This window comes from Bos grunniens, chromosome 1 (genome assembly GCF_055505025.1).
Source record: "Bos grunniens cultivar Pamir isolate PY7600 chromosome 1, Bosgru_T2T1.0, whole genome shotgun sequence".
Lineage (NCBI taxonomy): Eukaryota > Metazoa > Chordata > Mammalia > Artiodactyla > Bovidae > Bos > Bos grunniens.
This window is the reverse complement of record NC_141165.1, coordinates 70,884,155-71,028,333: the sequence shown is the minus strand read 5'-3', so window position 1 is coordinate 71,028,333 and position 144,179 is coordinate 70,884,155. Positions and strand designations below refer to the sequence as shown.

Genomic DNA, 144,179 nt, shown 5'->3' with positions numbered 1-144,179 from the left:
AATCAATGTTAATTGAAAATAGCATTATAAAATTTAAACTTAAAAGAAAAATGCATAGTCTGATATCTATGAACTCCAAAAATGCTCTGTTTAAAAAAAAATCCTTCAAATTTCACAAAGATGAAAATATTAGTTGGATTATTTAAAATCCAACTAATATTGAATAAAATCATTAGGCATAAATAAAACAACCAGAAATGCTGTAAAATAAGCCTTCAGTTTTTGTGTAAAAATGAAAGTGTGTTTTCATGCTTATACAAGCTTATAATCTTCTTCTGCCCCACTTCTCTGATCTCAGGAAGAAAGGATCAAGTTCTTTTGCTTTTTTTCTCTGTTTTGTCAAAATAGAAATCACAGATCTTAGGAGAAGGGGACAAGAGAGCGAAACAAAGGGCAAAGCTAAGGGAGAAGTGGACTGAAAAGAAGGCTGCATACATTTGCCCGAATCCGACTGTTCTCTGGAGTTGGCTTATCAATGTCTTGTGTACTAGCAGTAATAATAGCAGAAGTGGTGTAACTGTCACTCATATAGATACTCTTCCTGAAAACAGAGAAATAGTCTATTAATTTCAAGGAAGAGTCTAACTTTCACAAAGCCCTCAGATTAAGGCTTAGGGCATTGAAAAGAATGTCTGAACACTCAGAAATGTTTAAGATTGAACTTCAGCCATTACCTTTGACTGTCATCATCAGCAAATCCTGAAGTTGGAGCTCTTGAAACTTACTATGATCAACAGTACAGGGGTTAAATTTTCTTCCAATTTGCTCTAGGTTTTCTCAGGAGCTGGGAAGGCAGTTCTCCCAATTCCCAAGTAAGTTATTCAAGACAGCATAAGGCAGAGCTCAAATTCTTCTGTTGAGAACTTATCACTGTACTCAAACCAAAAGGAAATCTAAAGAAGGCTGCCAGAACACTTCTCTGCTGCCCTGCCCAACCAAGAGAGATATAAAAATGGATGAGTTACAAAGCAAACTACAGTGTATGGAATATATATATATATATATATATACACATTTTTTTTTAAACCTCACCACTTTGTCTTATTTGCATGAGCACAAATCGCTTTCAACTTAATGCCAGAGAAAAAGGCAACATTTCCTGTGATGACTTGCTGAAAAGCTCACTGTATTTGTTTGATAATGGATTTTCGTTCATTGTCATGTACTTCACTCTTCATCAGCAGGAGCACTTCAGGGTAAAGAAACAGCCTTTTACCACACTGGAACAAAAGCTATATAAGAAAAAAAAATCCTGAGCAGATGGAATATTATTTGCATTTGCACAAATAGTGGTTTTTAGCACAATTCATATTACTCCATTGTGAGCTAAAGTAAGCCAGATGTGTCTACAGCATGCTGCAGACGTGGAATCGGCTTTTTGTTTGTCAGACTCTGAGGTCCCAACCTTATGATATCTTTGTACTTGTATATCCATTAGTTTTATTTCAGTTACTTATCAGGAGGGAAAAGAAGAAAATGGTGCTATGTATTTAAGAGGACCATTGCTGAGAGGGCCAAATTAACTATTTTTTATTTTCATGAGTGAGGATCAAATAGGTTTCAGTTATGTGAATGTCCATCTAGAGGTCTAGATGATGATGCAAAATTAGAAAGCAGAATATAAGTGTAATAAAATTCAATTCTGTACGATTACATTAAATAATCCGTGACATATATTTTGTTCTTAAGTATTCCTATGCGAAGTAGATCAACAAATTGTTTGGCATGACTGTAATGGAATTTTATATCTGAAAATGATATTTGATACTATCTAGACCAATTTCCTTATTTCACAAATCAGGCAACTTAGGGACTGAAGTGAGTTGGAACTGAAGTGAGTTGTAGGAACTGGTGCAGACAGAACCGAAGACTGGTCTCCTGACCTTGAATCCAATCATCTATCCACATTTCACCAATTTCTAAAATGTTTTAGTTGGGCTACAAACTTAGGTTTGATAATTCAAGCATTAAAAAAGTGAAGCTAACAAAATTTTTTCAGCCTTTAGTATGTTATCTGTGCTGTATCTTTCTAAGAGCAGGAAATATAAAGCAGCCATTTCCCAAAGTTTCCTGGCCCAGACTCCCATTTTCCACAATATATACTAAAGGTCACTTGTGTACAATGTTCTTTTGGGAATTACAGCAATGCAGTATTACATCTCCTTTTTCCTATTTTAGAGTGAAAAGACATTGAGCAAATTTGAAGAAATTACAAGGGAAAAAATCATGAATGACATTGAAATTCTGATAAAGATTAAAGGTATTCAGTTTAATTAAAAACAATGAGTGATATATTTAAATATAGCTAGACATTTTTGATCAGTTAACATTTATTTATTTCATTTCTTAAACAAGACTCTGCTTTCCATATTATTCTCTATGTCTTATATTTAAAAAGTGTCTGTCCATGCTGATAGTGGAATAGTGGCTGCTCTCTATCTATATTAATTCAGGATCTAGTGGGTAGCCCAAGAGACATTTTTATCTGGCTTTGAGATTCTCTCATTCATTTGTCCGTTTAATCACGGAATTATATAATTGAGCTCCTACTTCTATCAGTGCTCCTATCAGGAACTGTGCTAGGCATTGAGACTATAGAAGTAAATAAGTAGAGCACTTCTCCTCCAAATAACAAACAAATAAATATACATAACCAAGTAAACAAACATACAAAGAAAAAACAATTACAATAAAACACATTACACTATATTCCATACCACATCTTATCATAGTATACTTTCGGATAGTATAATACACACAAGTGCTTATAACAGGATGTTCAGTTCAGTTCAGTTCAGTCGTTCAGTCATGTCTGACTCTTTGTGACCCGATGAACCGCAGCACTCCAGGCCTCCCTGTCCATCACCAACTCCCGAAGTCTACCCAAACCCACGTCCATCGAGTCGGTGATGCCATCCAACCATCTCATCCTCTGTCGTCCCCTTCTCCTCCTGCCGTCAATCTTTCCCAGCATCAAGTCTTTTCAAATGAGTCAGCTCTTCACATCAGGTGGACAAAGTACTGGAGTTTCAGCTTCAAATCAGTCCTTCCAATGAATACCCAGGACTGATCTCCTTTAGGATGGACTGATTGGATCTCCTTGCAGTCAAAGGGACTCTCAAGAGTCTTCTCCAACACCACAGTTCAAAAGCATCAATTCTTCAGCGCTCAGCTTTCTTTATAGTCCAACTCTAATATCTATACATGACCACTGGAAAAACCATAGCCTTGACTAGACGGACCTTTGTTGACAAAGTAATGTCTCTGCTTTTTAATATGCTGTCTAGGTTGGTCATAACTTTCCTTCCAAGCAGTAAGCACCTTTTAATTGCATGGCTGCAATCACCATCTGCAGTGATTTTGGAGCTCAGAAAAACAAAGTCAGCCACTGTCTCCACTGTTTCCCCATCTATTTGCCATGAAGTGATGGGACCAGATGCCATGATCTTAGTTTTCTGAATAGGATGACATGGATGTAAGTGAAAAGACACATCACACAAACAAAGAGGTCAAGGAAAGCCTCCTGCAGAAAAAGCTAAGACCTGGAGGATAACCAGGTATCAGCTATTGTTAGGCGCAATGAGAAGGGGAGAAAGAAGAAAACATTCAAGGCATAGAGACCAGACTGTACAAAGATCAAAGAGGACATGACTAAGGCCATGGTATATGGCCATGGTGCTAGTGTTTGCAAGTGCTGGGGCATAGAGTGTGACAAGGAGGCTAGAAGACATAAGGCTGGAGAATTAAGTAGACTCCATAAGACGAGGCTGTCATGAACTGTGTTAAAGAGTTGAGACTTTGTCTCTTGAACACTGGATATGGGAAGCCTCTGAAGGATTTTATTGATACTTTGTCAGATTTGAAATTCAGGATAATCACTATGCTTACTAGCTGGGCTGAAGGGGGGGAGGCACGGCTGAAAGTACACAGACAGTTTAAAAAGCTGTGAAAAACATCTAGGAAAAAGATGGTGGTGAACTGAACACAATAGTGGTGGTGATAAAAAGTAGACTGAAGACTACTAAGGGGGAAACATATACCATTCTTAAGGCTAGATGATGTGTGTAGACTGGAAAGAGAGACAACTCTAGGTGATTCACAAGTTTGGGGCATTGATAGGTTGCTTTACTTAGTTATATCTGATTTTGATTATTTTTTTTTTAATTTCATTTTATATTGAAGTATAGTTAACAACATAGTGATAGCTTCAGGTGCACAGCAACATGATTCAGTTATACATGTACCTTCTTCTTCAAGTTTTTTTCCAATTTAGGTTATTATAGAGTATTGGACAGAGTTCCCTGTGCTATACAGTAGGTTCTTTCTGGTTATCTATTTTAAACATAGCAGTGTGTATATGTTTTAACCACTTGACAGCAAATTAAAAAAAAAAGTACCTTAACTTAGATTTGAAGTGATATAGAATCACAGGCTTGCAGTGACCTCCTAAAAGCTGAGGTTAAAAGAAAAATGCTTTTAATCTATTGTGACAATAGAAATGTTTGTATCTTAACAACTTTTTAACTAAAAAGGAAGTATTTTAATTATCCAATGTGCCTAATCTGCAAAAGTAGGTGAATAAAATAATGTCATTTCTAACTCACAGATAGTTATTACTTTAACATACAAATGTTTCTGTCTGAAAGCTTATTATCTAATTTCAGGAAATAAATTTTGATATTTGCATTTCTTTTCACTCTTTTTATGTGTACATTTCACAAAATTGGCTTCAAATGCATGTGTAATTGTCTCAGTTTTTTTTATTTAGCATTTTTTTGCTTACATTCATCCTGTGTTGTCATATAATCTTTAAAAATGTGATTATACTGATAGGACAGTAGTCTACTGTACTAAAATTTTTTGATCCATTTCCCTACCGAAAAACAGTAATTTTTTTTTTCTCCATAATAAACACTGTGACAATGAACATTTTAAAATGCAATATTAGCCTTTGATTGTTTATTTAGGATACATTCCTTGAAGTGGAATTGCTAAATCAGAATTTACATCTTTAAGTCTCTTAATAGATAATGCCAAATTGACCTTATACTTGATAACAATGTTTTGAGTGTTCCCTGTGTTCCTGGAACATCGTGTTTGAGTGTTCCCAGAAAGCAGCAACATTTTAGGTAATGTCTTTAAATCAGGAGAACATAAAAGCAGTACAGATACCTCCCATAAAAAAAAAAGTGCTTAGTGTCTCTTCATACCAACTGAATGCACTGCATTTACCATGGCCTCACAAAAGAGGGGACAATGAAAGTGATCTAGTATGAAGTGAGCTCATCATTTTGTTACATAGTCAGTGGAGAGTAAATCAGACAATACATGATCAAGATTTTGACTTATATACTTCCATCAAGATATGTCAGAAAAAGACAAATATTGCGTGATAACACTTATATGTGGAACCTAAAAAATAAAACAAAGTCATGACTATAACAAAAAACAAGCCCACTCACAGATATAGAGAATGAACTAGTGGTTACCAGTGGGGAAAGGGCAGAAGGGAGAATATAGTGCTGGCAGAGCTGGAGGTAAAACCACTGGGTGTAAGAGAGGCTCAAAGATACAACATGGGGAATATAACAATATTCTGTAATAACTGTAATTGGAAAGTAACCTTTAAAACTTGTAATTTTTAAATTAAAAAATTAATTAAAAATAAAATACTACTTGAATACACAAAAAGGAGAAAAAGAAAGTTCTTTGTCTTTTCCCTTCTTCTTAAAGAGGAGATGCTTCATCCAAAACCAGTCTCTAACTGAATTTGTTTTCCAGGATCTTGTGCAGTCAACTCTATTCTCTGTCCTTCATCAGTGCCCTTCCACTGCTAAATCATAATTTTCAGTGTTAATATATGAATTTCATCCACTCATACAAATGACTCTCAAACAAACTAAAACAAACATTTGGCAAAAAGTTTATTTAGGTCATTAATCAATGAAAGAATGTTATTGAAATAATTATGCCTGGCTAAGGAGAATTTGAAAAACAGTGGTTGGGAATGCTGAAATAAACTTACTAATAGTTAGAAAACTGGTTATATCTTTTGGGATATTATCCAAATGGTATGTTTGGGTTTATTTTTTCTATAGGGCAAAAATCAATTTTATCTCTTTCAGACAAAATCCATCTGCAGCTATTGCCAAGAATAATTTGCAGTACTACCCAGGTTTTTTTTTTAACAAGTTAACTTCTACCTCCACATAGTTGTAAAACACTTGGAGGGGCCCAATAGGACATTCAACAATTGTTTTTGCCCATTTCTAAGTAGTAAAATAATGCTCAAAATTCTCCAAGCCATGCTTCAGCAATACGTGAACTGTGAACTTCCAGATGTTCAAGCTGGTTTTAGAAAAGGCAGAGGAACCAGAGATCAAATTGCCAACATCCGCTGGATCATGGAAAAAGCAAGAGAGTTCCAGAAAAACATCTATTTCTGCTTTATTGACTATGCCAAAGCCTTTGACTGTGTGGATCACAGTAAACTGTGGAAAATTCTGAAGGAGATGGGAATATCAGACCACTTGACCTGCCTCTTGAGAAACCTATATGCAGGTCAGGAAGCAACAGTTAGAACTGGACATGGAACAACAGACTGTTCCAAAGAGGAAAAGGAGTACGTCAAGGCTGTATATTGTCACCCTGCTTATTTAACTTATATGCAGAGTACATCATGAGAAATGCTGGACTGGAAGAAACACAAGCTGGAATCAAGATTGTCAGGAGAAATATCAATAACCTCAGATATGCAGATGAAACCACCCTTATGGCAGAAAGTGAAGAGGAACTAAAAAGCCTCTTGATGAAAGTGAAAGTGGAGAGTGAAAAAGTTGGCTTAAAGCTCAACATTCAGAAAATGAAGATCATGGCATCTGGTCCCATCACTTCATAGGAAATAGATGGGGAAACAGTGGAAACAGTGTCAGACTTTATTTTTGGGGGCTCTGCAGATGGTGACTGCAGCCATGAAATTAAAAGACGCTTACTCCTTGGAAGGAAAGTTATGACCAACCTAGATAGCATATTGAAATACAGAGACATTACTTTGCCAACAAAGGTCCATCTAATCAAGGCTATGGTTTTTCCTGTGGTCATGTATGGATGTGAGAGTTGGACTGCGAAGAAGGCTGAGCGCCGAAGAGTTGATGCTTTTGAACTGTGGTGTTGGAGAAGACCCTTGAGAGTCCCTTGGACTGCAAGGACATCCAACCAGTCCATCCTAAAGGAGATCAGCCCTGGGTGTTCTTTGGAAGGACTGATGCTAAAGCTGAAACTCCAGTACTTTGGCCACCTCATGTGAAGAGTTGACTCATTGGAAAAGACTCTGATGCTGGGAGGGATTGGGGGCAGGAGGAGAAGGGGATGACAGAGGATGAGATGGCTGGATGGCATCACCGACTCGATGGACTTGAGTTTGAGTGAACTCCCGGAGTTGGTGATGGACAGGGAGGCCTGGCGTGCTGCAATTCATGGGGTCGCAAAGAGTTGGACACGACTGAGCGACTGAAATGAACTGAACTGAAGTATCAGATGGGGCTTCTCTGGTGGCTCAGATGGTAAAGAATCTGCCTGCAATGCGGGAGTCCTGGGTTCAGTCCCTGGGTTGGGAAGATCCCCTAGAGGAGGGCATGGCAACTCACTCCTGTATTTTTTCCTGGAGAAACCCCATGGACAGAGGAGCCTGGTAGGCTACAGTCCATGTGGTTGCAAAGAGTCGGACATGACTGAGCTACTAAGAACACACACACATATCAGATACTTTTTCTGACCCAATCATGTCCTCCCTTTTGGTTAAATACATTTAACATTTTTTTTCCTACTGTACAAGAATTGTCCTTCTTGTTTCACTTTCAAACTACATCCAGGTTTCTTTCTTTCCCTTTATTAGTCAACTTATGGCAAAAGTTATCTAGACTTTCTGCCTTCTGATCTCCTTATCCCATTTATGCCTCAGGCACTGTAATCTCCTTTGAGATTCAACATTTCACTAGAATCACTAAGTGATCGAAGTCCTGTCTGTGGAATCTCATGCCATATTTGCAGACCTTGTTCTTTCAGATCCCTCTAGAGCATTTGGTACTGTTCATCGCTCCTATTTCTTGAAATGCTCTTCCTACTTCTTTCCATGTGACTGCTCTCTCCTGATTGTCCTCTTGTTTCTCTGACTCTGTATCTACTCCTGTGTGAATTAAGCACATATTTCCTGAGTGGTCATCAGGTACCATATGCTCTGTCAGAGAACAGAGAAATAAAGATGAATAAGACATGGGAGAAATCTGAAAAGTAGAAATAGATTCATACACAAAGCATGTCTACTCCTAGTCCTGTGTTTTCTGTGTGCTGGCTTCTGTACCAGAGTTTTACAGCTATCTTCTTTATTTTCAAAAAGAGATATTTTCATCCTCTTTTCATGTAGGAGAAAATCATGACTCAAAAAAAGATAGATAATTTGCTAAAGGCCACATAACTTGTGGATCATAGAGTGGAAATTCAAGGCAGGTTTGTCTAAATCTGATCTCTGTGCTCTTGTTCTTGATGCTATAGAATAAAAGTGTTATAAGAACTGTGATAAGAAGATTACTGTGCAAAGTTCCAGGGGCTAGCACAAAGGTTGAAGCATTCAGTTCTATTGGAGGATGAAGAATGGAAGAGGTATCATACCTGTGTAATGTCATTACAAATGTCTAGCCATACACAAGGCAGACAAGGAGAAGAGCACTTTAGAGGGGCAGGAACAAAGGCCTACTCTTTAAATGCTGATGTTTTCAAATCTAGAAGATTTATTTTCTGCCATCTTTTTTTTTCTCATTTTATGGGCTGTCTGTGGGGCTTCCCTGGTCCTTCAGTGGTAAATAATCTGCCTGCAATGCAAGAGACGCAGGAAACTCAGGTTCTATCCCAGGGTCAGGAAGATCCCCTGGAGGAGGGCATGGCAATCCACTCCAGTATTCTTGTCTGGAGAATCCCATGACACAGGAGCCTGGCGGGCTATAGTCCATAGGGTTGCAAAGAGCTGGACATGACTAAAGTGACTGAGCTCATTTGCACAGGTTGTCTGTGAACAGTCCCATCCACTCCAGAGGCAAACACTAGTATAGATATATTAGTCTCAAACCTATGGTTTTTCCTCCTATGAAATAGGGAATCACAATATTCATTTTTGAGGTTATTGTAAAGACTTAATATTATAATGTACATAAAGTAGCCAGTACCATGCCTAATACCTAATAGGTGTTCAATAAATGACAGGTAGTTTTTGAGGTAAATGCAATTAAGAGACAAATGAAAGATGAATGATATTGACACAAGCAACTGGGAATTTCACTCTCACTCAGGATTGACACAATGTCCGTAGAGCTTTTTTTCTCCTTTCACATATTTTTTTTCTTTTATGTTAGATTCTATTTTACACAGACTCTGTGTAATGACAGGATGTGTATGTGTATGCTTAGTCACTCAGCTGTGTCGGACTCTTTGTGACCCCATGGACTATAAGCCCACCAGGCTCCTCTGTACATGGGGTGGAAGCTCTTAGCCTGTACTTTTAGATTATTTTTCTGAAAGGATTTATGAATTAACTTCAGGAAAGAACTCTGATTGGCTTTGCTTGAGTCACATGTTTGTCATGAACCGATTGTGTGTTCCAGGAAATACAGCATTAAAATTGACCCAACCTTTTAGTTCTGTGTGAGACACTGATTGACAGACAGTCTCACTAAGACCACACATAGGGAGAGGAAGTTCTCATTAGGAAATGAAGGCTTTCAGGCAAAACAACATGCCCACCATACCTTTCTACCCAATCTCCTTGTCTCTAGTATTTCTATCTAGCATATCCTCCATGATATTGGAAAAGCATTTTTCTGAAATACAGAGTGTATTATGTAACTCTCAAACCTTAAAAACCTGTACCCTGCTTAGGAACACCAACTTCTTTATAGGGCTTCAAATATGCACGCTATTGCCCTCAACCAAGCTTCCATTCTTTCCCATTAAGGTAAGGTGAGGTAAGGTAAGTAAACTTACCTTCAGTCAGTTCAGTAGCTCAGTCGTGTCCAACTCTTTGCTACCCCGTGGACTGCAGCACTCCAGGCCTCCCTGTCCATCACCAACTCCCAGAGTTTACTCAAACTCATGTCCATGGAGTTGGTGATGCCATCCAACCATCTCATCCTCTGCCATTCCCTTCTCCTCCCACCTTCAATCTTTCCCAGCATCAAGGTCTTTTAAAATGAGTCAGTTCTTCCCATCAGGTGGCCAAAGTATTGGAGTTTCAGCGTCAACATCAGTCCTTCCAAAGAACACCCAGGACTGATCTCCTTTAGGATGGAGTGATTGGATCTCCTTGCAGTCCAGGGGACTCTCAAGAGTCTTCTCCAACACCACAGTTCAAAAGCATCAATTCTTCTGCCTTCAGCTTTCTTTATAGTCCAACTCTCACATCCATACATGACCACTGGAAAAACCATAGCCTTGACTAGATGGACCTTTGTTGGCAAAGTAATGTCTCTGCTTTTTAATATGCTGTCAAGGTTGGTCATAATTTTCCTTCCAAGGAGTAAGCATCTTTTAATTTCATGGCTGCAGTCACCACCTGCAGTGATTTTGGAGCCCAAAATATAAAGTCTGCCACTGTTCCCACTGTTTCCCCATCTATTTGCCTTGATGGGACCAGATGCCATGATCTTAGTTTCTGAATGTTGAGATTTAAGCCAACTTTTTCACTCTCCTCTTTCACTTTCATCAAGAGGCTATTTAGCCTTACCTTACTTCAGTCTAACCTTACCTTACTACCACCAATACCATCCAGTGTTATCCATCTTCTAGCCTTTGCTCAAACTATCTGCTCAGAATGACTCTTCTTTCCATCTTAGCATGGGAGTAGCCAGTTTATTTTTCTGGACTGCAGTGGATTTCTTTTGATCCACCCAGAATTCCTATTTCTGGGAAAATTTGCTTCTCTCACTTTGCAATGATGTGTTTCCGAAAGCCTTGCCTGCCAACCTAGGCCATATACATCATCATGCTTGTGGTCACAATGATTGACTGAAGTGTGACCAAGTAATCCAAACTGGGCCATTTGGAGTCCTTCCAAGATTGCTGGTACTCAAGAGATACCCTTGCCTTCTGAATCATTACTTTGGAGTGATGTTTAGCCCAAAGCTGCTGGTGACCACGTTTCCTAAGACAAGGAGAAAGCTCACGTGTAGTAGGAGGTTCTGAGGCCAACATGCAAAGAGAATCAGATAAGAGAGTTGGGGAGACTGAGAGAGTCGGGGTGTTCCAGACCTTGATCTAACAGTACCAAATCATAATCTTCTCCTTCTTCTTTTTTTAGAATTGAGTCTGTCACTTAAAATAAATAGTCCTCCAGGTCCATCCACATTAAATATTTCTTCCTCTATGAAGCCTTTCTAGACTGTAACCTTTTGGATCTGTTTTATTATACAATTGCCATCTGCTTTTTCTGAAGGTATAGCTAATTATTTTCCTATTCCATTAGGTTCAATCATTTAGTAATATTTGCCAAGTGTTACCATGTTTCGCACTGGACTAGACTGGAGCTTGACTCATACCCCACTCAGCACAGAGCTTAGTACACAATAGAATTTTTAAAAATATTTACTACATTGAATTCTTAAGGTTGTTCAAAGAAGGGTTTTCTTCGATTGTGCCTGATGACATGTATTTCTCTCTCTGTTCCAAGCTCTGTGCTGGTAATAGAATCACTAATGATCTACAATATTCCACTGAAAATGTAATTTTTGAAAAATATGTGAACAAGTGAAAAACATAAGCTACATTCAAAGCAGAAAAAGGGTAGTTTTCAAATAATGAACTCAAGCCACTTCTGTGTCTTACCTCTAAATAGCAGGTACAAATTGGTTTATTTGCATTTTCTTGGTTAATTACACATTTTGGAATGATCTTTCCATGTGGAAGTCATTGATAACAGGATCTAATTCCAGAGACTGAAGTGCCATTAGTTTCATTGAATTGAAGCATTTTCAGAGGTTGGAGTCAAAGCCTGGGAATTAGAAATTGTGGGTCTTAATTACATCTTGGTCACAGATTGGTTGTTTTCTTGGAAGCATACAACCTCAAAAAATTCAAGTGCCTGTAAAATGAAAATGAGAATCTTTGCTTCCTTCAACATCAGACTTTTATGTGGTTTAATGAAATATTACCTATACATGCCTTTGAATTCCTAGGATAGTGTGCATTACTTTCCTAAGTCCTTGAATAGAGTAGCTATTTAGCATCACAGACAAATGGGTAAATTAAGGTCTTTGGTTCAGTGGAAAACAAAGTCTAGCTGTTTGTAAGGGAGGTACAGAAATATAAAAGGAAAGGAACCCAACTTTCCCTTTGGAACTGGATGGTCCTATCTACCAACTGCATGTTGAGTAAGGGTATTTACTTATCTGCAATCCTTAGAAAATTGTATGAAATAGAAAATACATTTTACCCATAACGAGACCAAACTTCAGATACCTTAAATAATTTTCTTTAAGGTCACCAAACAACAATTGGATGATGGTCGTGTGCTGATCTTTGTAGAATTAATTATGTTGCAAAAAGGCTATACTTTTGGTTCTGGCATACTAAGCCATTTACTCATAACACTGAATAAAAACTAGGTATGTGTTTTGGATATTTTTTCAAAAGTAGTGCTGTACATTTTATTATTGATTATCAGCAATAAGAGGAACTTTGAGCTGCAGGGCATTTTGCTCTGTTAGAATGGCTCATAAATTTTAAAAGTTAGTCCTTGAATTTGACTCTAGTTGGGACTATAGGAATGCTATGGGCAGTCATTCTCACTCAAAGTTCAGATTAGGCATCAGATTCGCTTGTGAAGCTTGAAAAAACCAACTCTGGAGCCATTAGAAGCAGATTCTGACTCTGAAGGATGTGTATATATGTGTATATGTTTGCATGCTCTTCTCTGAGATAGGAAGACAGTGATCCCAGAGCAAAGGTTTCCCTGGGAGAAAACTAAAGCCAGTCCTGGGGAGGGGGTGAGAAACTAAGAAATCTAGGTTATCTCTGAGGTATCCTAGAGTCCCTAAACTCTCCCTCCAGTTGTAGACATTTCTAATTTGACTTCAGAATTGATTTGTTCTTCATAAAACCTGTGTAGCAGTGACATCAGCTGGTCCTGACAGGTCATGATCTCTCATCCTGGAGCAAGTTCAAGTCAAAACAGCTCACAGAGGGGAGGAGACGGGAAGTGGTTGAAAGGGAGACTCCTTTGGCAACAAGACCAAAACCTTACCAACAAGGAGGCTGCAACCTCTTTCAACCGCAAGATAAGACAGAATAATACCTTCCTGCTTCACTTGGCCAGTTTATAATGTGACACTTGGAGGGAAGCAAGTCTGTCAAGCTGGAGTGTGCGTTATCTGATTTCCCCCACGCTGCCCCTGCTGTCCCCCTTTGTGTCAGGAGTGCTTTACTTGTTGGAGCAGTGAGCCTCAACCAACCTGGAGAGTGGGGCTAGGAGGATTACAGGGAAGAGCAGTGAGGCTCAACTAATGTGGGGAGTGGAGAAGGGTAGGGAGACATATAACAACACAAGATCTGCTTTGACTCACAGACCAAATCCAGTTGAAAAGACAATTCAGATTTTGGTGTAATGACTCTATTCACAAAAGACGGCAAGGGTTTTCCTCAAGCTGTTTCTTCAGAATTCAGAAGAAACAATGCTAGAAGGATGCAAATACTACTCTCTTAGTTTATGTTATTGAAAGAGGTTTAGGGGTGTGTGTGTTTGTGTGTGTGCTCTCATTCATTCTTCCCTGCACTGGCAGAGAAACATGGAAGAGGTCTCTCTTAGACAAGGCAATAGATGCTACAGGATGACTCTATTTCATTGTTATTTTCTATAACACACAGAATTTAATCTGATGTTCCCTTCCCATAGAAACTGGCAATAGTCAAACAATATAGCATGGGTGTCTGATTAGGATTAGTGTGCATGAGGGTCCACAGCTTAATCTGAGACTATACACAAAAGCAAATAGTTTGTGGCATAGCCAAAACAAGTATAAATTGACTATAGATTCTGAAAGTGTGGAAGTGTCAGTTGCTCAGTCATGTCCAATTTTTTGTGCCCACGTGGACTGCAGCCTGCCAGACTCCTCAGTCCAAGGGATTCTCCAGGCAAGCATACTGGAGTGGTTTGCCATTCTGTTCTCGATCCTGACTAGTTCATAAAATAATTACTAATCATTATAGGTGTAGTAATCAAATTCATTATAAAAACTGATCTTAGAAAACCATAAGGATCATTTAAAATATTGAAGTTTAACAAGTGTTTAAGTAGATCAGATCATAGATGATGCTTTGGTTTTTCTCATCTCCTTACTAAAGAAAAACTTAAATCTCTCAGATGAATATACCTGAAGAAAGTGCATGGTAACTTTTACTAGAGAATCTCAAAAGTACTTTAAAAATGAACAGTAAGCAATAATAAGCAGTTATAATAAAACAGCTATCCTATACTGAGTTACTACTTTGTACCTGACATAGTGGTATTTTACACAGATTATGTCAGTTAATACTCTCAAAAGCCTTGGGGTTTAATGCTCAATGCTATTAGTATCCTCATTTTATTGATAAGGGAAATGAATCCCACAGAGTTCAAGTTTACACAGCTAAAATATGTGGTGGAATTAAGAATGGAACTAGAGCCCTCCGAACTGGCTCTTAACCATCACTCTATCCCAGAACCACAAATAACTTCAACATAACCCAGAGATGTAGAAAGAGGAGTTAAATGGTTTGTTGTATTGATGGATCTAGGATGAGGTTTTCCAAATTCATAAATTAGGGTTGTTCACTAGATCACATAACTTAATTAAAGCAAATAAAATAATCCTCCTTGCTTGCAAGGCTGATATTAATAAAGGATGGACTACCGAGATAGATTTCCAGTCAAAGTTTGTTCCAAGCATGGCTGTTCACATAAATTTGTGCAATATAAGCATCATACACTGCCAAAAAGACTCCAGAGAAACCTTATTACAATCTTTTTAGCTTACTTTTAAACTAAGAATTGCTGTGTATATGGGTTTCCCTGATGGCTCAAACAGTAAAGAATCTGCTTGCAATGCAAGAGATCCAGGTTCAGACCCTAGGTTGGGAAGATACCCTGGAGAAGGGAAGATATCCACTCTAATATTCTTGCCTGGAGAATTTCATGGACAGAGGAGCCTGACAGACTACAGTGCATGGGATTGAAAAGAATCAGACATGACTAAGTGACTAACACTTTCACTTTCATATATCTGTATGAAATATAGATGTATAAAGAAGAAAAACATAGATATATTCAAGAAAAAAGTCACCGATATATAGCCTCATCACTGTTTAATTTTGTTGTTCTTGTATTCTAGTTTTTTGTGTGTCCATATATGAATATAAATGTCTATTTTCTAAATAAAAATTAGATATACCATAATAGTGTTTCATTTACTGGAGCTAGCCACAACCCAGCTCCACATCTTATAAACTGTGAAACTTTAGGAAAATTGTTTAGTTTCCAAGTGCCTCAATTTGCTTTTTTGTAAAGTAGAGATATTATAAAGTTGGCATAAAAGTTTATTTTTAATATGTGAAAAAGTGCTTAGGGAAGTTAATGGCAGATAGTAAGTATTATATAGATTTTTGTTAAATAAAAAATAAATCCCAGAGAAAAGGATGCACATCTTTTAAAGGATTCTGATATTATCAAGTTACCTTTCAGAAAGATCCTACCAATTAAAGCAGCATGTGAGTGGAGTACCCATTTTCCTGCTCCCATGGCAGAATAGTTAAAAGTATAAGAAGTGAAGTGAAGTGAAAGTTGCTTAGTTGTGTCCAGCTCTTTGCGAGTCCATGGATTATATAGTCCATAGAATTCTCCAGGCCAGAATGCTGGAGTTGGCAGCCTTTCCCTTCTCCAGGGGATCTTCCCAACCCAGGGATCAAACCCAGGTCTCCTGCAGTGCAAGCAGATTCTTTATCAGCTGAGCCACAACGGAAGCCCAAGAATAGTGGAGTTGGTAGCCTTTCCCTTCTCCAGGGGATCTTCCTGACCCAGGAATCAAACCAGGGTCTTCTGCATTGCAGGCAGATTCTTTACCAACTGAGCTATGAGAGATCAGGCCAAATTCTGGCTCCATTGTCTGATAGCCACGTTATTTTGGAAAAGTGACTTGACCATTCTAAGCTTCACTTTGGTTTTGTATAAAATAGGAATGACAATAAAAATATCTACATTTTAGGATTGCTGTGAAACTGAAATGAGATATTCGCAGTACAGCCTCTCATAGAGAAAGGGATCAATAAATGCTAACTATTAGTCTGTATTGTATTAGTCTCCATTTTCAAGATAAGAAAAATTAGGGCCAGAAAATATGTCATCTATGGCTGAAGAACTAATCCCATAAGCAAAAATAATACAGGAAATACAGTGAGGAGGATATTTATGGTTTTAGGTGATAAATTTTTTGTGTGACTGAACAATGTGGGTATCTTTTAGAATGTACTTCCATGATGCTTTCCTGTGGCTAGTGCTCAGCATATATTAATTAGTAACCTGGACAGTGGAACAGAAAGTAAGCTTTTAAGCCTGCCAGTGTGAGGGAGGGAGAGCATGAGCTTCTTCTTGAAAGAAAGAAGCAAGAATATACGCTTCTACCAGGAAAAGTGATAGTAATCTATTTGAAGAAGGAAAATCAGTTGCCCAAGTATCTGGTGAGGAATGAATGATTATAATCAAACCACGAAGCAAAAGCTCTATCAACCAGTCTGTGCAAAACAATGTATGATAAATATAAATCTAAATATTACTGTAACCTAAAAGACTTGAATAGACTGAGAACTGGGTGGTGTCCTACTCTTTTGGGCACCATTGATCAGGCTTTCAGATAAGTAACAAGATAGGAGTGGGTTACACTCCTATCAGAATATAGGATGTCATCAGAGGAGACCTATAATACAAATGGCTGAAAAGATGAAAGAACTTAGCGTTATTCACTTTGAGGAATTTGTCAGACATTTTTTTTTTTTCCAGTACAGGCAAGATTCTCTTAGAGAGGAAAGTGTACAGTTGTTTATTTCCACTGATATTAGAATAATAGGAAGTGGCTTTCACACTGCAGCACGGAAGATTTAAATTAGGATGATTGAAAAAAAAACTTCTAAGTAATATGAACTGTAAAACATTGCAAATGATTACTAATTAATACTATTCAACATTTGTAGAATTATTTAAATTTAGGCTTTTTTTGTATTAGTTTCAAATTATTTTAGTAGGTCTTAACTAAAGGCAGGAGAATAGGCTGGGTATACTCTCAAGTTTCCTTTCTAAGATTTGATGATAAAAAAGACTTGATCCTATAAAGATTGCTCTGGCTTCTTTTCTATTGCAGCTACCCAAGGAACAGCTGTTGCCTTGACAACAAGGGACATTCTTAGGTTCCTCATATGCTAATAGGAAAACGGCCAATTTTCTTGTTCATAAAAGAAAACTGTTGGTTAATGTGTGCATCTTTTCCCCTCTCTCCCCCACCTGTCTCTTTCATTCTCTCTCTCCTTCCGTTACTAGCCACACTTACATGAACCTCAGTGAAAGAGTTACAAGAAGATGAGAAAAGAGGGTAGAATAGTTTGTATTTTCAGCATCCTCACTGAAACTTAAGAAACTCATTCACAAAAGACTTTAGAGTAAGGTAATACTAGAGGACTAACATGAAATCATCATTCAGTGTGTAGAGAAGAAAAACAATGATGGCACAAATTTCTTATAGTGTGGGTAGACACACTGAACAGATTTCAAGAGGAAGGACTCAATATACCTTCAGCGATGTCCCAACACGAGATGACAAAACTAACACGTCCAACTATCCAGGCACGAGTATACAGACATCCACTTTTGACTAAACTGAGTAGATGGCATATAGACCTAGCTTTACATAGGTTTACGTGAATAATACTACAAAACACAGCGGGAGAACAGCAATTACTTCACATACAATTCACTAAAGTAATTGGTAACACTTATTTCCCCTAGCGCAAAAACCATAGAACAATTCCTCCTTTCTCCTTTGCTACCTGAACTGTAGCCAAATGCAGGCTGGAAAACAGATTGATAGCTCATAAAAAGTGCTTTGAGTAAACTTACCCATATATTATGTGGAGAGCTATAGCTCACTGAATTAAAGCAGGCCACCACTCTGTGGTATTTCTTAAAGCCTCAACTATAAAAAAGCCAAATCTCTTAGCCTAGCGGAATGGTGCTTTGTCCATGTAGCAGCATGGAAGCCACAGCCCTGTTCCACCAGACTTGTTTTTATATTTTGTTCACGTGGATGGCGTGTACGTATCATAACACACATTTCCTTGTATATTTACCCTACCTTTTTCTATACAGTAGTTATATGGTGGGTGTGCATTTTTGTTTGCAGTTTCACCACTCCCTGTTACCTCTCAAGGATTATTTTGGGGTGGTATTGTTGTTAAACATATTTTTCTTTTGGTCATAAAAACAATTCAGGCTTGTTGTACAGAATATGAAAAAGTTCACAACAGAACGAAGAAGGATATAAAAAAATCTCTCTCGTTTTGAAGAGCAGAACTGGAAGCAAAGAAAGCTGATACCAATATATTTTTTTTACTAACTGCTAGGATAGCATAAATGCAGGACATTGTTTCCTGCTTGTTTTCTTTCTCTATTTTTCTGGACCAAGAGAATAACACTCTGATGATGTACACAAACATACAGGTACCAGTAGGTGATGCTATATATTCTGATGATGTAGAGTGGCATTGTCAAGCAAGTGGGAGAATATAGAGGGTTTGAAAGGCTAAGCAAAACCACATTTAGACGTCTATAAGATAATCTTAAGGATATTTTGAAAACACTTCTATTTGTGGCACAATATTGTTGACAGGTTTTGGAACTAGCTTTTCTTATCCCAAGCCCACTCGGCCCCAGTATTTCCCACAGAATGAGAGGACCATCCTCTTGGTTGGTCCCACTTTTAAACAGTCACAAAGTCTTATCTTCTGCCTTTTTTCTCTTTCCCTGTTTTGCATCCTCATTACCGATCTCTTTTCCATTCATCTCCCCCATTTAAAATTACTCAGTGTGTCCTTATTGTCTATATGAAAATTTTTTGTGATGTTGTACCTTTCAGTTCTCCCTGCCTCATCTCATATTTGGAGAAGGAAATGGCAACCCACTGCAGTATTCTTGTCTGGAGAGTTCCATGGACAGAGGAGCCTGGTGCGCTACAGTCCATGGGGTCACAAAGAGTTGGAGACGACTGAGTGACTAACTCTAACTCATCTCATATTACTCTCCCAGGCAAATGCTACCCTCAAAAGTCACTCCCTTCCCCATTCAGTACTGCTGAACTGCTTGTAATTTCTTGCTGCTCTCCACCTGCCAGGCTCAAAATTTTCCACATTATTACATTATTATTATTCTACCTGGAATACACTTTCATCTCAGCTTTTCACCAGGAACCTTTGTACCCATCTTTGAGGTTTCAGATAAGACCTTATTCTTTTTTTATAGAGTGTGTATATTTTGTTTTCTCATTGGTACATTATTTATTTTAATTTTTATTTTATATTGGAGTATAGTTGATTAGTAACAATTTGTTAGTTACAGGTGTACAGCAAAGTGGTTCAGTTATACCCATACAAGTTTCTTTTCTTTTTCAAATTCTTTTCCTATTTCGGTTAATACAGAATACTGAGCCAAGTTCCCTGTACTATATAGTAGGTCCTTGTTGCTTTTCTGCTTTAAGTATGATAGTGTGTACATGCCAATCCCAAACTCCCAGACTATTCCTCCCGCCTCACTTCCCCCAGTAATGATACATTCATGCTCTAAGTCTGTGAACATTTCTGTTTTGCAAATAAATTCATTTGCATCATTTTTTTTTAGATTTCTCATATAAGCAAAATCATATGATATTTATCTTTCTCTGGCTTAGTTCATCTGGTATGATAATCTTCAGGTCTATCCATGCTGCTGCAAGTGGACTTATTTAGTTCTTTTTAAAGGCTAAGTAATAATCCATTGTATATATGTATACCACATCTTCCTTATTCATTCATTAGGTTGCTTCCATATCTTGGCTATTGTAAACAGTACAGCAATGAACACTGGGCTGCATGCATCTTTTTGAACCATGGTTTTCTCAGGATATACACCCAGGAGTGGGATTGTTGGGTCATATGGTAGCTCTAGTGTTAGTTTTTTAAGGAACCTCTGTAATGTACTCCATTGTGACTGTACCAATCTACAGTCCCACCAATGGTAAAGGAGGGTTCTCTTTTTTCCATACACTCTCCAGCTTTTATTGCTTTATGGACTTTTTGATGATGGTCATTCTGACTAGTGTGAAGTGATACCTAATTGTATTTTTATCTGCATTTCTCTAATAATTAGTGATGTTGAGCATATTTTCATGTTCCTTTGGTTCATCTTTCTGTCTTCTTTGGAGAAATGTCTATTTAGATCTTCCACACATTTTCTGGTTGGGTTGTTTGTTTTTCTGATATTGAGTCACATTAGCTGTTTGTAAATTTTGGAGATTAATCCCTTGTTGCACTGTTTGCAAATATTTTCTCCCATTCTGTTGGTTGTTTTTTCATTTTATTTATGATTTCCTTTTCTGTGCAAAAGCTTTTGAGTTTAATTAGGTCCCATTTGATTGTTTTTGTTTTTATTTTCATTACTCTGGGAGACAGATTTAAAAAGATTTTTGTTGCAATTTATGTCAAAAACTGTTCTGCCTATGTTTTCCTCTAAGAGTTTTATAGTATCTGGCCTTAAATTTAGGAGATAAGACCTCATTTAAAAAATTATTTATTTTTAATTGAAGGATAATTGCTTTACAATATTACATTGGTTTCTGTCATATATCAACATGAATCATCCCAACCTCTCTTTTAAGACCTTATTTTAATAGTATGACAGCTGTGCCCCTGATCCTCTCCCACCTGCAGACAGACATGCTTCCCTGATGAGTTCTGGTAGCTTTGCCAAACTGTGTGTACTTGGTATGCTCTAGCTTAGTTAACAAAAGTTCTGGAAGGCAGCATCCTACTCTAGTTTTGCTCAATAATACATGTCCCTATCACTTACTACAGAGAGCATGTCACATAATAGGTGCTCAGTGACTATACAATGAATGAATGAATAAATGTCCACTTCTGGGGACTTCCCTGGTGGTCCAGTGGTTAGGGTTCCATGCTTGCACTGCAGGGGCCATGGGTTCAATCCCTAGTCAGGGAACTAAGATCACACATGCCACATGATACGACCAAAAAATTAAAAAGAAAAAAAGCCATTTCCATTGTGGCTCATCTGGTCTTTGGATGAATGTAACTCTCTCCAGGTAAGCTAGTTACACAAAGGAGATTTAGTGGGGAATTGATGGGGAAACTGGAAACAGTGACAGACTTTATATTTTTGGGCTCCAAAATCACTGCAGATGGTGACTGCAGCCATGAAATTAAAAGACGCCTACTTCTTGGAAGAAAAGTTATGAGCAACCTAGACAGCATATTCAAAAGCAGAGACATTACTTTGAACAAAGGTCTGTCTAGTCAAGGCTATGGTTTTTCCAGTAGTCATGTATGGATGTGAGAGTTGGACTATACAGAAAGCTGAGAGCCAAAAATTGACGCTTTTGAATTGTGGTGTTGGAGAAGACTCTTGAGAGTCCCTTGGAGAGTAAGGAGATACAATCAGTCAATCCTATGGAAAATCAGTCTTGAATATTCATTGGAAGGACTGATGTTGAAGCTGAAACTCCAATACTTTGGCCACCTGATGGGAAGAACTGACTCCTTGGAAAAGACCCTGATGCTGGGAAAGATTGAAGGCAGCAAGAGAAGGGGACAACAGAGGATAAGATGGTTGGACGGCATCACCAACTCAGTGGATATGAGTTTGAGTAAACTCCGGGAATTGGTGATGGACAAAGAGGCCTGGCGTGTTGCATCCACAGGGTTGCTAAGAGTCAGACACGACTAAGCAACTGAACTGAACTGAATTGAACTCTCTGCAGGTAATCTAGTTACACAAAGAAGATTTAGTGGCAACTCTGCCCTGATCTGGTGGCTCCTCTTATATCCCTAAGTTGATTTATCTCACCTTACCTTACCTGTATTACAGCTGACCAGTTAAATTGTTTTCTTTTTTTTTTTGCTTTTTCATCAAGATGTCATTGCTGAATTAAGATCATGGCTTTTCCATGTTGCACAACCTACCCAAGAATAATCTATGCAATTCTGTCTCTTTGTGTTTATTCAAAGACTGGTGAGTTAATGAAGATACAAATGAAGGAAAGTATAAATGATGAAATAGACATCTGAAAGGTTTCTACTGACTTCCCTGTATTTGTATTAGAATCTAGTCATTAAAGTGATATAATTTACTGAATAAAATCATTTTATTAAGCCTTTGGTCAGCAGATTATTAATACCTATATTATGTATAGAACTCATCTAAAATTAGTGCTTACAGCTCTCATTTTTCTTTTGATACAATGAAAAAGTGTAAAAGAATTTTCAAAGTATGTGAAAAGACTTTGTGAAATCACATCACAGTTAACTCAATCAAAATTCTATACAATAAACTAATGCAATAATAAAACTGTTCTAATTTTTATATTAGTTACATCTTCTTCTCCCTATTTTATGATATAATGACACTTTCAAATCATTATAGATCTGTGAACTAATAACATATTTCAAATCTACAAAGATAAAAAAGACAAAAAACTTGATGATTTCTGATTCAGATCATATAGTATTTCATTATTGTGTTTCCAGTAAATGAGTAATATAAATTAACTATTTGCAGGTTGCTGGGTGACATGGATTATTTTTGCTAATACCTAACTAGAGTCCCTACTTTTCTACAGCTTTCAGCCTTTCATGATTCACAATGAAACATTAATTTGCATGGTTCACATAATCAGATTCAACAACAAACTTTGTTTATAAAATTTCACATACCTAAACTTTTTAGTATACATTATCTTCTAAGTGATTCATTTATGTGTCCATTTATCCATGATGATCTTACATTTAAACTTTCATTGTTAATTATTGTCATTGTTATGGTTGCTTCACAATAATAGTAACTAACAGTGTTTAGAAGAATAAGATGGACTATGATTTTGCATCTGGATGTTTTTAAATGGAATGACACAGAGTTCTGTGTGACATCAAAGATTTTGTCATTAGAGTGAGAATGAGATGAGGGGGAAAATTGTTAAGAGATTGTTAGGTTGGTATTTGGGCCAAAATTATTTCTGGGGGTTTTCTCCTTAAGTACATCCTTAACGCTGTACCCAGAGATTTGGCTCAGATGTCAGGAATAATGAGCTTCATTATAATAGTAGACCTTGATGAGAGTTCTAGCTAAAAGAAAGAAAAGATTGAAAAAAAGAGACATTTGTGGTACTTTACATAGACAGACATGTAGCACCATCTACTGGATTAGAATAAATGAATAAAATCTGTAAAACAAGTGTTTCCACTAGCAAAAGTATGAAACTATGAATATTAAAGCTTCTTATAGTATTGGTTTAGCCAGTTCTTTTGATTTTGAGGATTGTTTTACTGTTAGATGAGACTACTTTGCTATAAAGGGCCTTCTTTTCCCCTTTGTCCTTGCATTTAGGAAATAGTCACCAAAAAATTGGTAGGTATTATTTTAGGTTACCCATTTACAGCAATTGATTTTTTACACATACACGCACACAGAGGCACATCAAAAAATAAAATTGCTTAATTTTTTTTACAAAGCAGTGGTTGCCATTGGCAAACTCAATTTGTAAATGTAATTTCCCAGAAAAGGGTATTAGAAAGTCTATAATCAGGGAGGTCTTTCCTCTACTGTTTCTCTGTAGTAGAAAATGTTTTCTTTAAAAATAGCTATGGCTCCGTTATGAGGAGAAATAAATCCTTGAAAACAATCCATTTGTTGATTCAGCAAGTATTAATCAAGGGATTACTATATTCAGTAACAATGATAAAAACATTGAAAAAATTGAACAATAATTTTAGTAATATTGTATAATATTTGGCTGAGGTAAGTGCTCCTTTGTAAAAACTTACATCCATTTGCTTCATTAACTGAGCAGCCAGTCATCCAATAGAGCCTTGTAAAATGTATAAGTTTACAAAATGTTACAGATACTGGTTAAGATATTCAATACTAGAAACACATATCATATAGGGAGGGAAATTGTGGAACAGGACAATTAAAAGTCCCCTCTGACCTTCTTCCAATGAGATCGTTATCTCATTATTCAAGTCATTTTCTATTTCATTAAAAAAAGGCATTTCTTCAGGAGGGAGTGAGTACCTAAACCATATAGTAGCAGTGTAAAAGCACTGCATGCTGCTGAGGTGCACGTTGTAGCCAGAGGCAGTCTTAGAATTTTCTTCTAATCCTGAGGTTACATAAATGTTCTGAATCTAGTCATGTGCAGCTATATTAAGAACAAATTGCAAAAATGAAAATCTGACAAAATGAAGATGTTTACCATGTTTCTGGATATAAAGACAATAAAAGTTTAATTTCTTCTTAAATTTTCATCTATATTCAAGGAATTTCAATGAAAATTCCCAGGGTTCTTCAACTTTTTTTGAGCTTGATAACTTAATTGCAAGGAAGTGTTTGAAAACAAGAGTAGTTGTGATGGTGGTGATAGATGATGTGTTTGGCCCTGCCATAGGAAGAAGTTTTCTACTCAAAACAGTTTGGTACTTTTGTACATATAGATAAATAAATCAATAAAATACCAGACATCCAGAAATATGTAAATTGTGTATATGAGAATTTAGTATACAAAAAAGGACACATTTCAAACCACAGAACATAGACTATTTAACAAACGGTGTTGGGAAAATTCCTACTTGTTTTGGAAAAGAACTATGAATCTACTTTGTCTCATACACAAACATAAATTTTATGTGCATTAAAATTTTAATATCGAATATACGATTTTAAAAGTAATTACATAAGTGTGGAGATTCCTTAAAAAATTGGAAATAGAACTGCCTTATAATCCAGCAATCCCACTGCTGGGCATACACACTGAGGAAACCAGAATTGAAAGAGACACGTGTACCCCAATGTTCATCACAGCACTGTTTATTATAGCCAGGACATGGAAGCAACCTAGATGTCCATCAGCAGATGAATGGATAAGAAAGCTGTGGTACATATACACAATGGAGTATTACTCAGCCATTAAAAAGAATACATTTGAATCAGTTCTAATGAGGTGGATGAAACTGGAGCCTATTATACAGAGTGAAGTAAGCCAGAAAGAAAAACACCAATATAGTATACTAACGCATATATATGGAATTTAGAAAGATGCTAACAATAACCCTGTATACGAGACAGCAAAAGAGACAATGATGTATAGAACAGTCTTTTGGACTCTGTGGGAGAGGGAGAGGGTGGGATGATTTGGGAGAATGGCATTGAAACATGTATAATATCATATATGAAACGAGTCGCCAGTCCAGGTTCGATGCACGATACTGGATGCTTGGGGCTGGTACACTGGGATGACCCAGAGGGATGGTATGGGGAGGGAGGAGGGGGGAGGGTTCAGGATGGGGAGCACATACATACCTGTGGTGGATTCATTTTGATATATGGCAAAACCAATACAATATTGTAAAGTTAAAAAATAAAATAAAATAAATTAAAAAAAAAGTAATTACATAATTATAAAACTATTTGGGAACTTGGGGTTAGCAGATACAAACTATTTTATATAGAATGGATAAACAACAAGGTCTCATTGTATAGCACACGGAACTATATTCAATATTATATGGTAAACCATAATGGAAAAGAATATATAGAATGTAAAAAGGAAATTTTCCAAGTGACCTGAACTCATCAGATTACATTTTAGTAAATAAATAATGCCACCAAAAAAAAAAAAAAGAATATATAGAAAAAAAGAATGTATATGTGTGTATAACCGAGTCACTTTGCTGTACAACAGAAATTAACACAACATTGTAAATTAACTATATTTCAATTAAAAAAAATTCTTAGGAAGCTGAAAAAAAGTACTAGAAAAATATATAAATAATTTATATATAAATAATTTAATGTATAATCAATAATACATTTTAATGACTAAATACTAAATTTTAATATTAATATAATTTAATATTAAGTATATTAAATTTTAACATGAGTTGGACTATAAAGAAGCTGAGTGCTGAAGAATTGATGCTTTTGAACTGTGGTGTTGGAGAAGACTCTTGAGAGTCCCTTGGACAGCAAGGAGATCCAACCAGTCAATCCTAAAGAAAATAAGTTCTGAATATTCATTGGAAGGACTGATGCTGAAGCTGAAACTCCAATACTTTGGCCACCTGATGGGAAGAACTGACTCCTTGGAAAAGACCCTGACGCTGGGAAAGATTAAAGGCAGGAGGAGAAGGGGATGACAGAGGATAAGATTGTTGGATGGCATCACTGACTCAATGGACAGGAGTTTGAGTAAACTCTGAGAGTTGATGATGGACAAGGAGGCCTGGCATGCTGCAGTCCTTGGGGTTGCAAAGAGCTGGACGCGAATGAGTGACTGAACTGAACTGACTGAAACATTTAATAAATAAAATTACATATTATGTATAATGTATATATATAATATATTAAAATAGATCATCTCTATAGTCCTCTGGGAAAGGATTTCCTTAGTGAGATGCAAAATAAATGTTATCAGGCAAAGGACTGACAGATTTAACTATGTAAAAACTTAAAACTCCTCTTTTCATTTATATATTTATTCTCTTAGAAGATTTTTATTAAGCATATTCAGGTATTCTTCCAGTTTCTGAATATAGGGTTAACAAAATGCATATGGTTCCTACTGTCTTATATATTATAGTCTAGTGGCAATGATAGAAAACAAATAAGTTAACAAGGAAATAAAAACATAAGTACTCATTGTGGTGAATGTCAGATTTTAATTACTAAATGTGAAGATTTTACTATAAGAGAAAGTAACTGATAAGAGCTATACTCAGTTGAATGGACAAGGAAGACCCCTCTAAGAAGGTTATTTATAACTAAAGACTGTAGAGCTCTGAAGAATACTCTAAAACTAGACATTATGGAAGGAAAATATTCCAGGTGGGAGGATCAGCATCTATGAAGACTCAAAGGCTATGAGACTCCTTGGCGTTTCTGAAGCTCTGAGGAAATAACTTAAAAAAATTAAAGGTGGCTAAAACATGGTGAATAAGGGCACAGAAGCCAAGAGAAGAAGTTGGAAAAAAAAATCAGCTGAGATAAGATTTTGTAGACCAGGTTAAGAAGTTTGGGTTTAATTGCAACTAAACCAGCAACCCACCGAAGAGTTTTAACTTGGGAGAAATCTGAGTTAATTTTTTAGAATGTCCTTAAAATGGTACAACTATTTTGGAAAAGGTATGGCATGTTTTATAAAACTAACCATGCACCTATCCTAAGGTCAGCAATTGTACTCCTTGGTTTTTATCCAAGGAAATAAAAACTTTTGTCCTTGAAAAGGCTTGTACTAAGATAAGTTCAAAGTGTTAGTCTCTCAGTCGTGTCTGACTCTTTGCAATCTCATGGACTGTAGCCTGCCAGGCTCTTCTGTCCGTGGAATTCTCCAGGCAAGAATACTGGAGTAGGTTGCTATTCCCTTCTCCAGGCGATCTTTCCAACCCAGGAATCAAACCTGGATCTCCTGCATTGCAGGTAGTTTCTTTACTCTCTGAGCCACCAGGGAACACATTAACAATTCTGAAAAAAATTTAAATGTACTTTGGAGTTGAACAAATAAGTAAATGTATGACGCATAGTGGGAGCAAGCTTTCTCGCTAATAGAAGGGAAGTTTCAAATAAATTAGAAGGAAGGCAAGAATGGACTTGTGGTACTGGATTGGAGTCAGAGACATCAGTATGTACCAGTGTTTAGCTTATACAGATACATAGACACAAAGACAATTACAGATATGCATGAATTCCTGGGTTAGCAAACATTAATATAATATCTAATTTGGTCTGCTGAGAGGGCCCAGAAGCAATGACAACCCAGCAACAGCAAACAGGCCCAGAGCCTAGATCTCGATTTCTACATACCATTCTCCAATAAAAAGAATCAGAGCTCTTTGGAGAAATGCTAGTTCTTGGGTTGTGGAAGGGAAAATACAAGATAAACCTAGAGCATTTTGCAGGCCAGAAAGGAGATACTCAAAAAACAAAAAGATGAAAGGATATCAAAGAAATAGGGGCCAATGTTCCCTGGAACAAATTGAGTAACAAAATAGCATAGTTTGAATTATAATCCAAAGTGTAAAATGAGTCCATGGTAATATAAATAATTGAATAAGTAAAGGAAGAGATGATCTCACTTACAGAAGGACTTCAAATAATATATGTAGATACTCTCTCTTTGGGATATAGAGTGTAATCTCTCTTCTTGAAGGCAGACTGAGCTCAGTGAATTATTCAGAGTATGGGAGGTGAAATAGTAGCTTTACAGTGAAGAAACCTGGAAAATGCTATTTAAACAAAAGGATAACAGTTAATCAGTAATGCCATGATAAATAACATCATGAGCCCTCTGATATGATGTAATGAAAAGTGTATTTCATCTCTGTGGTTTTCTGCCCCAAGCTCATAGCTCCAGGCTATTCAGGAGAGAGCCAAGAGATAAACCATTAGGAGACATTTCGAGACATTCTATAAAATATGTAACCAGTACTTCTCAATACTGTCTAGCTTATAGAAAGCAGACGAAAACTAAAAACTTGTTACAAACCAGGGGAAACTAAGGAGATATGACAATAAAATTCAGTGTGGCATGCTAGATTATATCTTTGAATCAGAAAAAGAACATTAATGGAAAGACTAGAAAATCTGGAGTTTACATCACTGCAGATGGTGACTGCAGCCATGAAATTAAAAGACGCTTACTCCTTGGAAGGAACGTTATGACCAACCTAGATAGCATATTCAAAAGCAGAGACATTACTTTGCCAACAAAGGCCTGTCTAGTAAAGGCTAAGGTTTTTCCAGTAGCCATGTATGGATGTGAGAGTTTGACTGTGAAGAAAGCTGAGCGCCAAAGAATTGATGCTTTTGAACTGTGGTGTTGGAGAAGACTCTTGAGAGTCCCTTGGACTGCAAGGAGATCCAACCAGTCCATTTTAAAGGAGATCAGTCCTGGGTGTTCTTTGGAAGGAATGATGCTAAAGCTGAAACTCCAGTACTTTGGCCACCTCATGCGAAGAGTTGACTCATTGGAAAAGAATCTGATGCTGGGAGGGATTGGGGGAAGGAGGAAAAGGGGATAACAGAGGATGAGATAGCTGGATGGCATCACTGACTCGATGGACGTGAGTTTGAGTGAACTCCAGGAGATGGTGAAGGACAGGGAGGCCTGGTGTGCTGCGATCATGGGGTTGCAGAGAGTCGGACAACTGAGTGACTGAACTGAACTGAACTGAACTGAATACACTTTTCACTTCTTTTTGGCTTCTTACTTTTGTCAGACATACCATGGTAATATGTGATGATAATGTTAGAGGAAACTGAAACTGTATGAAGGATATATGGGTATATTATCTTTGCAACTTTTCTGTTAATCAAAGTTACTGTGAAGTAAAAAGCTTATTAAATGGATAATCAACAAGGACCTACTGTATAACACAGGGAACTCTGTGCAATATTATGGAAAAACCTAAATGGGAAACGAATTTGAAAAATAATGGATATATGTATATGCATAACTGTATCACTTGTACACCTGAAACCATCACAACATTGCTAATCAACTATCAGTTCAGTTCAGTCGCTCAGTCATGTCCGAATCTTTGCGACCCCATGAACCGCAGCACGCCAGGCCTCCCTGTCCATCACCAACTCCCGGAGTTTACCCAAACTCATGTTCATCGAGTCAGTGATGCCATCCAGCTATCTCATCCTGTGTCTTCCCCTTCTCCTTCTGCCCTCAATCCCTCAGCATCAGGGTCTTTTACAATGAGTCAACTCTTTGCATGAGGTGGCCAAAATACTGGAGTTTCAGCTTCAGCATCAGTCCTTCCAATGAACACCCAGGACTGATCTCCTTTAGGATGGAGTGATTGGATCTCCTTGCAGTCGAAGGGACTCTCAAGAGTCTTCTCCAACACCACAGTTCAAAAGCATCAATTCTTCAGTGCTCAGCTTTCTTCACAGTCCAACTCTCACATCCATACATGACCACAGGAAAAACCATAGCCTTGACTAGACGGACCTTTGTTGGCAAAGTAATGTCTCTGTTTTTCAATATGCTATCTAGGTTGGTCATAACTTTCCTTCCAAGGAGTAAGCGTCTTTTAATTTCATGGCTGCAATCACCATCTGCAGTGATTTTGGAGCCCCAAAAAATAAAGTCTGACACTGTTTCCATTGTTTCCCCATCTATTTCCCATGAAGTGATGGGACCAGATGCCATGATCTTCGTTTTCTGAATGTTGAGCTTTAAGCCAACTTTTTCATTGTCTTCTTTCAAGAGGCTCTTTAGTTCTTCACTTTCTGCCATAAGGGTGATGTCATCTGCATATCTGCGGTTATTGATATTTCTCCCAGCAATCTTGATTCCAACTTGTGCTTATTCCAGACCAGTGTTTCTCATGATGTACTCTGCATATAAGTTAAATAAGCAGGGTGGCAATATACAGCCTTGACATACTCCTTTTCCTATTTGGAACCAGTCTGTTGGTCCATGTCCAATTCTAACTGCTGCTTCCTGACCTGCATACAGGTTTCTCAAGAGGCAGGTCAGGTGGTCTGGTATTCCCATGTCTTTCAGAATTTTCCACAGTTTATTGTGATCCACACAGTCAAAGGCTTTGGCATAGTCAATGAAGCAGAAATAGATGTTTTTCTGGAACTCTCTTGCTTTTTATGATCCAGCGGATGTTGGCAATTGTATCTCTGGTTCCTCTGCGTTTTCTAAAACCAGCTTGAACATCTGGAAGTTCACGGTTCACATATTGCTGAAGCCTGGTTTGGAGAATTTTGAGCATGACTTTTACTAGCGTGTGAGATGAGTGCAATTGTGTGGTAGTTTGCCCATTCTTTGGGATTGCCTTTCTTTGCGATTGGAATGAAAATTGACCTTTTCCAGTCCTGTGGCCACTGCTGAGTTTTCCAAATTTGCTGGCATATTGAGTTCAGCACTTTCACAGCATCATATTTCAACTGGAATTCCATCACCTCCACTAGCTTTGTTCGTAGTGATGCTTTCTAAGGCCCACTTGACTTCACATTCCAGGATGTCTGGCTCTAGGTCAGTGATCACACCATCGTGATTATCTTGGTTGTGAAGATCTTTTTTGTACAGTTCTTCTGTGTATTCTTGCCACCTCTTCTTAATATCTTCTGCTTCTGTTAGGTCTATACCATTTCTGTCCTTTATTGTGCCCATCTTTGCATGAAATGTTCCCTTGATATCTCTAATTTTCTTTCTAATCAACTATATCCAGTATAAAATAAAATAGTTAAAAAAAATAAAAATTGTATTAAAAAAGAAGAATGTTTATAATAGAGCTATTCATAGTTTCCCCAAACTTAAAACAGTCCAGGTGTTCATCATTACGAGAACAGATAAACAGAGTGTGTTATATTTATTATAAGGGAATATTATTCAGCAATAAAAAGAAATGAACCATTGATACTGCAATATGGATGAATATAAAAAACATGAAGCTGAGTGAATAAAAAGGCTAACATCAAAAAGTACAGATTTTTATCCATCTGGGTGCAATCAGGAGAGCGAAAAGTCACACAGTGATTTTATAGAGAAGGCTCAATAAGAGAATTATTAACTGTAACAGAGGATGGAGTAACAAGAGGCTGGCTGTTAAGAAGTAAGTAAAACTGTAAAGAATGTAGAAACAGCAGATATAAGAACAGTTACTCTCATTAAACCTGAGATAGTGAGCCCCGGGAGGAACCTTCTCACCCAGCCCTGCCAGCTAAATGAATGGCAAAGTCATTGTGCTGGTTGAACTTGTTGGAAATCTGTTCTCTTTGGGGCCAGGGAAATCTATTAAAGGGGTGATGTCTCACTGGGAGCACTCTGTTGCCAGTTTCTCAAGTTGGGGTGGGGGTGGATGCTAAGGAGAGCTGCTACTGTGCACAGCAGGAGCTGGGACTTGGAGAAGCTATAAGCACTGCAGGAACCTGATGCTGGAAAAACTGCTTGAGATGCAGGATCTGGCTGCTGAAGAAACTGTGTATGCTTGCAGGAACCTGCCAGGTGAGCACACTGAAACCAGGGAGAAAGAAAAGGCTTTTCCCCTCCTGCAGTGTCTCTCCTGTGCCCTTAATTGATAAAGCTTGATGGTGTGCCAACTGCCAAAAGAGAAAAATTTAAGGGCCAATATCTGTTTTCACAGAGCAGCAAAATGGGTGAATTTGAAGCTGAGAGGCAACAAATTGTCAATATGGTAAATATGGCATGATATAGTCTCAATGTTGTTCTATTTATTTGAAGTTTTAAAAGAGAGGAAACTAATTTATGATAGAGAAAATACTAGAACAGTAAGTTACCTCTGGGAGGTTAGAGGAGGGTAAGAGCAGAGACTGAGTGGATAAGCAAGAAGAAACTTTTTGGAGTAGTGGTGATGTTCCACTTCTTGAGCAGAGTCTAGGTTAACCTGGTATATGCATTTGTAAAACTCAAGATTTGTGTATTTGTATATACATTTACCTATAGAGGGAAGAATGTCAACAAAAGTCGACATATGCATAGTGAAGCATTTAGTAGAGAAGTGTATTGATTACTGCAATTTACTTTGAAATGCACCAATAAATAACATGGATTGATAAATGGGTAGTCAGATATGTGATAACACGAATAGTCAAACATTCATGGTAGGACCTAGGAAACATCTAGATCCGGGGGATAATGGTGCTCACTGTAAAATTATTTCAGATTTTCTGTATGGAAAGTACTTCAGAATTAGATGCTGGAAGTAAAAGATTACCTTAGCTGTTGAGGGAGAATGAATTTCAGGGGAACAAGAGTAGAAGTGGGCAGATTGTTGAGGATGCAATTACAGTGGTGCAGTAAGAGATGATGATAGTCTAAATTGGAATGGTGGCAGTGGAGATGGGGGAGAAGTCATAAAAGCCAAAAGAAGAAGATGTTTTAATAGGGAAGGAATAGCCAAGCTGAATGTAGCCCAGAAAGCAGAAGAAGTTAATGATGAATATAGCCATTGGAATATGAAGGATATTGATGGCAACACGAGCAGTGTCTGAGCAAAATACACTAAAAACAAATTTTTAAAAAACAAAAAAGATTAGGTGAAAAAAATATTCTTCTTAGACATAGACACAAAAATGCACAAAGAAACTACCAATATCATGAAAAACACTGCCATAATTCAATAAGAGAAGACAACCTAATGGGAAAAAATGGGCAAAAGATATGCTATAGAAATTCTTTGCAGAAGAAATGTGATGTTCAGTCACACTCATAATTATTGATTTGTCAATAAACAATGAGATAATACATTTTTCTCCTTAGGTTGTAAAATATTTGATACTTCATAACATCCAGAGTATGCAAGAATACTGTCATACTTACTCTATGGGTATCCAAGACATTTTGAAAGAAATCTAGTGTTATCTATAAAAATAAAATCACTTATACCTGTTTCCCATTAATTTTACTTGTAAGAAAATGTCATGCATACATACATAAGTGTGTAAAGTTATATCTTATTCACCAAATAAAACACTAACTGAAATTGCATTCCAATTTTGGAGATATTAAAATATGAAAATAATTATACTCTATAATTGATGGCCTATTTTAAAAACATTAATTATAGCATTGTTTATAGAGTTAAAATTGATTGATAGTACTGAATTTTAAGCTGCCATTAAAAGACCAAAGATGTAATGTACTGATGTGAAAGCATGGCCACTGTTGTTAAATGAAAAAACGAATTTGCAAAAGAATGTTTTTTGTTTTATTTCTACAAGAAAAAATTTATATATATAGCTTCATTTATATATATATCTATAGCTTCATTTTAAAAAATGCCAGTAGGATAAATGCCAAAATGTGGCAACCTTTTGAGAGTGAGATTGGCATCAGATCAGATCAGATCAGTTGCTCAGTCATGTCCGACTCTTTGCGACCCCATGAATTGCAGCACGCCAGGCCTCCCTGTCCATCACCAACTCCCGGAGTTCACTCAGACTCACGTCCATCGAGTCAGTGATGCCATCCAGCCATCTCATCCTCTGTCATCCCCTTCTCCTCCTGCCCCCAATCCCTCCCAGCATCAGAGTCTTTTCCAATGAGTCAACTCTTCGCATGAGGTGGCCAAAGTACTGGAGTTTCAGCTTTAGCATCATTCCTTCCAAAGAAATCCCAGGGCTGATCTCCTTCAGAATGGACTGGTTGGATCTCCTTGCAGTCCAAGGGACTCTCAAGAGTCTTCTCCAACACCACAGTTCAAAAGCATCAATTCTTCGGCGCTCAGCCTTCTTCACAGTCCAACTCTCACATTAATACATGACCACAGGAAAAACCATAGCCTTGACTAGATGAACCTTTGTTGGCAAAGTAATGTCTTTGCTTTTGAATATGCTATCTAGGTTGGTCATAACTTTCCTTCCAAGGAGTAAGCGTTTTTTAATTTCATGGCTGCAGTCACCATCTGTAGTGATTTTGGAGCCCAGAAAAATAAAGTCTGACACTGTTTCCACTGTTTCCCCATCTATTTCCCATGAAGTAATGGGACTGGATGCCATACTTCATACTTATATGTATTTTTATTTTTAAAACAAAGATCACATTATTTTTGCAAAAGCAAATATCTCTTAATATTTTAGCCTGAACAACCTAATTTGAATGAAGTTATCTACTTGGGAATGAAATAGTAAAAAGGTAACATCTACTTTAGCATTTGGGAATTAAATTGATTATTTCATGGTCAGTGACAAGGCTTGTAAAACTTTGGGTTTTGTTTCTAAATCTAGATCCAAATGAATACAGTTATAATCTGGAAACTGTAGAATTTATAAACGTGGGAATTGGATGATAGAAATACTGTGGCGATGAAGGGGAGAAGCAGGGATATTATTTAAAGGTGGAAAGGTAGAATTTGGAGGATGCATGGATATTTTGTCCAAAATTCAACATGGATACAATCATCATCCTGAAATTCAGAAAACAGAAGCCTTGAGTTATGGGAAATGGGACTATTTGCAGGGATTTGGCTGCCAAAGTTCTTATGTCAATGGGCCTAGAGGAGTACCCAGCAAAGACAGCTGGAATCATGCATTTGGCAGCTACAGCTGACACTGAGAAGGGTGGATCAACAGATTGGCACAGGCCAAGGCAGCTGCCTCAGTATTCACATTTTAAAATAATTGTTAAAAAAGACACTGCTATAACAATTTTCAAGTATAAATAATTATGCCATCTTAATATATGCTAGATACTAACATTTTCGTTAGCATGGATGATTAAGCTACTGTGAAATGAAAGATGATCTCTATAAGCTATAAGTTATTTAAGCTGTAAAAGTCCATTATTTCATATAGGTCAAAATTCCCTCTATAAGTTGTTTTCTCGCAACCACCTTGGAAACTTAGGCATTGTAGAAATAGAGATTAAAATACCTTACTAACTCTTGTCTTTGAAGTCACTATTTCTAAGCCCGAATGATTAAATACATGGAAAACCATGTGAGCACAAAGAGAGAAAGCTACAAAAGAGGATTTCAAAAATATAGTGACAAACCAAGGGAAAAAACATTTTCAAGACATTTGAGGAAATAGGAATGTGAAAAGCTATTGATCACGAAGATATTTTGATACTGTTAATTTTGTTAGATACAATAATGATACTGGGTTTATGTTATAAAACATTAATAAGCTAAATGTTGGTGATGTATACTTAAGCAGTTACGGGTGAACTGTTAGATTTGTGTCTTATTTTAAAATGCTTCAGCAAAAGATATAGATGAAGCTAATATGGCAAAAAAAAAAAAGTGTTAAGGTGACGAGTCAGTTCAGTTCAGTTCAGTCGCTCAGTCGTGTCCGACTCTGTGACTCCATGAACCGCAGCACACCAGGCCTTCCTGTCTATCACCAACTCCTGGAGTCCACCCAAACCCATGTCCATTGAGTCGGTGATGCCATCCAACCATCTCATCCTCTGTCGTCCCCTTCTCCTCCTGCCATCAATCTTTCCCAGAATCAGGGTCTTTTCAAAAGAGTCAGCTCTTTGCATCAGGTGGCCAAAGTATTGGAGTTTCAGCTTCAACATCAGACCTACCAATGAACACCCAGGACTGATCTTTAGGATGGATTGGTTGGATCTTCTTGCAGTCCAAGGTACTCTCAAGGGTCTTCTCCAACACAACAGTTCAAAAGCATCAATTCTTTGGCACTCAGCTTTGTTTATAGTCCAACTCTCACATCCATACATGACCACTGGAAAAACCATAGCCTTGACTAGATGGACCTTTGTTGACAAAGTAATGTCTCTGCTTTTTAATATGCTAAGTTGGTCATAACTTTCCTTCCAAGGAGTAAGAGTCTTTTAATTTCATGGCTGCAATCACCATCTGCAGTGATTTTGGAGCCCAGAAAAATAAAATCAGCCACTGTCTCCACTGTTATTTGCCATGAAGTGATGGGACTGGATGCCATCATCTTAGTTTTCTGAATGTTGAGCTTTAAGCCAACTTTTTCATTCTCCTCTTTCACTTTCATCAAGAGGCTCTTTAGTTCCCCTTCACTAGTTCCTTATGGCAGTTCCACTTTCTGCCATAAGGGTGGTATCATCTGCATATCTGAGGTTATTGATATCTCTCCTAGCAATCTTGACTCCGGCTTGTGCTTCTTCCAGCTCAGCGTTTCTCATGATGTACTCTGCATAGAAGTTAAATGAGCAGGGTGACAATATACAGCCTTGATGTATTCCTTTTCCTATTTGGAACCAGTCTGTTGTTCCATGTCCAGTTCTAACTGTTGCTTCCTGACCTGCATATAGGTTTCTCAAGAGGCAGGTCAGGTGGTCTGGTATTCCCATCTCTTTCAGAATTTTCCACAGTTTATTGTGATCCAAACAATCAAAGGCTTTGGCATAGTCAATAAAGCAGAAATAGATGTTTTTCTGGAACTCTCTTGCTTTTTCGATGATCCAGCGGATGTTGGCAATTTGATCTCTGGTTTCTGAGTATATGAGGATATACATTTAAACTTCATAAAAGTTTAACTATGAACAGCTAAAATAAAACTCAGAAAAGGGGAAAAAAGCAACAGATAGTGAACTATTGGATTAGCAAAATTAATTGATCCTCAGGATGCCATGGTAGGGGTTTCCCTGGTGGCTTTCGGTAAAGAATCTGCCTGCAATGCAGGAGACCTGGCTTCAGTCCCTGGGTTGGGAATATCCCCTGGAGAAGGGACCGGCTACCCATTCCAGTATTCTGGCCTAGAGAATGCCGTGGACAGAGGAGCCTGACAGGCTATAGTCCATTGGGTAGCAAAGAGTTGGACACAACTGAGCGACTTTCACTTTCACATGCAGTGGTAGAGAGTATTCCAGCCAAAGAACACCCCTCATTGCAGAAAGCATAGTTTGAGACCTGTATCTTAGTTTAGGTTCTGTCTGGTTCCGTCCAGTTACCCCTTCACTTCAGGGAGCTTCAGTTTATTATCTAGGAACTGAAGGGATTAAATTAGTTTACTGTTTTGTCCTTTCCAGTTCTGAGAAGCTCTACAACACAGGGCATAAACTCAAACACCTATCGGTGCCAAGTAGGTAATCCAAATGAGTTAATTGACGTGTTGGCCATTCTAGATCTCCTTTTTTGAGATTAGGAAACAATACAAGTTTTTGTGCGGAATTAAAGATTTTACACATGTTAACAAATGAAAATGTAAAGAAAATAAAGGTGTAGGAACTCTGCGCTGCAAGTCAGCCACCTCTGCGCAGCTCACGTCTGCGGTTAGCTAAGATTGTAAGCTGGAAGACCAGAAGTTAAAACAGACGAGGATCAAAACATCCAGCAATGTTTCCAGGGAGTTAATTCTGCTTCAAAATCCCTGTCTACTTCAGTCTACCGAGATTTCACCTACGAATGAAACTTAAACGCCACTTTAACATTCTTTTCGTCAGCTTTCATCTGCCGCCTGGCGCAGTGCGGATCCGTGCTTTGCGGCCCCCGGGAGACCGCAGGCGCCGGAGTTTACAGCCCCCGGGACTCCAGCCGCACGTTGAAGGACTGTTATGCCGGCACCTGGCAACCCCACGGAAACTTTGCGGCTACTGCTGCTGCTAAGTCGCTTCAGTCGTGTCCGACTCTGTGCGACCCCATAGACGGCAGCCCAACAGGCTCCCCCTGTTCATGGGATTCCCCAGGCAAAACACTGGAGTGGGTTGCCATTTCCTTCTCCAACGCATGAAAGTGAAAAGTGAAAGTGAAGTCGCTCAGTCGTGTCCAACTCTTAGCGACCCCATGGACTGCGGCCCACCGGGCTCCTCCGTCCATGGGATTTTCCAGGCAAGAGTGCTGGAGTGGGGTGCCATTGCCTTCTCCGAAGGAACCTCTGGAAGAGTAAATTGATTCTCTTCCCTGGGTGCTCAAGAAGAAAAAGTTGCCCTGGATTCAGGGACAGTGTTCTCGACCGGAAGTTTTGCCTCAGGACATGAGCGCTTCCGGTTTGGTAACTAAGGGCGCGAAACGGTTGCTAGAGCTCGGGTAGCAACTTCTCCGTAGCTTTGCGAGTTCCTGGGGTTGCCTCAGGTGCCGCTCACGGGTGAAATGAGAAGGTGGCTCTTTCTTCTGCACTTTTTCTGAGGTCCCCTATCTATTTGTCATCATGAGTAGTGAATTCCTGGCGGAGCTGCGCTGGGAGGATGGGTTCGCTATCCCGGTGGCGAACGAGGAGAACAAGACACTGGAAGAGCAGGTAAGGATCAGGTGAAGAAGGCGAGGTGGGCGGGCGAGGGGAGAGGGGGCCTTTGGGGGAACTTTTCTGGTTGGCAGAAATACCCAAACTCTTTTATTTCTCTCGTTCCTTCCCTAATGCCATCTTTTCTCGGTTTACCTCTTCGGTACCATCTCTTTCTTTGCTCATCTGCTAGCCCTTTTCGGTTCTTGCTAAGCGTTGATATCAATCAATCCATTGAAATGATAATTGGTATACACGACTATAAAGTTTGAATCTTTGCTCCCTCCTCTTCCACTTCTTGCATTCATTTGCAACCTCCTGAGTAGTAGAGGAAAAAAGCACCGGCTTTTTCCTGCCTCAGAATTAAGCGCGGTTTGCAAAGTGACTTCTGAGATTTGCGTAGCAACAGTTATTTGCGGATGTTTGCAAACAAAACACGTATGGTTAACTTTTCTTTTTGAGTTTCTTCCTATGATATTTGAAGTGATTCGAGGAGATGTTTTCAAGAGGGATGTTCTAGTAAGTATGTACAGTGTGCAGTTTACAGCTTTTCAAAGTGAGGATTAAGTTGTCACAGAACGGTATAAAAATATTTTACGTTACAAGGGCGCATTTGGGGGATTCCCTGGTTGCTCAGCGGTAAAGAATTCGCCTGCCAATGGAGGAGAGGCTGTTCCATCCCTGGGTCCAGAAGATCCCATGGAGAAGCAATAGCAACCCACTCCAGTATTCTTGCCTGAGAAATCCTTCCGTGGACAGAGAAGCCTGGTGGGTGTAGTTCATGGGGGTTGCAAAGAGTTGGACAGGACTTGGTGACTAAACAACAACAAAGGAGTATTTTAACCAGCTTGCAACCAAAGCGTGGTAGTTGTTAAAAATAAAAACTGTAACCAAATCAGGAAACTTTTAAAGACCTTGAGCAGTCAGTCTAAAGTTCTATCACATGGCAATGTGTTGTGTGAAAGAGTCCAAGAAGAACCTATGATGCTTACACTGCTTTAGAGAATGGAAGACGAGGTCTTATCTCCTCTGAGAAATGAAAATGAAAATCCTCCGTTCTGCTTCTTGAAAATATATTTTTAAAAATATTCTTACTTATTTACTTATATCTAACTAGATGGTTTCAGATTTTGCTTTTTAAGTGAAGAACTACATTAGGAAATATAAGAGATCTAGCACTGAATACTGAGGAATAATAATGTTAATAAGTATCCAGTCCTGGGTTCAGATCCTGTATATCAGCATTGAGTCAGTTTCTTCTTATGTAAACTGGAGATAAGTAAAATAATCATTTCACAGGTTGTTATACTGCTCTAAGGACATTAATATAGGTTAAGTTCCATTAAAATGTTCTTTTTGGGTATTATTGCCATAATATGTCTTACAGGATTTTAAATATTTATTACTTGAATTAGCTATTTTTAAAAATATTAAAGAACAATTAAAGAATAATGAGGACCACAATCACGTCACCTAATAAACTCTGATATTAAAAAAGCAACTCTTGAAAGTTTAAAATATTCAAACAGAAGAAAAGGGTATAAAATAAAAAATACAAGATATTCTCTCCCCAGAATACTCACTGTTGACCATAGATGTGACTATCATGGCTTAAACAAATATCCTAGATATCATGACCTACAGGTATATAGACAAAAAAGACAGGAGTATTATAAAAATAAGATCCTATGTGCTATTTTTAGCATAGAAATTTAATTTTACTTGTGTTTAAGAGGAGAAAATGAAAGAAATTGTTGACTATCAGTGAGTGTTACTTGGTTATAAGAGATAGTGGTTGCAAAAAAATTTCTGTAACATTAAGAAAAACTAAATTAAAAAAATGAAATGGTTAAATTAAGTGTTTCTAAAAATTTCTTTGCTTCATTTGTAGACAGTATGAGTTGACTCCCTGATCTTTCATTTTGCATCTTTGAAATGAAGAGATTAGCCCTCCTACCCTTTCTGCTACCTTCTTTTCTCCATTAAAAATAGTGGTTTTATTATTTTTATATATCAAGGTTTATTTTATTTGCATTGTATTCAATGCTCTTAATTTACTACAAGTGTTTAGTCTTAATTTTATATTTAATATGATTTAATGGTCTTTGATACAGCTACTTTACTAAGTTTATCTTATTTTGAAGTTTTCACTTTTGATTCATCTTTTGACTGGTTGGATACTGTTCATGTGTGATTGTTTCAAAAAGGGCCCACAGTCTGTGCTTTGCCTGTCTGGTTCCTTGCACTGCCTGCTTTAACTTTATATTCCTTAAATCATAGTATCAGATCATCAGGATACTCTCTCTCTGCCTTACTACTTCCTCCTGGAATCCTGTGTTTCCCAAAGTGGACTGTTTTTCCAAAAGCCTATTTCCCAGCTGTTAACTTGTGAATTCACTTTATTCCTTTACTTGGTTGATGGTCTATTTCCTACATCATATATCTTCATTTGTTCTTGAGTCATTCCCTTATTTTGATGAACTACTTTCTTGTGTCTCCCTAAGAAGTGTCTATGTGAGGTAAACACTCTGAATCTGAAAATATTTTTATTTATCTTCACATTTGATGGTAATATGGCTGGATAGAAAATCCTAGATTAAAAATAAAATTTCCACAGAATTTATCAAGAATTTTGCCCTATTGTCTTTCAAGCAGTGTTGATGGTGAATAATCTTACATTAAAATGATTTTCAGGTATTATTTTTTTAAATTCATTTCCATTTCTTTGTAGGTTACTTTTTCATTTTCTGGAAGCTTTTAGAGTTTTGTTTCATCTTTACATAGCAGTTTTAATTTTGGCAACTATATCATCATATTTTTAATTTTCAGGTTATGTGCTTGTTGCTTTTTTGTGTCACATGGTCTTGTTTCAGGAGTATATTATCAATTACAATCTAAGTGTGTATGTATGTGTGTGTCTTTAGTTCTTGTCTTTTTTGTCCTGAATTATCTGTTTTCTTTGGAATCTTTTTATCCTGATGTCCCATACATTATGTAAGTTTTCAATAAGTAGTTGGTGATCCTTGCATATCCTTTTATATTTAAGAAAGTGGCAGTAAAATGTTGTTTGGGAGCTCTATGGGGAAGGAATTATCAAGTTGTGGAGAATTAATCATTATGCTTTAATTTGAAAAGCAGATTCTTTTGTTTTGGGTTAATTATGCAATGATAAAAGTCATAATTGACAAAGAAAAGTGATAAAGTACCAAACAACACAACAGCCAAATACATAATAGTAAAAGCTATTATAAATGCTAGTAGACCTTGACAAAAATATGCAGTGAGGTACTTCAATATCTGGACTTCCCAGGTGGCGCAGCGGTAAAGAATCTGCCTGCCAGTGCAGGAGACACAAGAAACCCAGATTTGATCCCTGGGTTGGGAAGATCTCCGGAGTAGAAAATAAAAACATGTTCCAGTATTCTTGCTGGAAAAATTCCGTGGACAAAGGAACCTGGTGTGCTACAGTCTGTGTGGTCACAAAGAGTGGGACATGACTGAGTGACTGAGCATGCGTGCACACACACACACACACACACACACACACACACACAATAGACAAAAATAAAGATATACAATATATGAATAACACAACAAAAGTAAAAACAAAGAGAACATACATCCTTTAAGTATAATATGTTCATAAAACATTTACAAAGGTACATTATGTTACTAGACCAGAGCAAAAACCTAAAAATGAATGATTAACCTTAAATACAGTATGCTAAGTGAAATAAGCCGGACACATAAGGACAAATACGTGATATGGTTTGGTAAGATATGATTACCAAAGGTATGATTCCACCTATATGAGGTAACCTAGAGTAGTCAAATTCATAGACATAAATTAGAATGGTGATTTCCAGGGGCTGGAGGTAAAAAGGATGTGGGATTAGTATTTAATGGATACAGAATTTCAGTTTGGAAGGATGAAAAATTTTTGGAAATGGATGGTAGTGATGGTTGTACAATGTGTGGATATACGTAATGCCATTGTACTTAATATACACTGAAAAATGTTTAAAATGGTAAATTTTATGCTATAAGTATTTACAACAATTAAAAATTAATGATAAAAATTTTATAAGTCACATTTTCTGATCATAAGCCAACAGAATTAATAATAAACAGTTTAAAAGATTACTCTCCATTATTACGGACTAAATGTTTGTGTTCCTCTCTCAGTAATTCATATGCTGAAGCCCTAACTCCCAATGTGATAGTCTTTAGAGGTGGGGTCTTTGGGAGGCAATTAGGTTTGGATGTGGTCTAGATGGGGTGGGGACTGGGATTAGTGTTCTTATAAAAAGAGGAAGGAGATCTGGAAAAGGTTGATCCTCATGCCAATCACCAGAAGGGTAGTATCAAAGAATCTGCTAACCATCGGACAATTGCACTCATCTCCCATGCTAGTAAGGTCATGCTTAAAATCTTACATGCTGGGCTTCAGCATTATGCAAACCAAGAACTTCCAGATGTCCAAGTTGGGTTTAGAAAAGGAAGAGGAACTAGAAATCAAATTGCCAACATTTGCTGGATTATAGAGAAAGCAAGGGAATTTCAGAAAAACATCTAACTCTATTTCATCGACCATGCTAAAGCCTTTGACTGTATGGATCATGACAAACTGTGGAAAGCTCTTAGAGAGATGGGAATACCAGACCATCTTACCTACCACTTTAGGAACCTGTATGTGGGTCAAGAAGCAACAGTTAGCACCCTGTATGGAACAAGTGATTGGTTCAAGATTGAGAAAGAAGTACGACAGGGCTGTCTGCTGTCACCTGTTTATTTAACCTATACGCTGAGCATATCATGAGAAATGCTGGGCTGGGTGAATTATAAACTGAAATCAAGATAAGCAGGACCTCAACAACCTCAGATATGTGCTGATGGCAGAAAGCAAAGAGGAACTAAAGAGCCTCTTGATGAGGGTGAAGGAGGAGAGTGATAAGCTGGCTTAAGACTAAATATTAAAAAAACTAAGATCATGGCATCCGGCCCCATTACTGCGTGGCAAATAGAGAGGGAAAATGTGGAAGTAGTGATAGATTTCCTCTTGTTGGGCTCCAAAATCACTGCAGACAGTGACTGCAGCCATGAAATCAGAAGACGTTTGTTTTTTGGCAGGAAAGCAATGACAAACCTAGACGGTGTGTTGAAAAACAGACATTACTCTGCCGACAAAGGTCTGTATAGTCTAGGCTATGGTCTTTCCAGTGGTCACATACGGTTGTGAAAACTGAACTATAAAGAAGGCAGAATGCCAAAGAATTGATACCTTCAAACTGTGGTACTGGAGAAAACTCTTATACGTCCCTTGGACTGCAAGGAGATCAAACCAGTCAATCTTAAGGGAGATCAACCCTGAATATTCACTGGAAGGACTGTTGCTGAAGCTGAAGCTCCAGTATTTTGGTCATCTCATGTGAATGGACAACTCATAGGAAAAGTCCCTGTTGCTGGGAAAGATTGAGGGCAGAAGGAGAAGAGGGTATTAGCGTGAAATGCCAGGATGGCATCACTGATACAATGAATATGATTTTGGGCAAACTCCGAGAGATGATGAGGGACAGGGAAGCCTGGTGTGCTGCGGTTCATGGGGTTGCAAATAGATGGACATGACTGGATGACTGAACAATCAGAAGAGTAAGAGAGACCGTGGTCTTTAGAGGTAGGGCCTTTGGGAGTTCTAGATGGGCGGGGAGGGCTCCAATACTTTGGTCACCGGATGCAAAGAGCCAATTCATTGGAAAAGACCCTGATGCCCTGATACTGGGAAAGATTGAGGGCAGGAGAAGGGGACAACAGAGGTTGAGATGGTTGGATGGCATCATCAACTCAATGGATTTGAGTTTGAGCAAACTCTGGGAGATCGTGAAGGACAGGGAAGCCTGACATGCTGCAGTCCATGGGGTTGCAAAGAGTTGGACATAACTGAGCCACTGAACAATGACAACAAGATATAGGGGAGAGGGGATTGCACTGGGATTAGCGCTCTTGTAAGAAGAGAAAGAGAGACCAGGGCTCTTTCTGTCATGTGAGGGCACAGTGAGAAGGCAGTCATTTGCAAGTCAGGAAGAAAAATTTCAGTGAAACCAAATTGACTGGTGCTTTGATTTTGGACCTCCTAGCCTCCATAATCGTGAGAAATAAAATTCCATTGTTTTAGCCACCCAGTCTATGATTTTTTGTTATGGCAGTCTGAGCTGACTAAGATAGACGTCTTAAATGCTTAGGCAAGTTTCTCAGAAATATATTCTGAATTGTTGTTGTTGTTCAGTCACCCAGTCATGTCCAAATCTTTGTCCGCCCTTAGATTGTAGCACGCCAGGCTTCCCTGCCCCTCAGCATCTGGATAGCTTTATTTAAAGAGAAATTGAAAGTGAAAAAAATCACCTTTTAGAAAACAGTAAAAGGAAACTACTTTGTACCCACATCCATGTGTTCTCATTCATGTCCAGCTCTTTGGACCTCATGGACTGTAGCCCACCAGGCTCCTCTGTCCATGGAATGAAAAACAGCAAAAATCTTAGAGAAAACTTGTAGTTTTAAATTCCTTTATATTTAAATCAGTGTCTTAGCTTGGGTTGCTATACTGAAACAACATAGACTCAATAAAAAACAGACATTTATTTCTCAAAATTTTGAGGGCTAGAAGTCAATATCAGGGTGCCATATTAGGTGAATATATTGGGCGAGAGCCCTCTTTCTGGCCTGTAGATGGCTGCCTTCTGGCTGTGTTCTTACATGGCTAAGATAGAGTGAGTTCTGGTCTTTCTTCCTCTTCAGTTCAGTTCTGTATCTCAGTCGTGTCCAACTCTTTGTGACCCCATGAATCACAGCAGCCAGGCCTCCCTGTCCATCACCAACAACCAGAGTTTACTCAAATTCATGTCCATCGAGTCGGTGATGCCATCCAGCCATCTCATCCTCTGTCGTCCCCTTCTCCTCCTGCCCCCAATCCCTCCCAGCATCAGAGTCTTTTCCAATGAGTCAACTCTTCACATGAGGTGGCCAAAGTATTGGAGTTTCAGCTTTAGCATCATTCCTTCCAATGAACACCCAGGGCTGATCTCCTTCAGAATGGACTGGTTGGATCTCCTTGCAGTCCAAGGGACTCTCAAGAGTCTTCTCCAGTACCACAGTTCAAAAGCATCAATTCTTTGGCACTCAGCTTTCTTCACAGTCCAACTCTAACATCCATACATGACCACTGGAAAAATCATAGCCTTGACTAGATGGACCTTTGTTGGCAAAGTAATGTCTCTGCTTTTGAATATGCTATCTAGGTTGGTCATAACTTTCCTTCCAAGGAGTAAGTGTCTTTTAATATCATGGCTGCAATCACCATCTGCAGTGATTTTGGAGCTCCAAAAAATAAAGTCTGCCACTGTTTCCACTGTTTCCCCATCTATTTCCCATGAAGTGATGGGACCAGATGCCATGATCTTAGTTTTCTGAATGTTGAGCTTTAAGCCAACTTTTTCACTCTCCTCTTCACTTTCTGCCATAAGGGTGATGTCATCTGCATATCTGAGGTTATTGATATTTCTCCCAGCAATCTTGATTCCAACTTGTGCTTCTTCCAGCCCAGCATTTCTCATGATGTACTCTGCATAGAAGTTAAATAAGCAGGTGACAATATATAGCCTTGACATACTCCTTTTCCTATTTGGAACCAGTCTGTTGTTCCATGTCTAGTTCTAACTGTTGCTTCCTGACCTGCATATAGGTTTCTCAAGAGGCAGGTCAGGTGGTCTGGTATTCCCATGTCTTTCAGAATTTTCCACAGTTTATTGTGATCCACACAGTCAAAGGCTTTGGCATAGTCAATAAAGCAGAAATAGATGTTTTTCTGGAACTCTCTTGCTTTTTCGATGATCCACTGGATGTTGGCAATTTGATCTCTGTTTCCTCTGCCTTTTCTAAAACCAGCTGGAACATCTGGAAGTTCACGGTTCACATATTATGGTGCTAATTTTCCCACAGTTATCTCTAAATCACAACAGTATTTTATAACATTTAAAAGATCAGTAGATTTTAGAAATTCAAATGGATATTGAAAGAAGCAAAGTAAATGAAAATTTTATTTTCTTTTGATTTTATATTTTTAATATGGTAAAAACTTAGTAGGACTTTGGTTGATCATAGCATTTATTATTTACAGTTATCAAAGCTGCAAGATGAAAGGTCAAGCATGCAAGATCAGCTCCGTGACTATGAAGATCGAATTAATGCTATGACTTCTCACTTCAAAAATGTTAAGCAAGAGTTCTTGTTTACCCAGGTACAATACTGATTGAAATTCACATTGAGTGTATCATGTATAGTCATGGAACATTTCACATTGCATTTACATCTGTGATTTGATTTTAGAGATATAATAAGAAAGTTTCACATAACTAAATGATTATGAACAAAAGCTTAAACCTGAAAGTAGGTAGAAAAAAAGATTTTTAGGAACTCTACTGCCACCAAATTCAAGGAACAATTAATTCATCAGGAGATATCATCATTCAGACACTCTGATATAATATTAGGCAGCTGATTATATGAGAAGGGTGCAGTGACAGCAGTGCAGAGAAGTGATGGCCTAAGTAGAAACAGATTAATAAAACATTATAATAGAGTTTCTGTCTACTTTAAAATTCTTCAGCACAACTTCCTGGAGTGATTTTGAGAGGAGGCAAACTGTCAACACACTTCAGTAGTCCTAAGGACACCACAATATTTTAGCATAGTTTAAGGACTGAATTTTACAATAACAATCCTGAGATAATAGAAAAGTTAATTTATGTTCAGGAAGCTCAGGTGACTAGGGACAGTACAATGCATTTTAGAAATATTAGTACAAACAATAAAAATTAAAACTTAGAGTAATTAATTAAGTAAGCATCTGTTTTATGGACAGTCTATTCATGTGAAGACTCTCTTTCCCTGATGATGCCCAGAAAATCCAAAAGTTCTGTAAATCAGCATTGGAGACTTTACTAGCTTCTCGTTCAAACTTTTTTTTTTAAGTACATCTATGTTTCTATGAAGAAATATGTAATTCTTAAAACTGAACAAGTCATGTTTCTAATACCAATTTATAATTAATATAGATAAGTAACTATTTCATGAGTTTTTACAAGTCTTATTAGAAAGCTATAAATTTATTGAACTTTTAAAAACAATCCCAAGATTTTGGAATCCTGATGTGATTTAGTAATTAATAAACAGTTTAGGATAACATCTTTTCCTCAAGTTATTAAACCACTGAGTTGGGGATTTGAGAAGCAGAGATAGTCTTAAGGTGTATTTCATTATAGTCAAACTTCAAGTAGGCTAATAGAGATGAAAGACAATAAACTTCCTTCAACACTAACAGCCTTAATAATGTAAAAACAATACCACTGGTGATAATTTTGAAGTCCTAAAAGATCAGTAGGCAACAAATACAATTTTATTAAGTAAAACAACACAAAGGCATCATTGTATGTTAACATACTCTAAGGCATATTTACAACCATCACTGTTTACATAATTATTTTAAAAGTATTTCTCTTAATTGGATATGTGGTCAGTTCTTATAAGCATACCATTTCCTAAGTATTTTAATATTAATTTCTTATTTTTAAATAAATGAATTATATCTTTTAAAGTCTCAGTATATAAACTTTGGTTTTCAACAGTTTCCCTAGATCAAAATAAAACTGCTGACAACATTTTTTCCTAGCACATTCCATGAACTATCTTTCTCACAACTAGTAAGCAGCACTGCCTACACTGAATCACAAAATCTAATGTGCAAGTTTCAGAGAGTGGAATTAATAATAGGTCATCTAAGCATTTCGTGGGAACTTTGTTATTTTTTTTGTCTAGTTTTAGAGTTATTTTATAATTTTAAAATGTAAAAAGTCTTTCTCTTTTGTATGTTATTCTGTAGTCTCTTTGCAAAGCCAGGGATCATGAGATTGAAAGTGAAGAACATTTTAAGATGATTGCTGAAAGAGAACTGGGACGAGTGAAGGATGAAATTCAACGACTGGAAAATGAGATAACTTCAATACGGGAAAAAAAGAATGATAAGGAAGTATGTGTTGAACTGTTACTAAAATTTTGTGCAATTGCTCCTTCTTCCTTCAGCAAATAAACGTTGATTTTTTTTTTTTTTTTTCTGTGTGGGAAAGACATTTAGTTTCCTGACATTTACTTATGTTGTTTTTTGGACAATGAAAGTCACATGGAGCTGTGATTTAAATCAACAGTGATAGAATATTACATTTATTTTCTCAGTGTTCGCTTACCAAATAGTCATTGAACCTTACAATATGTGAGGTACCCTGCTGTCTGCCTATTACACCATACTAGGCATAATTTATTTATAAGTGTTACATTTTAAAAATCTACATTTAAAAAGTCACTTATAATTTTGAATTTCATTTTTCAGTCAGAATTTTTACCCTTCATATTATCAACCTGTGACTCTAATATTAAAGTACTATAATCTGTTTTTCTCTTTTCCTTAGCTTTTAGTTACTTGGTTGGGAGTGCTTTCCAAATTCAATTCTTCTCTTTACTTATGCATATACTTATGGAAATGTATTTGTATATATGGAAATATATGTATATTCTTATCCGGTCCCATCACTTCATGGGAAATAGATGGGGAAACAGTGGAAACAGTGTCAGACTTTATTTTTCTGGGTTCCAAAATCACTGCAGATGGTGACTGCAGCCATGAAATTAAAAGACGCTTACTCCTTGGAAGGAAAGTTATGACCAACCTAGATAGCATATTCAAAAGCAGAGACATTACTTTGCCAACAAAGGTTCGTCTAGTCAAGGCTATGGTTTTTCCTGTGGTCATGTATGGATGTGAGAGTTGGACTGTGAAGAAGGCTGAGTGCCAAAGAATTGATGCTTTTGAACTGTGGTGTTGGAGAAGACTCTTGAGAGTCCCTTGGACTGCAAGGAGATCCAACCAGTCCATTCTGAAGGAGATCAGCCCTGGGATTTCTTTGGAAGGAATGATGCTAAAGCTGAAACTCCAGTATTTTGGCCACCTCATGCAAAGAGTTGACTCATTGGAAAAGACTCTGATGCTGGGAGGGATTGGGGGCAGGAGGAGAAGGGGACGACAGAGGATGAGATGGCTGGATGGCATCACTGACTTGATGGACATGAGTCTGAGTGAACTGTGGGAGTTGGTGATGGACAGGGAGGCCTGGTGTGTTGCGATTCATGGGGTTGCAAAGAGACACGACTGAGCGACTGATCTGATCTGATACATATATAATAAATATAATATTATACATAAATATATATACATACAATAAGTATATACACAAATATATACATATATATGGGTATATATATACATATATGTATATATACATCTGGGTATCCTGCATTGCAGGCATATTCTTTACCATCTGAGCCACCAGGAAATCCTATATATACACATACATACTTATTTTATCATGTTAATTTGTATTTGTTTGTATATTGATCTGTTTTCTTTTATGAATCTAAATTTGTTAAATACATTGAAAAATATTTTATCTCCTTAATTACTATATTCATTTTAATTAAATGTGCTTCCAAAATTTCTATATACTAGATCTTTTAGAGACAGCAATCTGATTGGAAATGGGGCTGAAGAGAACTTGTCTTGGGCTTGAGTTAGCATATGAGGCACATTATTTTTATTATAATTTCATATCTGCTTGGGTAGTTTTGGTAGAGTGACTAATGGGATTGCTCTAGGGGAAATACGCTAATGTCTTTTTAAGTAAACTTTAACTCAACTATTGTTCTCAATTTGATAATCACTTCCCTCTATTTTGGAACTAAAGAATTGAAATACCAGTATGATAGTTATATAATTAAATATGATATATTGTATACATCTGGAGACTGGGGACAGAGACAAGATTTCTTTCTTCCTTTTAAATATGTAATGTTATGTTTTATTTTAGTTTGTATAGTAAATAATGTTTTGTTATTTCTCCCTGTTCCCTCTCTTTGGAAATTAGAATTCCATATTTAAAACTACTCAAAAATTGGATGGTTTGAAATGTCAGATGAACTGGGACCAGCAAGCATTGGAGGCCTGGCTGGAAGAATCAGCTCATAAAGATAGTGATGCTCTCACTCTTCAGAAGTATGCTCAGCAAGATGATAATAAAATTAGGGTGAGATGTTATACATTGTAGTGTTAGATTTTCTCTAAATCTATAGTAAAGCAACCTGTAATTTAAATTGCACTTATAATTTTAAAGCAGTGCTTAAACATTTTGGGTCTAATAAAGCCAATTATCCTCTCTCTAGAAAAATGAATGTACTCCAATACTCACACAATCCTGATGCAAGTTTTATAGCTCCTCTAAAGCCCTTTGACCATTTAAGGATCTTTGGACTCCAGGTTAAGAATCCTGATTGAGAAGGTTTCTCAAATGCATTTCAGAAAATAAAGTTTTGTACTAGAACTATGTGTTAATATTTTAACTTATTTTGTGTAGTAGTTTGAATATTACAGATAATTTTTGCTGATTTGAGACTACAGTGCTATTGATTATTTAATATATTATAATATATTAAATAATATAATTATTATTATAACCACTACTTAAAAATCTACTTGTAATTAAATCTGGTGATATATTAGTATCATGAAACATTCTGTTTTCTAACAGGTTAAAACCGCATGCATTAGTTAAAATAACCTTAAATGAAAATTTATTGTTTAATCTTTTTTTCTAACTCATTTTAAAAAGTATTAAAAGTCTTTTTAGAAACAATTGGGTTTCCATTGAAGTTAGAAGATAAAGAATATATATATATTATTTTGAGTTATTTTAGATGTCAAATGAATATGTGTCATATAATATGTATATGTATCAGTTCAGTTCAGTTCAGTCGCTCAGTTGTGTCCGACTCTTTGCATATATATAATATAATATTAATGTGAGATATGCTGTCTAACAGCTTTTATGTTAGTAAAATGATAATTATGAATATTTTTGTATGTAACTACATTGTAGGCCCTGACCCTGCAATTAGAAAGACTGACTGTGGAATGTAATCAGAGAAGAAAGGTACTTGACAATGAATTTGCAGAGACTCTAAGTGTACAGGTTGGTTTAGTAAAGATTTTTATTTTTTAATTGTCAAAATGATGTTCACAAAAGCACTTAAATTCACAGAAATATTATTTGGTCTTCATTTTACAGTTAGAATTGGATAAAGCTGCCCAAGATTTTCGAAAGATTCATAATGAAAGGCAAAAACTCATTCTACAGTGGGAAAGCACAATAGAACAGATGCAGAAGAGAGATAAAGACATCGATAACTGTGCCGTGGTAAAGTGGTTGTTTGGTTCTTGCAACTTTCAGCTGTATTTATCTCTTTTTGTATTTAACTCATTCATTTCAAATTAAATCACACTATTATTTGAAAGTCACTTTTGTAGCATGATCTAATAGTTTTGGTAAATGTTTTCTAAAGCTGGTTCTATATCTATTTGGAAATGTGATTTTATGAAGGTTATTTACTTATGGTATATAATGCCAAAGACTGGATTCTAATATCTCTGAAATGTGAAACAAGAGAAAATCGACAGACAACTTTATTGCTGCAAAGCCAATGCCTTGACTCATATGTACATGGTTGTCCACGATGCCTTGGATTTAACATGTGTGCTGTTTCTGTGTGAATCAAAAGGTGTAGGGAAATGAGCCTCATGGGTAGCCAAGAAAGAAGGATGGAGAGTCAGGAAAGAAACCCTGACTGCAATAAATTGTCCCTTTTGAAACTGAGTTACCATCCAGAATGGGGTAAAAGCTCTGAAGGGGAGGAACACCATGTTGATTAAACACCTGTCTAGTGTTATCTTTTGCTCCTTTCAGAGGTAATTTAGGAGAACTTTTTGGGGAAGTCATTAAAGAGTGAAATAGTGGTGAGTGAAAATGGGAAGATTAGGGAAGTTGGGGAGGGAGAAGGAATTGATGAGGAAAGAAGGCACATGAGAAATGTGCGAACTTCCATTCTGAGTATACTCCATGGAAAGGCATTTGGCAAGCAATTCAGGTCACTGGAAGTTTGGAATTCTGATATCTGGATGTGGTTTACTTGTTACGTGTAACTTATATGAAAATGTGATTTCTGTATTTTAAATTTCTGTGAGTAATCATTTTATCAACAAAATGGCTTATGCCTCCTTAGAGGGGAGTTGGAAGAACCAATCTTAACTCTGAGTTCCTCTTATTTCTTGCTACTAATGTTGGTTTCTCTTTCTTGCTTTATACTGGTTTCAAACATCAAGTCCTGACTGCTTCCTCTGTGTAGATCACATCTAAGACTAAGATCTAAGACTGCAAATCCATAATCTGAATGCTCATACAACCCTGTAGCTAAAGTTACTCAGCCTGCTGGTTTGGTGGAATCCACAGCCTATAGCTCTCTGGTTACATCCTCAGTGATTCCTTAATCACAGGGTGACATCTTCTGGCTATATGTATTGAAAAAGACTAGGGAGGGTGCTCAGAAGTGGTTCCATAGGTAGTGGGATGCCTCTAAATGTTTAACAACTAGCTCTTGATTTGTGGTGTTTTTGATCTGTGGTATCACCTACATGAAAACTTAACTGTGAATAGATTGCCCTGTTAATGCCTATAATGTAGGAATTAAATGCAGGGAATTCTAGAATAATTATTTGACACATACAAATTTAGGAAGTTTTAACCTATCCTTTGGTTGAATGGACACTGTAGAGATATAGAATGTTACAATTATAGAATATTAATTGTTATATAGATGGGAATACTAGAGTAAACAAATCTATAATGTGTTTTAAAATGCAGTGAATTTTGGATGTATATTGATTTAATATGCTAATAGGTACAATATTACATGTACCATTTCTAAAACTTACCAACTTCAGAAACATAGCCTCCCCTGACCCAGTCTCCTGAGATTAGTCGTTTGGTGAGACTCTGTTTCAGAAAACTTGAAAGAAATATATCTTAGGGTAAATTTTCCTTCTCTCTCCAACTCATCTGACATACTGTCATCAGAATCACCTGACAAACCACATATGATCTTTTTATTCCCCAACTCTAAGATCTTTATTCCATATTGCTTAAAACTTGACTCTCCTTAACGTGGCAATGGAAAAGTTGAATTCTTCACCATTTGGCCCTAACCTCTGCCTTCCACCCTTCATCTCTGTCATCTGTATCCACTCTTTCTTAACATCCCCCCATTCCATCCTTGCCCTCCCACCCTATACTTTAACCATGTGAGAGTATTTATGCATCCCCACTTATCTTTTTAGGCCTGACTCAAATGAAGCCTCTTAGGTAATGCTTTTAATTATTTCTCTTGGGTAGATTTCATCATCTTTTTGCTCCCATGGTATATTGTCCACACCACAGTTATTACTTTGCATATTCTAGTTATTTTGTATCTCCATGACCAGCAGGAAGCCTGAGTGATGAAGATATTCCTATTGAAACAAATAACAAAAATAATATTCTCAAAAAATGAAAAAAAAAAACTGGTCTTGTTACACTGGTCTTGGAAAACTACATTGAAATGTGAAAACTATTCAATACTGTTTTATTTTTTAGATGTCACCTTTTCTTGATGAAAGACTGACATTTTTCTTATCCCTTTAGCAAAGTACAAGATGGATGAAATAAAATATAGGGTTCTTTAAAAATATGAGCTTATAGATACTAGTGGCGTACTAATATTTTATTTCATTCATTTAAATTAGTCTCTCCTTAAATTTTGGTAAAATAAGTACTATAAAAGCGGAATTCCTTTTAGTTTTAATTACACATGTATTTAACATGTATTTCAAATTCTAGGCATTAGCAAGGATAAAGCAGGAAATAAGAGAAAAAGAAAATCTGGTTAAGGAAAAAATCAAGTTTTTGGAAAATGAGATTGGGAATAACACAGAGTATGAAAAAAAAATTTCTGTTGCTGATCGTAAAGTTTTAAAATGTAGAACGGAATATCAACGTCATGAAGCTAATAGAATTCAGCTGAAGGATGAGGTATGTCAATTAAAAGGACTGGTTTGTGTGTTTATAACAACTAACTATACAGATAAGCATAAAGGCTTTCCTTTGTTAAGGACCTGCCTTCTAGTTCTTTTTGTTACATCCCTTCTTGTTGTGAAACTTGAACTTTTAGGATACACTCCAGTACTCTTGCCTGGAAAATCCCATGGATGGAGGAGCCTGGTGGGTTGCAGTCCATGGGGTCTCTAGGAGTCTAGGTCTCAGACACGACTGAGAGACTTCACTTTCACTTTTCACTTTCATACATTGGAGAAGGAAATGGCAACCCACTCCAGCGTTCTTGCCTGGAGAATCCCAGGGACAGGGGAGCCTGGTGGGCTGCTGTCTCTGGGGTCTCACAGAGTCAGACACGACTGAAGCGACTTAGCAGCAGCAGCAGCAGGGCTTCCCTGGTGGCTCAGACGGTAAAGCGTCTGCCTACAATGAGGGAGACCCGGGTTCGATCCCTGGGTCAGAAAGATCCCCTGGAGAAGGAAATGGCAACAACCCACTCCAGTATTCTTGCCTGGAAAATCCCATGGACCAAGGAGCCTGGTAGGCTACAGTCCCTGGGGTTGCAAAGAATCGGACACAACTAAGTGACTTCACTTTCACTTTCTATTGAAACCTTGATTGGATACAGGCAACAGGGGGCTGTCTTCACATCATGGGTGGTATAAAGGATTCCCCTGGTGTTGTGCAGTGCTCAACTTGCCTATCACACGTGGTGTTTTGTTCCTGACTCAAGGCAAAAGACTTCTGAAAGGTCTAGGCTGGAAATCATAAGATAAAGGAAAATGGATAAATGTGAAGATGAATTATTGACATTGGTGATATTTTGAAGTGTCTTTCCAGAGACACATGTATATGGTGGTTTTACCACTCAAATTCTAGCAGAAACTACTGTTGAAGTTCAGTGTTTTACCTTGTTAAGGGAAAACATTTCAGTGTAGTAGTGGGACAATGTAGTGGTATAATGTCTTTAAACAGAGAGAGAATAAAATCTTCTGCTTTGGTCTTTTCTTCTTTTGAGCATACATGTCAACTAGATTATTCCATGGGTAGAGTTAGCAATTCCCATAGTTAGCAATAAAGGGATCTTTATGAAATTTGTGCCTTGAGGCCATATTATCTGAAGTTACTGATATTTGGGTGGGAAATTTTTGAAACATTGCAGAGCATTTCATTTTATAAGTTGTTATACTTTATATTTCTGATAAAGAAGGAAAGTTTTTTCTATCTGAAGAGAATAAGTAAGATCTTGCAAAAGCAAAAAAGTGAATTTCTTACATAAATTAAATGTCACTGCTAATACTCATTCTCCAAATTTTAAAGCTTAAACCAGTTGGAGAAAAAAATGCAGGTATTCATTTATTTATAATTTATTTATTGAGATAGAATTCACATATCAAATACACCCTCTTAAAGCATACAATTCAGTAATTTTTAGTATTTTATAGAATTGTGAAACCATTATCACTATCTAATTTTAGAGTATTTTGGTCTTTCAAAGAGAAATCTCATACCCATTAGCAATGGCTTTCCTTCTGTCCCTGTCCTCCTCCCACCCAGGCCCTGGCAACTCCTGATCTACTTTGTCTCTGTGGATTTACCTATTTTGGACATCATACAACATGATGCATTTTGTGTCAGGGTTTTTTTTACTTACATAATGTTTTCAAGGTTCTTATAAGCTGTAACATGTAAAAGTACTTCATTTTTTCTCAAAATTTTTTTATTGTGGTGAAATACATACACAATTTACCATCTTAACTGTCTTCAGATGGACAGTTTAGTGTTAAATACATCGCTAATGTTGTACAACCATCACTATCAACCATCTTCATAACTCTTTCCTTGTAAAGCAGAAACTCTGTACCCATTGAATAATAATTTCCCATTTCCCTGTCCTCCCAGCCCCTGGAAACCACCATTCTACATTCTGTCTCTATAATTTTAGCTACTCTAAGTACCTCATATAAATGGAGTCATAAAATACTTGTCTTTTCCTGGCTGGCCTATGTCACTTATTTTTCTTAGCATAATGTCCTCAAGGGTCATCCATGTTACAGCATATGTCAAAATTTTGTTTTTTTAAGGCCGAATAGTATTCCATTGTGTGTATATACTATATTTTGCTTATCAATTCCCCTGTCAATGACCTTGGATTGCATTCTTGTTTTGGCTATAATGAATAATGCTGCTGTTAGCATGGGTGTAGAATTATCTCAGAATTGCTGGATCAAACAATAATTACATTTTTAATTTTTGGAAGAATTACCACACAGTGGTAGTACTATTTGATATTTTCACTAACAGTGCACAAGGGTTCCAATTTCTCCACATCCTCATCCACACTTTTCATTTTGAGATTTTTTTGATGGTAGCTGTATTAATGGTTGTGAAATGGTATTTCAATGTAGTTTTGATTTTTTGTTTACCTAATGATTGATGATGTTGAGCATTTTTTCATGTGTTTATTTACCTTTTGTATCTCTTCTCTGCAGAAATATCTATTCAAGGTCTTTGACCATTTTTGAGTCAGGCTTGTTTGTTGTCGTTGTTGAATTTTAGAAGTTCCCTATATATCCTGGATATTAGTCCCTTATCAGATATATAATTTGTAGTTACTTCCCCCTCATTCTTTGTGTTGCTTTTTTGTTCTGTTGATATTACTTTTGCTGTACAAAAATTTTTAGTTTAATGAAGTCAAACTTGTCTATTTTTCTTTGATTGTCTGTGCCTTTGGTGTCATATCCAAGAAATCATTGCCAAATGCAATGTTGTGAAGCTTTTGTTCTATGTGCTTTTAACTCATATATGTAGATCTCTATAATTTGTCAGTATCTTATAAGTCATTTGAAATTTATTATCAGATCAAAAAGAAAAATTGTTAAATATGTTACAGAAACATGGTTATTATGTTTGTCACTGTTATGTAGGTTAGAAACGAATGTGTTCAGAATAAAAATTCTCAGAAATGGAATTATAAGATATAGAGTAAATATATAATTTCTGTCTGTTAACTAATAAATAGCTGGATTCTTTAAAAGCCACTGTGAATAGAAGTTCCAGTGATTTAGAAGCTCTGAGGAAAAATATTTCCAAAGTAAAGATGGACATTAATGAAGAAACAGCAAGGTAAGAAAAAAGATATCTAAGAATGTTTGTAGTTTTTTAATAGTTCTAGAAAAATTATTGAATATTGGTTTTTTGGTTCAATAACTATAAAATTATAGCTACTAAGTTATTACACCTAAACAATTTTTCCTGAGTTTTTCAATACAAAGCCTTAGGAGCAATATTTGTATGACCTACTAAATATATGCTGGTATTAAAAGGTTTATGGCAAAAGAAGCTTCACATTATATGAAGAAATCTTAGGATAAACTGTTTTTTGTTTGTTTGCATTAAATATCTTTTAGACATGTTTTCTGCTTTTTCCTCATAATTCTCTATAGGTTAGGCAAAATTAAAAATCATAATCAGATTGTAAGAAAAAAATTAAAGGAGATAACTGAGAAAACTATGTCTGTAGAGGAGAAAGCTACCAACTTGGAAGACATGCTAAGGGAGGAAGAAAGAGGTGTGAAGGTAAAATTTAGTTTCAGTTTTTAAAAAATTACAGCAAATTTAGTAATAGTGAATACATTAGACTCTTGAGATCAGATGAGGAGGAGGTCATCCTGCTTTTAATAAAGCTGTGATTTCTGAGGTAATCACATTTGTAATTAGATTGTTGAGTTGTTGAACCTCTTTTTATTTTAAGCTCTTAATTCTCCATTTGCTTCACTTCCAGCATTTAACTTTGATGTCATCTCTGAAAGGTAGATCCTGTGAGATTCCATGTCCTCCCAATGCCTACTGTGTCCTTGTCCCTGTTTGCTATCCACATGTATTTTCTTAAATTGCAAATGTATCTTGAAAAATGCCCTTGTTTTACAACTGATTTCTACCTGCCTATCATTTTTTGCTTGTGATCCAATTCCCTCCCAGTGGTCTGCATTCATTACACATATTTCATCAGCATCTGCTGTCTCTTTAACCTCTCCCAGCTCGGTACCATTATTGGTAAATGGGCTTCTAAATGCTAACACCTTACTAACTTCACTGGCACCCCCTTTCTACCGAAATCTGTTCGGCACTCTGGTAGCATTAAAGCCAATTTTTGAGGAACTGGAATAGGCTAGTTTGCCATTTCCTCTTTGAAAACTCCAAATGATTTGTGTGACCTATCACCATAGGCACTGTGTAGGCACTACTTCTTGCTTTTATTCTTTTTTGTCTAATGGGGGAAAAGGAAGGGCAGCTCAAGGTGCTTGTAGAATCTCCCATTTGCAGAGGCCTGTTTCAAGTATGGTTTCATTTATATTCGGATAGAATCCAGCTTCCTTAGTGTGCTGTTGTATGTTTAAAATCCTGAGTAACAACGTCATGCAACAATCTTGATTCGAGTGGTATTTGAGTCCAAATCATACAACATTATTTAAAAAAATGTTATGACTGTTTCCCCTCAGAAAGCATGATTTTCTGTTAATACATGAAATGGGACAGTATTGGAGCTTATTAGAAATCTTAAAGACTGTGAATTTTATATGAAATAAACCTTCTGAAGAAAGAATTAAAAACTAGTGATATTTAAAAAGAAATTAGCTGAATTAATAAATAGTAAGGTTGGCCACATGTTTGAGCAGGGCTGTGTTCTTGGGGTTTTGTTTTTTTGTTTGGGAAAAATCTCAGCCCTATATGTTTTGCTGACTTATTTACCACCAAGCACTGACTTTAAAACTCAGCCAGGCAGTCATTGAGAAGGTCCTGAACCCAGTGAAAATTTTCTATTATATGAAAAGCAATGTATTTTATAAGCTTGTATATCAGATTATTAGGTTTCTTCATTTGTGAAAATTCACATGTGCCAATCACAGACTTCTTTTGTTACATATTGAGGTTCATTGGAGACCAAAGAGAAATATGCTTACCTGTGTATAAGAGGACAGAGGGAAATTATTTCAACATTCTAAAATGAGAGCTTTCAATAGATCTTGGCAGGTGAGATCTATTTGAAGCCTAGAATACATTAATGTGACACTTTGAGGTCAAGACAGACCTGCCTCTTGAGACGGGAGAAGTGAAACTGGGGTACTGGTTTCTGTTTCCTAGTGGGCTGCATAGGTAGGGAAGTCAGCTGCAGGCAAAATGTGAGTAAGGAATAGTGCCAGTAGTGTGTTGGTGCCAGTGCTTACCAGCTCACAAAAGCTGATAGTTAAATTTTCTGGAATTTTATAAGTCAGCTGCTAAATGTAGCTACTATTAAAAATCAAATTATATAGACTCACAATTAAATAAATTATATTAAAAACAAAGTAAAAAGTACTCAGCACATGTCACTTCTAAATTAGTTTTCTACACTTTACTGTTGTCTATGCTTTTAAGGTTGGAGAAGGCAGTGGCACCCCACTCCAGTAGTCTTGCCTGGAAAATCCCATGGACAGAGGAGCCTGGTAGGCTTCAGTCCATGGGGTTGCTAAGAGTCGGACAGGACTGAGTGACTTCATTTTCAATTTTCACTTTCACGCATTGGAGAAGGAAATGGCAACCTACTCCAGTGTTCTTGCCTGGAGAATCCCAGGGACGGGGGAGCCTGTTGGTCTGCCATCTATGGGGTTGCACAGAGTCGGACACGACTGAAGCGACTCAGCAGCAGCAGCATGCTTTTAAGGTTACTTAAAATTACTAACATCTATCATATCTGTATAGTGGTGTTGTTTAATCACCAAGTTGTGTCTGACTCTTATATCTGTATAGTAGATATACTGCATAATGATCTGCAACTGCCTATCTCTTCCCAGCTTTGAATTTAGAGGAATCATGTGAGTAGCTTGAAATTGGCCTTAGTGGGAATATAAATAATTATGGAAATCAGCCTCTTCCTCCTAACCTCCCATCTATTACAAACCTGGTGGTTAAGCATTTATCTGCTCACCACTGAATAGTGCTGAAAAGAAGGTGGGAGAGTTCTTCCCTTAACATTTTCAAGACTTTAGTAAACTTTGGGAACTTATAAGCTGTGTGTCTTCAATGTATTTTATATTCTAAAGAAACCAGTGAAAAATGGTCAAGTTCTAAGGCTAAGGTGACACAGGGTAAATGACATATCAAGGTATATGATACAGGAATAGTGGATGAGAGTAGACTACAAGCAATGTTGGGAATGTGTTGAAATTGTAAGAAGGGCTTTATACTCTCTAGGGCTAAAATAAGGGTTCATTGATGAGCCCCTAAATTATAATATTCATTCAGTAAAACATTTAAAGGTATTATATTACATTAATCATTGTTATTCTTATTATCAGGAAGTAGAAGTTCAGTTGAACATAGTGAAAGATGTGTTATTTAAGAAAGTTCAGGAATTACAGACTGAAACAATGAAAGAAAAAGCTCTCGTATCTGAAATTGAAGGAACCCGTTCTTCTCTAAAGCACCTCAACCATCAGTTACATAAACTGGACTTTGAAACCTTGCAGCAGCAAGAAATTATGTACGCTCAGGTAGATGTTACTCTTATGAATGTCTTCATACTGATTTGTCATAATTGTGATGGTCACGATACCGCAGTGTCCTAAGAAAAAGATTTCTATGAGCTCTTGACGTTGGCATAGACAGATGCTACAGACTGCAGGGGGTGTGGGTTCCATCTCTGGGCAGGGAACGAAGATCCTACATGCTGCATGGTGCAGCCAAAAAAACAACAAAAAGAATTCCTAAAACCCCTGCAAAACTGTATGTTATGCATACATCAGCCTCTCCACCCCTGTCCCTGGACCAATAGGTTAAAAGTATTTTTAAAGTTTCCTTTTTGGTTCTCTTTATCGTATTCTGTCCCATGTTAATTGTTTAATGTCCTCCCTCTCTACATCTTAATTTTTGCCTCTTATATATTCTTAATTTCTCAGAATTACAGATGCTGAAGTATAATTTTCAAAATATTGTTTAAAATTTCATCGTATTTGAGCCTTTCATGGCTAACAATCTGTGCCTCTTTTTTGTACTCTGTAGAAAAATACCCTCCAAAATCCATGTCCATGTAAACCTAGTAGATTTACTGATGTTCTATCATGATAGTACAATAAATACCCACCTAACTGCTCTATTATATTCTAAGATTAGTGTGTGTTATTATCATATACTCTGGTTGTTGAAGAATAGTTTACTGTTTCTCCCTTTGGAGTAAGAAGGACTTCATCACTAGAGAATTAAAGTGACTTTAGTAAATGATGACATCAGACCAAACTCATGAAAATATTTACAGTGTGTTTGCATCTAAAAAATGGTTTTAACTGTTTCTCCCTACTAATGTTCTTTAAAACCTGTAACAGGATTTTTACATTCAACAAGTAGAACGCCGAATGTCACGCTTAAAGGGAGATATTAATTCAGAAGAAAAACAAGCCCTTGAAGCAAAAACTGTTGAACTTCAGAAGACATTGGAAGAGAAAAAATCTGCACTTTGTCTTTTGGAAACACAGATCAAGAAGCTTCACGTAACTTAGCTAAAATACTTTTTATGCTTCAAATATCCTAATTATTAGTCATTTTATGTTAACATGTTCCTAAGACTGACTTTGGATAGGATGATTGCCAAGCTACCCACATATGTAATAAATGTATGAACTAATGCCTGTATTTCTGTGCTTACATTCTCATATGAATATGAGAAATTCATGAAATATGAAAATAACGTTACCATTGATTATGCATTTGCTGTATGCTATGTCTATGTCTTTAGTGTTTTATTTCATTTAATCCTTATAAATGTCTTGTGAGGAAGATATTATTACCTGTTTTACAGATTAAGTAACTTGTTCATGATTTCACAGCGAGGATTTGATCTTTGGTCCATGTGACTTAAAAATAATCTTAAATGGTACATGATTTAAAAAATTGATAAGTTCTAGTTTCTATTATGTGTCTCCCATAATAACTTGATTGCTTTTTATCACTGAAGTGGCATCTAAAAGAAGCTGCTCTTTTATGGGTCTTCTTTTGTTATTCAAATATTTATTTAGTTACATATTTCATATGACTCTATTTTGTTAATTAGGTTAAAAATGTTCTTCATCCTTAGGTATTTTAATATGTTTATGGTAATATAAAACCTGTGTTAGGGGAACCTATGTAATATAGAACCTATGCTTATGTTTAACTGGCAAGAGTGAAGGCCTTGAAGCATGGATCTGAATGGGGGGAGAACTCCAATTTTAAATGTTGAACAGCTGGAAAGGCTAGTGATGAATGTCCTCTAGTGGTTAAATGAAAAATTGCCCTGAATTCCTTAAGGGCTACAAAGGTGAAAGGGAGCTATTACTTTTTTAAATTAGGAAAGAAAAAAAAATTCAACATGACAAAATATTGGTTCCGAGTGGTTTATAGCCTGATTCAATTTTTAAAAGACTGTTTCCTTGGTTTAATAATAGGAGCACATGTTTTGGAATCAGAACTGGTTTTGAATGTCAAGGTTATACCTAACTACCTGGGTTGGGAAGATCCCTTGGAGGAAGGCATGGCAGCCCACTCCAGTATTATTGCCTGGAGAATCCCATGGACAGAGGAGCCTGGAAGGCTGCAGTCCTTAGGGTTACATAGAGTTGGACAGAACTGAAGTGACTTAGCACAGCACAGTACTGCTTTTTTAACTTTTCTGAGTCTTAGTTTACTCATTTTTAAATGGAAAAAAATATTTGATATTATTTTAGGACATTTGGGAGAATTAGAAGCAATGTGTATCTTAACAATGCATTTAGTCTGTTCTCAATAAATGGTATTGTTTTAATTACATAGAATATGAGAATATTGGTGCTATAGAATGCTAGGAGGATGACTTTCATATTTGGATGTGTTTTTTGATGCTAACTCAATTGTGTCTGTTTTGCTGTGTGAGAGTGGTTCTAGTGTTCCCCATTTTAACTACCGTGGGGCTCTGTCCATGATGCAGTAGGCTAGTACTTATGCCTATCCCAACTCTGGTTTTGACAGAGAGGTAAATAAATTAATAGACATACAAGTGAATTTTTAAAGATATTAAAGCTAGTTAACTTTCTAATGAAGGTTTTATCTTCTCGATAGTAGTGTTAGATTGTAAAGTCATTCTACATTCTCTTTCCCATGCCACTCCATCTCTTATTTTGAATAACAAACAAATTTCCACTAGTTGAAAATTACCTTAAATTAATATTTTAACCCTAAAAGTTAATTTTTTGAAGTCATATATTTATGTGAAAAAAAAATCTTACTGTCTTATTTCAATCTTAGGTTCTGATTGTTCAGAGAAATACAGGCAGTGAGAAAGGTAGGGGAGGGAGGAAGCAAGGGAGAGAGGAAGCGAGAGGGGAAAGGGAGAGAGATCTTGGCACTAGAAACTTTTTGCTTTAGGTCCCCTAAGAGGGACTAAGGAGGACAAAGAGAGCAAACCTCATTCTAGTTCTGGGTGGGAAGTGAAGTGAAGTCGCTCAGTCGTGTCCGACTCTTTGCGACCCCATGGACTGTAGCCTACCAGGCTCCTCTGTCCATGGGATTTTCCAGGCAATGGTACTGGAGTGGATTGCCATTTCCTTCTCCAGGGGATCTTCCCAACCCAGGGACTGAACCCGGGTCTCCCGCATTGTAGACAGATGCTTTACCATCTGACCAGGGAGGGAGGATGCAAACTTGTATAAAGCTGGAAGACTGATGAGTATGTATGACCCGTTCATTCAGTCGATGGAATTAGATCTTATCTAGCATTTTTCTCTTCAGCAATATGTGATTATATACATAATAATCATAACTACATTTCCCTGTGTCAAACATTGTTGCACATATTACAGTAACTTCTTTAACCCTCCACAACAGCCGTGGTAGGTAGGTGTTGTTATCATCTCCATTTTAGAAATGAGGAAACTAAGGAAGAATAGGTTGCCCACTGGCGTTGGATGGCTGATAAGTAATTGCTGCTGCTGCTAAGTCGCTTCAGTCGTGTTTGACTCTGTGCGACCCCATAGACGGCAGCCCACCAGGCTCCCCCGTCCCTGGGATTCTCCAGGTAGGAACACTGGAGTGGGTTGCCATTTCCTTCTCCAATGCATGAAAGTGAAAAGTGAAAGTGAAGTCACTCAGTCGTGTCCGACTCTTAGCGACCCCATGGACTGCAGCCTACCAGGCTCCTCCATCCATGGGATTTTCCAGGCAAGAGTACTGGAGTGGGGTGCCATTGCCTTCTCCAGATAAGTAATTAAGACCGTCTAATTCCAGAGCTTGTAGTTAACCAAAACCCTTTGCTTTCTCAGACTGTTAACATTTTTACCTTCTGGGGCTTGGGTTGAATCAAATGATGAAATCCAGAAGGTGAACCCTGTATTTAAACAAAACTTGAAATCTGCCCTCCCATGTCTTCCCATAAATGGCAATCACTTAATAATTCAGTTTGAATGGTAATCATACATGATATTTCCTAGAATTACTAAAATCAAACTGAACCCAAACATCAACAAATAATAAAAATGAAAGTGTTTATATGTGAATATCCATGTATATCTTATTAGAGATGTCAGAGTATGAAGGGGTGAGATCTAAAAATCTGATTATTATAAATATTTAATGGAGCATATAATTCAATGTGTCATGCATGTAATATTGTTATTTAAAATATGTATTTATGTACCTTTTTTCCTCTTTACAGAATGATCTTTACTTTACCAAGAAGTCAAATAGTAAATATCGTGATGAAAAACAGTCCCTCATGACCAAAATAAATGAACTAACCCTTTTCAATGACAGATCAGAGAAAGAACTTACTAAAGCCAAAGCCTTAAAACAGGTGCAATAAAGTCATGTTTATATATAATATTAAAATCCAATATTTTCATGCTAATTGTAGAAAAAATTTTAAATATACCAAATTATAAAGGAAAAAAAGTTAACTATAATCACTGTACAGATAATAAGCAGTGTTATAGTATATTATCATCTTTCAGTCTTTTAAAGAAAATGGATTTATATATTGTATTCAAAAATTTTAAATATATGATACATGTTTTCTAAACATTAAGTATCTTTAAAGACTTCCTACACCCCATTGCATGAAGTGACTATAATTTATTTGACCATCTATTTTTGGATATATATTTTTTCAGTGTTTGGCTATTATAGATAGTACTCTCATGTACTGTGCACACATTTCATTGTACAGTTGTTCATATAGTTCCTTAGGATGAATTTCTAGCTGTATAATTATGGTTCAAAAGAATGTATATTTCTAGTATCTTGAAACTATTTTCAAACCATTTGCCTTCTAGAAGGTTCAATTAATACTTCCACCAGCAATGTATAAGCATTCTATTTTATTTACCACCACCAGGGCTGGATAATATACTGTATAAAATTACTGTTAGTTTGATGGGCAAACATAGTATTTCATTGTTTTCAGTCTGCATTTTAAAGTTGTGAGTGAAGTGAAGTTGCTCAGTCGTGTCCAACTCTCTGCAACCCCACGGACTATAGCCTATCAGGCTCCTCCATCCATGAAATTTTCCAGGCAAGAGTACTGGAGTGGGTTGCCATTTCCTTCTCCAGGGGATCTTCCCGACCCAGGGATTGAACCCGGGCCTCCCACATTGCAGGCAGACACTTTACCATCTGAGCCACCAGAGAAGCCTGCATTTTAAAGTTAGTGAACATTTTAAAACATTTTAAGCATAAAATTTAAAATATTTATGTTTCATTGGAAATGTTTAAGCATTTTTTCTGCTATGTTATTTTCTATAATTTTTCTTTTGGATTTCTAGTTCATTTTCTTGCATATATTTTCATTAGGTGGTTTATGTTTTTAAAATACTTGGGAAAAGATCTTCGTATATTAACTCATAAGTATTTGTCCCATTGTCTTTAAACTTCTATTCAGTTTTTTTCCATAAAACTTTTTTTAAACATCGTATGTTTAAGTGTTTTTCCCTGTATAATTTTTATGCTTAGAAACTTTTTAGTCACACTAAAAATATTTACTATTTCTAGTGGCTGCATTTGGTTTCATCTCTTACATTAAGTTCTTTCATTCATCTGGAATTTATTTCTGGTACATATGAGATATGGGGTTTAATCTTTGCTCTAAATAACAAGCTTTGTCTTGAAATAGTAAAATCTTATATTCTGGAGTATTTTTTCTGGGCTTTCTCTTCTGAAAATTGATCTATTAAGTGTGATCTTGTGTCAGTACTCTGTTGTTGTTCAGTCACTAAGCCATGTCTGACTCTTTGCAACCCCATGGACTATGGCAAGTCAGTCTTCCTCGTACATCATCAACTTCTGGAGCTTGCTCAAACTCATGTCCATTGGTTGGTGATGCTATCTGACTGTCTCATCCTCTGTCATCCTCTTCTTCTCCTGCCTTCAATCTTTCCCAGCATCAAAGTCTTTTCCAATAAGTTGGCTCTTTGCATCAGGTGGCGAAAGTGTTAGAGCTTCAGCTTCAGCATGAGTCCTACCAATGAATATTCAGGGTTGATTTCCTTTAGAATTGTCTGGTTGGATCTCCTTGCAGTCGAAGGGACTGTCAAGAGTCTTCTCCAACACCACAGTTCGAAAGCATCAACTCTTCAGCTCTCAACTTTCTTTAATGGTCCAACTCTCATATCCATAATGACTACTGGAAAAACCACTTTTAACTATACGGACCTTTGTTGGCAAAGTGGTGTTTCTGCTTTTATAATACACTGTCTACATTTGTCATTGTTGTTGTTTAGTTACTAAGTCATGTCCGATTCTATGACTCTATGGACTATAGCCCACTAGGCTCCTCTGTCCATGGGATTTCCCAGGCATGAACTGGAGCAGGTTGCCATTTTCTTCTCCAGGGGATCTTCTCAACCCAGAGATTTAATTTACATCTTTTGTACTGGCAGGCGGATTCTTTACCACTGAGTCACCAGGTAAGGTTTGTAACAGCTTTCCTTTTAATTTCATGGCTATAGTCACTGTCTGCAGTGATTTTGGAGCCTAAGAAAATCTGATCCGTCACTGCTTCCATTTTTTCCACCTCTATTTGCCATGAGGTGGTGGGACTGGATGCCATGATCTTACTTTTTTGAATGTTGAGTTTCAAGCCAGCTTTTTCACTCTGCTCTTTCACATCAAGAGGCTCTTCAGTTCCTCTTCACTTTCTGCCATTAGAGTGGTATCAGCTGTATATCTCAGGTTGTTGATATTTCTCCCAGCAATCTTGATTCCAGCTTGTGATTCATCCAGCCCAGCATTTCACATGATGTACTCTGCATATAAGTTAAATAAGCAGGGTGACAATATACAGCCTTGTCATTCTCCTTTTCCAATTTTGAACCAGTCAGTTCCGATGTCTGGTTCTAACTATTGCTTCTTGACCTGCATACCAGGTTTCTCAGAGGCAGGTAAGGTGGTCTGGTACTCCCATCTCTTTAAGAATTTTCCACAGTTTGTTTTGAACCACGCAGTAAGCTTTAGCGTAGTTAATGTATCAGATTTTTTTTTTTTTGGAACTCCTTTGCTTTCTCCATGGTTCAAGACATATTGGCAATTTGATCTCTGGTTCCTCTGCCTCTTTGAAACCCAGCTTGCACATCTTGACGTTCTTGGTTTACATACTATTAATGCTAGCTTGAGGGATTTTGAGCATAACTTTGATAGCATGTGAAATGAGTACAACTGTATGGTAGTTTAAACATTCTTTGGCATTGTCCTTCTTTGGGATTCCAATGAAAACTGACTTTTCCAGTCCTGTGGTCACTTCTAAGTTTTCCAAATTTGCTGGTGTATTGAGTGCAGTACTTTAAAAGTCTTAATCTTTTAGGATTTGAAATAGCTCAGCTGGAATTCAATCACCTCCACTAGCTTTGTTTGTAGTAATGCTTCCTAAGGCCCACTTCACACTTCAGGATGTCCAAGTCTAGGTGAGTGACTACAACCTTGTGGTTATTCAGGTCATTAAGATCTTTTTTTGTACAGTTCTTTGTATTCCTGCCACCTCTTCTTAATCTCTTCTGCTTCTGTACTCTATTCTACTCATGACTCTCTTTCAGTATTCTACTTATGATTGAACTATTTTAAAATAAAAATGTATTTATACTTCATCTTGTAGAATTAGTTTAAAATATAAAAATGCTTATCCTTAGGGCATCATATATTTTCTGGATATTGTAACTTTCAATTTTAGGAATAACTTCATTTTTTTTTTTATTAATAGTAAAACTTGAATTTACAATTACATTATAATAAAAGTTGGAATAGTTATAAACCCTTCTCTTAAAATAAAAGGAAAAAGCAGAGTTATGACTCAGAGCAATCTAAACTTAACCCTAATTAATATCTTGGAAAATAGTCAAATTAGAAAAAATTCTATTTTCAAGTTTGACTTTTGTAGCAATAACAAAGAAACATATTTTGGATTGGTTATACAAATAATTGTTTCAATATTTGATGATTTTATGTTGATAGGATTTGATGATAGAAGACAATCTTTTAAAACTTGAGGTTAAACGTACTCGAGAACTGCTTCACAGTAAGGCAGAAGAAGTTCTTTCTCTGGAAAAAAGAAAACAACAGTTACACACAGCTATGGAAGAACGGACTGAAGAAATTAAGGTTCACAAAACAATGCTTGCATCACAAATAAGATATGTTGATCAAGAACGGCAAAATATAAGGTAATAATTAGAATTTTAAAATACTGCTAATGAATTTTGAAAACATGAGTAGTGTTAGAAGAACTGACTGCTCCCTCCACCACCTTGGATATCCATCTTTTTCTTATTTGTTTGAAAAGGCTATTAATATAATGTGTGTGTGTATGCTCAGTCGTGTCTGACTCTTTGCAACCCCATAGACTGTAGCCTGCCAAGCTCCTCTGTCCATGGAATTCTCCAGGCAAGAATACTGGAGTGGGTAGCCATTTCCTTCTCCAAGGGATCTTCTCGACCAAGGGATTGAACCTGGGTCTCCAGCATTGCAGGCAGAATCTTTACTGTTTGAACCACCAGGGAAGATTAATATAATACATAGGCCACATTTTAGTAGCAAATCTATGCTTCTCTCTCTCTCTCTCTTTCCTTAGGCTAACTCCTTGTTCTGCAGATTTATCATTTTACGTTAAGATCACCAATTCCCTTAGAATTGATTTTTATATATAGTTTGTGGTAAGGGTTCAATAACATGTTTTCCCTTATGGATCTGCCTGCTATGCAGGAGATGCAGGAGATGTGGGTTCAGGATCCTGCAGGGGGACCCAAGATCCCCCCTGGGTTGGGAGGATCCCCTAGAAAAGAGCATGGCAACCCACTCCAGTATTCTTTCCAGGAAAATCCCATGGACAGAGAAGCCTATTGGGCTATGGCTATGGGGTCGCACAGAGTCGATCATGACTGAAGCAACTGAGTATGCACGCATGCCCAAGGGTCCAATAACATGCTTTCCCTTATGGATACCCAATAGCTGCATTTATTGAAGCAATTTTCCCCTAGAGATCTCACCTATCTTGTATAAGATTTATTTCTGGATTACATGCTACTTTTTAAGTGTTACTGTCAATGTTATCTCTTTTTAAAGCATTTCATATTTGATTTGTTGCTGATATGTAGAAATGCAGTTGGTTTCATTAAGTATTCATCAACCTTACTTAAACTTTTATTAATTCTAACAGTTGATCTGTAGATTCTACCTTCCAGGTATTTAATTGATATCATTTGCAAACAACAGTTTGGTGTCTTCCTTTTCAACCTCTATAACTTTTCTTGTTCTTGCTTTATCGTCCTTGCTATTTAACCTCCAGTCCAATGATGAATAGTAGTGGTGATTGCAGGTACCCTTGTCTTGCAGGTGTTTGATCTCAAAGGGAAAGTGTTCATTGTTTTATCATTAAGTATCAAGTTTACTATAGTGTTTTTTGAGATTCTTTTTACAATATTAAGAGAGATCCCATCTATTTGCATTCTTTGCTAAGAGGTTGTTTTAGTTTTTTTAATCAGAAATGAATGTTGACTTTTATTATGTGATTTTTTTTCAGTCATTGATATGATATAGCTTCTTCAATCTGTTAGTATAATTGAAAACTGTATATTGATCGCTTTTACAAAGTTAAACTAACTTACTTTCTTGTAGTAAATGTAACTGTCACATATTATATTTTGTATGTATCTAGATTTTGTTTGCTAATATTTTTATATAATTTTTACATTCTATGCTTATAGTTCCTTTCTCTCCTGTCCTTGTCAAATTATCAGGTTATTAAGGTTACATCTACTTTTATAAAATGATTTTTGTGTTTCTTTTTTTCCTATACTCTAGGTAAGTTTGTAAAAGAGCAGAATTATATCTTGAATTTTCGAACACATCACTGGTAAAGCCTTTGGACATCTGGAGTTTTTTGAGGAAGATTTAGTTCAGTTGAACTGTTGGTTCAGTTTACTGCTTATGGGACAGTGTGGATCTTGTATTTTTTCTTGCATCTGTTTTAGTAAATTTCTTATTTTTCTCTAGAAAAAATTTTCTACAGACTTCTTTCATGAAAGTGGCTCTTATTTCTGCATAATCTTCTGTATCTCCTTTTTTTCCTCCTCTCAATCATATCACATTTGTTTTCCATTTTTTCATTCATAAAGAAACTTATCTTTCTTGTTTCCAGAGCTGTGGTAGGTAGGTTTTTTTTCCTTTTAATATTTTTTGTTTTAGGAAGGAGACATGTTTGTGCTTGGTCCACCATCTTAAGCTGAAAGGCCAACAAGGCTTGTCTTTTACAATCACATAAAGGATGAATAAATATTTTCTGATGAAACAATATTAATACTTAAAAATAAGCAAAGCTATAACTTCTGATACTTACTTTACCATCAACTTTCTTTAGGAGTAGGAACCTAGTATGTTGAAGATTTCTTTTCACTATGGTTAGAAGGCTTATTTTCATGAAGCTGTAGCAGGCAAATGAGTCTCCATGTTGCTGTACATATATTAGCATTATTACAAAATAAGTTAAAAATGATTTAAAAATATAAATTTACTGGAATAAAAGGAAGAAAGTAACCAGCAATTTTAAGGCTGTAAATCTCAGGAGATAATTCTCCAAAAGTTTCTCATATTTCTGCATACCTTAGGAGGAGAGGCAATAGCTATCCTGTTCTGGACCATATTTTAAAAAATTTTTGATGAAAAACACCTAAAATTTATCTTAACCATTTAAAAATGTATAGTTAGTAGTAGTAGTATTTTCACATTTTTGAGCAACAGATCTCTAGAACTTTTTCATGTAAAACTGAAACTCTATACCCATTAAATATTAGCTTTGCATTTTCCCCTTCCCCTCGCCCTTGATAGCCACTATTTTTTCTGCCTGTATGAATTTGACTACACTAGATGTCTCACATAAGTGGATCATGTAGTATTGATATTTGTCTTTTTTGACTGGCTTATTGTATTTAGCATAATGTCTGCAAGACTCACCCATGTAGCATGTGATAGATTTTCTCTCTAAGGCTGAATAATACTTCATTGTATGTATGTATCACATATTATCCATTCATTGGCCTATGGACATTTGGCTTGCTTCCACTTCTTGGCTATTGTGAACTATTGTGAATAATATATGAACATCGATGTGCAGACATGTCTTTGAAAACCATTTTCAGTTCTTTAGGATATATACCCAGGAGTAGGATGACTGGATCATACGGCTATTTTATTTTTAACTTTTTGAGGAACTGCCATATTTTTCATAATGGTTGCATCATTTTACTGTCCCACCAAGAGTTCTTAAAGGTTCAGTTTCTCTACACCCTCACCAATACTTTATTATTATTTTTTTTGTCTTTGATAGTAGCCATTCTTGCTGGTGTGAAATGACATCTTATTGTGGTTTTGATTTGCATAGGACTATCTTTTAAAGGATATTTGGATAGTGAATAGCCTTGGGAGCTAGAGATAGTATCTCCCTCCGGATCAAAGGTTAGGTATGTTTGCTTATTTCCCATTATGAAATATTTGGATTAGCTAAGCTTGAGTTCTTCAGTTGTGACATAAACCTACTGTATGTGCAGCATCCATTTGATCCCCTCCTCACTTGCATGTGACTTCAAGAGCAAGGGGAACCAATGCAAATAGGCAGCTCATGCTACTTGGTATGCCAATGAGTGGTAAAGTCCTTTTCTGTGACCCAGATATTTTGTGTTTTCTGCCAGCATCCATGAAAGTGGCAGACTAACTTGCTAGCTTTTAAATAGGGTGAAATCTGGGACCTTTCACAGTTCAGTTCAGTTCAGTTGCTCAATCATGTCCAATTCTTTGCCACCCCATTGACTGCAGCACGACAGGCTTCCCTGTCCATCACCAACTCCCGGGGCCTACTCAAACTCATATACAAGGAGTCAGTGATGCCAGCCAGCCATCTCATCCTCTTTCGTCCCCTTCTGTCACCTTCAATCTTTCCCAGCATCAGGGTCTTCTCCAATGAGTTGGTTCTTCACATCTGGTGGCCAAAGTATTGGAGTTTCAGCTTTAGCATCAGTCCTTCCAATGAATATTCAGGACTGATTTCCTGTTTTCAAACTGAAATGTAAAACTGCAAAGTGAGAACCTATTTAAACTGTTTCAGTAGTAACACAAATACAGATGTCTTCTCTAAGAACAGTATAGTCCTTTAAAAAAGTATATTGTTTGTTTTTCAGTGTTTAATTTTTCTTTTCATGTTAGTGCTGAGTTTCATGAGCGGCTAAGTAAAATTGATAAGCTGAAGAATAGATATGAAATTCTTACTGTTGTTATGCTGCCTCCTGAAGGAGAAGAGGAGAAAACGCAGGCCTACTATGTAATAAAGGTAAGCTTAATGGACTTATGGGCTTCCCTGGTGGCTCTGATGGTGAATTATCCATCTGCAATGCAGGAGACCAGGCTTTGATCCCTGGGTTGGGAAGATCCTCTGGAGAAGAGAATGGCTATCCACTCCAGTATTCTTGCCTAGAGAATTCCACAGATAGAGACGCCTGGTGGGCTATAGTCCATGGAGTCTCAAAGAGTTGGATATGACTGAGTGACTTACCCTTCCACTTCTAATGGATTTACAGTTGTGGTAAAATGAAGTATCCATTCAGTTCAGTTTAGTTCAGTCACTCAGTCGTGTCTGATGCTGTGACCTCATGAACCGCAGCACACCAGGCCTCCCTGTCCATCACCAACTCCTGGAGTTCACCCAAACTCATGTCCATTGAGTCAGTGATGCCATCCAACCATCTCATCCTCTGTCATCCCCTTCTCCTCCCACCTTCAATCTTTCCCAGCATCAGGGTCTTTTCAAATGAGTCAGCTCATCGCATCAGGTGGCCAAAGTACTGGAGTTTCAGCTTCAACATCAGTTCTTCCAATGAACACCCAAGACCGATCTCCTTTAGGATGGACTGGTTGGATCTCCTTGCAGTCCAAGAGACTCTTAAGAGTCTTCTCAAACACCACAGTTCAAAAACATCAAATCTTCGGCGCTTAGCTTTCTTTACAGTCCAAGTCTCACATCCATACATGACTACTGGGAAAACCATAGCCTTGACTAGACAGACCTTTGTTGACAAAGTAATGTCTCTGCTTTTTAATATGGTGTCTATGTTGGTCATAACTTTCCTTCCGAGGAGTAAGTGTCTTTTAATTTCATGGCTGCAGTCACCATCTGCAGTGATTTTGGAGCCCAGAAAAATAAAGTTGGCCACTGTCTCCACTGTTTCCCCATCTATTTGCCATGAAGTAATGGGACCGGATGCCATGATCTTTGTTTTCTAAATGTTGAGCTTTAAACCAGCTTTTTCAGTCTCTTCTTTCACTTTCATCAAGAGGCTCTTTAGTTCTTCACTTTCTGCCATAAGGGTGGTGTCATCTGCATATCTGAGGTTATTGATATTTCTCCCAGCAATCTTGACTCCAGCCTGTGCTTCTTCCAGCCCAGCGTTTCTCATGATGTACTCTGCATATAAGTTAAATAGGCAGGGTAACAGTATACAGCCTTGACGTGTTCCTTTGCCTATTTGGAACCAGTCTGTTGTTCCTTGTCCAGTTCTAACTGTTGCTTCCTGACCTGCATACAGGTTTCTCAAGAGGCAGGTCAGGTGGTCTGGTATTCCCATCTCTTTCAGAATTTTCCACAGTTTATTGTGATCCAAAGAGTCAAAGGCTTTGGCATAGTCAATAAAGCAGAAATAGATGTTTTTCTGGAACTCTCTTGCTTTTTCCATGATCCATTGGATGTTGGCAATTTGATCTCTGGTTTCTCTGCCTTTTCTAAACCAGCTTGAACATCTGGAAGTTCATGGTTCACATATTGCTGAAGCCTGGCTTGGAGAATTTTGAGCATTACTTTACTAGCATGTGAGATGACTGCAATTATGTGGTAGTTTGAGCATTCTTTGGCATTGCCTTTCTTTGGGATTGGAATGAATCCCAAGCTCTTGTTAACAACCAAATGGTATTTTTTTTTTTTTTGCTATGGAATTTCAAATATCATAGCTGTCCAGTAGCTATTGCACATAATTAGGGTCATAGAACATGAGTTGCTAGATGGAGGTACTGAAGGACTATTAGTTTTATACACATGAGGTCAAAGAAAAGCCTACACCATTCAGACACAGGTTTTTTTTTTTTTTTTTTTGGCTATCATTTGTGTCACATTCATTTCAGTTCACTTCAGTTTAGTCGCTCAGTCGTGTCCGTCTCTTTGCAACCCCATGGACTGCAGCCTGCCAGGCTTCCCTGTCCATCAATTCCCGGAGTTTACTCAAACTCATGTCCATTGAGTCGGTGATATATGCAACCATCTTATCCTCTGTTGTCCTCTTCTCTTGCCTTCAATCTTTCCCAGCATCAGGGTCTTTTCTAGTGAGTCGGTTCTTCACACTTGTGTCATGTTGTGTTCCCTCATTTATTCAAAGTTCATAAACTCTTACTCTAAAGCCTACTGTCACTCTCAGTATCACGTGCTTGTGACAACCCATTCACTTTGGGCTCAAAGCTTTACTTCACTGTATCCACTCATATGACCACAACCTAGACTTTGTCTCCTGGAGCTCCACCACCTCTGAATCTTACACTCCTGTTTACCATTGCTGTCCTGGTATGGCAGATATCCAGAGAGGAAGGAGGCTGTTCCTTTGCCTTCATATTAGGAGACAAACAGATCAGATAAATTTACTATTTTTTTTTCCTGATGTTTTGAGAGTTGACTACCATCTTGTGGTTGACTTCTACTTACTCTTCTAAGTTTCCCTCTGTACCCCTTCTTTTAGGCTGCCCTGAACACATATGTCTGCCACTTTGCCTCAGGAAATTCCATCCAACCTATATGAGAAATGAGTTCCAGCTCTCAAATGCTTCTTATCTCATCAGTCTTTAGTACCTCAGGCTTCTGTCCACTATTAACAGTAGTTTCCTCCTCTCAGGTTTTGAAGGTTCCCAAGGGGTGAATTGGAGGCTCTATTCTGTTAATTCTTGGGAAGTAGATAGATGCTGCAATTGCAGTGAAGTTCCTCTCCCAACAAGGGCTCTGATGAAGCACTGGTGTTAGAGTGCTTTTGTCCGAGTCTTAATTCTATCACTGATTAGGTAGGTGACCTTGAATAAGTTACTTAACCATTTGGGGCCTCAGTGTCCTCACTTGCAAAATTAGGATACTGTTACATTTGTTGTAAGAAGTAAATGAGAAAATATATGTAAAGCCCTTAAAGCAGTGCATGGAACAAAATGAGCTCTCAATGAATGTTAGCTGAAATTATTGTTATTGCTGTTATGATGATGATGTTGATGGGAAGTATCCACTTTTTAGGAAAAAACAGGCAGGTCATATGAGGAGGAGTATTCCTTTGTGCCAATGTAACTAATATATGACATTAATCAAGGCTGTCAGTTGTTCTCAATTTCCTGATGCCACATTCCATCTTCTCCAGGGTTCATAGCTTGCTACACAGTTATTTACATGTTTTGTTTATAGAACATTTAAATGTTTTACTCACTATTCCTCATGTGTGCCAGATGTATAAAACTGAAACTTTCTTTAATAACTAAAGTCAGTCTGGCTTAATATTAAGAAAAATCATCCATGGTCTGAAAATGAGGAAAAGCAATCAGTGGGTGTACAATGATGCCACTTCATGGTGACAGAGAAGGCTTGCCATTTTCTAGCAGGCCCTCCAGGGATTGTCTGATTCTACAGGAATGCACACCTCTGACTGATTTTCTGTTGACTAATCTATTTTACCATTCTCTAGAGGTATAGACTTTATCTTATGGAAAAATGATGGTAATGCATATGATTTTCACTCATAACAATGCAAATGAATTTTTCCCAGTGTAATACAACTCACTTAATGCTTGTAGGAAAGATAGCCCAAGCATTATATTGCATTCCCAAAGCCTTTGACTGTGGATCACAATAAACTGTGGAAAATGGGAATACCAGACCACCTGACCTGCCTCTTGAGAAACATGTATGCAGGTCAGGAAGCAACAATTAGAACTGGACATGAAACAACAGACTGGTTCCAAATAGGAAAAGGAGTACGTCAAGGCTGTATATTGTCACTCTGCTTATTTAACTTCTATGCAGAGTACATCATGAGAAACGCTGGGCTGGAAGAAGCACAAGCTGGAATCAAGATTTCTGGGAGAACTATCAATAACCTCAGATATGCAGATGACACCACCCTTATGGCAGAAAGTGAAGAGGAACTCAAAAGCCTCTTGATGAAAGTGAAAGAGGAGAGTGAAAAAGTTGGCTTAAAGCTCAACCTTCAGAAAACTAAGATCATGGCATCTGGTCCCATCACTTCATGGGAAATAGATGGGAAACAGTGGAAACAGTGTCAGATTTTATTTTTTTGGGCTCCAAAATCACTGCAGATGGTGATTGCAGCCATGAAATTAAGACGATTACTCCTTGGAAGGAAATTTATGACCAACCTAGATAGCATATAAGCAGAGACATTACTTTGTCCACAAAGATCCGTCTAGTCAAGGTATGGCTTTTCCAGTGGTCGTGTATGGATGTGAGAGTTGGACTGTGAAGAAAGCTGAGTGCTGAAAATTGATGTTTTTGAACTGTGGTGTTGGAGAAGACTCTTGAGAGTCCCTTGGACTGCAAGGAGATCCAACCAGTCCATTCTAAAGGAGATCAGTCTTGGGTGTTCATTGGAAGGACTGATGTTGAAGCTGAAACTCCAATACTTTGGCCACCTCATGCAAAGAGTTAACTCATTGGAAAAGACTCTGATGCTGGGAGGGATTGGGGACAGGAGGAGAACGGGATGACAGAGGATGATATGGCTGGATGGCATCACTGATAGATGGACATGAGTTTGGGTGAACTCTGGGAGTTGGTGATGGACAGGGAGGCCTGGTGTGCTATGATTCATGGGGTCGCAAAGAGGTGGACATGACTGAGAGACTAAACTGATCTGAATTGAACTGAGAAGATATTAGCCAGTTTTATAAGAAAATTAATTTCAGCATTTCTGACTCTGTATATATGTAAAATCTGTTCTAATTCTCTTTTTGAACTTGTCTAAATGTCTTACTGGTTCTTTCACTAGTGAATTGGATAAAATCTTTGACATGTTTATGTTCATATGAGCATAATATTTAACTTTTTGAAAATATGATTTCAGTAGTTTCACTGCTGGAAAAAACTTAGAAGCTAAACATCATTTCTAGTTTTGAATGTGGTAGACTTAGGATGTAAATTCACTCAATTCAGGCTCCTTTCCCTTCCTTATATCCTTTACATTCCTCCAGAAGGTGGTCTTTCCTGATAGGCGTATATGTGTATGTTTATAGCACTGGGGGAGAGGAGTTTGGTTATAGAGCAAACCACTCTTTTATTTTCTGCATACTCTATTTCAGGGGTAAGCAAACCAAGGACTCTGGGCTAAGTGCTGCCCACTACCATTTTATAAATAAGTGCTGAACCACACAATACATAAACTCATTCATTTATGTATTGTCTCTGGCTGGTTTCATGCTACAATAGCAGTGGTATTAAGTACTAGTGGTTTAGAGACTGACTGCCCCATAAAGCCTAAAATACTTACTCTTCCCCATACTGTTTGCTGACCCCTTGTATTAATTTGTTAGAGCTGCTATAACAAAGTGTCACAATTAGGTAGCTTATACTATAGACATCTTACAGTTGTAGTGGCTGGAAGTCCAAGATGGTGTCAGCAGGACTGGTTCTTTCTAAGGGTTGGGAGGGACAATATGTTATATGCCTCTCTCTTAGTTTTTGGTGGTTTGCTGGCAGTTTTTGGAATTCCTTAGCTTATGGAAGCATCATCATTAGCTCTGCCTTCATCTTCACATGGCATTCTTCTTGTGTCTTTTCAGCCTTTCCTCTTTGTCTGTGTTCAAATTCCCCATTTTTGTAAGGACACTAGTGATAGTGGACTAGGGCCTACCCTAATGAGTTCATCATAACTTGACTACATCTACAAGGACCCTATTTCCATATATGGTCACATTCTGAGGTACTGAGGGTTGAGACTTCTTGTGTTTTTTTTTAGGTTAACAGTTTAACCCACAGTCCTCATTTTTGGTCCTGCAAGTATCCTCTTGTCTATGTTACACACATGGTCATATTCCCTTTTACCCACCTTGTATTGTTCAGTCACTCAGTCATGTCTGACTCTTTGCGACCCCATGGACTATAGCACACCAGACTTCCCTGTCCTTCACCATCTCCTGGAGTCTGCTCAAACTCATGTCCATTGAGTTGGTGATGCTATCCAACCATCTTGTCCCGCCATCCCCTTCTCCTCCTGCTTTCAATCTTTCCTACCTTAGCAGCTTCTATATCTGACTCTTAAAAGAGTCAGAAAAAATATAATCAGCAATCAGTGAAGGTCTGGCATCTTTCAAATCACATTTCCAAGTTCCTTTTTATCTTTATAAGGAAACAGTTCAATTCTGATCAGAATTTAATCAAACAGCCCAATAAAATTATTTAAAATGCTGACAGAAAGGTATAAACATTTCTACCAAATACTGCTGCTACTGCTGCTAAGTCGCTTCAGTCGCGTCTGACTCTGTGCGACCCCATAGACGGCAGCCCACCAGGCTCCCCCATCCCTGGGATTCTCCAGGCAAGAACACTGGAGTGGGTTGCCATTTCCTTCTCCAAATAACTGCTCTTCTAATCCAGGATAAAAGGTAAAACATTATATAATTGGTGATTTACAGGTAAATGGGACCATAAAGGTTTAGAAGTTTAAGGTATATATGGAATTAGATCTGGAATTTGTATAAATGAACAAATCCAATGCCTTTATTTGACAAATTGCACTTGGAGTAGTGAAGTAAATTATTTAATGCTATTCAGCTTACTACGGAGAAGGCAATGGCACCCCACTCCAGTACTCTTGCCTGGAAAATCTCACGGATGTAGGAGCCTTGTAGGCTGCAGCCCATGGGGTCGTGAAGAGTCGGACATGACTGTGCGACTTCACTTTCACTTTTCACTTTCATGCATTGGAGAAGGAAATGGCAACCTACTCCAGTGTTCTTGCCTGGAGAATCCCAGGGACGGGGGAGCCTGGTGGGCTGCCGTCTCTGGGGTCGCACAGAGTCAGACAGGACTGAAGCGACTTAGCAGCAGCAGCAGCAGGAGGAAATCTACAACTAAAATCTAGCTGTTTTGACTCATTCTAGCTTTTCCCCACTACACTATATTTTAAATGAAATGTTTGCTAATTCTAGACTGAACTTGAAAGAATTAGATGTAGTTTATCTCAGAATTTTTTTTTTTGCTAAGCTTTTTATTACATACTATTTGATATAAAGTATGTATCTTGAGGCATAATAAAACAATAAACAGTGAAAATGTTAAGAATTGAAATGTTACCAAAACTTTTCCAGTGATCACATTCTGATTTAAAGATAGATACTTGGGATTGAATAACTTTACCAAAGAAATTATTAGTTGATTTTGACTAAAAATAGGTTTCAGTACTTTTTTTTTTAAACTTTATTAAAGTATCGTTGATTTGTTTAGTGTTAAATTTCTGCTGTACAGCAAGGTGATTCAGTTATACATACATATATTCTTTTTCCAATATTCTTTCCCATTATGGTTTATTCAATAGGATCTTGTTGTTTATCCAGCCTGTATATATTAATTTGCTTCTGCTAATGTCAAACTCCCATCCCTTCCCCACCCCCTCTCCCTTGGTGACCACACGTCTGTTTGCTATGTCAATCAGCTTATTTTTAGAAATACATTTTACCACAAATTTGCTTCAGTAATTGAGCCAATTGTAATATCTTAACACTGTAGGAAAGATAACTAAAATATAGTTAATTTCACAATAGTGAACCTGAGAAGGACTTAAAAAAAACTGTAGATCTTAAGTTATGTAAAATTTGATCAGGTTTGAAGGAGGCAGCAATGTTGACTGTGAGAACTTTTTGCTTGCTTAGAATAAATGAGAACTAGAGGTGTGATTCCTGAACCCTGCTTTTACCATATTAGTCATTAAAAACCAACAGTCTTCTGGACTCCCCTGGTGGGCCAGTGGCTAAATTTGCATCTGCTAATCGCAAACTCCCACTCTTTCCCTCCTCTACCCCACCCTTTGCAACTTCAAGTCTGTTTAATGTGTCTGTGGAACTGTTTGTTTCATAGATAGGCTTGTTTTAGAGTCTGCATGTAAGTGATATCATATGATATTTGTCTTTCTCTTTCTTCATTTAGTATGATAACCTCTAGGTCCACCATGTTGCTGCACATTGCATTATTTTATTCTTTTCTACAGCTGAGTTAATATTCCATTGTATATATGTACCACATCAATCCATTCATCTGTCCATGGACATATAAGTTGTTTCCATGTCTTATGAATAATGTTGTGAACAGAGGGGTCCATGTATCTTTTCTGAGTTATCATTTTATATGCGTATATGCCCAGGAGTAGGATTGTTGGATCATATGGCAACTCTCTTTGTAGTTTTTTCAGGAACCTTCATACAGGTCTTCCACAGTGGCAGCACCAATTTACATCCTCACCAACAGTGTAGGAAGATTCCCTTTTCTTCACACCTCCTCTAGCATGTGCTATTTTTAGGCTTTATAATGATGGCTGTTCTGACTGGTGTAAGGTGGGATCTCACTGCAGTTTTGATTTGAATTTCTGTAATGATTAGTGATGAGGAGCATCTTTTCATGGGGGCATTTTTAAATATATATGCATACTCTCTCTCTCAGTCTTTAATTGGAGAAGTGCTTTGGAACTGTTTTGGCACAACTCTAGAAGGCCTAGCCCAGAAGTCCGCTGACTACTTACTGAGGAATTTTTGGTTTTCAGCAGTTTATAGACTTCACTTGTTCCTGGCCACATTTATCATAATTATCTTTAAAGCTGTTTTAAAATATGATAATACATACATGAAGTGAAGTGTTAGTTGCTCACTTCTGTCTGACTCTTTGCAACCCCATGGACTGTAGCCAACCATGCTCCTTTGTCCATGGGATTTTCCAGGCAAGGATACTGCAGTGGGTTAACATTTTCTTCTCCAGGAATATATACATGAAATTGGGCTTAAAATTTGCTGTTTTAATAGTTTTTAAGTGTACAGTTCAGTAGTATTAACTACATTCATATTGTTGTGCAGTCAACACAACAGCCGTCTCCAGAACTTTATCTTTCAGAACTGAAACTGTACCTGTTAAACTGTTAACTCCCCATTTCTCCCTCCCTGAAATCCCTGGCAACCACCAATCTACTTTGCCTTTGTGAATATGACTGCTCTAGGTACCTCATGTAAGTAGAATCATGCAGTATTTTTTCTTCTTAAAAATATTCAATTCCTGGGGTGGGAAGATCCCCTAGAGAATGAAATGGCAAGCCACTCCAATATTCTTCCTGGAGAATTACATGGACAGAGGAGCCTGGCGGGTTAACAGTCCATGGGGTTGCAGAGTTGGACACAACTGAGCAACTAACACTTTCACTTTCATGGGTTTAGCTTGCTAACCTCTTTTACTCCTAAGATTTAAAATGTCAAAGTGTGCCAAACCTCTTCCAGGCAAGAAACATACATTCCTTTTATTTAATATCTAATTTGAAACCTCTTCTACTTAACCTTTTCTTTTCTCAGTAAAGTTTATATTTTTTGGTCATTTTTGTTCGAGTCTTCATGTTAAGTTTTAGTTAACTCCCATCATGGTTTTGTATCCTAAGTGCTATATTTGGAAGGCCTTCAGGATTTGGTAAATCAAGTGCAAGAAATAAATGCTTGGTGCTGCATGAGCGTCCCAAGGCAAATTGGTATTGTGAGTTAAGTACTTCCTGCCCTGATCACAGACATTCTTCTGCCCCCGCCCCCACCCGCCCGCCATGATAAATACTTTTAACCAATCTATTCTATTCTGTTTTAAACAGGCTGCTCAAGAAAAAGAAGAACTTCAAAGGGAAGGTGACAGTTTGGATGCTAAGATCAACAAAGCTGAAAAAGAAATCTATGCTCTAGGAAACACCCTGCAAGTGCTGAACAGCTGCAACAACAATTACAAACAATCTTTTCAGAAAGTGACTCCATCTAGTATGTAGAAATTATTGAAACTTTTAAATGAATGTACATGCAATGAAAGCTGCATAGTTATTTTAAAAAGAGGATCACTATTCGATAAGGAAAACAAGTGCCTCATGTTTGATTCAGCTGAAAACCTAATCACCACAACCCCCCTTCCCTCCCCCACTTAAAATAAATGCTAAGGTGTTAATTCCATCTGTTACTAGTTGTAGTGATGTGGCATAGTACTCCTCTACAGAGTTCATTTCAAATCTGAAAAACACAGCAGCATACTGGGTGCTCTATGTTGACAAAATAAGAATAGTTATTTCACATCCTATTTTTCAAAAATTAGACATACGGAAGTTGACCTTTCATAATGAAAAATATTAGAAGTTTAAATTATGTATTATTTTAAATTTGCTTTCTACACAGCATGTTAAAAATTTAAAGCAAAATTCTTTTAAATTCTAGGTGCTGAGTATGAGGTAAAAATTCAACTAGAAGAACAAAAAAGAGCTGTTGATGAAAAATATAGATACAAACAAAGACAAATCAGAGAACTACAGGAAGATATCCAGGTAAATTCTATAGGCTTTAATAATAAGCCCTTAGTAAAAGTTAACTAGCACTATTATAATTATTCTACTCTTGTTAATATACAATTTTTTATAGAGAAGCAGTTAGAGATATCTCACTTAAATGAGAAAAAAGTGCTCAAAGTATTAACTAGTTAAAATCCCAGTGCTAAGCCCTGACAATTACTTGGTAATCAGTGGATAAATTACAGCTAACTACCTATGATATCCCCTAATCTTTATTTCAGTTAAATCCTTTAAAATCACCTTAAAAGACTATTCCTTAAAACAAAAATTTGAAAGATGAGAAAACAATGTGCATGGTAATAAGCAGGCTCTATATAAACATTTTGGAGAAGGCAATGGCACCCCACTCCAGTACTCTTGCCTGGAAAATCCTATGGACGGAGGAGCCTGGTAGGCTGCAGTCCATGGGGTCGCTAAGAGTCGGACACGACTGAACGACTTCACTTTCACTTTTCACTTTCATGCATTGGAGAAGGAAATGGCAACCCACTCCAGTGTTCTTGCCTAGAGAATCCCAGGGACGGGCGAGCCTGGTGGGCTGCCATCTCTGGGGTCACACAGAGTCGGACACGACTGAAGTGACTTAGCAGGAGCAGCAGCATATAAACATTTAAGGGCTTCCCTGATGGCTCAGTGGTAAAGAATCCACCTGCCAATGCAGCAGACACAAGAGAGAGGGGTGCAATCCCTGGTTTGGGAAGATCCACTGGAGGAGGAAATGGCAACCCACTCCAGTATTCTTCCCTGAAAAATCCCATGAACAGAAGAGGCTGGCAGGCTACAGTTGAAAGGGTCGCAGAGCTGGACATGACTGAGTGCACTTACAGAGATTTTTTTTTTTTTTTTATTAAAGGAATAGATTATATGAGTTGGGAATCTTTGAAAACTGTGTGCTTTCAATAGTCATTGTTTGAATTGTTTTTCTCCCAAATACCATAATAACCTTCCAGTGGAATTATATATAAAACTTAATCCATAAAACCATTATACTTATTATCTACCAATAGAATGTACATTATATATGCAGAGTTGGCTACAACTGAGCAACCAAGCACATATATACAAAAACAAAGGAATCAGAATTAAATACTTGACAAGTGGCAATTATGTTATTTCTGATCCTAACCAATAAATTTGTTATTATTTATTTTCTGCAGAGCATGGAAAATACTTTAACAGTTATAGAACACTTAACAAATAACGTCAAAGAAAAAGTAACAGAGAAGCAAGCTTATGTACTTCAATTAAACAGAGAAACTGAGGAACAGAAGCCAAAATTAGAAAGAGTAACTAAACAGGTATTGGAAACTTTAAAAAACTGACCTGTCATATTTGTTTTGGAGTTCCAAATGGTAACCTCACATCTTCCTTCATCCATTAAAAAATACTTAGTTCTAGAAAATAGGTTTAAATAACTGACTGCTGTTGACCAACAGTGTGCAAAACTCACCAAGGAAGTCCGTCTTTTGAAAGATACAAAAGATGAAACACTAGAAGAACAAGATATCAAACTTCGTGAAGTGAAACAGCTTCACAAGATCATTGATGAAATGATAGTTGATATCACACAAGAAAATGCTGAGATCGGTGTTATCCTTCAAACATACTTTCAACAGGTAATAAGGTTATCTTCTAGTCAAATATTTCTTAAACATTTCATGAAGAAAAATTTAATTAAAAAACATAAAATGAAATCTATTGAAAAATACTCTGAAATGCAGTGGTACTAATGATTGCTCTTGAATATTTTTCCAGAGTGGTTTAGAACTACCTACAACTAGTACTAAAGGTAGTCGTCACAGTTCTAGATCTCCTTCCCAGACTTCACTGTTATCAGCAAGGTAAGTGGAAGGAGAAAACACCATCTCCTGACTCACTCAGTTACAGCTTCCATCCCAAGCAAATTCGGCCACTTCCATATGCCATCGCTGTTGGACCTGCCAGTGCACTGCTAGTACTCTCCCCCACTTTCCCTACCTTCTGATGTTTGTGTCAGAGGCAGAAACCAGCCAGCAGCACAAGACTCTTCTGGCTTCTCTCTGGTGTTAGCATTTCCAGTTTGACATATAGTGCTTTGTGACTATTAGCTATTTCAGCAGGATAAAGCAGGGTGACATTTTGGATGATACACATAGCATGGTCATCCCTGAGTGTGGGGAGAATTGAGTAAACCATAAAAGGACCACTTAGCTGTACATACATATTGAGTAAGATTTATAAGATTAAAATCCACTGTAAAATCTAAGAAGTTAGAAATTTATGCTGCTTTTGTTTGCTAAAAAGGAAATTATTTTTTCTTCTGCAGTTTAGTTTTATCCAGAATTGTATCAGGTAGACATTTAGTCAATGTTCCTGTGCCTTGCTGACAAAATAATAATTAATAATAAAGATGATCCTCATCTTAAAATTCCCAATCTGCCACATTCAGAACCGTATTACTTTTCATTACTCCACAGCAAGATGTCATGAAAGGATTTCCTAAAAGATATTTTTTAAGTAAAACAAAACCATAAACATTTTCTATGTAAACATGGTGACCACCCACTTAAACACCCTCAGTTCAGTTCAGTCGCTGTCGTGTCCAACTCTTTGTGACCGCATGTGTGGGGGGGAGACCCGCACACCAGGTCTCCCTGTCCATCACCAACTCCTGGAGTTCACCCAAACTCAGGTCCATTGAGTCAGTGATGCCATCCAGCCATCTCATCCTCTGTCGTCCCCTTCTCCTCCTGCCCTCAATCTTTCCAGCATCAGGGTCTTTTCAAATCAGTCAGCTCTTGCATCAGGTGCCAAAGTATTGGAGTTTCAGCTTCAACATCAGTCCTTCCAATCAACACCCAGGACTGATTTCCTTTAGGATGGACTGGTTGGATCTTGTTGCAGTCCAAGGGACTCTCAAGAGTCTTCTCCAACACCATAGTTTAAAAACACCAATTCTTCGGCACTCAGCTTTCTTTATAGTCCAACTCTCACATCCATACGTGACTACTGGAAAACCCATAGCCTGGACTAGACAGACCTTTGTTGACAAAGCAACGTCTCTGCTTTTGAATATGCTATCTAGGTTGGTCATAACTTTCCTTCCAAGAAGTAAGTGTCTTTTAATTTCATGGCTGCAGTTACCATCTGTAGTGATTTTGGAGCCCCCCAAAATAAAGTTAGCCACTGTTTCCCATCTATTTGCTGGGAAATGATGGGACCAGATGCCATGATCTTTGTTTTCTGAATGTTGAGCTTTAAGCCAACTTTTTCACTGTCCTCTTTCATTTTCATCAAGAGGCTCTTTAGTTCTTCACTTTCTGCCATAAGGGTGGTGTCATCTGCATATCTGAGGTTATTATTTCTCCCAGCAATCTTGACTCCAGCTTGTGCTTCTTCCAGCTCAGCGTTTCTCATGATGTACTCTGCATATAAGTTAAATAAGCAGGGTGACAATATACAGCCTTGATGTATTCCTTTTCCTATTTGGAACCAGTCTGTTGTTCCATGTCCAGATCTAACTGTTGCTTCCTGACCTGCATATAGGTTTCTCAAGAGGCAGGTCAGGTGGTCTGGTATTCCCATCTCTTTCAGAATTTTCCACAGTTTATTGTGATCCAAAGAGTCAAAGGCTTTGGCATAGTCAATAAAGCAGAAATAGATGTTTTTCTGGAACTCTCTTGCTTTTTCCATGATCCAGCGGATGTTGGCAATTTGATCTCTGGTTCCTCTGCCTTTTCGAAAACCAGCTTGAACACCTGAAAGTTCATGGTTCATGTATTGCTGAAACCTGGCTTGGAGAATTTTGAGCATTACTTTGCTAGTGTGTGATATGAGTGCAATTGTGCAGTAGTTTGAGCATTCTTTGGCATTGCCTTTCTTTGGGATTGGAATGAAAACTCACCTTTTCCAGTCTATGGCCACTGCTGAGTTTTTCAAATTTGTTGACATATTGACTGCAGCACTTTCACAGCATCTTTTTGGATTTGAAATAGCTCAATTGGAATTCCATCGCCTCCACTATCTTTGTTTGTAGTGATGCTTCCTAAGGCCCACTTGACTTCACATTCCAGGATGTCTGGTTCTAGGTGAGTGGTCACACCATCATGATTATCTGGGTCGTGAAGATCTTTTTTTGTACAGTTCTTCTGTGTATTCTTGCTACCTCTTCTTAATATCTTCTGCTTCTGTCAGGTCCATATCATTTCTGTCCTTCATTGAGCCCATCTTTGCATGAAATATTCCCTTGGTATCTCTAATTTCCTTGAAGAGACCTCTAGTCTTTCCCATTCTGTTGTTTTCCTCTATTTCTTTGCATTCATCGCTGAGGAAGGCTTTCTTATCTCTCCTTGCTATTCTTTGGAACTCTGCATTCAGATGCTTATATCTTTCCTTTCCTTTGCTTTTTGCTTCTCTTCTTTTTACAGCTATTTGTAAGCCCTCCTCAGATAGCCATTTTGCTTTTTTGCATTTCTTTTCCTGGGGATGGTCTTGTCTCCTGTACAATGTCATGAACGTCCATCTATAGTTCATCTGGCACTGTATCAGATCTAGTCCCTTAAATCTCTTTCTCACTTCCACTGTATAATCATATGGGATTTGATTTAGGTCATACCTGAATGGTTTAGTGATTTCCCCCACTTTCTTCAGTCTGAATTTGGCAGTAAGGAGTTCATGATCTGAGCTGGAGTTCATGATCTGAGCTGCTCCCCGTCTTGTTTTTGCTGCCTGTATAGAGCTTCTCCATCTTTGGCTGCAAAGAATATAATCAATCTGATTTCGGTGTTGGCCATCTGGTGATGTCCATGTGTAGGGTCTTCTCTTGTGTTGTTAGAAAAGGGTGTTTGCTATGACCAGTGCGTTCTCTTGGCAGAACTCTATTAGTCTTTGCCCCCTTCATTTTGTACTCCAAGGCCAAATTTGCCTGTTACCCCCAGTGTTTCTTGACTTCCTACTTTTGCATTCCACTCCCCTATAATGAAAAGGACATCTTTTTTGGCTCTTAGTTCTAAAAGATCTTGTAGGTCTTCATAGAACTGTTCAGCTTCTTCAGCGTTACTGGTCAGGGCATAGACTTGGGTTACCGTGATATTGAATGGTTTGCCTTGGCAACGAACAGAAATCATTCTATCGTTTTTGAGATTGCATCCATGCACTGCATTTCGGACTCTTGTTGACTATAATCGGTACTCTATTTCTTCTAAGCGATTCCTGCCCACAGTAGTAGATATAATGGTCATCTGAGTTAAATTCACCCATCCCACCCTAGTATTTTTGTAAAAGCATACTTTCAAAACTTAGCATTCAGAATTGTATGGATAGTTATGTTTTTCAAATGACCCCACCACTTTATCCTGTCAATGGGTCCCTCATTTTCTTCTTTTTGGCTCAAATTATATAATCTATCATTTTAATCACTATTGCCAGCACTCAAATTTTCTTGCCTCTTTTCTTACCTTTTGTTGAATGATTTGGCAAACTTTTAATACCTAATGATTCTAAATTATAGTTGAAACATTTTTTTAAATAGAAATATATTTGCAGAACTATTTTTCTACTGATTTGAAACTTTATGTTTATCATCTCTTTCTTCTTAATTTCCTGATACTATTAATGGTCTTTTAGAATTCATTATTACCACTCTTAACAATGTATCTTTTTTGATCTCTTTAAGTACTTGTGGGATTATGGCATCTTTGCGATTAATGAGAGGGTCTCTACTAAAATACAAATTCTGAATTACACTATTGTAACTCTGGTTTTATTCTAGGTCATCTAAGAGCACAAGCACTTCTGCTTCTCAGACTTCGATCAAAGTATTAGAGCTGAACTTCCCAGCCTCTCCACTAACTGGCAGCACTTCCAGACCAACTAGTGCTAGCAGTGCCTCCAGTACTGGTAAAAGCAGAAAGACCAACAAATAAAATTTTAAATCTCTCTTGAACAAGTTGTAAACACAAAACCCAAAGTCTCCTAAGTTTAAAATAGTATATCACACTGTATACTTCTGGATGCCTTATACTGATATAAAGGCCTACTAAGTGTTAGAAATACAAAATGACCAGAGAAAAGTTTTATTCAGTGAAAAATGTAAAAACTTCATGCTAGCCATGAAACTTCTCACTTCTAATGTAACAGAATCTTTTAGGAAGAAATCGCTAAAGATTTACTGTACTATATAGTTTACAACACTATTAAAATTCTTTTGGCCTAGATGATCCTGAAATTAGGTTTTATTTATTAAAAGAAACATTTCTCAGACTTTGGGAGAAGAAATCTGTTAGTTTCTTCTTTTAGCATTACCTCTCCCCCTCCCTCCACCAAGAAAACAGCTGACAGGAAAGAGAACCACTATATAGCAACAGTGGAGCTTAAATTTCTAGAAGTAGGCCACTCTGATCTTGAAAGAAGTCAAACATAGTGAAGATTCTGCTCTCAAGATACAACCAAGAATATGTTTTCAATATTTCCTTGATTTAATAAGCAGTTGAAAGAAAGCCAGGCGTAATTAGATTTGCAATAGGAATTCTGTAAATTTCCGGTAGACTACCAGATTAAGAATTAGTTATTTGTCAGTTCTTTATCATAACGTGCCCAACACTCTGAACTTTGGAACAGAGGGTGAAGTATGACTATGTTATAAAACTGGTCTTCAAATAAATGTATCAGAATATATATACTTAAATGAGTACTGTCTCCTTCAAATCTTGGGGAAAAGTATTTCTTAACAAAAACTGTCATTGTTTACAACTGTCACTTGCAATTCCTTCTGAAAGGCAGTAATTCTCTGGATCACTGGTGTATTTATTGTCATTTCTTTTAACAGGAAGCAAAAGGCACAGCCAAGTCCAATGAATAAGATGGGTAAAAAGCTGGTTTGTTTTTTTGTAAAACATTATTCCAGTGAGATTTGTGAAATATAAAAACTGATTAATCTTACTATCACTTTGAATGTTCACCAAAATTCTCATTCTTTGCCCTATTTTACTTTGCAAATTACCTGGAAGTTGAAGTGTATTCCAAACAGGCAAGGACTGGTACTGTGACCTTGGGAAAGTTATTTCTCTATGCTTTTTTTCTCATTTATAATATAGAGACAGTAAAAGTTATCTATGTTGTTTATTGAAATCAGGTAATTTATATAAATGCACAGGGCCCAACACACTGGAATTGCATAGTGAAAATGTAAAGTTGCTCAGTCATGTCTGACTCTTTGTGACCCCATGGACTATACAGTCCATGGAATTCTCCAGGCCAAGAATAGCATAGTGGGTAGCCTATCCCTTCTCCAGCAGATCTTTCCTACCCAAGAATTGAACTAGAGTCTCCTGCATTGCAGGTGGATTCTTCACTAACTGAGCTATCAGGGAAGCCCTGGAATTGCACAGTAGCTTCTATTATTAGAAGCCACCAACCAAAGCCTAGCACAGTATTTATGGAATGGTTAAGTTAGAGTACATCATGAGAAACGCTGGGCCAGAAGCATAAGCTGGAATCAAGATGGCCGCGAGAAATATCAATAACCTCAGATATGCAGATGACACCACCCTTACGGCAGAAAGTGAAGAGGAACTAAAGTCTCTCGATGAAAAGTGAAAGAGGAGAGTGAAAAAGTTGGCTTAAAGCTCAACATTCAGAAAACAAAGATCATGGCATCTGGTCCCATCACTTCATGAGAAATAGATGGGGAAAGAGTGGAAACAGTGTCAGACTTTACTTTGGCCACCTGATGTGAAGAGTTGACTCGTTGGAAAAGACTCTGATGCTGGGAGGGATTGGGGGCAGGAGAAGGGGACGACAGAGGATAAGATGGCTGGATGACATCACTGACTCAATGGACATGAGTTTGAGTTAACTCCGGGAGTTGGTGATGGACCAGGAGGCCTGGCGTGCTGCAATTCATGGGGTCGCCAAGAGTCGGACACGACTGAGCGACTGGACTGAACCAAGTTATATTAAGTTTTGGTATTTTATTGCCGGCAAGAACCGAAACAGAACAAGGACTAAGTGTTGTCTTCTGCTGGCATTCTCTGTCACTTAGACGTTTGTAGATGGGGATACTCGTTACCCTTCAACCCAGCCATCCAGTATCATCATGAATTGGAGATTCTAAAGCCTATGAGATTCTAAACAACTATGACTCCTATGTATACCTATCTCTATTCTCATCTATACGGTTTTTAATAATTTGTGAACAATCATTATAATCCAAGTTCATTCCTTCTTCAGCTGTAGTTGCTGAAATTAATTCTGAGTAAGTCCAGGTTCTGTCAGCTGAATCATTTATTCAGACTCTAGGAAGAAAAGCAGAAATGCAAGCCAGCTCTAGGCTATCAAAAAACACACTCAGCTGGACATTTGCAATACTAGGACAGTTTCCTAACTTCCTTTCCCTTAGTGGAAGACCAGATTTATAGTGTGCTTCACTTGCCACTGCTGCTTTTGCCAGAAGGACTATTTCCTACTCTGATCTATTCATGCCTGGAATGCATGGTCTTGTCAATATTTAAAGAAATTTCTTAGGGCTACACTGTTAGCAAGGAAGAAAAAAAAAGAGAGATGAGCAAAATGGGCCCCTATTCAACTTTCATGGCTTTATTCCTAATGTACTTTTAAACATCTGGTACATAAATCATTTTAATTAAATCAGGCTTTAGAGGTCAATTAGACAAGACACGTATCTGTCTACCATTTAAAAATGTTATGGAAGAAAATTCACCTTTAAACAAATGATTATAAAATGGTATTTAACATTCAAATAATCTCTTTAGAAAGTCAAGAGCTTTTAACAGAATGAAATAATTTTTCATAAAAATGACCCAAGTGTTCAATGCACAAATTTAATATTTTCTCAAACAGCAGGATAAGGTGAACCTGAGGAATTCTAACATACCATAGTACAATGAAGAAACAATACTTTGAAAGTTATCTTTAGGTGAAGAAGTTTAAATCATCAGAATAAGAAATAACTGTACATAACATACACACATTAAAAAAAAAAAGCTATGAAACGGGGACCTATAACTGAAACAAATATACTTTGAGAACCGCTATAAAAAGCAATTGATTTCCATAATGTCTACAAACCACGGGAGCAGAGATTTCTGGACTGTATTACTAAAAGATCCAAATATTTTATTAAAAGTCTTTAGTGTAATGTTGAGGATACCCTTGGCATATTAGTTTTTTGGCTTATTTCCTTTTTCTTTCTCAAATGCAGCTATCTGATTAAATATATTGAGTAAATTTTGAGGTAAATTTTTTTTAACTCCACCTTCTGAATGCTCTTTGCTATTGAGCCCCTCTCCCGGAATCTCTGTTTTAATATCCTCCTCGTAATTACCCTCTCTTTCATATTCTCCTTGATTTTTATTTAATTGATATCTTTGCTCATGTCTACTTAGATCACGTGATCCAGAATAAGTGGATTTCTTATATTTTTCTCCTGACTTCCAAGAGTAGTCTGAGCTTGCTGGTGAAGTAGCATGTCTCGTGGAACCTGGCTCCCACTTTCTATAGTGCTCTTTTCTTCCTTCTGTATCTTTTTCAGATCTTCTATAACCATACATTTTTACCTTATCCTCTGAACTCCTATAAAAAGAATCTGAGGAATCTCTTCTACTGGAAAAATGTCTTTCTGATTTATATGGCTTTTCTGTTCTGCTACTACCTGCCTGAGTTTTATAGCTATCATAAAAATCTCTTGGATCTTCAGACCTACCTCCAAAATCATCCGGCATTTCAACAGAAGATGATGAGAAAGAACATTTATCTTTTTCTTTTACCTGTTTCTTTTGATATGGTAACCTATCCTGCTTTTCCAATAGTTTTTCCACTTCTTGTTTTTGGTTAAGAAAAGATGCTGACGTATTAGCTGGAACTGGGAAGCACTCATCTTTCTTATTCTGATCTATCTGATTTGAGGATGCCTTAGCTGAATGCCTTTTAGAACTTCGAGAAGACTCTGAGCGGTTCCTCTTATGTTTCTTATGCCTTTTGTGACCAGAAGATGAAGAGGATGATGAAGAAGAAACTGATTCATCAGCAGAAGAGACACTCGAAGAAGAAGTTGATTTTCTTCTTTTTTTCTTTAGCCTAAAAAAATGTAGTTAACTCATCAGATATGTTGAGTATAAAAACGTTTAATTACCCATAAAGATTTTAGTTCTATTTTATTCTCGTTAAAGATTTCATAAAAGTTTGCAGCTTATATAAGAATTATAGTATTAAGTTTAGTTTTTACTACAATATCCAATTTTACCATTAGTCGTGACTTTTGGGAAAAAATACTTGTGTAGACAATTGTCACTGTAAGCAAATCCATCATTTTTGAAATACACGGTGACATTTCTAAAATTACCTTAAAAATTTAAGAGCATCTGAATACATAAAGGAGAGAACTGGAAGTTTTACATTTGGCTATGTCTAGTTCATGGTTTTACCACCTCAGGACTATTAACATTTTTGGCCAAATAACTCTTTGCTGGGAGGGTAGGGTGGCAGTGGGGAAATTCTATATCATTGTTAAAGTTTAGCAGCATCTCTGACCTCTATCCACTAGATGCCAGTAGCACCTACCAGTTATGAAAACCAAAAATGTCCCATGGGAAACCACACCCAGTTGAGAACTACTGCTCTAATTTTGAAATATTTCTCCCTAAAATACAGATAATTAAAATAACATTTTATTTGTATTCTTTTTTCTTTTTTTTTTCAGAACTCTAGCCATCCTTTGCTCCTTTTTACAGAAAAATTTATGGTACACATACTTGCTAAGAATCATTGATTATGACTTGAAACACTTTAATTTTTTACTTACTTTATCTCCCAAATGGCACTTTGGTTCAACTGAGTACTTGCTTTAAGTTTAAAAATACTGAATATTATAGTTTACCTTTTTTCCTCTTTTAAGAGCTTACGCAACTTTTCTGCACTTGTTTCTATTTTCTTTGTTTTCTGCTTTTCTTCCTTTTCAGCTTGTTTTTCTCTTAATTCCAAAGATTTCTTTTAGAACCCAGATATCGGAAAAAACCACACGTTAAAAATAGCAGAATATATAAAATCCAGTTTTCAAAAGACCAACCCACCCCCCAACCAAAACCAGATGTGGTATACCCAAATCACCATATATCCAGCATTAAAAAAGTATTTTTAACATATAAAAATTAATCACAGGTGTTTGGCATTAATCATTGAACAGCCAGAACAGTATTGAGGACCATATTGCAGTTGGTATTCCATGGAAAAAAAGGGAAGCCATTGCATTGATACCCATGACCCAGAGTGCAAGAAAGAGAAAAAATAAAATACATGAAAAAAATATATATATTAAAAAAACCATTAAAAATTGAAACAGGACACAAATTTTATAAATAAAATTCAAAGGAAGAAATCCCGATATGGTGAGTTGAGAGGGGAATCACCATGTTCAAATACAAACCATTTAAAAAATAGCACAGCCCAGTTGGATGCATGGTTACATAAGAAATCATTTTCCAGTTTGAGGATGGGGATGAGCAGCACCAGATGTCAGACACAGCAGCAATGGTCCAATTCAGAAGAAAATGCATGAGAAAACATCATCATCAGTATTACAGGAAAAGACAGTATAAAATATTTTTCAGAATGGTTTTTATAATTAGCTCAATTACAGTAATAATACTGAATCAGGAAAGCTCACTATAAGGACAATTCTACAAGGACAACTGCATACCAAACAGGCAATGGGAATTTTCTCAACAAAACTATGAAGTAATGTCAAACCCAATTAAGAAAAGCTATATCTAAAAAACTTTTTGTAATGCCATAATTAAGTGATCTAGAATAGATTCCCTAGAAGAAAGTTAAGTTTTGGCATTAATCTTAAAAATGACTACATTTCTAAGAGGAAATAAAGAATCACCTGCATATATACATGAAGCTTCTGCAAAGCATCCTCTGCATCTTTGAAAGTTTCATCCAAAGCCAAAGCTTTCTTATAATAACTTTCAGCATTTAAAAACTTTTCTTCTTCTTCTAACCTAAATTCAAAAGGAAAATTTAGCTTTTTTGGTAAAAATTAGAAGTTCTCAAATACGCATATAGGCAAGAGCTTATGTGAGTTCATGAGGGAAAAACTATGTTTAGCAAATTATTTTCCAAATTGAACAATACTTAAATACTGTGCTTCTGCTATTTTTTTGTTAGTTTTGTTGTAAAAGACAATATAAAACCACATAAAACACATCAGAGAAACTGAACTCAAAGATACAGAGAATAGACTGGTGGTTGCTGGAGGTGGGGTAGGGGGTGGGTAAAATGGGTGAAAATGATTCATTTTATAAACTTCCAGGTATAAAATAAAGTCCTGAGAATGTGATATACAGCATGGTGATTATAGTTAGTACCATACTTGAAAGTTGCAAAAAGAATACATCTTAAAAGTTCTCATCACAAGAAAAAAAAAACATAACTGTGTGATGATCAATGTTAATCAGACACAATGGTCAACTCTTCACAATATATACATAAATTGAATCCTGTGTTGAACATAACCTGAAACTAACATAAAGTTATGTATCAACTGTATCTCAATTAAACAAATAAAAAATAGGAATTCATTACTGATAATTAAAGCCATATTGTAGGTCAAGCAGTGGCATTTTAGTAAAATTTGTGAAAACACACCATCAACTGATACCCTCTGAAATTTAGTATGATCTTGAACTTTAGCACAGAACTATGTAGGCTGGCTTCTCCTAGTAGTTTATGAAGAGTTTTCCTTTCTACAGAAGAATTTTCCCAGAAAATTTACTGCTAACATCACAAATACCAAGGCACACATATCACAACCAGCCTGCAGAAAGGATAATAATCATTATTAGATGATGCTCACAAGTCTATGTTGTGAAATATCAGAATTTAAAACAAATGAATAAACCCAGTGGTTTCAATGCAATCACTTCTGTGTCAGATAGGATGAGGGGAGGAAGGAATAAGCCAAAGACGATCAAGATTTCTGGACTGGATGACCGAATAGATGGTGTTGCCATTCACAGAGTTAAAAATCACGAGTATGTGAATAGTAAGACAACCACATCTAAGGAGGCACTAGCTATGTACGTAGGGGCTTCCCTGGTGGCTCAGATGGTAAAGAATCTGCCAGCAATGTGGGAGACCTGGGTCTGATCCCTGGATTGGGAAGATCTCCTGGAGCAGGGCATGGCAACCCACACCAGTGTTCTTGCCTGGAGAATCCCCATGGACAGAGGAGCGTGGCAGGCTACAATCCATGGGGTCGCAAGGAGTCAGACACAACTGAACAACTAAGCACAGTTATGTAAGCTATGTAAGAAAGAAAAAAGCTGCTCCAATCACTTGGGTCCAAGTAGAAGTTCTTATCAGTTAAAAACAAATATTGCAAAATTTCATTTATATGGAGTTCTGAAATGATCATACAAACTGTAATGATCTGGCAAATTCATGAAGCAGAAAAGGGATGATTCTATTTAAGAAAAAATGATAGCAAAAAAGATGCTGGCCTTTAATTATTAAAGCAGGATGTTACCAAATTATTTATATTTAAAGTATACTATATTTCTTCAAAATATTTCATAAGTTAGACTAGTCTGTTAGTCATTATGCCACGTACTATGCCAGTATCTCAGGACAGTATAATATAGGTTACAGGGTTTGTTTAATCCAAAAATCCAGGAACTTAATCTAAGTTCATGGATTTTATTAGACAAAGAGCAATAAGTTGACTAAAACAGTGAAATCTTATGTACAATGAACTACAGAGTTCTCAATTTGTATTTCTGGCATTATAATTACTAGAATGATGAAATGAGTTAGAAATTTCTATTAAACAAAAACTTTTGGTGTGTGTCCAGCACAAGATTTACCTATTAACTTTCTATGTATTAAAATACATACTCACAACAGTGAACTCAAGACACTAAAATATCTCCAATCATGAAGAAAGTAAGTAATAAGGAAGGATAAAAGGATCAGAGAATGTAAAAAGGACTATATTTAAAAAACATTTTCAATCAAAACTGAAATTAAGAGTATCTGAACTAAGTCAAAGATGCTATTTCTTTAAGTTCAAGATTTTATAGTAGTTGGCTATTAAATATTAGATCTCTACTATTAAACCAATCTGACACTTACTGCCCTCCTCTTTCTACAAGTGTCTGGCAGAGGTATTTTCTTGCATTTCTGTGAGTTGGACAGTTTTCCAGTGCAAGTTCAAAATCTTCTATTGCTTTGTTTAGACTTCCTTTTGTTGCATATCTATAGATATGAGACAAAATTAGAGGAATTTATCTTGTGAGCTATTCATAAATCTTATATACATTTATCTTGTAAGTATTCCTCAAAACCCATGATCCACTTACAATGCTCCACGAGCTACCAAAGCTTCCACATTTTGTTTGTCTATTTCCAGAGCCTTATTGTATTCATTCATAGCATCCACATGGCGTCCAACCTTAAAATAATCAACTCCAATCTTCACACTAAAAATATATTTTAAAGCATACAAAACAAATTATTTCACAGAATATCCAAACAAAATGTTAGCATAAATAAAATTTTAAAGCAAACCAAATATATTAGTTATTAGTCTTCAATATTCTCAGTATAACTAAGAAAGAGTCTTTAGATAATTTTGTAACAAATATTTATGAAATCCAGATATAATATACTAATTCCTTTTTAACAAAATTTAAAAAATATTGGCTAAAATGTAAATCTTTAAAGTTTACAACATAGTAGCATTTTTATCTATAAAAAAGCTAATCTCAAAAAGGTATCATTTAAATTCATTTATAAACAAATTTTGTCTTAAAGATGACATAAGCATGCTTGCCTTAACTTAACCTATTAGGTTAAATAATGCAATTGTTGAATGACAAAATCTTCATACCATTTTAAAGCCCATGATGCAGACTGCTTCTTTCTTAACGCAGAAGCAAAATCCTCCTCAGAGAAATTTTTGCTATTAAAGAAAATAAAAGTCAAACTGTAACTATATCTTACTTTACATGACAGATAAAAACTGAATCTCAAGCAAGAAATTTGTATTCCCATTTATACTGCAAAATTTTTGAACTCTCAGGAATGACTACTATTATTAAAAAGTATTTTCCTTTAGCATATACACGAAATTCTTATAAATTTTCTGCATCTTATAAATTTTTTCTGCATCTACCTGGTCACACGGCACACATCAATCACTGATAAGACTCCACTCCAGAAGAAGAAGGGATAACCTAGTTCATTCAAACTTTGGCATATTGCTGCCACCAAGCGTAGGATAATCAACTATGTTCTTCAGTTATGCAGCTTCTCACATCAGCACCACAGACCTCACCACTTAACAGAACAAATACTGATTTACTATACCTTTGAAGGCCTCTCATTAAAGATGGCGGATTAGATTCATCTATTCCTAGTTTTCCTAAAAGGAATTCAACTACTCCTGGATTAACAAATCCCAAAGAACTCTGCATGATATTCTCATAGGATTCCAAAGAATTGCTATTTAGTTCAACGCTTTTCCTTAAAGAAAAAAAACACACAAAATATAAAGATGATTAAGATGATTAACACAATTAAATAGCGTGTCCCATTTTCATTATGGAAATAACATTATTACATGGGATTTAAATACTCAGACCATTTTTGTACATGAAAGTGTGGCAATTATGATTTGGTTCCTTTTACCAAGTTTGAACCGATTTATGGGTTATAAAAATAAAATTAGCATATTTTGAAATAAGAGAAATTAGAATTCTACTTTCTTGTTAGAAGTTGGGCAAAATCTGCAATTTTTTAGCCAAGAAACTGTTTTGCAATTAACTTGTTGAGACAATGTGGATAAAATTACCTGTAGTACAAAGGAAGTTCTTCAGAACTAATCACACCTAATTTAATACCAGATAGGTGTGGTGGAAGAGATGAGCTATATAGAGACACTGCAAGCTTTTCATGGTATCTGTCAATATCCTTGATTCCAGCTTAAAAAATAAGAAAATTAAGTTGATTAGCAAAGCAATGCAAACTAACATAAACATGACCAGTTACTTTTTTTTACTAATATGAGGAAACTGATCACCTCGAATGATGTCACCAGTTTGGTAATATGATAAAGGATCCCCATGGTTACTGATTGAAGGCACGTCTCTTAGCGGACATAGGGCCTGCAATGAGAAGCACTGTAAAACACTAGACATTCTATTCCTCAGAGAGAAGTGTCTTCTTTTATTCTAGCGGTTCAGTATAAACAGCTAAGACTTGACAGGAATATTAAGAAAACAACTAGCACCCTAGATTCTAAATTTAAATTTCTGTGCCCAAACATAAATAAAAAAAGTTTTCTGGTTCAGGTCAAAGCTAAACTCTCATGAAACTTGCAATTAGTTTTAGAAACTGAATATATTGCAAGTATGCATGATGAAACAAAAAAATATTTTGTGCTTACTAAATATAAAACTAAAATGTGTCCAGAAAGTAGGAGACTTCCAAGAAAACGAAATGTGAATTCTTCTAGGTTTGGGTGTGTTAATCAAGTTTGCGGTATCTTCTGGTTTTCTTCCCTCTCTGTTTTAATAGACAATACCGAACCTTTCAAATTAAAGAGACATAGTGTATTTCAAATTTAGATCTATTCACCTTGGGCAAAGTATCATGATGTACAAATCACTTAATTATTGGAAATATACAGAAAAGACAGGAATTTGTTTCTAAATTATCCATATGCAAGTATCTAATGCTGAATACTAAATAATTAAAGACTTCTCAGCTAGAAGATAACCCAGGCTACTAACTAATCTCACCAGGTCCACTAATCTGAGCATTTAAAACAGGACCCACTTCTGCCAGCCAAAGGACCAAACCCCCCAAACTAGAAACAGTGGCAGAAACTAATTTTATTACTGCTAATAATTTTTTTAAAAAGTAAAAAAGTACTTAAAATTTCTATTAATACTTATTTAATTCTCAAAACTAGGTCTGCAGAGTACACTTAATTACAGCTGGATGAAAAGATATAATTTTTGCACTGAGATGACATTTTTATCAAAAACAATCAAATAACTAAAAGGTGAGTAACTTACTGTGATTTCTAAGTGGGATATATCTCTCATAATGCCACTGCCTAAACAAATCAACACCATGAAAAACCCAAATTCCCGAATGGAACTAATTCTTCCAATCACTATATCACCACGCTCAATATCTCGAAAAAACAGCTCTCTCCGGTCCATAGTAGGTATATCCATGAATTGCTCTAACGGTGGCATGACTGCATAATAATCTGAAAAAATAAGTAACAAAATTACTAACAACAGCTCTGTGTTCTGCTTCATCAAAGTGCTGTTAAACCAAAACGCAACAATTTTAAGACTAAACACACCATCATTGTCTTCACTAACTTCAGCAGTTGTAGGTGCATCTGATTTCCAGGAAAGTGCAAAAAGCAGATCCGCTTTTTTGGAAATGAATTTTTGTATTTCAATGTTGTCAACTCTCCTCTCTTTTCTTAAAAAGAAAACAAAATTTATGAAAACTGGTTTTTCTGCAAAACCTTTTAGTACGTACAACCTTCTGCTCTCTGCTTTCATCGCCCAATCATGACCATCCTAAGCTCTTGGCCATACATCCTCGGAAAAAACGTTTTAACCAGGGATCCCCTCATACGCCAGTCTGTAGATGGAGGGCGCGGAAACTTAAAAACACAGCCGCGCTGTTTCATATATACAGAAGCCCAAAGGATTTTAGCTAAAGAATCCGCGCCTCTGGTGGCAGTACTAGATTTAAAAGTTCAACCCACATCCCGCATTGCCCACATCAGGGAGAAGGTACCCTCCTCCCTCCCGCCCTCGAAACCGGCGCCGTAGTCCTCATGTGCACACAGCCTCGGCTCAGCAGCCGGACTGCGGTCATGAAGCCCGGAGCTGAGTCCCCTCTCCCGTCTCGCAGCGGCGCCGCCGTCCCATTACCTGCCCGGTAACTGCTGCTGGCCCGGCGGGCCCCGGGCAGGGTCGGCCACCGACCCCAGGAGGCTCCGGAAGTGCGGGTTGTCCTGCTGTTCGCTCCGGAGCAGCGACAGCAAAGACGGGCCGTGGAAATTTAGTGACTGCCGCAAGAGGTCTCGATCCATGGCTAGAGACTGTCGTGACCAAAGGCCAGCAGCCCCCCGGTTCAGCGCCCACTACTTCAGGCCGTAGTCGTGGAGGCTGAGGAAGCGGCCTGGAAGTCGCCGGAAGCACACATCCCAGACACCTCCAGAGTGGCCTCCCGGAAGTGTTCTGGAACCGCCCCCAGCGGCGGTGCTGCGGAGCGCAGTTTTGGTATCGCGAAATTGAGCGAGATTACGGAAGCCGGGAGGATTGGGGCAACATTTTCCGGAGTTTAGGGCCGGTTGTGGCTCTGAGGTAGTGAAGTGTGTAACAAGTGTTCGTTTTAAAATTTCTGTGGTGTTATTACATTGAAATGGCCCAAGCTCTGATCTGTGGTAAATAATAATTCATCCTTGTGTTTAGCGAGGCGCTTCTAAGTGCCAGTGTCAGGAAGAGAACCCTGAACGGTCACAAAGTTTCTTACCTTGGAGTTATCGCTGGGTAAGTATCTATGCCTCAGGCATAACCGCATTAAAACGACTGTTCTGGGAGATTTCCTGTTAGGCTTTAGGGCAGAAGAAAGGAAGAATATTAACATTTATTAAACCCTGGAGTTGTGTTTTCTAGCCGTACCCTGTTCACTGTTAGTGATTTTAGAGTTAAAACCAGAATGACTTTAATGCCTAGACATATGCGTATTTTGTTCTGTTCTTTAGTCGCTAAGTCGCGTGGGACTTTTTTTGCGACCCAAGAGACTGTAGCCCTCGGGGCTCCTCTGGCCATGGAATTTTCCAGGCAAGAATACTGGAGTGGGTTGCGATTTCCTTCCTCAGGGATCTTCCCCACACAGGGATCGAACCCTCTCTACTGTGTTGGCAGGCGGATTTTTTTACCCATTAGCTACCTGGGAAGCCCCAAATGTATGTATATATACATTCCTTTTTATTTGTTTTAGTTTAAGTGTTTTCTCAAAAGTTAGTGCCCATAAGGTTTACTGTGTAATTCAGGTGATTTTTCGAAGATAATTATGACAGGCTCTCACCCCTTCCCCCACACTTACTGACTTTGGATCCTAACCGCTGTACTGAGGAAACAAACCCAGAGACTCTCAGTATATTGCTCAATATCACCAGCTGGCAAAATGCTAGAGTTAGAATTTCAGCCTACCACTGAATAGATCTTCACTGGCAGAGTTGCTGGAGAAAGTATTTTTTATCATATAGAAGGCCTGTCTTTAATATTAAAATAATGTGACTTTGTTTTATTAAAATATATCAACGTCTATACTACTTAAATCGTGTAGTTTAGTATCGTCCTCTTGAACAAAAATAAATAGCAGTAGTTATTCTGTCGCATGTTCCGCTTTGTATATTTGGGAATTTAGTTTGCCCTCTCACCACCTGGATAGAAGATCCAGTCAGAATATAGTGAATGCCTGCACACTATTTTCGGGAAAACCCAGGCAAATAGGTAAACAGTTTATTGAGACTCCAGAAGATGAAACAATGAATGTAACTTTAAAAGATAATAACTTTCAAGCCAGGAGAAGCACATCAGGAAAGTTTAATCAGTGGTACAGACTGACTTGTGTTAAGCTATAACTTCAGACAATGGCTATTTTTAGGAAAGAGGGTGCTGTCACTGAAAAGAAAAACTGATTTCTAAAAAGAAACTATATGGACATTCTGATAAATAAGGTATGTGATTTTAGTTAGAGTTGATCTATTATTGAGGATCTAATTATCTCTGGAGGGACTGAGAAGCTAGTGGCTGAGAAGCAGATGTGGCACCTACTCTGAGAATGTCCGCTTATAAAGCCATTCTTGAGTAACATTGCTTTTGGATCTGGCTACTCTTCTTGGGCTTCCCTGGTGGCTCAGTGATAAAAAATCTGCCTGCCAGTGCAGGACACGTGGGTTCGATCCCTGGTTGGGGAAGATCTCCTGGAGAAGGATGAAACAACTCACTCCAGTATTCTTGCCTGGGAAATTCCATGGACAGAGGAGCCTGGGGTGCTACAGTCCATGGGGTTGCAGAAGAGTTGGATAGACTTAGCAACTAAACAGCAACACTCCTTTTCCTAATTTCAACATCAGAGTTACTACCCCATATTTTGAACATCTAAAACTGCTGTGATATGGCCATGAAAATAGGAAAAAGTAGCTGCTTTTAGAGGATAAGCATTGTTGTCAAGAGTGACATTTATCAAATGCTAATAAATTTCAAGCAGGGGTAATCAAAGCTCAGGCTGGGGTTTTCCATCTTTGGTTAGTGCCTTGAATGGAGTAGTGATAGTAATAGCTAAGTGCAGAGGCAACATTGTTCTTCACTTTCCAAATAACACTCCCACAGCAGGGGTTTGATCCTTTTACAGTTACAAGTGTATTTCAATTCATTTTCTGCTGGGATGGATGCTTTTGGTTTGAAGGGGACCAAGTACTGAATCTTTGAAGTAGGACTGGAGGAAGTGAGGAGAGAAAATGGGGAAACTAGTTTTGCTTCTAGGAGAAAGTAGTCCTACATATGGGGCTTTTCAAGTTGGGCATAGAAAGTTGACCCTTTTTTTCATTTCTTGATTTAATTTGTTTGGTTGTTCGTTTGACCATTGAAAATATTTTCAAAGTAATTTTTCCACACTAAGCAGTATGAGTGATTGCATGAATATATGGGAAGTAAGAGAGGGCAGAGCATTAAAGACAACTAGATCTTTGGTGTCTTCATTCTGGGCGTATTTTTATGTCAAATTCCATTTCTAAATAAATACGTATTTACAGCTTTTAATAAATGCTCTCTAGGCATATCAGCCATATAGTGTTTTAATCTTGTTTGCCACAAATCGTGATAGTTCATCAGTGAAGCTCTATTAAATACACTGCTGTGTATTTGCAACATTGTGCAATACCAAATATCTGACTTGTTAATGAAGGCAGCATTAATGGAGTACTGTAGTTTACAGGAGTACAAAGATAGACAAAAGTATTGCTCCTTTTTCATAAGCAACACTTACCTAGGGTAATATTTCTCTGACAGGCACAAAGTAGCATTACATAAGGGAATCAGCATCATCTTTTCTCCTCACCAGGTCTGAGAAATTCAAAGCACCCACCAACAAGGGGAGAGTGGCTTCTGGTATGTATGCACAAAACATGTGGTTCCGGTTAAGATTTCCCTGAAACACACAGACAAAAGCAAAAAAAGAAAGAAAGAAAGGAGAAGAAAAAACTGTAAAATCAGTTCCATCAAACAACAGTCTGAATTCATTGTCTGAACTTTGTCATTAATATCATTTCTGTCTTCTAAGTAAAGAGCTAAGGGTCTCAAGGCATTTAGGCAAAGAGGCACAGAATATGCAGCATATATTATAATTTTAAAAAAATTGAATAATGTTCTAAAAATTCAAAAATAATGTCTAAAAAAATGTTCAAATGAATACTTCTAACGCATCCACTGAAGTTCATCAGATAAAAACAATACAATGACGAGCATTCTCATGCTATCCTCAGTGAAATGATACTTGAAATTATTTTATTATTGCATTGTAGCTATGACTTACTAACTGGATGATAAGATATAAAGAAGAAAAAATGAGGAAAAGAAGAATCAGAACAGCAAATGTGGAACACCTCAGTGGAATCAGGGAGGGAATTAAAAAGTTAAAATAGGTGGAAAACTTAGAAAGGACCAAATAGGAAGTTGGGGGAAAAAATATATCCGTAAGAGAAAAAACATATAAGAATAATCCATAGCAAAGGAAACAGAAGCAACAGAAGTATAAGGAGAGAAATAAAACCTGAAATTCAAGTAAGAAAGACCCAAGTGAAGAAAGATAAGAATTGAGAAGCAAATACTAAAAAGAAAATAGGCATATTAACAGACTTGTAGGAGAACAAAGAGACAAGGAAGAGTCCATAGTGGCATGAGCCTGGAGGATGCCTTGAGTAAAAAAGAAACAAGTATAATAATAAGGAGAAAATACGGAAGGAGTCATAAAGAAAAGACAGATGAAGAACGGAAGACAGAAATATGGTTAAGAATAAATAAGAGGCAGAAACAATTGGTTTAGGGGAAAAAAATCCTCCAACTGTCTTATTATGAAAGAACTCATTTGAATGTTCATGCTTTTTTTGTGCTTGTGCCATAGAAGCAAAAGTCTGATTTCTGTAAAAAACTATTTGGAAGTCTGTACTGAGTTCAGATTTGGAATATAAAAGTATAAGCCTTCTAAGGTTTTACTACTTTGGCTTTATACAGCTCAATTGAAAAGGTTCATTCTTTTTGAAACAAAAGGCTTTGTATTACCGTTTAAAATTGCCAAATGTCATTAAACAATTTTTGAGACATAATTTGGAGGTGAATGTAGGGGACACTTTGGTTATACTTTTATTTGATACTCTTGTCTATAAGAAATTGGTTTTTTCTTTTGCTAAGATTAATTCAGAACTATGAATTTTAATGAAATATCAATAAGTGAGCAAGTCTCGTATTTTGGTTTTGACAAGACTCTCCAAAGATTAAACAAACCAAAGTACACTGCAGGACATAGTATTCTTAACATTTAAGTAAAAGTTGAATCATTTCAATATGTATGGAAGATATATAATGCATATGTATATATAATGTATTTGTATGTGTACATATACACACAAACAATTTTTCACTTAAAAACATTTAAAAGTTACTTGTTTGTATAATCATTCAAACCTCCATTTTCTGATGGAAATTAAAGTTTCCTTTCATGAAATTGCAAAGAAATAAATACTTGAACCAGGAACAATTGTACAATTCTATTGCCTCTTTATCGGAGAAAGCAATGGCACCCCACTCCAGTACTCTTGCCTGGAAAAATGGATGGAGGAGCCTGGTAGGCTGCAGTCCATGGGATCACTAAGAGTCGGACACAACTGAGCGACTTCACTTTCACTTTTTACTTTCATGCATTGGAGAAGGAAATGGCAACCCATTCCAGTATTCTTGCCTGGAGAATCCCAGGGACAGAGGAACCTAATGGGCTGCTGTCTATGGGGTCGCACAGAGTCGGACACGACTGAAGCGACTTAGCAGCAGCAGCAGCAGTAGGCTCTGGATATTTAAATATGAAAAAAACCCATCTGGCTCTTTTCTAGCACACCATTCAACAGAGGAATAAACACAAAAAGAAACAAATATGGCACAATGGTAAGTACTATTGTTGTGAGCACCTGCTACGCATCTGCTTAGTTTCCCCTTTTGTTTCTGGGGGATTAGGTAGTGGGAATTGATAAAGGTAAGAGAGAAGAGGAGGAGGCAAGTATGTGTATTTTAGGATGAGGAATAATATAATTAAAGGAGTAGAGATGTATGAAAGCAAAATACTTTCTGGCAATTGCAAGATTGAAATTGAATTAGGGATATTTTGTTTTTATTTTAATAATGGACATTTTGATTATTTAAGTGTCTTTTCAGGCAAATTATAGATTGGTGGTAAGAGAACCTCTGTCTCTGTGAATGCGCGCACACACACACACTCACAGATTAAATGCCTGATTTATTTAGCAAAGAACCCAAAACCTTAGCTGAAAAAAGGTAGTCACATGAAGTAGGGGAAGAAACAGCATATTACAAAGTAGCTTTTCTTAGATCCCCTAATTTTCCCAAAATAACATATGTGGTTACTGGTAACACTGTATGCCGCGGATAAGGTCTGTCTGGATCTCAGAAAGTTGTATATTACCATTTGGAAAAGATTTACACAGATTAATCTATGACTTTTATAAGAAATATTTGTAGACAGGTTCTTTCTGGTTCTTGAACTGATATAAACAATTTCTGCAAAGCCCATTCCTCATCTGGGGTCAAGGTTGGGATGTGTATATCAGAAAAGAGTGAGTAGACTGAAAAGATCCTAGTGATGTGTTACTCCCTTTAGTTTTTCAGCATCTCTCTCTTTTTTTGTTGTTGTTAAAAAACTTCTTTTTTATTGCATAAGCCAGCTTGAATAAGTTTAGGGTTTGGAACCAGAAGACTTTTGACTAATACACAAAAAAGCCACCAACTACTCTCTGCTCTGGTTTCTACTCTAATTTTGTGCGTGTGTGAAGAAACAGATACAGAGAGGTGAATAATTTGTTCAAAAAATAATTTTAGAATGCACATTATTTTACTGTATATCTGGTACTCTTTCTACCATGCCATATAGTTTGTAGGGTTGACTGAAATTATGCTTCTTATGGACCTAACAAGCAGAAGATATTAAGAGGTGGCAAGAATACACAGAAGAACTGTACAAAAAAGATCTTCACAACCAAGATAATCACGATGGTATGATCACTGACCTAGAGCCAGACATCCTGGAATGTGAAGTCAAGTGGGCCTTAGAAAGCATCACTGCAAACAAAGCTAGTGGAGGTGATGGAATTCCAGTTGAGCTCTTTCAAATCCTGAAAGATGATGCTGTGAAAGTGCTGCACTCAATATGCCAGCAAATTTGGAAAACTCAGCAGTGGCCACGGGACTGGAAAAGGTCAGTTTTCATTCCAATCCCAAAGAAAGGCAATGCCAAAGAATGCTCAAACTACCGCACAATTGCACTCATCTCACATGCTAGTAAAGTAATGCTCAAAATTCTCCAAGCCAGGCTTCAGCAATACGTGAACCGTGAACTTCCAGATGTTCAAGCTGGTTTTAGAAAAGGCAGAGGAACCAGAAATCAAATTGCCAACATCCACTGGATCATGGAAAAAGCAAGAGAGTTCCAGAAAAACATCTATTTCTGCTTTATTGACTATGCCAAAGCCTTTGACTGTGTGGATCACAATAAACTGTGGAAAGTTCTGAAAGAGATGGGAATACCAGACCACCTGACGTGACCTCTCACATGGTCTCTCAGACCACCTCTTGAGAAACCTGTATGCAGGTCAGGAAGCAACAGTTAGAACTGGACATGGAACAACAGACTGGTTCCAAATAGGAAAAGGAGTACATCAAGGCTGTATATTGTCACCCTGCTTATTTAACTTCTATGCAGAGTACATCATGAGAAATGCTGGGCTGGAAGAAACACAAGCTGGAGTCAAGATTGCCAGGAGAAATATCAATAACCTCAGATATGCAGATGACACCACCCTTATGGCAGAAAGTGAAGAGGAACTCAAAAGCCTCTTGATGAAAGTGAAAGAGGAGAGTGAAAAAGTTGGCTTAAAGCTCAACATTTAGAAAACGAAGATCATGGCATCTGGACCCATCACTTCATGGGAAATAGATGGGGAAACAGTGGAAACAGTGTCAGACTTTATTTTGGGGGGCTCCAAAATCACTGCAGATGGTGACTGCAGCCATGAAATTAAAAGACGCTTACTCCTTGGAAGGAAAGTTATGACCAACCTAGATAGCATATTAAAAAGCAGAGACATTACTTTGCCAACAAAGGCCTGTCTAGTCGAGGCTATGGTTTTTCCTGTGTCATTTATGGATGTGAGAGTTGGACTGTGAAGAAAGCTGAGTGCCGAAGAATTGATGCTTTTGAACTGTGGTGTTGGAAAAGACTCTTGAGAGTCCCTTGGACTGCAAGGGGATCCAACCAGTCCATTCTGAAGGAGATCAGCCCTGGGATTTCTTTGGAGGGAATGATGCTAAGGCTGAAACTCCAGTACTTTGGCCACCTCATGTGAAGAGTTGACTCATTGGAAAAGACTCTGATGCTGGGAGGGATTGGGGACACGAGGAGAAGGGGATGACAGAGGATGAGATGGCTGGATGGCATCACTGACTCGATGGACATGAGTCTGAGTGAACTCCGGGAGTTGGTGATGGACAGGGAGGCCTGGCGTGCTGCGATTCATGGGGTCACAAACAGTTGGACATGACTGAGCGACTGAACTGAACTGAACTGAACTGAAGGATGTAATTTATAAGTATATATGTATTGAATTTATTTTATTTAAAGCAGGTCTAGTATCTTAACATCTAAAGATAATCTTGAACATTTTTTCCTGTAACGAGAACACTTGGTTTCAGTCAAAAGCACGTGGTACAAGAGGTTTAGATTATGACTTGTTACCATATGGGCTTCCCTGGTGGCTCAGACGGTAAAGAATACGCCTGCAATGCAGGAGACCTGGATTCTATCCCTGGGTCAGGAAGATCCCCAGGAGAAGGGAATGGCAACCCGCTCCAGTATTTTTGCCTGGAAGATTCCATGGACAGGGGAGTCTGGTGGGCTACAGTCTATGGGATCACAAAGAGTCAGACATAACTGATTGACTAACGCTTTACCATATAGGGTAGCTTTGTTCTATTCAGAGTTCTATTCAAAGTCCTTCTAAATACTCAAGAAAAAGTGAAGAATATTAAATGGAAAGTATGGATAGACCAGCCAAAATCCATCCTCATTATTAAAGAAATAATTCAAACTACACGCTGTTTATTTATTTATTTTTAGTTGGAGGATAATTGCTTTACAATATTGTGTTTGTTTCTGCTATACATCAACATAAATAAGCCATAGATATACATATGTCCACTCCCTCTTGAACCTCCCTCCCACCTTCCACCCCATCTCCCCCTGTAGGTTGTCACAGAGCCTGGTTTGAGTTCCCTGAATTATACAGCAAATCCCCATTGGCTATCTGTTTTACATATGGTAGTGTATATATTTCCATGCTACTCTCTTCATTTGTGCTACCCTCTCCTTCCTCCCCCCTCCCATGTCCATAAGTCTTTTCTCTATGCATCTCCATTGCATGCTAAGTCACTGCAGTTGTGTCCAACTGCCCTAGCAATAGTTTCATCAGTATCATCTTTCTAGATTTCATATATATATGAATTAATATACAATATTTGTTTTTCTGACTTACTTCACCCTGTATAATAATTGGCTCTAGGTTCGTCCACCTCATAGAACTGACTCGAATTCATTCCTTTTTATGGCTGAGTAATATTCCATTGTATATATGTATCATAACTTCCTTATCCATTCATCTGTCAATGGATAAGTAGGTTGCTTCCATGTCCTAGTTACTGTAAATAGTGCTACAGTGAACTTTGGGGTACATGTGTCTTTTTCAATTTTGGTTTGCTCAGGGTATATACCTAGTAGTTGGATTCCTGGGTCGTTTGGTAGTTTTATTCCTAGTTTTTAAAGGAATCTCCATACTGTCTTACATAGTGGCTGTATCAATTTAGATTCCATTAGGTAGTTAGAATAGGAAAAAGGAGTCTAGAATGGCGGTGGCTAAAAGACAAGGAAGGGAAAAGCCCATGAAAATAGAACAAAGGAAGGTCTGAGGACTGGAATGAGTACCTCAGGTAAAACAAACAGCATTCCTGGCTAGCCCAGTTTACATAGGGCAGGTCCAGGGGGAGGAGAAAAAACATTTAAAAAGAGGAGCTAAAATTGGGCCGGGGGTGGGGTGCCTCTCTTCTCTTGACGTCTTTTGGGTTGGCATGCCCTCATGCCTCGAGGATGTGTTTTCCTTTACTTTCTAAATAAAACTAAGAAGGCTATGGTAGATAATGGAATATTACTCAACTATTAAAAAGAATGCATTTAATCAGTTCTAATAAGATGGATGAAACTGGCACCTATTATACAGAGTGAAGTAAGTCAGAAAGAAAAACACCAATACAGGATATTAACGCATATATATGGTAATGATGACCCTATATGAGAGGCAGCAAAAGAGACACAGATGTATAAAACTGTCTTTTGGACTCTGTGGGAGAAGGCGAGGGTGGGATGATTTGAGAGAATAGCATTGAAACATGTATATTACCATATGTGAAATAGATTGCCAGTCCAGGTTCAATGCATGAGACAGGGTGCTCAGGGCTGGTGCACTGGGATGACCCCAAGGGATGGGATGGGGAGGGAGGTGGGAGGGGGGTTCAGGATGCGGGACACATGTACACCCATGGCTGATTCATGTCAATGTATGGCAAAAACCACTACAATATTTTAAAGTAATTAGCCTCCGATTAAAATAAATTAATTAAAAAAAAAAAAAAAACAACTGAGCTATAACATGGAGCTGTAACACTGGTCCATTCGAGGGTTGTAACACCATTCTGTCTGAGGGCTGTAACACTGGTCTATCCATTGCTTCAAATTTTTGTTGTGACGAGACAGAACTGCGGAAACTGCAAACTCCCCTGACGCTACCAACGGTGCAGGAGGACTCCCTTTTCTCCACACCCTCTCCAGTATTTGTTTTTTGTGGATTTTTTGATGATTGCCATTCTAACCAGTGTGAGGTAATACGTCATCATATTTTGATTTGCATTTCTCTAATAATGAGTAATCAGTTCAGTTCAGTCACTCAGTAATGTCTGACTCTTTGTGACCCCATGAACTGCAGCACTCCAGGCCTCCCTGTCCATCACCAACTCCCAGAGTCCACCCAAACCCATGTCCATTGTGTCGGTGATGCTATCCAACCATCTCATCCTCTGTTGTCCCCTTCTCCTCCTGCCCTCAATCTTTCCCAGCATCAGGGTCTTTTCAAATGAGTCAGCTCTCCACATCAGGTGGCCAAAGTATTAGAGTTTCAGCTTCAACATCAGTCCTTTCAATGAACACCCAGGACTAATCTCCTTTAGGATGGACTGGTGATGTTGAGCATCTTTTCATGTATTTATTAGCCATCTGTATGTCTTCTTTGGAGAAGTGCCTATTTCAATCTTATGGCCACTTTTTGATTGGGTTGTTTGTTTTTCTGGTATTGAGCTCCATAAGCTACTGATGGCTATAATCCCTTGTGATAAGGGTTCATACGTCTTCATTCATTCAGAATTCTTTGTTTCTACCACTTTCTTTTTTCTTTTTCTTTTTTTTCCTATCAAAGGTAATACATCTAAGAAAAACATTGCCACTTGAGGGTGCTATAAGATCATCATGAGTATCAAATTCTCTATCCTTTACCAGAAAACCAACTGCCAATTAAATGAAAATTCAGGAATGGAAAACTGTGAACTGTCATATAAAGTCATTTTAAGATAGTTGTGTCTCTAACACCTTCTCTGTTTTACTTACTGTTCAACCAGCTTGAACATCTGGAAGTTCATGGTTCATGTATTGCTGAAGCCTGGCTTGGAGAATTTTGAGCATTACTTTACTAGCATGTGAGATGAGTGCAATGTGCAGTAGTTTGAACATTCTCTTGTTCAGGACTTTGTACTCAATAGCTAGCTCAGTGCCTGGTGCATATAAGGTGCTAAAGAAATATGTTTGAGTGAGTGAATAACAATGAACAAATATTCACATGCAGATATCACACCTACTCAGAGTAAGGGATAGGATGTAGCATGTAATATATGTCACATATATGGTTCAGCTAGGCTTACTTAACCATGAAGAGGACCTGGAAATAATTTCACATTCTGGGCCGTGATACCACCTCTTGCCTTGCAAGGTAGTCATGGGAAACAAAACATGTCATCTGAGAATTATAGCAACAAAGAAAAGGTGGTATTTCAAAAAAGTGATTCACACTATTGATTCAATGTGGAATAAAAGTGCTTTCTGGACAGGTGAGAGGAGCATGGTAACCGGATACTCCAGAAGCAGATGGGTTGATTTATTTTTAAAAAACTTACAAGGAGTTTTTTTTTCCCCTTTAGCTCGATTATGAGTTAAATGATGTGATAACTAAAAAAGCAAATGTAATTTTTTCTCTTCCTCCTGGTTTACATTTGGTTGTTGTTCTTTATCTTGTATTAATCTTTGTTGATTTCATTTTATCTGTGATTAAGAGTTGTCCTCTCTACCCAGAGGGATGGTATGGGGAGGGAGGAGGGAGGAGGGTTCAGGATGGGGAACACATGTATATCTGTGGGGGATTCATTTCAATATTTGGCAAAACCAATACAATATTGTAAAGTTTAAAAATAAAAAAAATAAAAAAAAGAGTTGTCCTCTCTGAGGTGTGACTAGGAATAATCTCTTTGCAGTATTCTGTGTGTAATCTCTCTCTCTCTCTCTCTCTCTATATATATATATATATAAATTTATAAATAAATATATATATATTTATAAAGAGATTTATTTTAAGGAATTGCTTCATGTGATTATAGAGTCTGACAAGTCCAAAATCTGCAGGGTGGGGAGGCAGAAAGAGCTGATGCTACAGTTCAAGTCTGAAGGCCATCAGGCTGGAGATCCAGGAAGTGCTGATGTTGCAGTTCAAGTATAAATGCAGAATTCTCTCTTGCTTGAGGGAAGTCAGTCTATTGTGCTATACTGCCTTTCAACTGATTGGATGAGACCTACCCACATAATGGAGTGCATTTTGCTTCACTTAGAATCTACCAACTTAAATATTAATTTTATCTCAAAGCACCCTCACAGAAACATCCAGAATGTTTGGCTACATATCCAGGCACCATGTCCCAGCCAAAGTGGCACATAAAATTAACTATCACATTTGTGTTGTATTTCAATGCCACATTTTAAGACAATGATGCTTATTTGGGGCTGTGCAACCAACCCCATGACAGCAAAGCAGCTAAAGACAATGTCATGTGAAGAACAACTGAAGGGACAGGGCTGTTTAGAAATTCTGCATCATTTGACCTATTGGATTCCACAATTGTTTATACCCAATATCTTTCTGAGTTGAATCATCATGTCTTATATCAGAGTTATAGTATGAGTTGTAGACATTTCACTGTTCTTTGGCTTGAAATTGCTTTAATTTCAGTTAAGTGCCTTTATCAACAAAATTTCTATGCTTGTAGTTTTTTATTTTGCTATTTCCAAGATCTAGAACTTAAGATTTCTTATTCAGTCTTTTGATTTCTGCAAAATAATTTCCATGTTGAGCCTTGAGTAAAACATTTTCTTCCTTTTGCATAAAAATGTTTCTGCCTTTTGATTCCCTGCCTGGGAATCATTGACCCCAGGTGATTCCCTTTGCAGCAATGAAACATCTCTTCTTATTGTAACAGCCTTAACTGTAAACTGTCTCATGCTCATTTCTGTGGGCACATTTCAACGCCATCCCCAGAAATAACAAACAAAACCAAGAACCATCATGTTAGGAAAGGTCTTTGATTTTTGGGTTTTTTTGTTGTTTTTCTGTGACACTTAGACCTTTCATTAGCTGTTGGTCCAGAATTTATTGTATTCGTTTTTTGTATTGAATGAATTTGTTATATTCATTATTGGCATCATGGTGAGTAGTATGGGTGTAAGAGTTGTAATTTATTCATTCATTCACCTAGTGTTTACTGACTATCCACTTGTGCCAAGCAACTCAAGGTGCTGGGAATTCAATGATGAACAAGTCATAGAAACATCATATTTGAAAAAGATAGCATGAATGGTTATTGCCAATATTTTGGTTTCATCCTGATGAATCTTCCTTAATTCTAAACCTATGGATCTGGATACAAAAGTGAATTATTTCCATAGGTTTTATCAGTTATACAGAATAAAAGGACTAGCACTCTTGTTAAAATTTAAAGATTTAGAGATGAACAAAACTCACAATAGTATAGTATCATTTCACAGTAACATGTCATTACATTGATTATCTCTGTATAATTAAAATATTTCCAAGTCTTTGTCATTGGCTCTTATTAAATTAAGGATAATTCATTTCCTGTACTATATAGCAAAAGAGTATCTGTAGAATCCTTGGAATTAGTGGAATAAGAACTGAATTATTGGAATTGAAATTTTTATACCACTTACTAGGAAATTTGTTTTATGGAATATTCTGAATTGACATAATCCCCTTTCCCAGCATTCATGGAAATAGAGAATGTTGAATTGTGAGCAAGTGTTCTTATGACAGATTCTATTTAAAATGATTAAACACAAATGCATTTTGTATAAGAAATACTAAGTGAATTAATAGCATATAAATGCTGAAATTTTGTGGGCAATCTCATTATTTACAAGCCAACTTTTTTCCCCCCAAACATTGATGCCTTATCTCTTCTTTTTTATTTTTATTTTTTAATTAGTTAATTAATTAATTTAACTTTACAATGTTATATTGGTTTTGCCATACATTGCCTTGAATCTGCCATGAGTGTACATGTGTTCCCCATCCTGAACCCCCCTCCCACCTTCCTCCCCATCCCATCCCTCTGGGTCATTCCAGTGCACCAGTCCCGAGCACCCTGTATCATGCATCAAACCTGGACTGGCGATTTGTTTCACGTATGATATTTTACATGTTTTAATGCCATTCTCCCATATCATCCTGCCCTCGCCCTCTCCCACAGAGTCCAAAATACTGTTCAATACATCTGTGTCTCTTTTGCTGTCTCGCATACAGGGTTATCATTACTTTCTAAATTCCATATATATGCATTAGTATACCGTATTGGTGTTTTTCTTTCTGGCTTACTTCACTCTGTATAATAGGCTCCAGTTTCATCCACCTCATTAGAACTGATTCAAATGTATTCTTTTTAACGGCTGAGTAATATTCCATTGTGTATATGTACCACAGCTTTCTTATCCATTCATTTGCTGATGGACATCTAGGTTGCTTCCATGTCCTGGCTATTATAAACAGTGTTGCAAAGAACATTGGGATATATGTCTTTTTGGCATGCTTGTCCTATTTAGGTCATACACTCTCCCAATTTTCCAAAAACGTCTTCTCTAAGGATAGTCTGAACTTATCACATTTTCAGTTTTTGAGGGAACCATGAAAATCCTCTTAGATAGTCCTTATTTAAATCCCTATCTGCCCTCTTCTAATGGGTTATGTTTTATTATCCCAAGGCCATGCAGTGAACAAACACCAGTTCCCTATCCTGTCATTTACTACAAACTCATTAAATTCTGAAACTTTTCAATTTTATTAGAAAAGAGGAGAACTTAATCCCTCCTTTGTTCTCTAGGAAATTGCTTTTCCTTTGTTGTCCAGGAAGTCATTTTTAATTCCCATATTCTTCTCTTCCAAAAGCTTCTCTTTTGTTCTGTTTTATGAATAAATCTACTAGCTGATCTCTCTACATGGTGTATCTGAATTATAGTTATTACAGTAGTAATAAAATTTTACTATACAATCTATTTTATATACCCACTGAAATTTAGGGTGGGTTTTGATAGTATCATTTATGAATTATTAATTTTTTTTCCTAGCATAAATGATTAAATGGTGATCCTTTTCTCGGTTGGCACATACATAGAAGGATATCCATTATTTTAGGGGTTGTCAGTAATATTTGTATAAATGAGACAATCAAAAGCCTTGGCTCACCCTTCCACAATAAATAAAACTGGGCAATGTATATGAAACAGCTGTTTTCAGAGATTGTACAACAGGCAGTGCAAAACTACAGTGTCTGAGAGAAGGAAATCAAGCTAGATTAGTCCTACAATTCCCAGTGTTCTGGCTGGAGGCACTTCACAGACAGTTGTGAAGAGAGGTGGGACCCAGACAAAACATGGCAGCCTTTCTAAACTGAGGAGACAAGAGAGTCAGAGAAGCTTAGGAAACTAATTTATGGGGCAGAGGGCCAAAAGCAAGGTAGGTAGATAGGGAAAGATCTCCAGAAATTTGTATGGATGTCCCTTTGAGCATTTTGACTGAACACTAAGCTGTACATATATGAGGTGAGACTCCAAAAGAACTCCACAAGTTGTACACATATGAGGTGAGACTCCACAAGACAAATGACTACCAGCAAAGGAGCGACTATAAGAAAGCTATAAACTGAAAAACCGTCAGAGTTTCACAAGGTTGGTAGATGTTTGAGTTCTGACCAATTGGGAGGAAAGGCCTGTTCATGTTCAGGGAATTCAATGGAGATCCCCAAATGGATATGCCATTCATTTTACTTCTAAGAAGAAGGGCTAAAACTATCTCTAGAGTAAAATCTGTTCTAGATTAACCTTAATAAAGTTAAAATAGAAGCTTCAAAATGATCATGTTATACTTCAGGTGTAGGCATACCTCAGTGATATTGTGGGTTCCATTCTAGACCCCTGCACTAAAATGAATATCACAATAAATTGAGTCACATGCATTTTGGGGTTTTCCAGTGCATGTGAAAGTTATGTTTATACTATACTGAAGTCGGAGACAGCAATGGCACCCCACTCCAGTACTCTTGCCTGGAAAATCCCATGGACGGAGGAGCCTTGAAGGCTGCAGTCCATGGGTGGTTAGGAGTTGGACATGACTGAGTGACTTCACTTTCACTTTTCACTTTCATGCATTGGAGAAGGAAATGGCAACCCACTCCAGTGTTCTTGCCTGGAGAATCCCAGGGACGGGGGAGCCTGGTGGGCTGCCGTCTATGGGGTCGCACAGAGTCAGATACGACCGAAGCGATTTAGCAGCAGAAGTCTGTTATAAAGAATGCAATCTAAAAAACCCTTAAAAATTACATACATTAATTAAAAATATTCCTGAAAAAATGTTTACCATCATCTGACAATGCAAATGGTAACAAACCACAGTATCTATGAAGCACAATAAAGTGAGATGCTGTAAAACAAGGTATGCCTATAAATTACTTACTTACCAGAACAAAACTCAGCTCCCTTTAATGAAACACAAAAGTCATTCAAAAATAAAATTCTTCATACTAAACATTCATTAAAAAATTGCTAAACACGTGGAGAATCATGAAACTGTGACCCATAGCCAGGTGAAAAAAAAAAATCCATCAATAGAAATAGATGAAGAAATGAAGAGATGATGAAATTAATAGACAAGGACTTTAAAACAAGTTATTATAAATATATATAAAGATTTAGAATGGTAATGGAGATAGAAAAAAGATAACTTTGTTATTTTCTATGTAAATGAAACGAATTCCCTTGGAATAAATTCTGGGGCACGTATAGGGAGAGGAGAGAATGGTCATGAATCCTCCCCCTCTTACTCTGATGGGTTTGCTCTCTATGAATCACTGTTTCTCTCTGGGACTTTGGTAGACTTACTGAGGTTTACCACACTATGACAACAAGAGAACATTACGGAATGGAGCGTTCTCTAGAGATGGTATGTCACAACAAGTGCCTGCTGCAAACATGGAACCTTTGTGGTCCAAGAGATGTATGAACAAACAGTGAACATTTCTCTGTGTTCACAAGAAAGGGCCCAGAATGTAAGTGAGAAAGAAAGACTCAAGCAGACTTGGCAGGAGGTTTACCAATCTCTCAACCTGGGTAAGAAGAACCCTAGGGAGATACATCTCAATGGATTATCAACAACACAGTGGTGAAACATGATCTCCAAGGATACCATTTTCCAAAAATGAGACTGATTAAAATGCAAAATGGATAGCCCTTGTACCCAGATATCATTGTGGCATATTTAAGTCCCCCAGCTCAACAGGGAGGAGGAAGAGGAGAAAGGGAAAGCAATCTTAAATAGGAATGAGTCTTCATTTTGATACATCTTAGTTTGTTTATTGTTAAACAGGCTAAAAGAAAATGATTTCCTGCTCTCCAGTTGCTTTTCTAATCATATAGCTTTAGATTTGTTACTGGATAATTTTAGAGATGTGATCTTTCTGTAGAGGAATAAACATGAAGCCAGCCTATAAACAGCAGCAGCCTATAAACCTATGAGAAGCTATGTGCTTTGTGTAGGCAAGCAATTTCAAAACAATATGTAGGTACATTATTAAGAGGAAAGGTTAAAAAAAGCACAGTATACAGCTAAAAATAGATGATTTTCTGTATCATTTTCGAGATGTGATGATTAAGTACTTGCATTCTTTACTTTGTCTTATCAGCAAATACACAGCTGCAGTAAAAAAAAAAAAAAAAAAAAACTCCATTTACCCTATAAATGTGATCTGAGAGAACTAAATTCTGTGTCTACCTGGTTTGAGCTTTTCTTCGTTTAACAGGTTGATTTAAGGGGAGTATACATCCAGGTTCAGCCTTAATAGTTACTTGCCACTCACATGGTTTAATTTACTGTGTACTGCAAGTTCATATAGTGTCCCTGGCTAATTTATATGGGACACAGAATTTCCTTTCTTCAAGATTTGATTTTAAAATGTTACCTAGTTTTTAGGTCACTTGAACTTGTTTGGTTCTCAGTTTCTAAAATAATTCAGGCCTTTCTGGCTTTAAGTTTCTGTGACAGTGTGCTTTATGTTTGAAAGTAAAGATGTTTCCTTTTCAGAGAAAAATATCTCAATGTGTAATTTTATTATTATTAGCCCCAAATTGACTCATTAATTCATCTTTCTATGCCAATAGTTTGGAAAGAAGTGACACTAACTAAAAAAGAAATGGCTCCTTTTTTTTTTTTATCAAGAATTGGTGTCCTAAAGAGAATGCTTATGTGTGCACACTGCTTGTAGATATAGAAAGCTAATATAAATGTTTAATACCACAACAAATCAAATTATTGCCAAGATGGAAGGTTTTATATACATACTTATATATAGCAATATCTACATATATATATATATAAATATATACATATTAATAAGTGTGCCATGGGTTTATTGGCATCAAATGTAGAAATAAAAGAAAAGTGAAAGTTTTTACCATATTTTTCTAATGCTCCATGGTCAGCCTAAACTGGTGGATTCATATATTCCTGAATGTCATGATAATTAGAGCTGAGACGTGATTTAGATTACCAAATAGGCCTCTGTGGTCATTCGTTGTCTTTCAGATGCCTATCTTTTTACTAGTTTTGGTAACACTACTCACCTTTTCCCCACCCTCTGTCCTTGGGCTTTGTGTGGCTTACACTATTGAGTCTAAGAATAGGCATGTGATTCAGTATAGGCCATCATGTTTCATTCCTGTTTAAATTGATTGGTTTAGGAATGGGCAGGTGACTTGACTTAGGCAGCTGAGAGTTAAGCCCAGGAACTCTCTTTAAACTTGTTGAAAGGTCCTTGTGTGTGTGTGTGTGTGTGTGTTTACTTTATTATTCTTTTACTTTCTTCAAAAAGAATTTTTGAAATTCAAAATTTCAACCTGAAACTGCTATCAAATATCTTGCCACTTTGAATATAGTCTACACAGAAGGGAGCACAGCTAAGAGATGGAAAGATACTGAATCCCATGACATCCTTTGAAATGCTGAGTGAAGATGGGCCTGACGATAGTTTTATAGTTTCCAGATACTTAGGTGAATGTATACCCTTGTTTGCTTAGATAAGCTTGAGTTAGATTTTATGTTATCTGCAAAAGAGTACTATAGTAGATATTTTCCATTTGCCCTCCAACCTTACTCCCTACTCTTCTCCCTTCTGTCTATGCCCCAGAGGGCTAACCTATCTGGACTGCATCAGAGAGTTCTATTACCCTCTGGCTTCTGGTTATGTTCAGCCAATGGAAATCTCTGGAAGCTTAAGTCAGGGCAGTTATTCCCTATTATTCTTAGGGGTTCTCACTCAATAATATGTTGATTGGTCTTTCTTGCAGAGGATGTAGATCCTGTCGTGTCCTTCTCTCTCCAGGTTTGAGTAGCCATTTTCTCCCTTCATACCATCAGATGTAGAGGAATAGTACCACCCTACAACTGCTGCTGCTGCTAAGTCGCTTCAGTCGTGTCCAACTCTGTGCGACCCCATAGACGGCAGCTCACCACGCTCCACCATCCGACCCTGGATTAAAGCACTGTGCTTAATTGATTTCCTGTAACCCTTCCCATACTTTTGTAGTCTATTAAATTATCCTCAGTTATCCAATTCCAGGCTAATTCAGAGTTATCTCTTTGTGTCAGAACCTGCGTGGTTCTTACTCTGTTTATTTGGGCTTCCCAGGTGGCTCAGATGGTAAAGAATCTGCCTGCAATGTGGGAGACCTGGCTTCGATGTCTGGGTCAGGAAGGTCCCCTGGAGAAGGAAATTGTAACCCAATCCAGTATTCTTGCCTGGAGAATTCCATGGACAGAGGATCACAAAGAGTCAGACACGACTGAGTAATACTTTCACTTTCAATATAAAGGGAAAAAAAACATAAACCACATGAATATGTGGTAGTTTAAAGACAATCAGTCTTTCCATTTGAATAATTTATTGCTTGGTATTGAATGCTCAATTGAGTATCAAGACAAGGCTTCAGACTTTTTGCAATGCATAGAATTTTAGAAAGTCTTTGGTGAAGGGAACTGAGGCCTGTTGGCATCTATATGAGCTGGGGCCTATTTAAGATTTTTTGGATTCTTTTCTAGTCTGTCACTTCTAGAAACTACCTTTTAGTGCAGCCATGATGGGAGTCTTCTTTGTTATCCATAGTAGCTCTAAGTAAGAGTCACAATGCTCTCACAAACTTACATTTTCACTTCTTCAGGTGGTAAAAAGAAGGCTACTTGAATTTCTTTGAATAAAAATAAATAAAGAAATAATCTAGAAATGCACACCAAATTAAATGGCAGCAATCTATATGCACATAAATATTCATTTACATTTAGTGAATTTACACTCTGATAATTTGCTTAAAATTTTTTTGTACCATCTATGTAAAAAGGGTTTCCTAAGAAAATTAACAATGTTAATAAAATTTGCATGTTTATGTTAAAAACTGCTTAAGAAAGCAAACTTTTCATGGGTCTTTATATACTTCAGAAAAACACAGTTGTAAATATGCTAATTTCCAATTATTCACTGAAGCAGTTTGTTAACTAGGTATCATGTATTTATTGTGTTTATTTTTAGTAGTAAGTTTACTTTAATACATCTTTCAAACTTTTTACCACATTAGCCTTTACTTCAGTTAGTCTGAATGGTGAGCACTGATGAGCATTTTTCCTGATATAATATTAAAAAATTAACCTTACTGAATGTATATAATGGATTAACAGCTGGTGGCTCAGCCTGCAATGTGGGGAGACTTGAATTCAATCCCTTGGTTGGGAAGATCCCCTGGAAAGGAAATGGCAACCCCTCCAGTATTCTTGCCTGGAAAATCTCAGGCAGAGGGGAGCCTTGTGGGCTATAGTCTGTGGGATTGCAAAGAGTTGGACACGACTGAGTGACTAATACTTGCACACTTCTTTCAGATATTCAATATTAGCCTGAGGGTGTGAAGTATATTCAGTAGTCAAGATTAAGCAAAATATTATTTACACGTTAAGTTGAAAATACTTTATTAAATCAATCAAGGTATTTTTCCACGTCATTAGATTTTCCTGACTTCATTTATAGCACAATTTTTACATGCAACAGCAGTTCAAATTAATAATAAATATATGGCTGCTATAATTTTTGGAACTTTTTATTGTGATAACGAACCAAAATATTTGAAATTGTCCCTGGTTTAAGGAAAAAAAATCTAAGCCATAAGATTGCTATGTGTACAGTGTTTTATGCGTGACACATTTCCTCTTAATCTCTTTTGAGAAAGGAAAATCAAAATAGAGTCAGTATTGCTAAGAGAGCTTTCTAAAATGGAGACTGAGAAGCTACTGAGGAAATGTGACTTATGTACCTCTCAGTCCAGATGGAATCTGACCTTTTGAACACTTCTCGTCCTTCTCAAGATACTTATCCGTCATGTATCCTAATATAAACTTGTGACAGCCTATCTACTTACTGAATCCTTAGCCTAAAACAACTCGTGATTCCTTAAGGACAAATATCCCCTGACTTGCATCAATTCAGTTCAGTTCAGTCGCTTAGTCGTGTCCACTCTTTGCGACCCCCATGGACTGCAGCACGCCAGGCTTCCCTGTCCATCATCAACTCCCAGAGCTTACTCAAACTCATGTGCAAGGAGTCAGTGATGCCATCCAACCATCTCATCCTCTGTTGTCCCCTTTTCTTCCCGCCTTCAATCTTTCCCAGCATCAAGGTATTTTTCAATGAGTCAGTTCTTCGCATCAGGTGTATTGGAGTTTCTGCTTCAGCATCCATCCTTCCAATGAATAATCAGGACTGATTTCCTTTAGGATAGACTGGTTGGATCTCCTTGAAGTTGGATCTCCTTGCAGAAGATGTCTTCTCCAACACCACAGTTCAAAAGCATCAATTTTTCAGCGCCCAGCTTTCTTTATAGTCCCAACTCTCACATCCATACATGACTACTGGAAAAACCAAAGCTTTGACTAGATGGACCTTTGTTGGCAAAGTAATGTCTCTGCTTTTTAATATGCTGTCTAGTTTGGTCATAGCTTTTCTTTCAAGGAGCAAGTGTCTTTTAATTTCATGGCTGCAGTCACCATCTGCAGTGATTTTGGAGCCCAAGAAAATAAAGTCTCTCACTGTTTCCATTGTTTCCCCATCTATTTGCATCAGAGTCTATCACAATTCTCTCACAATTTAACATGCTTGTGGTTTTTGTTTTTTTAAACTTCTCTTTCTCTTCTTCAGAACAGTCTTTTGGTTTCACCTGAATCTGTGTGTCTCAAATTACAATTCTTAAAAAAAAATTTTTTTTATTAATTTATTTTTGGCTGTGCTGGGTCTTTGTTGCTATTGCTTTGCATGGCCTTTCTCTACTTGTGACAAGCAGAGGCTGTTTTTCATAGCAGTGCACAGGTTTATTGTGGTGGCTTCTCATTGCAGAGCACAGACTCTATGGTGGTCAGGCTTTAGTAGTTGTGGCACACAGGTTCAGTAGTTGCAGCTCATGGGCTCTAGAGCTCAGACTCAGTAGTTAGGGCACATGGGCTTTAGTTGCTCCATAGCATGTAGAATCTTCCTAGACCAGGGATTGAGCCATGTCCCCTGCATTGGCAGAATTCTTTTCCACTGCACAACAAGGGAAGTCTCCAAATTGCAATTCCTAAGACCCCCAAATAAAGCTCTTTGTTTTTTGCAGCATCAATACTGATTATTGTTTGACATTTTCAAAACTGTATTAAAAGTATGTACCAGTCTTCTCAGAAATCTAATAGATTTAATAAAATATGTTTTATAATAATAGTTAATAATATACAAGAGTTAAGCAGCATGAATTAGTGCTTCACTATGCTAGGCACCCTTGTTGATTAAAGGGTACCATAAAATATGTTTCTTGCTTTTAAGGAGAATAAAATTTAAGAGAAGTGAGTTATCAAAAGTATAAAAATTATACTTTTTATATAGGTAGTATAAAAAGTCTTGACATTTCAAAGAATAGATATGTGGAGGACTATTAGATGAAGAAAGACAGTATTTACAGAATGCTGGCTATGGCTGCAATCTGGGCTTTAGTCCTGGCTATAGCATATGCTAGTTATATGACCCTGACTAATTATCCTGAGACAAGGTTCTTAAGATTGAAATGGTTACTTACCTGACTATGCCATAAAATCACTGGAAAGATGTGTCTTATGCCCTCATCTTTTCCCTACTAACCTCTTTTTTTTTCCTTTAGTTTCCTTTGATATATTATCTAGAACTCCATCTTTACCTGTGTTTTCAATTCTGTGAGTGTGCTCGGTCACTCAGTTGTGTACGACTTTTTGCAACCCCATGGACTGTAGCCGCCAGGCTCCTCTGTCCATGGGATTCTCCACACAAGAATACTGGAGTGGGTTGCCTTTTCTTCCTCCAGGGGATCTTCTCAGGCCAGGGGTTGAACCCACATCTCCTGCATCTTCTGCATTGCAGGTGGATTCTTTACTATTAATGTCTTCCAAAGAAACAGTCTGAATGTACCAAAGGTACCTTAAGCCCATATACTCAGAAAGTATATTGATAATAAGATCTATTACAGTGTGTTTAAGGACTTCCCCGGTGGCTCAGATGGCCACAATGAGGGAGACCTGGGTTCGATCCCTGGGTCGGGAAGATCCCCTGGAGAAGGAAATGGCAATCCACTCCAGTACTATTGCCTGGAAAATCCCATGGACAGAGGAGCTTGGTGGGCTACAATCCATGGGGTTGCAAAGAGTTGGACACAACTGAGCGACTTCACTTTCCTTTCTTTTCCTAGATTGTGTTTAAGATGATGGCAGAATTTGGCCCATTGTAATTTTCACACCTATGGCTTCAGTTATCAGTACATTAAAGTTGAAAAAGTAAATAAAATTGTGATCATATTTTCATTTTCAAAATAGCACTCCAGCATCAGATTATAGGGAAAAAATAGAGGAAAAAGAATGGACTATCCAGGCAAAAGATTATGAAGCTCTGAGCTCAGGCAATGAATGGTACTGGGCATGGATCATAATTAAAGAGGTATTTAGGAGGAGGATAGGCAGGTTTTTGGATGTTTGCTAGAATTTCCTTGTGAAACCATTTTGGCCTTGAGCTTTCTGTGGGCTACTGTTGTGAAAAAGTATATTTATTTCTTTTATGAAAATTAGTTTGTTGGACATTTTATATACACTAGGGTTAATATTCTGAAGGTATATATTTCATCTAGGTTTTACAATTTATTAGCAGAGTTGTACCATGCAATGTCTTATGATTTTTTTTAAAGTTCCTGTTTAATGGTTACTTTTGTAGATTTGTGTTCCTTTTTTGCTTGATTAATTAGCTAGCTGATTCTTATTTTGCTAATATTTTCCAAAACTGAACATTTTAATTTATTCTTTTTTATATTTATAACTCATTTGCCATTATTTTTAATATTGCCCTTTTTCATTTTCTGTTTATTTTTAATTACTCCCAAGTGAAATTTTATATACTGGTGAAGAATTGACATCTCTGTATTAAATAAGTCCTATTTAAGAACAAGAAATGTCTGTCAATTCAAGTGGATATTTATTTATTGCCATCCTTTCATTGTATTCTGTATAACCATTGATTATACAGATTTTTTTATTATACTATGATTTTTTTCTCTGATCTTCACTTTGATTGTATCTCACTGGTACTGATAAATACTACTTCAATTCCATTATTTTTATATATAAATAATTCTGAAATTTCAGTTCCCCTTTGCCTTGAGTTGTTTAATCATTACTTAACTTTATATGGAAAGGTCTATTTATGTTTTAATTTTGTTATTGATTTCTGTGTTTTTAATTTGAGAGAATTATTTTTGTATCATTTCTACTTTGTTATGCTCATTGAGATTTTCTTTGAACCATAAGATATTGACTGTCTTCATGAATGTTTATGGGATCTTGAAGATATATTTGGCATGCAAAGTTTGATATATATTCATATAATTTACTTTATTGCCTATGTTGTCTAGGATTTCTATATCTTTATTTTTTGTCAAGTGTCTTGGATTGAGAGTAGAATATTAAAATTGTACATTACTGTGTGTTTCTGGCTATTTTCCCTTACATTCTTGTGTTGCTCAGTTGTGTCTGACTCTGCGACCCCATGGACTGTAGCCTGCCAGGCTCCTCTGTCCATGGACTTCTCCAGGCAAGAATACTGGAGTGGGTAGCCATTCCCTTCTCCAGGGGATCTTCCAGATCCAAGGATTGAATCCTGGTCTCCTGCATTGCAGGCAGATTCTTTACTGTCTGAGCCACCAGGGAAGCCCCTATATTTCTTGTAGTTTTTGCTTTATGAGGTAATAGCACATAAGTATTCAAAACTAGTATATATTCATATTCTTATGCTAATGCATGTCATTTATTTTAATGCTTAAGGTACTGAATTCTAGTTTGTCAGGGATTAAGATCACTACTTCCTTCCTTTTGTTTGCTTTTATTTTGGTATACCTTTGTCCATCTCTTTATATTTAAACTTTCTGAATAATTTTGTTTTAGGGATTTCTCTTATATATGGTAGAGAGGGGGGTTGTACTTGTAATACATGAGTTTGAACTAGTTAATATTATTGATAATTTTTGGTGTTTGTCATTCACATTTATTATGTTTCCTTTGTCCTTTTTTATATTGCTTTAGAAAGGTTTGTAATTTTATTCCAGTGTATTTTATTTTATACTAATTCTAATAATTTTCTTTATATAATGCCCTTCAGTGCCAGTTTTTCTTACTTAGGCCTTTGTTTAGATTATGACATTGTTTGATTCTCACCTATTGCCTGTGTTGGTACGTAGACATTTTGTAATTTAGTCTTAATTGTTGACATACATTTTTTTCTAATTTCTCCCATTGTTTGGTTAACTATGACTTCATATTTCTCTGTTCCTTGTTCACTTCTAGATTGAGTTTTAACATTTTTGTGTCTATAATTTATTGTCTAATTACATTTTATTTATATGGAAGCATTGTTAGTTTTCTCTGTTCTGTGGTTGCCATCTTCCTTCATTTTTTTCTTTCTGTCTTCTCTTTGTATTTGTTGCAGCTGAAAACTTGATTTCTCTTCAGTTGTGGATGAGAAAATTTGAAGTACAGAAAAGTTTAATGATGAGTTTACGGTTACACTACTAATTGTGAAAGAATGGAGATAATGACTCAGGTCTTTTGACATCTAACATGTGACATTCCTGAGCTACACTAAATTCAAAAGTACAGTTTTACAATGAATAACAGAAGCAAGGCTAGTGAGAGACAAAATATACAAATGGATAATGGCCAGACCATATATATGAATAGAACTCTGGACCAGAATTTGCAGCAACTTGCCCAGGAAACTGACTCATTGCTTATAGTAAGCAGCTGAGGAATCCAGCTTGCTATAAATCTGACTGGTAGGAAGTCAAGGGTCTACCTCTAGAAACAATTAAAAAAAAAAAAAAACAACCAAATAATAACTCTATTACAATTTGCTCCAAATGCCTCAGTTCAGTTCAGTTCAGTCGCTCAGTCGTGTCCGACTCTTTGTGATCCCATGAATCACAGCACGCCAGGCCTCCCTGTCCATCACCAACTCCCAGAGTTCACTCAGACTCATGTCCATTGAGTCAGTGATGCCATCCAGCCATCTCATCCTCTGTCGTCCCCTTTTCCTCCTGTCCCCAATCCCTCAAAGCATCAGATTCTTTTCCAATGAGTCAACTCTTCATATGAGGTGGCCAAAGTACTGGAGTTTCAGCTTCAGTATCATTCCCTCCAAAGAAATCCCATTCTGATCTCCTTCAGAATGGACTGGTTGGATCCCCTTGCAGTCCAAGGGACTCTCAAGAGTCGTCTCCAACACCACAGTTCAAGAGCATCAATTCTTGGGCACTCAGTCTTCTTCACAGTCCAACTCTTACATCCATACATGACCACAGGAAAAACCATAGCCTTGACTAGACAGACCTTTGTTGGCAAAGTAATGTCTCTGCTTTTGAATATGCTATCTAGGTTGGTCATAACTTTCCTTCCAAGGAGTAAGCATCTTTTAATTTCATGGCTGCAGTCACCATCTGCAGTGATTTTGGAGCCCAGAAAAATAAAGTCTGACACTGTTTCCACTGCTTCCCAATCTATTTCCCATGAAGTGATGGGACAAGATGCCATGATCTTCGTTTTCTGACTGTTGAGCTTTAAGCCAACTTTTTCACTCTCCACTTTCACTTTCATCAAGAGGCTTTTGAGTTCCTCTTCACTTTCTGCCATAAGGGTGGTGTCATCTGCATATCTGAGGTTATTGATATTTCTCCTGGCAATCTTGATTCCAGTTTGTGCTTCTTCCAGTCCAGCATTTCTCATGATGTACTCTGCATATAAGTTAAATAAGCAGAGTGACAATATACAGCCTTGACGTACTCCTTTTCCTATTTGGAACCAGTCTGTTGTTCCATATCCAGTTCTAACTGTTGCTTCCTGATCTGCATACAGATTTCTCAAGAGGCAGGTCAGGTGGTCTGGTATTCCTCTTTCAGAATTTCCAAATGCCTAGAACTTAATTAATAATTAACAGCTTCCCTAATTTTTGTCCCAGATTCCTATTTAGGACCAACCAGAAAAAGCCAAATATGTACCTTGGAGAAGGCAATGGCAACCCACTCCAGTACTCTTGCCTGGAAAATCCCATGGATGGAGGGGCCTGGTGGGCTGCAGTCCATGGGGTTGCTAGGAGTCGAACACGACTGAGTGACTTAACTTTCACTTTTCACTTTCATGCACTGGAGAAGGAAATGGCAACCCACTCCAGTGTTCTTGCCTGGAGAGTCCCAGGGATGGGGGAGCCTGGTGGGCTGCCGTCTTTGGGGTCACACAGAGTCGGACACGACTGAAGCGACTTAGCAGCAGCAGCAGCAACTAATTGCATAGGATGTCCCATTTCTAGTTAGCCAGTCTGCAACTTCTCCACACTAACAGCCTCCATTCAAGGAATACCTGAAACCTTTCCTTTTTTCCACTACAAAGTTTTCCCCACTCCTTTGCCTGCTTTGAGTTTCTGCCAAAATGCAAGTGATAGTGGCTAACTCCTCTTTATAGCAAGTTCTGCATAAATAGCCTTTGCTAGTTTTAATTTGGTTGATCTTTATTTCCATACTACTGTTCCTCATTGGAGAAGGAAATGGCAACCCACTCCAGTATTCTTGCCTGGAGAGTCCCAGGGACGGAGGAACCTGCTGGGCTGCCATCTATGGGGTCGCACAGAGTTAGACACGACTGAGTGACTTAGCAGCAACACTGCTCCTCATAATCAAATATTTCCTTCAACATGACTCAAATATAACTCTTCCAATAGGACTACCTTCCCCTGACCCTTTCACAGTGGCCTCATCCTCATTTCTTATTTTCCTCCTAGTGTATTAGACATGACAGAGATATGCTCCTTACTCCCCAATGTCATTTCGAGGACCTTTAACTGCCACTCTCATCCCACGTTTTATCTGAGGTTCAGATAATCCATTTAGGTTATCTTATTTCCACTTGCACTTTGGTTACTGGCTTCCATAACCTATTCCTGTCTTTACTGTGTAGCCTGGGGCATATTTACATTCTCTGACCCTGAGTTGTCCAGTAAGGAAGCCAGTATTCATGTATGGCTATTAAGCACTTGAAATATAGCAACTAAATTGAGATGTGTTGCAAGTGTAAAATACACAATAAATTTAAAAGATGGCAAAAGATAAGAAGAATGTTAAATTCTCAATAATTTTTATACCATGTATTGAAATTTTTTAATTTACTTTTGAAATTGGGATAAATAATATATTCTTAAAATAATTTCATTTATTTCTTTTTACTTTTTAAAAATGTGGCTACTAGAAAATTTTAAATTATATATGTGCATATTATCTTTCTATGGTCATTGGTCCTTTTTCTTGTGTATCACAAAACTGAGATCCCCACTTTCTTGCTTTTCTTCCTTCTTTGATCTCTATAACTCTGAGTCACTAAAATTCTTTTCCAGTCCTTGTTTACTATTCTTTTGTCCCTTTCACTGGCTTCTCTTCTTCTTCATACTTTAAAGTTCCATCCATGTGCTTTGCTTGTGTTTCTTTATTCCTTCTCTTGAGATGTTTCATCCATTTAATGTCATAATCACTGCATAAATGAAAATGATAAATCACCCTCTCTGGGTCTGCCCCTCTCTTTAGCTGTATTATTGTATCAGCAGTTTTCTGCTTACATTTCTATTTGAATACCCAGTCATCAGTTTTAAGATCCTGTCTCAAGTGAAATGCAATACTTTTCTCTCAAAACCAATTCTTATTTTTTCTATTTCTGCTGGTGGTGTCATGATTTTCTTTATCACCCAGCTTGAAACCTCTGATTCAAGTTGTACTCTTCCACCTCTCCCTAGCCTCTCCTAGCCATTCAGCCAGGAAGACCAGAAAGCTCTTTTTCCCTCAGGGATTTTCTTGTATCCATTCATTCCATCTGGTGCTACAGATGAATGTACTCCCATACTTCTCAGGCAGCTGCTTCTTTCTGAACCCAGAGTATGGCATGGGTATGAAACATCCAGGGCTGGGGTGGGGAGTGATAATGACCATTTCCTAGATAATTGCTCCAAAGAGATTTATTCACAGTACTTAAAAAAGTGCTGCTGCTGCTGCTAAGTCACTTCAGTCGTGTCCGACTCTGTTGGACCCCATAGACGGCAGCCCACCAGACTCCCCCATCCCTGGGATTCTCCAGGCAAGAACACTGGAGTGGGTTGCCATTTCCTTCTCCAATGCAGGAAAGTGAAAAGTGAAAGTGAAGTCGCTCAGTCGTGTCCGACTCTTCGCGACCCCATGGACTGCAGCCTACCAGGCTCCTCCATCCATGGGATTTTCCAGGCAAGAGTACTGGAGTAGGGTGCCATTGCCTTCTCCGAAAGTGCTAACAGATATCATTTTATAGTTTATCTATGAAACTAGATTTTTTTTGAAAAAGGAACTGTTCTTGTTAGTTCCAATCAGAATTAGCGTTCTTTATTTGGACGTAAAGAGTTAAATATAGACATACAGGCAGAAAAGACAGGATGAAAGCATAGTATATACATTAGAGAAGTGGAAGAGGAGAGAACCGTATCACTCAAGCCACATTGACTATGAAACATATTAGAATCATAGTGTTATGAAATCCTTTTTATAGGATATATATTGGGACTGTGGAAAAGACTTTGTAAATACCATGCCTTTTGCATTACTAACAATATTTTAAACTAATTTTTTGTTGCTTTCAATTTTTAGCCTTTCCTCTTCTCCTTTTTATTTTTTGACAGAAGTATAGTTCCTAGAGAGACAAAAATCATTTTATGTATTCTTTTAATTCTTTTGACACTTTCTACATATATAGCATTTTTTTTTTTTTTTTTTTTTGGTCCATAGGAAGACACTCTACATTCTCAAAGACATAAGACAAAAGTCTTCAGGGAAGAAAAGCATAAATATCTTGGGTGGCCCTGGTTAGAAGTTACTTAGAAATTCAAATTAAATATACGCACTGTATAATAATGCAAAGTTATATCTGAGTTTGGACTGACTGATCAAAGATGGAAATGCCAAGGGACTGTGCCCAAATAGACTGCCAGATATTTTTTCAGCAAAATGGGTTTATTTGGGATCAACAAAGAATTGCAATTTTGGATCTACAACCATGGGGAACCACAGTGCAAATCCCTGCACAACAAAGAGATAACCTTCTCAAAGAGGGGATCATTGAAGTTGGGAGGGCTGTAGAAAACAGTGAGTCCATCAGAGGAACTGGAAGTTCAAAGTATAGTGGCTTTTAATTGAGCTGTGACAGAACTCATTTGCTGACCTCTTGCCAGGCAAGATGAGAGTCATCTTTCTCTTGGGCTCTATTGTCATGGCATGTGAGAGCTCCCCTTTCTGGCATCCTGACTCTTAGTTGTGGTTTCTGTTTTATTTATTTTTACACACATGACACACTAGGCTTTTCTTTTAAGTTCTATAAAACACTTGACAAAAACAAACTGTTCCCTTCCTTGTAACTCCCTATGAAAGTGTTTGCTTCGCGGCTGCGACCGGTGCACGAAGCGTGGCGGTGGCTGCGAAGGGCGCACGAAGTGCAGCAGAGAGGAGCTACCCCATGTCCGAGGTCAGGAGCAGAAGCTGGGAGGACCCCATGCCCAAAGGGCGGCAGCCAAGAGGAGTTACCCCACGTCCGAGGTCAGGGGCAGCGGCCGAGAGTGCCAGGCTACGGCGGTGCAGGAACGGCCGAGAAGAGCTACTCAAGTCTGGGGTCAGGAGCAGCGGCCGGGAGGAGCTACCCCGCGTCTGAGGTCAGGGGCGGTGTGGCGGTGGCCTGGAGGAGCTACCCCATGCCCCTATGCACGAGACCAGGGGCGGTGGCCAGGAGGACCAACCCCACGTCCAAGGAGCGGTGGCTACACGGGCACAAGAGGGCCTAGAGAAGCTATCCTACGTTGAAGGTCAGGAAGGGAGGCGGTGAGGAGATACCCCTCGTCCAAGGTAAGGAGCAGCGGCTGCACTTTGCTGGAGCAACTGTGAAGAGATACCCCACACCCAAGGTAAGAGAAACCCAAGTAAGATGGTAGGTGTTGCAAGAGGGCATCAGAGGGCAGACACACTGAAACCATACTCACAGAAAACTAGTTAATCTGATCACACTAGGACCACAGTCTTGTCTAACTCAGTGAAACTAAGCCATGCCCATGAGGCAACCCAAGACGGGTGGATCATGGTGGAGAGATCTGACAGAATGTGGTCCACTGGAGAAGGGAATGGCAAACCACTTCAGTCTTCTTGCCTTGAGAACCCCATGAACAGTATGAAAAGGCAAAATGATAGGATACTGAAAGAGGAACTCCCCAGGTCAGTAGGTGCCCAATATGCTTCTGGAGATCAGTAGAGAAATAACTCCAGAAAGAATGAAGGGATGGAGCCAAAGCAAAAACAATACCCAGCTGTGGATGTGACTGGTGATAGAAGCAAGCTCCGATGCTGTAAAGAGCAATATTGCATAGGAACCTGGAATGTCAGGTCCATGAATCAAGGCAAATTGGAAGTGGTCAGACAAGAGATGGCAAGAGTGAATGTCGACATTCTAGGAATCAGTGAACTAAAATGGACTGGAATGAGTGAATTTAACTCCGATGACCATTATATCTACTACTGCAGGCAGGAATCCCTCAGAAGAAATGGAGTAGCTATCACGGTCAACAAAAGAGTCCAAAATGCAGTACTTGGATGCAATCTCAAAAACGACAGAATGATCTCTGTTCATTTCCAAGGCAAACCATTCAATATCACAGTAATCCAAGTCTATGTCCCAACCAGTAACACTGAAGAAGCTGAAGTTGAATGGTTCTATGAAGACCTACAAGACCTTTTAGAACTAACACCCAAAAAAGATGTCCTATTCATTTTAGGGGACTGGAATGCAAAAGTAGGAAGTCAAGAAACACCTGGAGTAACAGGCAAATTTGGCCTTGGAATACAGAATGAAGCACAGCAAATACTAATAGAGTTTTGCCAGGAAAACGCACTGGTCATAACAAACACCCTCTTCCAACAACACAAGAGAAGACTCTATACATGGACATCACCAGATGGTCAACACCGAAATCAGATTGATTATATTCTTTGCAGTCAAAGATGGAGAAACTCTATACAGTCAGCAAAAACAAGACCAGGAGGTGACTGTGGCTCAGATCATGAACTCCTTATTGCCAAATTCAGACTGAAATAGAAGAAAGTAGGGAAAACCACTATACCATTCAGGTATGACCTAAATCAAATCCCTTATGATTATACAGTGGAAGTGAGAAATAGATTTAAGGGCCTAGATCTGATAGATAGAGTGCCTGATGAACTATGGAATGAGGTTCGTGACATTGTACAGGAGACAGGGATCAAGACCATCCCCATGGAAAAGAAATGCAAAAAAGCAAAATGGCTGTCTGGGGAGGCCTTACAAACAGCTGTGAAAAGAAGAGAAGTGAAAAGCAAAGGAGAAAAGGAAAGATATAAGCATCTGAATGCAGAGTTCCAAAGAATAGCAAGAAGAGATAAGAAAGCCTTCTTCAGCGATCAATGCAAAGAAATAGAGGAAAACAACAGAATGGGAAAGACTAGAGATCTCTTCAAGAAAATTAGAGATACCAAGGGAACATTTCATGCAAAGATGGGCTCAATAAAGGACAGAAATGGTATGGACCTAAGAGAAGCAGAAGATATTAAGAAGAGGTGGCAAGAATACACAGAAGAATTGTACAAAAAAGATATTCACAACCAAGATAATCACAATGGTTTGATCACTCACCTAGAGCCAGACATCCTGAAATGTGAAGTCAAGTGGGCCTTAGAAAGCATCACTACGAACAAAGCTAGTGGAGGTGATGGAATTCCAGTTGAGCTATTTCAAATCCTGAAAGATGATGCTGTGAAAACGATGCACTCAATATGCCAGCAAATTTGGAAAACTAAGCAGTGGCCACAGGACTGGAAAAACGTCAGCTTTCATTCTAATCCCAAAGAAACGTAATGCCAAAGAATGCTCAAAGTACCGCACAATTGCACTCATCTCACATGCTAGTAAAGTAATGCTCAAAATTCTCCAAGCCAGGCTTCAGCAATACGTGAACCGTGAACTTCCTGATGTTCAAGCTGGTTTTAGAAAAGACAGAGCAACCAGAGATCAAATTGCCAACATCCGCTGGATCATGGAAAAAGCAAGAGAGTTCCAGGAAAACATCTATTTCTGCTTTATTGACTATGCCAAAGCCTTTGACTGTGTGGATCACAATATACTGTGGAAAATTCTGAAAGAGATGGGAATACCAGACCACCTGACCTGCCTCTTGAGAAATCTGTATGCAGGTCAGGAAGCAACAGTTAGAACTGAACAAGGAACAACGGACTGGTTCCAAATAGGAAAAGGAGTACATCAAGGCTGTATATTGTCACTCTGCTTATTTAACTTATATGCAGAGTACATCATGAGAAACGCTGGGCTGGAAGAAACACAAGCTGGAGTCAAGATTGCCGGGAGAAATATCAATAACCTCAGATATGCAGATGAAACCACCCTTATAGCAGAAAGTGAAGAGGAACTCAAAAGCCTCTTGATGAAAGTCAAAGTGGAGAGTGAAAAAGTTGGCTTAAAGCTCAACAGTCAGAAAACAAAGATCATGGCATCTTGTCCCATCACTTCATGGGAAATAGATGGGGAAACAGTGGAAACAGTGTCAGACTTTATTTTTGGGGGCTCCAAAATCACTGCAGATGGTGACTGCGGCCATGAAATTAAAAGACACTTACTCCTTGGAAGGAAAGTTATGACCAACCTAGACAGCATATTCAAAAGCAGAGACATTACTTTGCCAACAAAGGTCTGTCTAGTCAAGGCTATGGTTTTTCCTGTGGTCATGTATGGATGTGAGAGTTGGACTGTGAAGAAGGCTGAGCACTGAAGAATTGATGTTTTTGAACTGTGGTGTTGGAGAAGACTCTTGAGAGTCCCTTGGACTGCAAGGGGATCCAACCAGTCCATTCTGAAGGAGATCAGCCCTGGGATTTCTTTGGAGGGAATGATGCTGAAGCTGAAACTCCAGTACTTTCGCCACCTCATGCGAAGAGCTGACTTATTAGAAAAGACTGATGCTGGGAGAGATTGGGGGCAGGAGGAGAAGGGGATGACAGAGGATGAGATGGCTGTATGGCATCACTGACTCAATGGACATGAGTCTGAGTGAACTCCGGGAGTTTGTGATGGACAGGGAAGCCTGGCGTGCTGTGATTCATGGGGTTGCAAAGAGTCGGACATGACTGAGCGACTGAACAGAACTGAACTGAACTGTGACATCATTCTAATGTTGTCTATCATAGTTGAAGAATCAGTGAGTATAGATAAAGATATCGTAATTTTGATTTCAGTATACAGAGCCTCATATTTCTACCCTCTGGTCAGATTCACACCTGCTTGTCTAAGGAGATATACTCCTTATATTGGTATTATTTACTTTTGTTTTAGTTTAATGGTTTTCAGACTTCAGTGTACATTAATTTAACTTAGAGGAGCTAATTGAAAATGCAGGTTAGAAGTCACCAGTCCCAAAGATGCTGATTCAGTACATCTACAATAAGAATTTTAATAGGTTCTCAGTTGTAATGCAAGGAGCTGTAAGATCATACTGTCAGCAACACTGGCTTAATTGATTTAAGAAAATGTGTTCCCTTTCCTAAGTTACCTGTGCATATTAATTCCTATTTTCTATTGTAGAATACAATTTTTATGTCCCTATACATTGAATTTCAGGTATGGGAAATATCTAGGGGCAGAATAAATAAAATCTACCTGGTATGTGAAGGATAAGTGATTTAAAGAAAAGTTTTTAAATGGTTTTAAAATATGTATTTCCCTTAGGTATCTTTTTTTTTTTTTTTTTAACACCTTAAAAAGAAAACAGTCAGGTTAGTCTTATTTGTATAACTCATTATTGAAACCACTAGACTGGGGTTAACCCAGTGAAGAAATGGGCAGAATCCCATTTTTAGTTCCTTTCATTGTTTGTTACTTTCAAGGAAGAGAGAAATAGTATTCCAAAAGGCTTCCCTGGTGGCTCAGATGGCAAAGAATCCTCCTGCAATGCAGGAGACTTGGGCTGGGAAGATCACCTGGAGGAGGGTGGGGCAACCCACTTCAGTATTCTTGCCTGGAGAATCCCCATGGACAGAGGAGCCTGGTGGGCTACAGTCCATGGGGTCACAAAGGGTCAGACACAAGTGAGCGATTAAGCACAAGCACAATATACGCATAATATAAAATTTACCATTTTAACCATTTTTAAGTGTACAGTTCTGTGGCATTAGGTACATTCATACTATTGTGCAGTTACCTTCACCTTCCATATTGGAAACTTTTTCATATTTCCCAACCAAAACTATGTACCCATTAATATTAATACTAACACCCCATTCGTGCTCCCCCTACCCCTTGGCAACCACCATTCTACTTTCTTTCTCTATGAATTTGACTACTCTAGGTACCACATATAAGTGGAATAATACAATATTTGTCCTTTTGTGAATGGCTTATTTTTGCTTGGTATAGTATCTTGAAGATTCATCTATGTTGTAGTTCCAGGAGCCAGCACAGGAGATCCCATCCATGACAAGGTCATATGGAGGACACCTGACAAGCATGGCGGATCAGGACTTGAGGGACTCCCCTGGACCTGCTCGAGCATCTACCCCGAAACCAAAATCTGTCTGTCTACTGTTTACTATATTATGCCTTTCACCAACTCTTCTGACATTAACAGGGGCTATCTCCGACCACCTTTCTCTGAAGAAAATCAACTTAGGGCTCTAGTTAATAAGTCTCCCGGTCATGAAAGGAGTATTTCAATTCAAACGCCTGTTGGCATTCTAGCTTGCTTGGCAGGTTTATCCATACTCTTGCAACTAACACACACAATTGTTCACAACTTCCCAGCCGTGAAAGGCACGGGAAGCCTAAGCATCCTAAAAGTCCTAATGGGCATAGAGCCCTTTGAGGGGTGAAAAATTATTAGAATAGTACTGGTGAAGGGTTTCATTGTTGAGCCAATGCTTGCTGCCAAGTTTCCTTATCCCTTACCCATTGTGTGCCTGGGAGTGCATTAGTTGATATAGTTGGAATGTAGAAAAAACAAGTAATAGCCTTGGCATTAGCAACATAAGACCTTTGAGTTAATAAGTTCTTTCTTTGTTGTAACCCACTACACTTTTGTTCCATAAGAATGTAACTTTATTTAGTACTTTCTGCATGACTCTGCATCTTTCACTTCTGGGAATGTGTAACTCAGGGTATAAAAGCTCCTTTTGAAAATAAAGCTGCAGACCCTGCTTCACCTAAGCTTGTTCTTCCCGTGTCATCTTTCACTGATGCCGTTCATCCTGAGGGTATCCCTGGACTCTGCTGAGCCTGGACCCTGGCATTGTAGCATGTACCAGAATTTCTTTTCTTTTTAAGGCTGAATAATATTTCACTGGGTTTTCGTTATGGCTCAGCTGGTAAAGAATCTACCTACAATGTGGGAGACCTGAGTTCGATTCCTGGGTTGGGAAGATCCCCTGGAGAAGGGAAAGGCTAACTACTCCAGTGTCCTGGCCTGGAGAATTCCATGGACTGTAGTCCATGGGATTGCAAAGAGTCGGAAATGACTTAGTGACTTTCATTTCTTCCAATATTTCACTATATGTATATGCCACATTTTGTTTAACCATTCATTTGTTGATGGATATTTGGATTGCATCCACATTTTGGCTCTTTTAAATAATGCTGCTATGAACATTGTTATACAAATATGTTTTTGAAGGAAAAAGCGCCTTTATAACCTAGAAAAAGAACTTCTGAGTTTATTCTTATGCTTTTTAAATACATAAACTTTCTCTGTCCTCAGACACCTACTCATAGAGTGGATATAATACTACCACTTACTTGCAGAACACAAAAATTCAGGAGTGGAAAATCTGCTGCAATGTTCTTTATCTTCTGTTCTGACACAAATAACATGCTTGCTCAACAGACAGTGAAGTCTTCAAGTGAATTACCACTTTGGAACTGGAGTACAGGTTTGCCAACTAGTGACCTGGAACCTATCCACATGCAGTAGCACCACAGCATACATAATACAGAGGTATGAGAGAAAAATAAAAATAAATCAGAGTACCTAATTAAACCTGAAGCAAGCTTGTTTCTAGCTCAGCCTTTTCAGCCTCTATGAAAAAGAAATGAATAAAGACTTAAAGCTGAAGCAGAACCAAAAAGGTTGAGTATAAAGTGGATGTGCTTTCAAAAAGAGAGGTAAATATAGTCAGAAGGAAGATAAAACCAGAGCTCCGGCTGGATCATTAGGTTAAGCAGAGGCCTAGGAAATGAGGGAATGTTGCATTGGGGTATCTCCTCTGGACAGTCTTTCCAAAGCCCCCAATCTGTGTTAGTGCTGTCACAACACCCTACCAGTAGTTCCTCATAACATCCTCTCCTAGTTTGAAAGGAGATAAAGCACTCTTCGAGCTCTCCTGGAGTTTATACTCTGATAATGGAGAAGAGGAACAGTTCAATAGCAGTAAAGCAACCAAGAAACAGGAAATATAATGAGCAGCAGAGACAATGATGCTTTAGTTAAAAAGGAAATCGATACAGGCTGAAGCTTTTGGAAGCTTACTCAGGCAGAATTTGGAAGGGGAATGACTTCCGCTGCAATTGGAAGAACAGGAGAATCTGAAGAAATGGAAAGGGGGCCTCTTGTTAACTTGTGTGAGTTAGACCAAAACATTTTTTTTTTTTTTTCCCAGTACTAGAGTGTTTTTTCTCAAAAAAAGAAGAAAGAAAGTAAAAAAGGACAGTTTAAATCTAAGCAGCAGCTCTCTCTTTAGGAGCACTTCCACATTTATTTTAAAAAGTTTTCTTTCCTTACGTTTTTTTTTTTTTTTTTTTTTTCCTGACATAACTAACATCACAGCTTGCCAAGATTACCTCTTTTCAAGGACTTGTAGTGTCAGAAACTATTTAGCCACCATTTTCAACTTTGCAAGCTGGGTCAATCTGTGTAAAACTTGCAAGTTAAGTTCTGAGTACATATCAGAGTTTCAGGTTGGGATTGGCAGAACTGGGTCTTTAGATTCCTGATAACTTTGTGCTGCCATAAGAGTTAAGGACTTAAAGGATTTCAGGATACAGTGAACTCATTGGTAGTTTTGCAGTTTTCCTCTTATCTTTGAATCAGCAATTCTAATGAGCAGCTTGCCAGAGTACACAATAAATACTCACTAAAGAGCAATTAGAACAAATAACCGTTGAGCATTCAATGAATAGGAAATTTACACATTTCCCTAAAGTAATTAGCATTCTTTTTCCTTGCTTTGTTTAAATTACCTAAATTACCTTTAATGCTGCCCTTAGTAAAACTGTTTAAAATAAGAGTCGTAAGAATTGGATCTTTCTTAAATAGACCAAAACTGTATCTGAAGCTATTGAGTACAGATACAGTGGTCCTATTTATTTTCCAAGGAAGTCTTATCTCTCACATTAGGCCTGGATTTTAAGACCTTGATGTTGGCACTATCATGGAAATCCCTGGAGTTCTGTTTTTACCTGTGTATTTATAAAAACAAAGTACACAGAGGGCTAATGACTTGGAAGCATCATTGTGAGTTGGGAGAACTCCTTCCTTTTCGCATCTTGTCTTGGAAACAAGCTAGTAAAAGTTGTATTACCCCAAGTGGAACTGAGGTGAGGCTTAGCAGAACTGTTCTGAAAGTCTGGCCTTGAGCTAAAGAAGCAAGAATATCAAGAAATTAAATATTCCTGAACCAAAGAGTGTCAACTAAAAGAGATATGGCCCTATTATCCACAGAGTACATTTCTTGCAAATACAAAGGTTTTCAAAACTTTTGACCCTTTTCCTTTGGAATAAAACTTGTAACATAATAATAGTTCTTGTTAACCTTCCCTCCTCTATCCTTCACCCTGTGCCCTCAGGAGTGAATTTCGCAACCCACTCCAGTACTCTTGCCTGGAAAATCGCATGAACTGAGGAGCCTGATAGGCTACAGTCCATGGGGTCACAAAGAGTTGGACATGGCTGAGTGACTTCACTTTCACTTTCACATTTTAACAATAGAAGTGTGAATGATTCATGTTAGAGCTGTCAACTACAAATTGGCACTTACCAAGAGCATTGCCAATGACTGAACAACAAAGGCATTTGCCATCTGCCTCTATTAGATTGAACCCCATGCTGCTATAGCTATTGACCTTCAACAATCCCTGAGGGAGTTCACGATGGAGTGAGGCACTCTGTGCTCCAGGGAATCTGGTGGGACAGGTCTTTAGATAGTTGGATGTTTTTAGGAACAGATTTTATGATCTCAATCCTTGCATCTCTTCATATCTAAAGTGAAAGTGAAAGTTAAGTCACTCAGTCCTGTCGACTCTTTGAGTCCCCTTGGACTGTAGCCCACCAAGCTCCTCCGTCCATGGGATTCTCCAGGCAAGAATACAGGAGTGGGTTGCCATTTCCTTCTCCAGGGGATCTTCCCAACCCAGGGATCGAACCTGGGTCTCCCGCATTGCAGGCAGATGCTTTAACCTCTGAGCCACCACGGAAGCCCCTCCTATCTAGAGAAGCACTAAATCCCTTCACAGTGACATCAGATCCTCATGACTAACAGAAACCTTTTGTAAAATGAGTGCTTCATGGCATTGAACTCCCCGTTCACCAAAACCTTATATATTGACTTTCTCCCAGTGCACATTTGGAGCAGTCTCTCAGAGCTATCTGAGATGCTGCCCCTCCGCCAGGCTGCAGTCCTTATTTTGCCCCAAATAAAACTTAACTCACAACTCTCAAGTTGTACATCTTTTTTTTAGTCGACAGAGCCACATTTCATTCTTAAGACCTGTCAGTTTAAAATTATAGACCCCAAATATTGTTAGCATGAACATAACATTATTACAAGCAGTAAACAGCCATTAACAAAGTGAATTGATTATGTTGAAACTAAGTGAAAAGTTCTTTATAATTAAAAAACAAGAGTTAAAACAATTAATGACCGTAAACAATTCATTTTGTTCATTCAGTCCACAAATATATACAAATATATACCAAATACTTACAATTTCCTAGATACAGTTTCGGCTTCTTATATTGTGGTGAAGAAAACAGACATGACCATGGATCTTATAGAGCTAATCAGTTCAGTTCATTTCAGCCGCTCAATCGTGTCCGACTCTTTGCAACCCCATGAATCGCAACACGCCAGGCCTCCCTGTCCATCACCAACTCCCACAGTTCACTCAGACTCACGTCCATCAAGTCAGTGATGCCATTCAGCCATCTCATCCTCTGTCATCCCCTTTTCCTCCTGCCCCCAATCCCTCCCAGCATCAGAGTCTTTTCCAATGAGTCAACTCTTCGCATGAGGTGGCCAAAGTACTGGAGTTTCAGCTTTAGCATCATTCCCTCCAAAGAAATCCCAGGGCTGATCTCCTTCAGAATGGACTGGTTGGATCTCCTTGCAGTCCAAGGGACTCTCAAGAGTCTTCTCCAACACCACAGTTCAAAAGCATCAGTTCTTCGGTGCTCAGCCTTCTTCACAGTCCAACTCTCACATCCATACGGTGCTCAGCCTTCTTCACAGTCCAACTCTCACATCCATACATGACCACAGGCAAAACCATAGCCTTGACTAGACGAACCTTTGTTGGCAAAGTAATGTCTCTACTTTTGAATATGCTATCTAGGTTGGTCATAACTTTCCTTCCAAGGAGTGTCTTTTAATTTTATGGCTGCAGTCACCATCTGCAGTGATTTTGGAGCCCAGAAAAATAAAGCCTGACACTTTCCACTGTTTCCCCATCTATTTCCCATGAAGTGATAGGACCGGATGCCGTGATTTTCGTTTTCTAACTGTTGAGCTTTAAGCCAACTTTTTCACTCTCCACTTTCACTTTCATCAAGAGGCTTTTGAGTTCCTCTTCACTTTCTGCCATAAGGGTGGTGTCATCTGCATATCTGAGGTTATTGATATTTCTCCTGGCAATCTTAATTCCAGCTTGTGTTTCTTCCAGTCCAGCGTTTCTCATGATGTACTCTGCATATAAATTAAATAAGCAGGGTGACAATATACAACCTTGACATACTCCTTTTCCTATTTGGAACCAGTCTGTTGTTCCATGTCCAGTTGCTTCCTGACCTGCATACAAATTTCTCAAGAGGCAAATCAGGTGGTCTGGGATTCCCATCTCTTTCAGAATTTTCCACAGTTTATTGTGATCCA

At 37.6% G+C, this 144,179-nt stretch overlaps 3 protein-coding genes across 8 annotated transcripts; 2 read left to right on the top strand and 1 right to left on the bottom strand.

Moving 5' to 3' along the window:
• Nucleotides 1-38,811: 38,811 nt before the first annotated feature.
• On the top strand, nucleotides 38,812-90,909 carry CCDC39 (coiled-coil domain 39 molecular ruler complex subunit). 2 transcript variants are annotated; one of them, XM_086395584.1, is made up of 20 exons: nucleotides 38,812-39,034; nucleotides 47,187-47,306; nucleotides 48,948-49,094; nucleotides 51,040-51,198; nucleotides 52,048-52,140; nucleotides 52,237-52,365; nucleotides 54,877-55,068; nucleotides 58,112-58,215; nucleotides 58,536-58,668; nucleotides 61,428-61,622; nucleotides 62,451-62,615; nucleotides 65,789-65,926; nucleotides 69,571-69,779; nucleotides 73,810-73,933; nucleotides 83,517-83,676; nucleotides 84,121-84,227; nucleotides 85,409-85,549; nucleotides 85,688-85,867; nucleotides 86,007-86,092; nucleotides 90,001-90,909. In XM_086395584.1, the coding sequence occupies exons 1-20, from the start codon at nucleotides 38,945-38,947 to the stop codon at nucleotides 90,152-90,154; spliced, it is 2,826 nt and encodes a 941-aa protein (XP_086251710.1). In that variant the 5' UTR covers nucleotides 38,812-38,944; the 3' UTR covers nucleotides 90,155-90,909. The 2 variants fall into 2 exon arrangements, with proteins under 2 accessions (XP_086251710.1, XP_086251715.1); XM_086395589.1 differs by lacking the exon at nucleotides 51,040-51,198.
• A 1,895-nt stretch (nucleotides 90,910-92,804) lies between these two features.
• TTC14 (tetratricopeptide repeat domain 14) lies at nucleotides 92,805-102,525 on the bottom strand. Of its 5 annotated transcripts, none has more exons than XR_015162099.1 (12): nucleotides 102,215-102,525; nucleotides 101,629-101,753; nucleotides 101,330-101,529; nucleotides 100,330-100,414; nucleotides 100,102-100,231; nucleotides 99,618-99,773; nucleotides 99,139-99,210; nucleotides 98,609-98,728; nucleotides 98,382-98,504; nucleotides 95,671-96,250; nucleotides 95,125-95,234; nucleotides 92,805-94,325 (listed from the first exon to the last, which is right to left on the bottom strand). XR_015162099.1 is itself a non-coding variant. In XM_086395599.1 (12 exons), exons 1-12 carry the CDS (start codon nucleotides 102,373-102,375, stop codon nucleotides 93,410-93,412), a joined length of 2,316 nt encoding a protein of 771 aa, XP_086251725.1. In that variant the 5' UTR covers nucleotides 102,376-102,525; the 3' UTR covers nucleotides 92,805-93,409. The 5 variants fall into 5 exon arrangements, 3 of the variants coding, with proteins under 3 accessions (XP_086251725.1, XP_086251736.1, XP_086251737.1); XR_015162110.1 differs by having other exon boundaries at nucleotides 95,125-95,217; nucleotides 96,133-96,250; XM_086395599.1 differs by having other exon boundaries at nucleotides 96,133-96,250.
• LOC147379592 (uncharacterized) lies at nucleotides 102,374-139,248 on the top strand. Its single transcript, XM_086415377.1, has 6 exons — nucleotides 102,374-102,399; nucleotides 102,461-102,649; nucleotides 102,758-102,835; nucleotides 105,417-105,463; nucleotides 133,392-133,918; nucleotides 138,490-139,248. Exons 1-5 carry the CDS (start codon nucleotides 102,374-102,376, stop codon nucleotides 133,796-133,798), a joined length of 747 nt encoding a protein of 248 aa, XP_086271503.1. The 3' UTR covers nucleotides 133,799-133,918; nucleotides 138,490-139,248.
• Nucleotides 139,249-144,179: the final 4,931 nt, after the last annotated feature.

Bases quoted from the DNA above. Each gene is read 5' to 3' on its own strand.
- CCDC39 (XM_086395584.1), top strand. From the start codon at position 38,945: ATGAGTAGTGAATTCCTGGCGGAGCTGCGCTGGGAGGATGGGTTCGCT. The intron at 52,141-52,236 runs GTTGGTTTAGTA...TTCATTTTACAG, and splicing joins CAGAGACTCTAAGTGTACAG to TTAGAATTGGATAAAGCTGC. The intron at 58,216-58,535 runs GTAAGAAAAAAG...AATTCTCTATAG, and splicing joins ATTAATGAAGAAACAGCAAG to GTTAGGCAAAATTAAAAATC.
- LOC147379592 (XM_086415377.1), top strand. From the start codon at position 102,374: ATGGCTAGAGACTGTCGTGACCAAAG. The intron at 102,650-102,757 runs GTAGTGAAGTGT...CCTTGTGTTTAG, and splicing joins GGGCCGGTTGTGGCTCTGAG to CGAGGCGCTTCTAAGTGCCA. The intron at 105,464-133,391 runs GTATGTATGCAC...TCCCTATGAAAG, and splicing joins CAAGGGGAGAGTGGCTTCTG to TGTTTGCTTCGCGGCTGCGA.
- TTC14 (XM_086395599.1), bottom strand. From the start codon at position 102,375: ATGGATCGAGACCTCTTGCGGCAGTCACTAAATTTCCACGGCCCGTCT. The intron at 101,754-102,214 runs GTAATGGGACGG...TTTCTTTTTAAG, and splicing joins CAGCAGCAGTTACCGGGCAG to AAAAGAGAGGAGAGTTGACA. The intron at 100,415-101,329 runs GTAAGTTACTCA...TTCTCATTGCAG, and splicing joins TATCCCACTTAGAAATCACA to GCCCTATGTCCGCTAAGAGA.